Genomic DNA, 144,179 nt, shown 5'->3' with positions numbered 1-144,179 from the left:
TAATTAATCTTCTTGTCAACAAAGTTGTTCTTTGCCGGTGCCAGCCCTGACATCACCCCCTAAACTTGCCACGCTGGTTCAGACCCAACTACAAAGATCGTCTGTGACCCAGCCCTGAGCTCACCCCCCTCCAAAGCCCGCCAGGGCCGCTGGACCTGAAACCGCAGAGCACAGAGGGGCCCCACCCTCACCCCGTTAGCTGAGTGGGGACCCTAGGGACGGCAGTTTGAATGCAAGGTGGGTAGAGACCTGGGAGGTTCAGGCCTCTCCAAGTGTGCAGGGGCCTGACTCCCAGGCAGCACTCAGAGAGACTGAGCTTTATTTTTTTGAGGGGTTCAGTTCCACAATACAGATTCCTGTTATTTGGTTGAATAAACTCAAGAACAGCCCAGGAAAGTTCAGACAGCAAAGGTGCAAAAGCAAGTGCCTTCAGGCCCAGGTGGGGAGGTAAACATACCTCATTGTTGGGGCTCCAGGAAGGGGGGGTGGGGCGCTGTGGTCAAAGGTGGGTGCAGCCAGGCCAGTGAGAACCGATTTGCAGGCCCATCACAAACTGCAGAATGGTCTTCTAGACCATTCTGTCTAACATAGGCCCTCCCTTCCCGTTTTATTCCCAGCACCCCACCTTGGGGTCCTTCAGAGCCTCCAGCCCGTGTGCACTGCCTGTTTCTCCTTCCATGTCTGCTCACGCACCCCACACCCCCGGGCTGCATAAGCAAAAGGCCTGTGCACAAAATCCCGGGCCCCGACGGCAGCGAGGCAACGGCATCGTCAATTTCTCAAACCCTTGACCTGAAATTTGAACTTTTCCTCGAATGTGAGTCTAGGCACGTGTCACAGCCCCTCGGCAGTGACGAAGCCTTGGTCAACCTCAGTGGTCCGTTGTGTTGCTATTTTGGGGGCGCTAGAGTGGTCACCCTGGAATGAGGCCCCCCCCCCGCACTACTGGAGAGGGGGATCCGCTGGTCTGGGGGCCACAGCGTCCCAAGTTCACACATCAACAGAGCAACCCCCCATCCCACAACTCCAACGGTATTCTGGCGCCTGCATTTCAGCGAACCCCGCTGCCTTTGCAGGTCTCGTGTCTCATCTCAAGGCGTCAAACCGGGAGGGGCTGCTGCGCCGTCGCGCCCACCTCGGGCTGCGCTCAGGCCTCCGTGGTGGTCACCGAATGGACGACGCGGGAAACGGATGAGATGAAACGACAGGCCCGCCCGGGCTCCCAGGGGACCCCCAGGAGCAAACGCCGCGGGCCCCGGGGCCACCTGCGCCTTCTCTGAGTCAAGCACCCCCCCGAGCGGGGGGCCGGGGCCTCGCTCCTCCCGCCCCCCCCCCCCCCCCAGCTCAGGGCTCGCAGTCGCACGGGCCGCACCCCGGAGCCGGAGCTGGAGCCCGGCCGAGCCCGCCCCGGGCCCCCCCAGGACTCATCTGTCCGGGCGCCGCGCTGCCCGCCACGGGCCCCCCCAGGACTCACCTGTCCGGGCGCCGCGCTGCCCGCCCCGGGCCCCCCCAGGACTCACCTGTCCGGGCGCCGCGCTGCCCGCCCCGGGCCCCCCAGGACTCACCTGTCCAGGCGCCGCGCTGCCCGCTCCGGCCACGCGGTGGCGCTGTCGGCGGCCTCCCCGGCCGCGCCTCCAAGCTCGGAATTCCGGGTTCGGCTTCGGGCTCCGAGGGGCCGCGGGGCTCCGGGCCTGGGGGCCGCGCCAGCGCCTCGCCGCAGCCCGCGGAGGCTCCCGAGCGGCCGGCCGGTCCTCCGCGCGCTCCCCCGGTGCCGCCAGGTCCGCGGCTGCCCATCGGCCCCAGGCGGCCGGCGCGGGCCGTGGGGCGCCGGGGCCTGCACCCCTCGGGGTGGCGAGAGGAGCTGGGGCTCGCCGCCTTCTGGGTGGACCCCGGGAGCCCGGCGTCGAGACCCTGCCCCGGCTCGCCGTGGCCTCGCGTCCTCAGGGGGAGCCACGGTCCTCGAGGCCACGCGCCTGCCCGGGAGCCGGGATGCGCCTCCGGGGTCCCTGCGCGGGCCCAGGTCTCCCCCGCGGAGCAGGGAAGGAAACGGCCTGGCGGGGCAGGGCTGACCGAGGTGGTGCTGCAAAGGGGTTCCTCAGCGCTCGGGGCGGCCGGGCTGCTGTGGCTCTGGGGACTCCCCTCTGCAGGGCCAGGCACCTGCTCGGCGCCCCCCCAAAAGGCACAGTCAGGCGCAGAAGCGCGCACGGAGCTCGGCGTGGCGAGGGCCAGGTGCTGGTGGTTGCCCCGGCCGTGCTCGTGGGCGCTCAGGGCGCAGGTGCGCAGCCCGCGTGCTTCCCTCCGCCCTGCACTGACCTGGCCCAGGTGCGCGGGTCTCCCGAGTGGCTGCAGCGCGGCCTGCCTTCTGCAGAGAGCTTGGGGCTGGGGATGGCTCCTCTCGGAAGGACCCCAGAAGGTGGTTGGTCTTCACCCCAAGCCGTTTGTAGGGTAAAGAAAATGTCAGGCTTTTCTGCCCTCCCGCCAACAGGATAGATGATGGATCCTTGTCCTGAATGCATGCCTGATGGCGGCACCTGGAGCAGGGTGTGGGCATAGGTAGATGGGATTCAGCTGAGCTAAGACTGTGCTTTTAAGGGCGGCGTCACGGGGACGCCAGTAGCAGCAGAAGCCGAAAGAGAAGCCGAGAAGCCGCAGAACGAATGCCAGAGAGCCCAGATAGAGTGAAGACTTGCTGGGGGCTGGGGGGCCTACCAGCCTCCCAGCCCCCCAGCCAGCACCCCTGCCTGCCATATGCCTGGTGAACCCCAATAAAAGACCTGCAAAAAACCACTGAGGACTCTGACTCCTCCTTTACCCGGTCTGCATGGGATCAGAAAACCTGCACAGTGTCCTTTCCTGCCCTTACACCGTTTATCAACTGGGGGCTTCACTCTTGGAAAGCTGGTTTCAGGGCAGAGAGCCCAGAGGCCCGGTGGGCGCCCGCCCAGGTGTCTCCAGCCCTGCGCATGGGCAGCCCCAGGGCTGACTCCAGAGCCCCTCCGGCCCGGCCCTGTGTGTTTGGCCATCCGGGCGCGTGGGCCTCGCTGGCCCCTTCAGCGGCGCCCAAGGCCCAGGGTGTCCATAATTAAGAGACACATGTCAAGAATGTAAACTCCTGCGGTTCCCAGGCTAGGCAGGGTTCACTTGCTGCCTGGGGACACTTCCAGGCCGAGTCTGAAAGAGCCAGCCTTGCTGTTTAAAGTGCTATCAGTTTAATGAACTGCTTATGAAGTGTTAAATGCACGCCAGTGTAAACACGGCATCTGGGCCGGTGTTTTATTTGTAGACATCAAACTGAGCACCGGGCATTTTGAATGCTCCAATTAATGGTGTCAGAGCAGAATTTCTAATAGGAAGGAAGGAGATTCTTCTGTGAGATCTCCATAAACAAACTCGAAACATATCTGAAACACACACACATCCACACACAAACAAGGCAACCACAAAGACTTAGAAGATTATTTCTAATTAAAGAAGCTGGAATTTGCTACTCTGGTCTGCGTTGTTGCGCAATTTGGTGTCTCTGCTGGAGGAAAGAATGAAGAGTTGAAAGTCAGAGCTCCCAGCCTCACGAACTTCCCAGAAGTTGTTCTAGGAAATGTGTCATTTCTACCCATTTCTTCCAGGCTGGAAAATAGACAGCCTACAGGAATATTTACTGCACTTGCACGAGAAAAATTTCCAAGCTACCCCTTGAAGCAACCAAGTTGGATTTGGAGCCTATGGAAACATTGTGAAATTGCTTATTTTCTTCCAAAATTTGTATTTTTCTTCCTCATTTCCTGTTAAATCAGTGCCACTCATTAGCCGCCATGTTTTTGCATTGTGTAGTCAGCAGAATTTTTGCTCTGTGACTATATTCCAAATTAAACTTTGAAGTTTCCAGGAAAAGTGTAACAAATGCTTAAATCAGTCAGAAGTTAAATTAATGAGGAAGGAAAAATCACACGCAGCTTCATCTTCTCTTGTGCGGTGACGGCTTCTATCTGCTCACTTCGGCGACGGCTTTTCTTCTTGGAATCTTGAAAGGATGCTTTCAAGGGAGAGGCCAGGAAGATGTGGGGATGCCTGCGTCTGGAGCCCTGGCGTAGAGCTGGCCTGTGTCAGGTGCAGGGGAACAAAGGCGGCTTGAGGATTTCACTGCAAGACGTGCGTGGGGCTGCCTCCCAGCATGACACCGTCTCACCCTCGATGTACAAATGGGGTGGCGGCTTCCAGAATGGGACTGCAGTGCTTGAAAGATCATTTCCTGATGAAGAGCCATGGCCCCTGGATTGAATGTTCTTTAGATGAGTAACTACTCATCTCATGTGTGGGTGTCCCTCGGCCAGGGTGCAGTGACGACACAGCTCAGAGCAAGTTGTGACTACTTAGCCAATAACCAGTGATGCCCTTAACAAGAAGAGGGTAACCTCGCCTCCTGGTGGCCTGGGGGTTAAGTCTCAGTGCCATCACCTCCACAGCCTGAGTTCAATCCCCAAGACCAGGGGGCTGACCCACATATGGCACAGCAGACCTCTCCCGTCTTGCCTACTGCTCCCCCCAGCAATGTATTTCAGTAGATCTGCCTGTTCTGCTCCCCACTCTGTCTCTGATGAATCCTCTCACCGTCTGCACCCCAGTTCTTCTACAAAAAAAGAGGCTAACCACACCAATTAATTTCCTATCCAGGTAGCCCAGCAAAGCCCAAGCTCTGTCTTTATTCTGCCCTTGTTTGGGTCTCCATTCCAAAGCAACAAGGTGCTAGGAGCAGCGAAGAACAGAACGAGCAGTTTCCAGGGAAAGTTGTAAAGTTGCCTATTAATCATGAGAAGACAAAGCGGCTGCTTAGGTCAACAAGCCTTACAGACTCGAGGTGGGCGTAGGCGCCATGCTCCTTCTAGGGAAGCTTGATCCAGCCTGGAATATCTTGAGAAGGGTGTATATTGAAAGTATTCTATTAAGGGGAAAAAAGGAGGTATTATAAAATATCAGTGGACAAACCAAACCATCCACAGATAGCTGGGTATAACAGAAGTTCTCAAACACAGGCCCTAGTGGAGATAATATAGATAAAAAATTAGTCTGTGGTGAAGATTGGCGAGGAAAGGAAGATTAGTCAATAAGTGATGTTAGGACTAACCATATGGAAAAAATTAAAGCTAATCCCCTGCTCTCTCCCTATACGAAAATAAATTCCACATGCATTTAGCAGTGACATGCAAAAATAGCATTAAAATAGAAGACAGGTAAATTTCAGATGGTGAGAGCAGGACTTTGTAGGTAGAAAAGCTTACAAGTAGATTAAAAAAATTACAGTTTAGTGGGTTTAATTACTTAAAATTTAAAATTCTAGATATTAGAAACACTGGAAGGATGTGTGTGATGCATATCACAAACACCTAATCTTATTTTTATGTGAAGGTAACAGAGCAATATTAAAGTGGACAAACACAAATAGCAAAGATACAAATGTTCTATAAATACACCCAGATACTAAAATTGGTCCATCAAAAATGTAAATGCAACCCATACCGAAGATGTCCTTTGCCAGTCAAGTTGCTGTGAGACATGCCTGTTGGACATTGCCAGGGCAGTGTGCACTGACAGGCTTTCTGTAAAGCTAAAATGTTCATCTTGAGCCTTAAACATGGCCACATCATTTCATTATGTTTTCATTTTTCTCCAAGTCCTCTGCTCTGAGATAAGAGCACAAAGACTCACACCAGTTTCCATTTTGGGAGTTACAATTTTTGCAAGATAGCCTGTATCTCCAATAATTGGAGTGCTATCCAGATGATGGCATATTATGCACTTATGATTATTGTTATTGTTATTGTTAGGATTTAAGGACATACACAAATGGCCATGATGTCATGCTAAGTGAAAGACTTTGGATATAAAACCTGTACATATTGTATAGATTTAAAAGATGGTTTCAGAGATTGGGGGAAATACTGAGTTTTCACAGGGGAGTGTTTGAATTGGGTGTAATTTATTTACATTTCTTTCCTTTTATGTGTCTTTCCCCCAACAATAAAATATATTACTTTATGATGGACATTATTTTCAACAAGTGTGATGATAGAACATGCCCACCCTCCCTACCCCCCTACCACCTGGGAACATTCTGTCCCCCCTACTCAGTGAAGTCTGCATGAGGGGGTCCGACAGAGAGCCATACTGATTTTGGAAAATAGAAACTACCAGAGCATTTAAAAATAGACTTTGGGATATCAAGCAGCTATAGTATATTATTCTAGATATTTGGTAGGCAAGGCTACTTTTCCTTTGTTGAGCACATAGTTGATTTCTGAGAATACACAGAAGGTATTAAAAACCAACTCTGGTAAACCAGGCAGATCACCGCTAATGGAGGACAGCAGACTCAGAAAAGGGCAGGTTACAGTGGTAATAGACGCACCTTCCAATGGGACCTTACATGGGCCTGAAGACACTTCCCAAACCTGCTGCACTACCTTGTAACATGCTGCATTTATCTTCTGCCAACATCAAGGTGATTTTAGTATTTTAACAGGCACAGGAGAGGGACAAAGAACACACAATCAATGAAGAATTCACTGGGACCAAACTTACTTTCACACCCCCAGGCCAGAAGTTGGCAAGCTTTTCCTTAAAGGGCCAGAGAAAAAATATTTTCAGCTTGGTCAAAATTTCGTTGTCCTTAGCAGCTCCTGGGCTGGGTGGTAGGTATGGGTGCAGCTGTAGGTGATGGGTGATGAGTGGGCGGGGCTATGCGCCAAGAAAATTATTCCTGAACACTGAAATTGAACTTTCTGTAACCTGCATATGTCACAAAAACATTTTTTTTTGTCTGCAAATATCCTTCTCCTTCCACGTAAATGTTTTTGTAAATCAGATGACTTCTTTGTTGCCTGCTTTTAGTTTGGGAAATGAGATTATCCACACTCCATCACCATTTTCCCAGTGTTATCAATGGCCTTCAAATCAAGTGGGTGGTGAAAGATCAAGGGTGTCATCTGGAATTTCTCTGCCATGAGGGAGCACAGAGGCTGTGTGCTGGTGCCTCCCAAGGAACCAGCCAAAGGCAGGGCAGGGAAAGAAACTGGCTAAAAAAAGAGGAAACAGAGAAATTGTGCATGGGACTTGTGTGAGAACTGCTTACTGTTCCCCCACTCATTCAGCACACAGAGTTTACTGAGTGCTGACTCTGCACCATGGACATTCGGTGTTAAAAGGTTAAAGGCTTGAACCATATTTTCCATAGAGATTTTCTGAAACGCATTTTGGAAATGATGATCATGAATACATAGGCCCAGGCTCCACAGGCAGGCTTCTAGAGTCTGGAGACACAGACATCTAAGACAGGCAACGATTCTCATTCATGGTGCATGCTATGTTCTAGAAAGTCCCCCTGGACAGAGTTAGCAGATTCTGAACCCCTGTTCCTAGAGGGAAATATCGGACTAGGCTCCTGCCACCCACCAGTCACAATATTTTTGCCAGCTGATCAAGACATAATCTTCCTCTCGCATACTTCCGTTTAAGGACACCTCGCCAGCAGAGTTGGTTCATTAGCATGGAACGCAAGGCTACGAGCACTATCTCTTTTGCCTGAAGCAAACTTATCTAACACATGTCCTTTCTGCTTAAGGCACATGACAACTTCCTGCACTTAAGAAAATGGATCGCTCTTCCCACTACACTGGAGGCCATTTCAAATAGCAAGTTCTCCAACAAAATGCAGAAAAATGGAGGAGAGGCAACGACGAAGCATTAAAGGGACACACTTGTTCACAGTGTGAGAGCTGAAACCACCAGGCCCAGTGTCACCTGACGCCTTGTCCTACCCCAGCTAGACCATGTAAAGCCAAATTTTGAGATGACTTAAATTTTTTGCTGCTGCATACATGTTCATGAAAGGCCATCAAAGAGTTCAATTTTTAATGAGAATTCTAGGAAGCGATTGTGGGGGATTTAGCTCCCTGGCTTCATTTTGCGGGGTTGGAAAGCTCCCTTGGGGTGGGATGGGGGGTGTGGCGTGGGAGGGAGCACACCTCACTGCTGCTCCAGAAAACAGAGTCTTGGGGGGGAGACTCTGGTCCAAGTTTCCCCTGCTCAGAAAAGGCTGAGACCTGAGTCTCCCCAGCCAGGGTGGAATTCCTGGGGTTTGGCCCCCCGGGGACAGGGCAGACAGCTTCAGCTTCAGGCAGGAATTTTGTGTGTCTCCTTTGTTTTTAAAAGAAATAGCCGTTGGGTTGAGCCCAGTATTAGCTGGTTTTCCTCAAAGTCTGAGCAGAGACGAGTGGTGTGATTTAGTTCTGCAGGACAGTCTGGGGAACGGGTTTCTGGGAGACAGTGCAACCCCCTGTGGGAGCAGCGGGGCCCAGCACCACTCAGGGCTGAGCCCAACAGATGTAAGCTCAGCAACCTGGCAGGTGCTGCTTGTAATTTATCCTCGGGAGCACCGCTCTCTCCCCTGCCCATATTTTCCTAACAGTCAACAAATCACCAAACAGCCAGAAGTGGTCTTGGAAAGGTGCTCAGGCCCCGGCCCTGCTGCTGGTGACTCCAGCAGTGGCCTCTGCAGCACGAGGCCTGGCCCGTCCTGGCAGATCCTGGCTGCCCACTTCGCTTTTCACCCCACGCCAGCAGCATCGCCTGATGTGAGGCCAGAGAACTTGGGTGCGGGTCCCGCACTATCTCATCCCGCCCGTGTGACCGTGAATGCCGGACTCACTACCCCTCCCGGGTCCTCAGTTTACCCATCTGAAAAATTAGGTCTAAACATTACATTATGTTTTGATGTGTTGACTGCTCTAAAAAAATGCAGGTTGGGGACAGAAGCCCTTAGGTCCCGACCTCCTAGCAATCAAGTCCGACCCCTGCCCCGGATTGGTAGCCTGTGAGGCAAACATGATGCTGGGACTTTCGCAACAACAAGCCCTACCCAGTGTCAGCACCAGTGAGGCTAGTTGGGGTATTTCTGTGGGCAGGAAGCAGGGGGTTTCCAAAATCACACCACTCAGGAGCCCAGTGACCTACACAAAACAAGTCAGCCTGCCTAGGGGGAGCCACTGGCGCGGTTCGGATCCGGTGGCAGAAGTGGCCATGGTTTGTTTACCGGCTTTTCAGGGATCAGGGGCCTCCCAGACCCGTGTAAATGTCAGTTTCACGCAACTCCATTCTAAAAGGCCCACCAGCTTCTCAATCATTGCCCCCCTTCTCCCCAGCTCTCCCACAGAGCCCCAGGCACTTCTGAGATCAGAGAGCATAATTACAAATGAACTGGAGCTCTGGGGAAGACTTATAGCTTAATTAGCTCCTATCCTGCGCTGTCTCCCTTTCTCCGCCTCACGCTCCCTTGCTCAGGAGCCCTGACTGCCCAGGAATTCCGAACAGGACCTCCTAGCTTGTTAGCAAGCTCTCCGTGGTCCCTCCTGACACTCCTCTCCAGGCTGCAATTAGACCAGCAGGGAGAGGCCCCGGCTGTGCTCCCGGCCTGTGTGTGCATCAAGAGCTGGGGGTGAGGGCGGTGGGGGGAGCTGCTTGTCTGGGCCAGCCCAGAGGTGAGGTGCACCTTGGAATGTGGAGTGGGGATGTGCACCTGCCTGGCCCAGCCCAGGTCAGAAGGCTGCGGGCTGCAGGTGTGTTTCCGGGGGCGTCTGACAAGGAGGGGCGTGGAAGGCACTAGGGGTACCAGCCAGGCAAGGGGAGGTCAGGGCTGAGGTGGCCCCTGGGCAGCAAGCACTTCCCTCTCAGTACAAGCCAGGCCCAAGAAAGGGCTGCAAAATCAGGGAGACGCAGCTGTACAAGCTTGGCTGAAGGGCTCCTCTCAAAAGTGCAAACCCCAAAGTTGATTTCTGGGTCTTCAAGAATCCCTGAAGCTTAAGGGTTGGGCTGTCATTGAGTTCTGGGGTGGAAGTAATTACCCTAAAGAGATCTCAGTCCTCTTTCTCCTGAGAGGAGGGAACTTGCAGGAAGGAAGACTCCAAGGCAGAAGAGAGCAGCTCTTCCTCCTCCTGATACCCCCCAACACCCCCTCCACCACACGTACCCCCACTTCCCAGCCAGGCGGGGACCTAGACGCTCTGGAGATCTAAGCTACACTTGTCCCTCAAAGAGAGGGCAGGAAAAGAGTCAAAATGAATTTAATGTCTACAATACACGATGTTTCATCCAAAAGTTAGCCAGCACTCTGCTTTGGGGGATGCATTTTAATCTGTTCAATGTACTTACCACACAAAGAAACCACGAGGAACAGGCATCTCTCCCATCAGGCAGGTGCTGGGCCTCACTCAGCCTGGGGGGTTGCCCTGGGCTGGGTATGCGCCCCGACATCTGGGGACAGACTTCCTTCTCCACGTGCACACACTGGGGGTTCCATGCATGGGGGTCTGTCCTGCACACACGGGATTTTTTTCTCTAGGGAAGGAGGTTGAAGGGAGCGTGTGAGTGAGCGAGGAGAACGTGCTCTCCCTCCCTTCTTATCTGAGAGCAGTCATTCTCTGCCCTGCTGGCTCCCCTCGACTGCGAGTTGCCCTCGCCTCCCGCCTCTGCAGCCCGCTGCACTCGGGCCTCCTTGTGAGGGAAGATGGGCTCCGTGCAGGGAGTGGGGAGCGGCGAGGAGCATTTATCTTGTAAGGAGCCTTGACTGCCTGCCGGCCACGTGCCCAGCAGGTGCTTATTTTTGCTGCGCTCAGAGGCTGGCAGGGGAGACAATTATAGCACAAGACACACCGCGGAGCAGGGGAACTACAAAGGCTGGAGAGGCCGGCGACTTGAGGATCGATCGTTCTAGCTGAAGATGGGAAGACCGCACAGAGGAGGCCACCGCCACGCCACGCGGGGTGTCTCTGAGCCGGGGTGTCTCTGAGCCGGGGCCTGAGTTAGGTGGGGGGCAGGAAGAGACCCTGGGCCTAGGCTCAAGCTGAGTGCTGGGCTGTGAGGGGATTGAGGGAGGACCCTGCCTGGCTCGCATGCAGCAGTGGGCACAACTCCTCATCCAACAAGGGAGCAGTGGTTTTGCTTCCCTGCGCGCGCGGAGGCTGCAGGGAGGGAGGAGAGAAGGAGATTCTCCCACTGGGCACATGTAAGCAACATCATTGCCACTTGTCAGCCTCCACTGTGTGTTTCCGCAGGGCAGAACTGTTCCCTCCACCCCCACCTGTGACTTCTGCCTGGAAACCAGGGGTGTCTCCGTTAAAACCCCAGCTGGGCTGGGACCTAGATCCCAACCTGTCAGAAACCTTGGGGTCTTGATACTCAAAGTGTGGTCCAGGGACTGGCAGCAATGGCGTCCCCAGGCATCTGTGGGAAATGCAGACCTCAGGCCCCAGCTCCTCGCAGATCTGGCTTCTCTAGCTTATCAGAGCAAGGTTCCAGCGGGTTCCTGGGCAGGTAGGGGGCTGCTGGGGGCCACGTGACTGCGGGGTGACCCTCGGGCTCCCAGGCTCAGCCATGGAGGCCAGGGCCCAAGCAGGACCAGGAATTCTCTCCAGGTGCCGTGCAAACCTCCAGCAGAGGCTTTTCAGTGCTGCAGGTGGGAGGCCAGGCGACGGGGCGCAGGCCCTCTGGCCGCCGGCACCGGGCTCACAGTCAGGAAACAAAACAACCCAGGAATGCAGGTGAGCTCATGCCTCCGCCAGCGTGGAGCAGCCGTGGTTCTTGCCGCAACAAGTCACAAGTGTCTCATTGAGGAGGCAGCCTGTGCAGGTGGGGTCACGCGCCCGTGCCTGTCAGCGCCCACATTATCCACGATTAGTGGGATTTTCTTTCCATTTGGCCCCAGCGCAGGAGCTGCCACACAGAGTTTAGCAGAACAAAGTCACTGGCCTTGCACTTGGATAGAACAGTATCCACAGAGGCGAAGAGCCAGTTTTCTGCGTGTGTGTGTGTGTGTGTGCACGTGCACGCGTGCAGTGGGTGGGGCAGGTAAAACTCCATGTACCTCTTGAAAGGGAGCATGCTGAGAAACTCAGAGCGGCAGGTCACAGCGTGAGAAAAGCTGTTCATCACGTTTAGGGCCTTGAGCCCTTGAAAATAATAAAAAGGAAAAGTTTTGAATTAAAATTTATGGTCGAGCCTGCCTGTCTGGGAGGAGCTGGCTTAGTGGGCAAAGCTGACGCCAGCCAGGCTGCAGGGGCTGGGAGAAATTGGACACCAGCGACCCTGAAGCCAGGGGGCGACTCTCCCCCAGGCCGGCCCAGGCTGCACAGGGATGGCTCCCGGGAGTGGCTAAAATGCAGATGCCCAGGCCACACCATGAACCTCAGAAGGCAGGACCCATTCCTGAAAGGTTTTTCAAGTGCTCAGGTGATTTTAATATAACATCAGGGTTGAGAACTGCAGCCCAAGGCCAAAGACTCCGGCAGGGGAGCGAGGGGGACAGACTCCTGGCCTCCCCTGTGCTGGCAGGGAACAGGGGTACAGGCCTCAGGATGCAGTAGGGGGGTCTTCAGCATCTAACTCTTTGGAGTTCTACTGACCTGAGGAGGGTCCAGCATGGGAGGGAGGGTGCATCCACCAAATTCTTGCAGGGGTGGGGTAGGGAATGTGGTTTCAATCCGGCACCCGCCCCCCCCACTTGTCTCCAAGTGACCCAAGGCTTCATTTCCATCCAGAAAACACTTTCCACGTCACAAAGACCATGCACGCTGGGATCTCATATCTGTGCACTGTTTTCTAGTGACAGTGCCCCAAATCACCATAAATGCTGTGGCAGAAGAAATGCAAACTTCTGAATCGACATCCTGAGGTTGGAAGTCCAGCATGGGGTCCCTGGGCTGAAGTCAGGGCTGGGCTCCTCTGGGGGCCACAGGGCCACTCTGCTTCTTGGGCTTATTCAGCTTGGAGACAGGCCCCTCCCTCAAATCACCGGAGCTTTCTCATCTCAGGTGATTTCCTATAACATCAGGCTCGCACACTGCTGCCCAAAGCCAAAGACTCTGGAATGGGAAGGAAGGGGGCAGACTCCTGGCCTCCCCTCTGCCAGGAGGGAACAGGGTACAGGCCTCACGGTGCAGTAGGGGATCTTCAGCATCTAACTCTTTGGAGTTTTACTGACCTGAGGAGGGTCAGCCTTGCCTCTTGCTCTAAGGCCCCTGTGTTGGCACTGGGTGCTCCAGATGATCCCCCCATCGAAAGAGTCTTAACTTAGCCATGTCTGCAAAGACCCTTTGCCGTGACAGGTCATGGTGACAGGTTCTGGGGGGCGGGGTGTGCACAGCTTCGGGAGACGGCGTGTTCCATCGCCCACGTGACACCACGTGACGCCACGTGAAGGGGACGCGCCTCCTCTCATCCGCCCCCAGAAGGCAACCTCTCCATGCTCGCCGGCTTGGGTCCCCTAAAACCCTCGTCTCTCGTGACCATGCCATATGCCCAAACAAGGCGACCCCATTCTCATTGTTTCCCTCGAAGGCAACGGTTGAGATTTTTCAAAGATCACGTGTTAACAACATGGACGGGATGGGATGGGACTGAACGTGTAGATGCCCCAAATATGAAGGAATCAAAGACACACGTGATCTCAGATTCCCTCCCCTCAAGTGGCCACAGCACAGGGCAACCCCCTGTGGGCCCCACCCTCAGCCCCAGCCCCGCCTAGCCCTTGGGGAGCTCTGGACAAGTTCCTCCCTCCTTCCTGCCCTTTCATGTGGGGCGTGAGGCCTGCAGGCCCTGGGCTGGGGTCATGGGCAGTGTCAGTGGTGTGGAGCGACCTTCTTCCCCTCCCAGGGAGCGGGCATCAGCGGGTGGGCAGGAGAGAGCCGGCACAGAGACTTGGGCTCTTCCTTCTCCTGCCTCCGTCTCCCTCCCTCACCCAAGGAGGAGAGGGCTATTTCCTCACAGGCCCCACAAATACTTGTCCATGGCCCTGTCCCCTAGGGCTCTCCAAATAATAGCTCCCGTTGCTTGCCGGGGTGTGTAGGGACCTCACCCCGTCCTGCACCCACCTTCCAGCCACAGGTCCAAAGACACCAATTCAGGTGGTGAAGCATCCTGAGAAAAAGGGAGAGAAAGGAGTGATTACCTCGCTCTGCTTTTGCGTGTTTTTTAGACTTTCAAGACTGAACGGCAGCGTGTCACGTCAGATCTCTGGTGCACAGGGAAGCCTCCGAGCCCTGCCGGCCACGTCCCCCAGTCAGCTTGAGCCGCTCGGCCGGGAGAAGCGCCCTTGGAGAACAGAGGGGCCTCCAGGGCCGGGAGTGCCTTCCCTCTCAAGGCCTGCTTGCTTCTGGGGGGGCTGGCGCTATCTACAGAGAGTCTGAAATATGGGAACATGATTCAGCTCTTTCCTCAGAGCTTTGAAAGCTTATTTACGAAGCCCTCCAGTCTGGGCTGGAAGAGCTTCACCAAAAGCTAAGAGCCCCTCAAAAGGATGCCGGCCCCAGTCAATATTTAGAACCCAGGCTTTGGCCCAGGTGGCTTCAGGAGACTGTTTGAGCTCGACTTCACCCCCGTCCCAGCCAGGACCATCTGGGGCACCCTGTGCCCTCTGGCCCTTTTTTCTTTACCACATTGCACTATTGGGAATACACTTGACTTTCAAAGGCCCCGCTTGTGCCATTCAAAGGAAAAATGTCCACCTCCTTTCTCAGCCCTCTCTTGGCCCCCTCGGTCAGAGCAAATATTACTCAATAGCTGAAGTTCCTTAAGCATCCATCATTTCCCTTCAAGGAGAAAGTAAAGAGAAAAAAGATGTAAAGGCGCAAAAAAGATTAAAATGTAACCTCCACTGCTGGGTGCTTTCCAGGCTTCTTCAGATTAGTTCTTCCAAAAGGAGCCCTGGAGAACTGGTGTGCCCTGCAGGTCACCGAAAATCTCTTTCTCTCAAGGATTGCACTTGAGCTCGAAGCCCGTCATCCCGGAAGCCCCTGGCCGGCGGGCAGCCTGGCTGCTGCGTGAGTCCTTACCCTGCTCTCCTCCTTGGCAAACGTTCACATTCCTCGCCTCCTGCAGCCCCCTGGGCCTCTGACCCAGCCCTCCCCGGTATTTCCCTCCAATTTATTTCCCAGTTCATGATTTCCCACATCTCTGTATTTTTCCTTCCTTCTTTTCCCTTCCACTAGGGTGGGGGGCGGCGGGGATCCCACTCTAGAGGACAACTGGCTCTGCAATGTCCACTTCCTCTCATCTCCTCGACTCCCCAGAGGCCCTCTCTTGCTCGGAGATGGCCTGCGAGGGGTGATCAGGGGACAGGGTTTTTCCAGGGAACATCGGCTCTCATTAAGCACGAAGAGTTCTGGAACTCACTCATGTCTACCAAACTGGACTCTGGAAAGTGGGTTGGGGAGTCCTCATGTCTCGCAAACTGTCCAGGTGATCCCCCAGTGAAGTTGGGGTCCACCACTGAGGAGCGGGAAGCATGCCAGGAGGTCAGGAAGACGCTGGCTGGCGTCTGCGCGTTGTCCATGACTAGCAGGCAGCATGGTTTTCCAAACAGTCTCATTGCGATACGTTCTGTGCATTGCGCCGCCGGCTCATCCACTCGGTACATGTAGCTCAGGGCCTTCCAGTAACTTCATAGATAGAGCTGTGTGAGCATCACGGTGATCTATTTTCTAACATGGCTGGTACTGCCAAAAGAAACTTGCCTCCATTACAGACACTCCCCACCACCCGTCATCCCCCAGCCCTAAACAACCCCCCGTCTGCTCTCTGTCTCTCTGGATCTGCCTAGTCTAGGTATTTCACGCCAGTGGAATCACACAGCCAGTGGCCGCTGGGTCTGGTTCTTTCACTTACATGTTCCCGAGGTTCATCCATGTGGCAGGAGGTGCCAGCACATTATTCTTTCTTACGACTGAGCGCTATTCTAGCACGTGGGGAGGTCGCCTTTTCTTTACCCATTCATTTGTTGTGGGCATTTGGGTCAGTTCCAAGTTTTGGCTATTTTGTAAAGAAGTCTGCTGTGAACATTCATGTGCATGTTTTTGCACAGACACGTCTGCAGTTCCCTGGGCGTATACAGTGGGAGGGGGTTGCCTGGGAAGGGTCACACAGAAACAGAACATTTTGAGCCCCGCCTGACTGGCCTCACCAGGTTCCATTCCCAACAGCCGTGCACAAAGGCAGCGATTTCTCCACCTCTTGCCAACACTTGAGTTGTTCACTTTTTTGTGTTTCTGTTTCTGTCATTTCTGTGGAAGCAACATTACATTATAACATTATGTCTGTCTCTTGCATTATGATGGCACTAGGGGGTGTGCAGGGGTGTCTCCGTGGGTTTGATTTGCATTTCCCTAGTGGGTAATGATGGCCAGCCTCTTCCTGTGCATTTCTTGGCCACTTGTGCATATTCTTTGGAGTGGCTGCATGACTTGATTTGAGAAGGCATTTAATCCTGAGTTTTAGTGTCTGCACTGGCAAGTGGAGGTAATCAGAAGGTGATTAAACGAGGTAATGAAGCTGGCGTCTCTGGTATGCATTAAGCCCCTAACAAAGGCTAATCCTCCCACAGCATTGATTTGAAACGGATCAACCTAGGTAGGCTTCATGAGTCCCCAAATACTCTTGCCTGTATGGATCTTGGTTGAGAGTAGCCACAAGAGGCATCTATGGGAGATCTGATGGCACATATGGGTCAGGGCCAATTTCTGCTCTGAGAGTCCTTGCAGGGTTGGGGGTGGCAGGGTGGGCACTGCAGCAGCTCACAGGTTGCTGTGTTGCAGCCTCACGTTGCTGGTGAGGGCAGCTCATGCATCTGCAGCTTTATCACCTGCTACTGGGCTCCTCCTCCTCCAAGTCCTGGATCAGGTGCCATTGACTTCTGTGGCACAATGCTCAGTGTTCCCAGCAGGTCACCTACATGGTTGAAGTTGCATGGGAGACAGACTTGGGTTCCTGTTGATCTTGGTCCCCTCTGCATCACACTGTAGGGTAAGGTAAAAAGTATCAGGCTTTACTGCCCTCCCACCATCATGATAGATGACAGAACCCTGCGGTCCTGAATGCATGCCTGATGGCGGGCACCTGGAATAGGGTGTGGGCCTAGGTAGATGGGATTCACCTGGGCTGAGACTGGGCTTTTTAAGGGTGGCGTCACAGAGACGCCAGCAAAAGCCGAGAGAGAAGCAGAGAAGCAGGAGAGCAGAGAAGCAGAGAGAACCCAAGAGAAGGCCAGAGAGAGCCCAGATAGAGTAAAGACTTGCTGGGGGCTAGGAGGCCTGCCAGCCTCCCGGCCCCCCAGCACCCCTGCCTGCCATGTGCCTGGTAAATCTAAATAAAAGAACTGCAAAAGCCACTGAGGACTCTGACTCCTCCTTTACCCTGTCTGCTGGGTCAGAAAACCTGCTCTGTGGTCTTCCTGGCCCGACACACACCCAGTGTTCTTTGTTCACTGTGGGGCTGGGTGACCTACATCGGCTTCAGACTCAACATCAGGGTCAACAGGCTTGCATAGAATCTTCCACCAGTTTCATTATTGGGCAAGGCCCAGTTCCCATAATAAATCTCTGGTTCTTTCTCAGGGCGATTCTGCTGCGAGTGAATCCTAATGGATAGACTCACCAAGGACATGTCTGCACGGAGGGGAAGGTGAAGATAAATTAAGGAAGAGGCTCAGGCTGCACTGAGACAGGAATGGGCCCCTTATGGTAGACGGGGCAGTTCTGTGACTGTGGCCCTGTACTAAAGCCCATCTGCTCCAGCACTAGTCCTGGAAACAGTCAAGGAGAAATTGCATCTTTCTCTGTGTCCCCCAGACCTCAGCCTGCACCTAGTAGGTCCTAGTCAGCTCCTGGTCTGGCCAAGAGTCCGTGCCTCGAAGGCATAAGCAGCCTCTGCTGTATCCACGGTGAGACTGCGTATAGCCCTAGCAACCAGAGTCCCATCTCTCCCTCGCACACACTCGGGGAGGGGAGCGGGCTGCTGCCCTCTGCCAGCCTTTCCCATCCATCCTTCTCTGCTCCCCAACCTGCTGGCCAACCCACCCCTCCTAGCCCAGTTCTGTTTGAACTGGCTGTCAGCCCAGCCCACACCCCCTTCCCTCTCTCCCCAGCCCTGGCCCTTGGGCCTCTCACCTTGACTTTGCTCCGGAGAAAGTTGAAAAGGCGAGTTTCCTGCATCTCTAATCATATTCCATGATCTTGATCAGCATTTTTATTTCTCATTGTTAAGTCATTCGGCCTCAAATGTTGCCCGCGGGGGGAGGGGAGAGAGTGGGAAGCAGGACTGTTGATCATGGCTCTATTTTATTAGGTGTGATGGTCATGGGTTAGACATGTACTTTGTCAAGCAAGGGGCTGGGGGTGGGGTGCAGGAGAGGGACACGAAATACCATAAAGTGCAGCGCAGAATATTTTTCAAGGAGACATCAAAGTCTCTTTCCATGGTGTCTTGCCTTGACCCCATTTTGCACTGGCAAAACACAAACTCAAATTAAAATAAAAATACCAGGCCGGCTCCATTTAGCCAGTTGGGTTGCTAGGCTAAATGACCGATTTTATTAAAGTCACCAAATGCAAACATTCCAAGATTTATTTTCTTTGCTTATAATTTTTCTGCCTTTCCACTGGTGGGCTGTTTATTTCTAATAATTTGGTAGGAAAAAACATTCGCTCATACCAGTGGAGGTCTTACATGCCAAGCTGCAAACCAGACCGCATTTTATTGTGGAATAAAAGTCCTGGAAAACAGGCTCTGGGGGGGCCCCGCTGAAGGCAAATTTACAAGCACAGGACAATTGACGCCACTATAATTAGATCCCCCCGCCCCAGCCTTATTTTCCAGGGCATAGATCCGAATCTTTCTCTTTGCACATGAATATCTCTGGACTAGAGCAAAAACATTATGGAGGGTGAGTCATAGACGGGCTTTGGGCTTTAAAGACGAATGCAGATCGTATAAATCTAACCCACATTCTTTTACTGGGAATGACTGACTTTTATGAAAACCGAGGATTGTAAATCAGAAACCTAAATAGCTTACTTTGCAGCAGATAAACACAGATTTATGTAGTGGCTGGGCCCTAACTTAACCCTTTCATGGCGCCACAAAGGACTTGGGGGCACGCGTGTCGTGGGGGTTGTTTACACACCGCCTGTGTTTCTTCCTTAAACGCGGTGCTGCGTGGCCAGGAGACGAGCCTCTTGTCCAGCTCCAGCCGACGTCGGGCAGCACCGGAGCTGCCGCTCTGAGTCTTCCCGTGGCTGAGTGTGCGCGATACTAAGCCATCCAGCTGGGTCTCTCCACGCCAGCAGGCATGACCGTCCTCAACTCATGTGCCACACACGTAGCTAACCTAGAAGGGGTTTCTGCGGGGAACCCTGTGCATGACCCCATCCCAGCCTGCGCTTCTCATCCCTCCCCGTCAGGCCCTGGCAAGGAACCAAATCTCCCTGGAACTCTACCTTCTTGTCCAAAGTTGTCAGCTGGCATGTTGCAAACAGGACAATTTCGTAAGGTGCTCAGCAACTTCTGTGCTCGTGGTAAGGGCTGTGGGACTGTGGGACTGTGGCCCGGTACTCTGAACACTGTTTCCCAAACCACTGGGTGCACAGGCCAGCGCAAACTGTGATGTGCAGGAGTCACCAGGAATCTACTTACAGTGCGGGTTCTGGTCCAGTGAGCCTGAGAGTCCATATTTCTAGCAAATTCCCAGGTGCTTCCAGGGTCACTGGACCCTGGACCACTTGGGCAGTGTGGGTGCAGAATTTGGAATTTACCAGTCCCACTCACAGCCCTTCTTCGATTTTCAGTGCAATGCTTTGCCACGTGGAGGACTGGGTGTTATGATCACCACCAACGTGATCCTTGGCAGACAGGTGCAGAGCCTACGGGGTCTCCAAATCCTATCCTGCCATCCCTGGAGGGCACATCCCGGCTGTCCAGATGCCTACCCACCCGCAGGGCTGCCAGTGTCCTGCTGGGTCTAGGCCCCAGAATAATTGTTCCCACCCCACACGCGGGCACCTACACCTGGCACCCACAATCCTGCAGCACCAGGCTTCTGTGCTGGGGTGTGCATGCCCTGAGTTGCTGATTCACACGTTAAAGAGAAACAGGACTCCCTGATCCCTGGAGGGAGGAAAAGGGCATCTATCATTTTTATGTGGCATTTCAAAGGAGGAGGCTCCTAGGCAGCCCAGAGACAAAGACCGGCCACAGGTTTAATGGAGAACCCGGATTTAATCATTAACGCCTAATACTAAAGCTGCCCCAGGAGGCAGGGCACTTGGGGGAGCGGGACACCTGGGAAGCTCTGGCTCAGCTCTCGGGGATGGGCTCACCTGGGTCCCAGGGGTGGCTGTGGTGTCGGGGTCCTGGGTCCATCCTCGATGAAGAAACTTCCTCCAGAAGCTGACAGTGGGCAGATGTGCCCTCGCAGCTCCGGAAGCCTGAGACTCTCCAGAGATGGGGATGACTTCTGACACCAGACCTGGGAAGTGCGTCTTTGCCATCCACGTACCTTGACCTGGGGAGGTGGACACATCGGCTCAGTCCAGACCTGAGATCCGCCTAAAGCCACACACAGCTGACCTCAGGGACCCCGGCTGTCCGGTGCACCTGGTGGAGGTCCCCAAACCAGCAACTCGAGGGTGTTTTCTCCCCCTTCGTCCATCTCCTCCCAGCCCCCACTCCCCTCCTCCCCAGCACTGGGGAGTTCACTGAGGAGTTCACCTCTGGCATCTGCTGCTCCCCCAGCCCCCACCTTCCCACCCACCCACCTGTTAACCTGCCGGCCCTCACCCCCTTAAGTGTCCCCCAGCTCTCCATCCTTATCTCATTGTAATCATTGACCTGGCCCTGGGAATAAGTCAGCTCCTTCAGTGTTTTCCCAAGTGCTTGAGCAAAGCCTTGAAGTCACACGGTGAGAAAGCCATTTCCTCTGTCTTCTCCTCCAGGCCTCCTGATGTGGGGGAGCAGGCTGTTCACCCCTTTCGGCCACTTGGAATACCCTCTTCTGACCAGTGAGAATGCTTAGCAGGCCACGGTCTCTCCTTGCAGTTTAATAAGCATCACGTGTATTTGCTGAGTTTCTAGTTACTTTACTTCTATTTTGTGTGGAGGGTTGGCCCCCTGACTGGCCTTAGGCTGGGCGGCAGGCTGGGTGAATACTCACAGACTGAACAACTGTAAAGCCAATATATCAAGAGACAGAACTTTCTGGGCCTCTGGAAGCCCCTGACTTTGTTCTGTTGTGATCCTCTCAGTCCAAAGGGTGGGTCCTCTGCTGACTGCCAACAAGGTGGTGCCAGTGGAACCACAGCCCCTGGCAGGGCCCCATGGAGGCGGGGGTGGGGCTCACCCAGGTGGCAGAACCATCTCCCCTGAACTTCAGTATTAGACTTCGAGGGGATGCGACTCACCCCATCATGCGGAGGTGCATTCACCTGAGCCTACGCACACAAGAGGGGATGCAGGTGGCCATTAGTTGGGGCAGGTAGAGGAAAATTCCCGAAGTCCCCAAGACTCGGGGTGGGCTTTGTCACTGGGGACAAGATGTCGGATGTGTCCTCGGGTCGGAGCGCAGCCTGTGGCATCAGGCCCAGCTCTCGCCCCGCTGCTGTTTTTGGGAGTGGGTCCCTCTTGTCTAAGCCCCAATTTCATCATCCGGGACAGAAGCGAGGACAACCGTCACCCTGCTTGGAGGCGAGGGCCTGAGAGGCCCATCCCCGGCGGCCGTTCCCAGCGGACACGAGTGAGCGCGACAACTTCCTTTATTCCCTCTCCCCGTTCATGTTTCTTCTCCTTAGCTGAGCTTCAGGGAAATGCTGACATTTCCCTCCCCTCTGGGGTGCGTGTCAAGGTCCACATGCCGAGTGTCAGCAGCTGGATTTAAAGTTCTTGGTGAAACTGGCTGCTGACCGCTGTGGCGCGCTGCGGGCTTGGCGGGCCCGGGGCACCGCCAAGGATGGCAAAGGCAGGCGCCGGGGTTATTGGCCCACAGGTGCCCTCCCTGCCTGCTGCATGGGTTGGCCAAGCTCGCGGGAAGCAGGTATCTGGTCAGGAAAGACGGGGGGGGGGGGAGGGGGGGCACCCCCAGGGAACCAAGAAGGGCAGTCAGCAGAAGGGCTCCTTGTCAGTCTCCTGACTCCCTTTGCAACAGGGCGCTGAAGCCGGAGAGGGGTGGTGGTGCCCCGGAGGGGTGCTGGTGAGCATGGAGAGCCGCAGGAGGAATACAAAGTGTGGTGGTGGGACACTCTGAGAAGCAACGCAAGGGCCTGCAGAAGCAGCCCCGGGAGTCGGTGTTCAGGATTCACTTTCAGGGTGTCAGTGTTTTCGGGTCTCAGCCTTTCTGGAGTCCGTGATTTCTGCCCCCACCACGCCGATCTTCCAGAAGGCTGTGGCGGGCCTCTGAAGGATATGGAGAGGCTTCCAGAAGCCAACCCCGGAGGAGAAAAGTTAGGAGGCTTTGCAGGGATCCGATCGACCAACACGGTGCCCAGCTTTGCTGCTGTTCCCGCCTGGCAGGGACGGCGAGGACCCGGGGCCGGGCGCCTCGCTGAGCCGCTGAGTGGGGGCCTTTGTGGGGTCATTTGGCTGCGGCAGCTGCTGTTTTGAGAGTCACTTGTCTGGAGCTGAGCTGGGGCATCTGGGGAGCTCTGGGGAGCCTCCCCTGCTGTGTGTCCAGCTGTCTTCGCGAGCTGGACCCCGGCCTGCAGCCCGGCTGCCGCGTGCTTCATCCAGCAGGGGCCGGGAGACGCCACCTCGGGAGCGTTTGTGTCTAGGACTTCAGAACACCGGGCACGGCTTCAGGGGAGGCCAATGGCCTTTCGTGGCCTCAGTCACTCTTAGTTTTCCCTGGTTTGTTAACTAAACCCCATCATCGCTGTTCTCTGAACCTGAGTCGTCTCAGAGTTGTGTGTGTGGCCGGGAAACTACCGGGGCAGTGTCCGTGGCCGGTGTTAGTGCCCCTTGTTGCCCCGCCTCACCTTTGCTGTTGTTACAAATTGCCACAAAGGCTGCACACGGTTGCTCCTGGCCTGTGAGTGGAAGTCCCCACGGTCTGCCGGGGCTGCTGACGGCAGGGGCCGCAGGCTGGTGGGGAAGGAGCCGTTTCCTTGCTTTCCTCTGGCTTCTAGATCCCCCACGTGCCAGGGCCGGCGGCCCCTTCAGAGTCAGCATCTCTCTGGCCCTGTGGACTCACATATCTCTCTGGCCACGGCCAGGGAAGGGGCTCTGGCTGTAAGGACTGGATTCCACCCGTCTGGTCGACCCAGGCCAACCGCCGCATGGCCCCGTCTGAGGTAAATCTCTCTGCCAAGTCCATTTTGCCGTGGGAGGTGCCACGTTCCAGCTCTGGGGATCAGGATGTGAATGTCTTTTGGGGGCAGTTATTCTGCCTGCTCCCGTCACACAGCTGCCCCCTCAGAGTGCAGGCAGAACCTCCTCTACCATGGGGCTGAGGCCTCCATGCTGGGCCCTGGTCCTCCCCATGCTTTCAACTCCGGGTTTTCTGGCTGGTTCAGGATGTTGCTCTGAACCCATCTCTCCGCCTCCCCACCCGCTCCCCCTCCTCCGTGGCTTGCTGCCCCTCAGCCCCTCCTCCTGGGCTCCTGCTCTCCCCACTTGCTCTGTCTTTGCCCAGTGGGGGCTGTGTAGTGGCACACCCACAGGCTGACAAGGCGGGCGAGCCAGGAGGTTTAGGAGGCAACTGAGCTTCCCAGCACCCCTGCAAATCTCTATGCCCCTGTTCTCTTCAGCGTCCTCTCGTGGTCTCGCCGCTTGGGCAGCCACAGTGCCTGTCCCCTTGTAGCCAGCCCCCCGTAGCTGTCCCGCATATCCCTGAACACTAGGCCCAGCTGTGCACACATAAGCATGCACGCACACCCGTGCTCCAGGGGTCCACAGTCAGGCTCGTGTGCCCCGCGTCCACGCTCCCAAGCGCCTTCTGCGCCAACACGACCAAGGCCACAGGGGATGGCCACAGAAGCCAACGGCGTGAAAAGCCTGATCAACTTCATTTACCCGACAGGGGGCCTGAGTGCTGGGCGCGGGCAGGGGAGATGTCACGCGGCATGATAACATGGCACGGGTGTCAGGGGCACCTATGAGACTCAGCACATCGCGCCGGTTCTGGCCTTCACCATGCAATGACTTGTCCCCTTTGCGCCACTTACCCACCTCCTGCCCCTTCCCTCCTGCAACCACTGATTGATCTCAGAGTCCACAAGCTTACTCTGATGGTGTTTAGTCCATCTGCTTGTTGGTTTCCTCTCTACCACATGTGAGTGAAACCCTGCGCTGTTTGTCTTTTCTGTCTGGCTTATTTCACTGAGTGTAATCCCCGCTGGGTCCACCCCTGTTGTTGCCAATGGCAGGATTTCATCATTTTTATTGCTGCTAGTATTTCATGGTGTGTATACGGCACATCTCCTTCATCCGCCGCCAGGCCACGGCCCTGCTCGGCTCACGCGGGGGCTGCTGTGAGTGGGGCTGCGGTCAACCTGGGTCAGCCGCAGACGCTCGGGGTCTGTGGTCAACCTGGGTCAGTGGCAGCCGCTCAGGGTCTGCAGTGCCCTCTTGTGTCCATCAGGGGCCACGTGGGAGAGCAGGTGCTCGCGGCCCTGCCTTCATGGAGCTTCCGCGAGAGCCAGCGGCCGGGCCTGGGGAGAGACGCGCTCCTACTGGCGCAACTGGGCAGCTAGGCAGGCTGGCGGGAGAAGGAGGCATCGTGGCAGGACCCCAGCCCACACCCCTCGCCCTCCACATGCCCCACGTCCACGTCATCTCTCTCGGCCTCCTCTGTGGTCAGAACACTTTATGGTGGAAGTATGTCGGCCAGCCCCGGGGCTGGGAGCGCCCTGAAGCCTCAGGCAGCTGACACTGCCCCATTATGGGTCTGGGGGTGGGTGTCTGCCCACGTTCCCTGTGCCCCAGGCTGGCAGCTGACTCCAGCCTCCCACTCTCTCTTAGTGACCAGCCCGCACTCCCCACTGGCTCCCTGGGCCAGCGAGGCTGGCCTGTGGACACCAAGCAGTTTCTTCCCTGGCCAGGTGCCTCCTGCTGTCCCCACACACCCACCTTCAGCCGACAGCGGGTGGCAGCAGGATTTACATGCTGTGCTTCTCACCTGGCCCTCTCCCCTGGCAGGTGGGCATGAGCCCCGCCTGGCTGCTGCCCAGCCTGCTCCTGGGCAGTTCTCGGCAACCTCCCACCTTGCTGCTGCCCAGCTTCCTAAAACCTGTTCAGCTTATGGGTTCTCCAGGAGAGGCTGAGCAGGTGGTAGCCAGGGAGGCCGGGTGGCCGGGGGTTTGCAAGATCTCCTGGGTCCACACTCAGCACGGCCCTTCCAGGTGTGTCCCCCAACCTCCCAGAGCCTGTGTCTCCCATGGGGAAAATAATGCAAAATAACAGGGTGGTGACGGTGAGAATTGACGGGTGGCTGCTCTCAGCCCAGAGTCTGGTCCATGTCAGGTAGCATTTTAATTTCCTTACAAAGGCCCAGGTGGCTGGAGCATCCACAGGACTGGTCAGGACCACTTACCCGGGGGAGCAGCCTCTGTGCTGGGTCCCGGCTTTGGGGCTGTTCTTTTCCTCTTCCCTGTGGCTTCTGAGCGTGGGGTCCTGGCCAGCGGCCTTCACCCTGGAGCTAAGGAAGAGCCAGGGTAGCTTCAGCACGAGGGAGACAAAAAGAAACCCCCTTTCACAGACCTTAGGGCTCAGTCCCTGGCAGACAGAGAATTGTGCCAAGGGAATTGTGGCCCTCAGAACACCTGAGCACCCCCACCTCAGACTGCAGCTTTGCAATTGCTTGGGAGGGGCGGGCTGCAGCCTGGTCCCTGTTCTGGAAAAGGGGTGGGAACGAGAATATGACCACCGACTCTGAGACTGTCTTCAGGCCAGGCCTTCCCTGCTGTCCATCTCACCGTCTCTGCACCACAATCCTGCGCCACCATGACCCCCTCTTTACAGATGAGCAAACAGGGGCTCAGAGAAGTCACGAGACCTTCCCTACTCCCCCTGCCTACCAGGGCTGGAGCCAGGACTTGAAGGTCAGTCTGACCCCAGAACCTCTCTGCTCTTCAAGTGTTGGGGGGGCTGCCCGGCAGGAAACCTCCCATCAGGGCGGCTATTCATGTCATGGACACATCATCTTACAAGGGGATGAAGCCTTTGAAACCGGGATTGACCTGGAGAATGTCATTGTCAGGACAATCCTGCTGGGCTTATTGAAGTTCCCGACCGTCTGTGTAACTCCCAGTGGGGTGGGTCCCCAGACCCTGCTTTCACCTCGGGGCTGGGGGAGAGGGGCAGATGTATATTTTTAGGCTGGAGGGTGGGCGCTTGCTTCTGCCCAGCTGGGACACTGCTTCCTGGCATCAACTTCCTCCCTGTCTCACCCCCTCTCACCCCCTCATGCCAACATCATTTCACATCCCTGCTCCCTCCCTCCCTTCTAAGTCCACAGAAGTTTCTGGACTCTCCATTCTGGTTTCTCTGCAAGCTGAGTCTAGATTTTTGGCACCGATCGCTGCTGCCCAGGGGCTTCCCAGAGACTGGTGGGGTCTTGTGCTGGTGTTCTCACCCGAGAAATGTGTTTTCAATGCCATCTGCGGAGCCCCTGGGCTTCTGGCTCATAAACTAATCAGAGCCCAGAAATCTGCAATCTTCACAGGCTCCCCAGGGGACTGGTGCTGGGCACTGCACTCTGAGAAGCTTTAAATGACATCAATGCAAGCTTTCTAAATGGTTCGCACTGGAGAGGAGAGAATACTTTGGAAAAGAAGGTAGAAAAACGAGTTAGGTGCTCTGAGTTCACACCTGGAAGCTTCAGCTAGGAGCTGATGTTGGCATGAGGGGGTGAGAGGGGGTGAGACAGAGAGGCCAGGGTCAAGGGACTGATCAGGACAGATGCGCAAAGGAGAGCCATGTCCTCCGGATGGAGAGATACGGGGGTGATGGCGGGTCCTGAAGAAGATGTGACTGATCACGAGGGTGCTCGGTCTTGAGGAGAGATCAGCTCGCCCACTGAGGGGCGGCAGGGCCACGCACGCACTGTATTCCATCCGCTGGGCTCTTGGAACCTGGCTCCAAGGTCTGTGGTTTCTTTCCTGTGGCGCAGTGGAGAAAAGTCTGCCTGTCTCGATGAATTTAAGCTTTCCACGGTGGCGCAGGATCCAAATCAGAGCAGGAGGCTCTCATCTGTGAATACCGACACCCTCAAAACTGCCTCTCCCGCACTCGCCCTGGGCACATGGGAAGGTAGCGCCCGGGACTTTGCCTCAGGACTCGAAGCACAGCACCTCAGAGTCGGGGCTCCTCAGAACATGAGGGGTATCCATTTCCAGCATGCAAGGGGCCGTGAGCCGCCCGAATTCCTCCCTGATATTGAATTCTTTGATGTTTGCAAAGTTTCTCCTACCCTTAAAAAAGCTAAGATTGGAGAAAAATAAACACTCAAGTCTGTGCACACAGACCATCCTTTCCAGCCACAGCCAGGTAGTCTCCACAAGATAGCCCAGCAGGAGCTGAGGTCATACAAAGTACTACTTATTGAAAAAATTGCCCCCTACCTTTTTACACACCGGATTGTTTTCTTTGTAATATCAGATTACCTTTTATTTCACTGCGCTTTTCAAAAACAAGATTAGAATCAATGCCGTGAAATAGACCACATGTAGCAATGTTTGACGACCTTCAGAGCCCTGGGTGTGGGCTCTGGGGTGGCCACCAGCTGCTGTGTGACCTTGAGCGAAGGTCTTGACATCACCGAGCCTTTATTTCTCTCTCTGGATACTGATGACAGTGGCCTCTCAGGTCCTTCTTGTCCCAACAGCCTGTGGCCACATCCATCTCGCACCCACTTGCACTAGCATGGTGACATATCACAGGTGCTTCATATATATCTTTTTAAAATCTTTTTTTTTTTTGCGCAGAAGAACTGGGGTGCAGGCCAGAGGTGTAGGGGGTGAGAGGATTCACCAGAGACAGAGTGGGGAGCAGAACAGGTGGATCCACTGAAATACACTGTTGAGGGGAGCAGTGGCGAGACAGGAGAGGTCTGCTGCGCCATGTGGGTAGCTCCCTGGCTGGGTATTGAGCTCAGGCTGTAGCGGTGATAATGCTGACTTGCCCCCTAGGCTGCCAGGGAGACCCCATAAATATCTCGAGTGATGCGACTGGAGGGTTTCTCCTCCGTGTCCCAAGATAATGCAGTTTGCAGTGCTTTGCTCCCACTGACGTCGGTGCCTGGTAGTTTGGGTAAACACACTCTCGGTCAAAGGGCCCATCACTACCCTGCAGGCACCTGGCTGGACGGGACGTGGCTGTGTTTGCTTAAAAGATATTAAAATGCATGTTCACAAAATGACGGGTAAGAGTGTTCACAGCAGTTTTATTGATAAGGATACACACGGAGCATTACTCGCTGATAACAAGCAACAGCCTGTGCTAGACATGCAACCTCGACATCGATGAGCTGAATAAAAACAGCTTTACCTGAAAGAGTAGCCACTGTTGGCTTCCACGTCTACGAAGTCCTAAAATCTCCAAGGAACAAAGTCTCAGCAGCAGGAAGACCGAGGGCAGAAGAGGAAGGAGCATCTGTCCTGGCTCAGTGGTTCCAACTTGTGGGCTCTTCACTCTGGCTTTTGAGGAGTGGCTTTGGCCTTGAGATTTTGATCATTTTAAGAAAACATTGATGGTGCTTTGACATGGACCAGACTTTGGGCTGAGAGCAGACACCAGCTAATTCTCACCATCACCGCCCGGGCCTTGGGTGGGGGCGAGGTGCGGGTGGGAGTAGCAGGCAAGCACTGTTATTTCGGATTACTTTCCCCATGGGAGGCACAGGCTCAGGGAGGCTGGGGGACACACCTGGAAGGGCCGTGCTGGGTGTGGACCCAGGAGCTCCTGCTAACCCCCAGCTTCCCTGGCTACCACCTGCTCAGCCTCTCCTGGAGAACCCACAGGTTGAGCAGGATTTACAAAGTTGGGCAGCAGCAAGGCAGGAAGTAGCCTAGAACTGCCTCAGGAGCAGGCTGGGCAGCAGCCAGGCGGGGCTCATGCCTACCTGCCAGGGGAGAGGGCCAGGTGAGAAACACAGCATGCAAATCCTGCTGCCACCAGCTGTTGGCTGGAGGTGGGCATGTGGGGGCGGCAGGAGGCACCTGGCCAGGGAGGAACCTGCTTGGGGCCCACAGGCCAGCCTCACTTGCCCAAGGACCTGATGGGGGAGAGGTCTAAGAGCCCGCTGTTTGACCTTGTGGGTGTATGTATTGAGAAAATAAAATCTCTTCGTAATGATTTTTCGAGGGACTTGGAATGGAGAATTCAAGAATGCTAGTGTGGGATCCACCATATTTATTGAGATGTCGTTTTTCGGGTAAAGCAGCAGGTGTAGAGGTGGTGGAGTCTGTTTGGGTGGTAATGGGTTCATTGCGGTGTTGCTCATATTTGGGGTGCAGGAGCCACTTGGAGGTCAGTAGCTACTTGGGGGTCAGTCACTGCTTGGACACCACCCTCCCCTCTGTGCACTCACTGCTTTGTCTGGACGTCAGCACTTGGAAGCAGGCCCTCAATCGCCATATAGCCGCAGGGTCCAGCCTCCTCTCCGTCCTCAGTATCCCTCTGGACTCCCAGGATTCAAACTCCTTTCTTCCATACAGCGTCTCCTGAAAAAGTGTGAAGCCTGGATTTCCAGCAGTTTTCTTTTCTTTTTTCGTTTCTTTTCCATATGTTGATTTGATCCATTTGCCTTTTTAAAGGAATTTTTCAATGTGTTTTGTGTCCCAAGGGCACTTTTTCTTATTATTCAAACCAATTATGGTTTTATTATTATTTTAAAGTGTATGTTTTTTCTACATTTCATGACATTTTAGATGGAACTGGGAGTACGTACAAGTGTTCAGTTAGCCATCTTACCCGGTCCTGAAGTTTCAAATATTCATTTCCTCCTTTTTCCCCCTTTTTGGTGGTTAGAAGGTGAGCTGGAGGTGCTGTCAAACACAGCCTGGTCTGCTGAACCAAGATTATTCACCCGTAGTTTTCTTCTAGTACTTTTGTGTTAAATTTTCATATTAAAATCTTTGAGTTATTTGAAATGTTAGTTGGTGTTAGACACAGAAAGGGCTCTAGATTTTTTTCATGTTTAACCATTTGTTCAAACATTAGTTATTGACTATTTTTCGGATTTGAATTATATACTCTGTTAATTTGTGAAACTTCATAATATGTTTTATTATCCCATGGATTGTTTTCTTTGATAATTCTTTTTAGCTCATTCTTGGCAGCCTGTATAAGTTTGTTCTATTAAATACCTTTTTGAATAATTTGAACACGTTAAAAAATCCCATTAAAATTTGGGAGCGCTTGAATTATTTTTATAGATTCATTTTGGGAGCACTGGCATTTTAATAATTATAAATCATATTTCAGCCTCTGGATTAATCTGTGTTATCCAGCCAGCTGAAGTAATTGTTTACTTTGAGATGTAATAAAATTGTCTCAGCTTCCCATCTCACACCTGATAGAAGCCCCGGCATGCCTCTCAGTCTCTCTGGGGTTTCATGGCCATGACTGGTCTGGTGCTTATTTTTCCCAGAGTCAGTTCCATTTTCCTGCTTCGATGGAATTCTTGATCTGCTTTGGCTCTGACCCCTGCACATCTGTCCCTTCTGCAGTCCACAGCACCTCACTGGAGACCGTCTGATCTGTTCACTGGCACCAACTCAAGGCCATAAGCACACAAGACAGGCAACTCCAGCGAGTGCTATAAGCCCTGGAGGCTGAACATCTGGGTCAACAGCTATACTCCACGTGCCAGCTGAGCACTTGGTGAAGTGACTTAACTTCTCTCTGCCTGAATTCCTCATCTTTAATGGGAAAATAGGATTTTGGTGATAATTAAATGCTATAAACAGTTAAAGTGCTTAGTGCATTGCCTGGAAGGTTGGTATTTTATAAACAGAAGTTACCACCACCTACCAGCAGCACCACCACCACCAGCCACAACCTCATCTTAGATTTGGAAGCAAATCTTCTTATGCAAATGTTACATTATAATGTGATACAACCAATGACTTTCAACTGAATAGTAATTAGATGCATTTTTTTCTTAAAAGTCCCTCAACTTTTCCTCTGCTAGGGAAATGGCTCCCTGTTTCCTGTTAAGCTCCAACTGGGTCCCTTAGTTTGATTTCTTCCCTTATCTTTACAGGTTGACTCACCTCCAGTTCAGTCTATCTTAATTCTAGTCCGTGACAGCAAGACCGAGGACTTAATTTCCCAAAATGAATCAGCTCATCAATGTGTTTGGCTACTCAAGGAATTTTCTCTCCAAGAGGAATCCTGTAGTCAAGTCTCACAGCTCAAATGCTAACAATCTTTTTCCAACTTTGCAAAGTTAAGATAGTGTGTCTTAAAATTTCATCTTTCCATTTTATCGAATCCCCTTTATGGTTCATCAGTGACATTTGACTGTTTTCTCCATAAGATCATTATTATATATTAGTCATTATATATAAATTACTGGTATGGATGGAATGTTTTCTTCATTATACTTTCTAACTGGTTATTGTTTATAGGAAAGCTACCAACTCTTTGTATATTTTTTAGAACTGGAATCATCGTACCGTTGTTGCTAGTAGTTTTCTGAGCTTATTCTCTTGAGTTTTCTCAGGTATATTATCATTTTATCTTCAAATAATGACAATTTTGTTTGTTTGCTTCCATCTGTACACCTCTCATTTTGGTTATTGTGTTGGCTGGGACAGATGTTAAGGAGCAATGATGATAACAACCCACTAATAATGATGGATTCTACTTGCTAATGTTTTATTTAGGATTTATAAGTGGAATGAGGGTTTTAGCTTTCTTTCTGATATATCTTCAATAGGTTTTGTTACAGCGTTTTGCTGGATTTATAAAAGCAATGAAAGCATTGAGAAGTACTCCTTTCTATGACTTCTGGAACAATTTAAATAATTTCTGTGTAATGTGTTCTTTGATGGTTTGAGCTGGGTAGGCTGTTTGGAATGAGCCCCTTTCAGAAGCTCTGTCACTATCATCTCATAGCTATTTTCTGTTTCCTATCTCCTCTTGATAACATAAATTTGTTATTTCTACAGTAATGGTCTATATCATCCAAGTTTTAAATTTTATTTCCACACATTTATGAAATATTCTCTAATACTTTAGAAACTTTCCCCCACATTTGGGCTATCTGCCCTTTCTTTGGTTAAATTTTGGATATCTGTATTTTCCCCCATTGGCTAAGATAGATTATGACTTGTTTTTCATAGCTCTTAAATTAATAAATCAATTCTATTGCTTTTAGGTTTTCTAGTTTAAATGTAGCTTCATGCTGTTTATATTTATTTCCTTCTGCTTTAGGCTTGCTATTCGTCTCCTACATTTTTTATTTTTGTGATTATTTTATTTCACTTGTTTTAGTGAGTAATGAAAAAATTTATGACCCTAAAATTTCCCCCAAGAAAACCTAAAGATTCAACACATACATTTTGGCATGCAGTTATCTCAATATTGTAGTTTTAGCAAATAGATAGCTAGAGAGAGAGGCCTATTTCCCAAGCTGTTGGAAGTAACATTTTGTTTCTGCTTATGTATTTATGTCTAGCTTATTGTATCTGGGTCAAAAAATGCGGCCCATCCTCCTCTTACTCCTTAAACTACATGGAGGTTGCCTCTGTTGGCATCACCTGGACGGTGTGCCTAGTATGCACTAAGGCCTGTAATATTTCACAAGAACTTTAAAAGAATGTAATTTTCTAATATAATAATGGAACAGATATGATATGCTTCTCTCACACAAGATACCTAGTGATATTTTATATATATATATATATATACACTACCTATGCATAGATTATTCATTATGCTATCAAGATGACCTATATTTGCATTGCATTCCTGATCTTTCAAGGACCGAGAGCTATAGAATTTGATTGTTCACTGACCCTCTGCTTCTCAAAGTCTGTGGCCCCTGAACCAGCCACATCAGCATAGCCTGTGATCTTGGTTTAAATGCAAAATCTCAAGCCCTCTCTTGGACTTACTGAATCAGAAACTGGGACTGACACTAGCAATCTGTATTTTAAGAAGCTCTGCAGGGGATTTGGGGGCACACTCATGCTGAGGGCCACTGTTAGAAGGTATGAAGTGTGAATCTCACTTTGTCCAGAGGAATCATTCCTTTAATCCCACTGGCTTGTGATGCCACCTTTTTCAATAATGCTAGTTTTGGCTCTGAAGTATTTATCCTCTACCATTAACTGGTATCACACTATTTCAATTTTTATGGGAATCATCAAATATTGCACATTAGAATTAGGCATTATGTTTTCCTATTAAATTTACAAAGATTTAAAAATTCACTGACTTTTAGCATTGATGAGACTCTAATGAACTAGATACCTGCATAGACTGGTACTGAGTGTGTAGAATGGTCCATTTTTTTTTGTTTCCTGAAAAGCAACTATGGTCATATGTCTGAAATAACCTGTTTTAGTCATTTTTCTCTCTAGGAATTCATTCTAAGCAAATAATCAGAACTGGTGAAAAATTTATTTCAATGTTGCTTTTGCCTGCTTGTTCATCTCTACTATTAATGAATTATGTTTTTGTTTTTAGTGAATAGATTTCTTTTTGGAGAAATTTTAGGTTTATGGAAAAATTGAACAGAAGACAGTGCTCCCATTTGTCCCCTGCCCCCCAAATTCCCCCCTTATTAAAATTTTTGGTTGGTATGGCATATTTGTTACAATCGTTGGCCTACTATTAAGACAGCATTTCTAACTAAAGCCCACAGCTACATCCGAGTTCACTCTTCTTGTGGTCCTAATGGTTTTGGCAGACACATGACATATGTCTCCATTACAGCATCACACAGACTAGATTCACTGTCCCCAACAGCACCTTATCCCACCTATTTGCTTTCCTGAAAAGAATATAGACCACCTTGAGTTCCAACAATATGAGAATAATTTAAATAAATTATCATGTATTTAAGTAAAAATATGCAGTCATTAAAAATAGGTTCCTCTAAGATATTTAATGACTTGGAGAAATGTCCATGATACTAAGTAAAAAAAAAGTAAACAAACTGTATTTGTAATATCATCTCCCCTCTGCAGAAGGATAATTGCATATGCTTTTGAGAAAATAACACTCCAAGTGGCGAAAGCCTGCAGGCTTTGCACCAAAGTGCCTCTATCTGTCAGAGACTAAGAGCAGATTGCAGGGCTGGGAACAGGCCTCTGGCATTATTGGCCTGTCTGGGGCAGACTCTTGGCTCGGCCAACCGCATACTGTGTGGTCTTGGGAAAGTTGCTTTGTTTTCTTTTTTCTGTTTATGAAATTTCCTAAAGTAAGTACGTATTGCTTTCCAGAGGAGAGAAAAAGTGGAAAAGAGGACGGGATGGAGAAGCAAGAGCAGAGATATTGGAGCAGTGAGTATGGACATGGCAAAGTCCCCTACCCTAAGCTGCGCCTCTCTGCCCTATGTGCCTGCTCCCCCTGGGCTCAGACTTCCTCCTGTGTACCCCAGACCTCGTGCATGCAGCTCTTACACCCCTCTCACCTGGCAGCCAGCGAGAGCATCCTGGAATTCCCAGGGCAAATCTCATCTCCTCTCATTGGCTCTGTTTGCATCACATGCTCGTCTGTTACCCACTCAGAGCAGCCAGGGAAAATACAATGTGCTGATTGGCATCATCCTGGATCACCCAATCTCCTGAATAGGGATAGAGCCCGTCTCCCCAGAATCGCATGGGCAAGTAAGGTGGCGATTCTCTGTTGGGAAATAGTGGGCAGCAATAAACAAAAGATGCTCTCTGTTTCATAAAGGAGGTGGCTGTACGACTCTGCCAGCTGCTTCAGGTGCTTCCCTGTAACATATCTGTCCCTCTTGGACTATAGATTTTGCCTGTAGAGATGGCTGTATTGCTTTGTCCTGATCAATATTGAGACCAGCAGTGAGGGAGTGATTCAAAGGCTGCTTTGAATCACAGATTTATTGTTAATACCTTTCAGTTTGTGCTTTCAGCATTTCACCTAAAAAGGGTATTTATTTGAATGCCCTTTCAAAGTTGCTCAAGGCTAGTGATTGCCTGAGTGTCCTTAGAGAAGGCACCATCAGGCAGGGATCAGGAATGGGGGAATCTTCATTTCTTTGCAAGTCGAACACAACCTCTTGGATGTCTTTTACAACCTCTTCAAGAAGACAAAAGACTGGTATAACAATACTCTTGCCAATTTGTTGAAAAGTTTATCGCTCTTAGTTTCACAGCTGGAGCTCTTCACCTCCATTCAATATCCTTGAGCTAAACAGAGTTCTCATTTTATGGCTGTTATGAAACTCTATTCTTGGAAGAATGACAAACTGACTCCTTTAAAATCATGGCCAGTTGAACCCACGTGTGTCACTGGGATTGGCAATAAAAGCAGGTTGGATATTAAGCAGATACACCTGCTCCTCAGGCATCTCTCAGGTGCCAAAAGATAGACTGATTGTGCAGCTCATGCGCTGGTAGGAAAGGCCCAGAATGGAACTCCCTCGGGAAGCTGGGGCCTCAGGGAGTATGGATCTAATCAGCCTCGTCCTGAGCAGGCTGCTCTTCCATCTGACACTGAAATGTTCCAGTTTTCTTGGACAATGAATATGGGGAGACCTTTGGACCTGCCTTAGTCAACACATGAAAAAGTATACGGTCCTGGCACGAGCCCATAATGAAGAAGGTACTGGAACAGGCCATATGCACCTTGTTGTTTCCTTAATAAAACGAATTTCATTACCTTGGTCCTGTCATCATTTTTATCTTGCCTGCTCCTTTTTTATTTCCTGAACTTGTAGTGAGTTGCCCAGTTATTTGAAGAGAGAGAGTTTTTCCAGAAATCTGGTAAGGCTGCCGGGCAGTGGGGGGATGTGAGGGGGGCGGGTGGGGGCAGGAAGAGAAGGGTTGAGGGGGACGGGACCATGGTGGAGAATTATGGGTGCTTTGGTGGTGGGAGTGGTGTGCTGACCTCCATCTGAGGAGGTGTTATCACGTGCCCCTAGATCTTACATAGCGTTGTAATCCAACATTACCTCAGTGACAAATAATGTAATTTTTAAACCGTGGTAAAGATAATTATATTTCAATCTCTCAGATAAAACAAATGTGTCCTTACCAAAACGTTGTGAGGATGCCACATGACTAGCATCATAATTTCTTTTCATCATTAATCTTCTGTATTAAACAAATAACATTTGTTAAGCCAAGACACACTAATATGGTGGCTCATTAGCTCCCACGAAGAATAAAATTGTCCCAAGAATCTTACCCTTTCTAACACCGGTTAAAATTTCACTGTGCTTTTCTGACTAATAAATATGGCTATTTCACACACAAGTGTGCTTGCACACACGAGCATGTGCACACACACACATACACACCAGATTTCCCAGGCAAAATACTGTGTTAAAGTTGCTAGTGCCACTGTTTCTCCAGTCTCTCTGCTGGGCCAGCCACTGGGCCTTATCTCCAGTCCTCAGAGACCCTGAGGCAGGTAGGTGCATAATTACCACCTAAAACAGTAAGAAGTCAAGACTTTGTGTTGCTCGGTAACTTACCCAAAGTCCCATTGATGAAACTGGAATTTTGAAAATAAACCTGCTGATGCTAAATGCTTTATTTCTTCCTACCATTAACCACAGTGGACAAAAAAGGCATTTTCTTCGCCTTGATCCTGGCAAAGTTTAGCCTGATTCTATTTTTATCTCTGCTTTCTAAGTCAAGTGGTCTCAGTGGTGTGACCAGCTTAATCCTTGAGGTGATGGGTCCTCTGAGGGAACCCAGCCTTCTCAATGCATAACCATCCCACTGCAGCCTTCCAGAACCTTCATGGGTCCTCACCCAGGGTTCTTGGCAAAACCACCTAACAATAAAATCTCTCTCTCCCTCCCTCGGAGCATCTGGGCCCCACTTCTGCGTGGCCCTTTTCTTGACTGAAAGGCTCTGGGGAGCAGAACAAGATGGGCCCTGTAGCCTCAAACCATCGTTTGTACTTTGTCAATGTGTGAGATGCAAAAAACCCTTTGTATTTCACATTTTAATGCAAGTTTGGAACCAGCTTAATAAAAACAAATAATTTTAAAGCCCATTGTTAAGTGATGACCTCATGCAGACAACTGGTTGGGTCCCTGCCCTTGGAAGGGGCAGGGCCGGGTGGCTCCCCTTGGACAAGCTCCTCCCTGTGAGCCAGGCAGAGGCTGGATCTGGACCAGAGCTTTGCATGTGCCGCGAAAGCCACATCTGTTTGTAAATCTTCGAGAGAAATGGATTGTGTTTTCCATCCCTCAACTATGGGGGAAGAAGAAGAAAAGAAGCCTCTTCCTGTCTGTGAAGTCCTGTGTCTCTGTGTAAACTTCTCTCCTGCTTAAACAAATGCTTTTCTAGAACCATTCCAAAGAGGCTGTATCAGAATTTGGAGCTGGCCTTTGCAAATGTGGCCTCCAGGGAAAATCTCATTAAGTCACAGATTACTCTGCAGACTCTGCTACATCCTGTCCCTGCTTTATACTTACTCGGGCACATTCGCACACCCCCGCATGCTCAGCAACCTGGGAGGCCCCCTCTGCTCCCTCATTTACTCTGCAAGAGGTGAAGGGTGACTCTGGACTATCACCTCAAAGGAACACTTTCAACTCCTTGAAAAAGAACTGATTAGAAATGACAGTGTTCCCACAGTGGCTGAGTTTTCTAATTCATCCAGTGTCTAGTTCATTCATTCAACCAGTAATTTTTTGGAGTCCCTACTATGTGTCAGTTCCCACAGGCCCTGGGAACTTGACGACACAAGACTCGTGAGCTGTGGCCAAGCGCACAGTGCAGGCAACAAGGCAGAGGCAGGACGAGGAAAGTGAATGTGATGAGGATTCTCGTGCTCAGGATGCGGGGGGCCAGCCTGGGACAGGGAGTTGGGGGGCGGGGGAATGATGTCCAGAGATGGCTTTCTGGAAGAGGGGACCCCAATCTGAACTTCGAAGAACCCAAAGGAGTGAGCAGAGTGTTTCAGGCAGAAGGAACACCCGGTAGAAAGGTACAGGATGAGATGAGGTGCATTGTGGGGGCTGCTGACTCACACAAGGGGGGCAGAGGGAAGAGAGATCAGGCCAGGGCATGAGGCTGTCATCATTGCCCTGTGAAAAGTCCCTCATCTGTGGCCACGGGAGGAGCGTGTCAGCAGCCAGAGGCATCTGCCCCTGAGCCTCCTGGCACCCGCCTAGCCAGGGAGCCAGAGCTCCCTGCATGGGCACAGACTCTTCCCCTCCATGTTGGCTGTCACTCCCTCACTGCCTAGTTCACCTTCCTGAAGCTCATGACGCACACACCCAGACATTTCAAGCGCGTCATCACTCAGCGTCCACAGGAACCCCCCAAAACTGCCCTCGGATCTGGGTGGAGCTTCAGGAGAAATCAGACATTGTGCCTCCACTCACAACATAGGGAAGGACTCGCCGGCCGTGCTCTGGGATGTCCACTTGTGGGCCTTGCCGGGGCTGAGGTGGGAACCCCTGTGCCTCCTCCTGCTCTCCCTCCAGACAGCTGCCTTTTAATTCTTCTCCAACACGTCCCACCTCCCTTCCTATTTGGGCGGTTCTCCAGCCCCTTTTCTCCATGAGACCAGCAAGCAGCTTGATCCGCGGGAGCTCACAGCCTCCCAGGCCCAAGGCCAGGCAAAGGGGGACAGAGCAGCGAGCCTGAAAGCTGGGGCACTGGGACTGGACTGGACTGAAAGCTGGGGACTGGGGGCTGCAGCAAATGGTCCTCCAGACCTGCTTCCACTTTCCTTGATGTTTCCTCTGGTGAGTCCCACTGCCCTTAACAAGTCATTCACACATCTCACCCCAGGAACAGAAGATCCCCCCCACAAAGGCCCTGTGGCATCTGCTACCCAAAGACAGAACCCTCTGAGGAACTCTGAACTCAGTGATCGGAAATGCGGTTCTCTTTCTCACCTTCATTTTCTTTGCCAAGCCTCCTTCCATTCATTTCACAGGAGTGACGGGTCCAATAAGTCTATCCCAATTCCTCCTGACTGGAGGTAGAAGGGCTAACCTGCTACCAGACAGAATACATCATCCCCAGGGGTTCCATGCATCAATACTTATTGGGTTTGGCCTCTGGGCCTAAGTGTGTACATACCCCCCACTGTACCAGGTACCCACTAATTGCTCCCTGTTTTTCTGGTGCATGAACAATGCATCAGTGATCCCTAACTTTCACAACAAGCGTGTCGGTGAGGTGTGCGTGCTGATTTCCAGTGGACCAATGAGGAGGCTGAAGTGTAGACAGGTTGAGTGACCCAGGGTCATTTGGTTGATAAATAGAGGATTTGGGATTTTAACACAGGTCTTTCTGGCCCCTCAGTTCATGCTCTTTCTAGAGAACCATGAAGTCATCCACTGGCCGACTCATTAAATATAGTTCATGTTCCTAGAGAGTAACTTTGCATAGACACCGTCTGCGATAGGCTTGCGGCCCGGTAATGAGGCTGTGGATTTAGGTGGTTCTTCATGACCCAATTTATTGCTCTTCAGTTGCTTCCCTCCCAAGAGTTGTCTCCATTTTCCACACCCTGTGTGGCACTTACTCAGTCATTCACTCATTCACTCACTCACTCACTCATTCCACAGGCATCCTGGTTATGTCTACTGTGGGCTAAATGCTGGAGATACAGGATGACTGACAGCGCAAGGGCCCTAGAATTCATCACAGCATATTCGTTGTCCATGTGACCACCTTAAGAATAAAGTCAGTCTTACAAATTTTTTGGATCCAGCTCCTGACAGAAGACCCACCTGATGAGAGCTCCTCAGTAAACGCTGGCTGAAAGGGACAGATCTGGGGTTGGTGTAACACTGGGTACTGTGTATAAAGCTGTGACCCATGGATGATAGTCTTGCTCTGGGGGAGAGGACTGGATATTAATTATTTCTTTTAGATCACTGAGTAGATATAATTTAATAAATGGCACAATGGCTTTCATATAGAGGATTGCTAGTAGAGTCAGATTCATTTTCTTTCCTCATGTTAAGAAGTAACTGCTAATTTCTCAGGTAAACAGACTATAAGGACCCACTTCCCCCTTTCCTGATTATTTTTTTTTTAATTGCTTTTTGGAGAGGTATTTTATTTTATTTATTTATTTTTTTAAAGATTTATTTATACAAGCACTGGGTACAGTCAGAAGCGCAGGAGGGTGAGAGAATTCACCAGAGCCAGAGCGGGGAGCAGAGCAGGCAGAAGGACCGAGGTACACTGCTGAGGGGAGCAGCGGGCGGCAGGAGAGGTCTGTGCGCCATCTGGGACCCTCACCCAAACCGGCGCTGCAGAGGCTGCGGGCAGCCTCGCAGCCCAGCGCTCAACCGCTTCGCCACCAGGGGAGGCCCCTCCTGATTATTTTTTTACTAGATTGCCTACAGATACAATAGAAAGTTGTAAAATATCACAAGAGGGCATAAAATTAATAACAAATCTCCACTCCTGGCCCCTGCCACCGGGTCTCCTCCCTGCAAAAAGCAGCTGGTTGCACCAGCTTTTATCATTAGGACCTTATTGATCAGTGCGCATTCCATTATCATGTCAAGGTGAGATGAAAGAAGGAGGAAGTTAGTATAACAAAATGCAAACCTTCAGGTACAAAGATTTCCTAAGTTTGGTTCATCATTTTGACCCTGAACATCCTGGAGGTCAAGATAAAAAAGAAAATATAATCAGTTAACAAATACATATTGTTTATAAGGAAAATAATAATTAAGATGATAAAAGTTGTTGGCTTTTATTTTTTTTTTTTTTTAAGGATTTATTTATTTATTTATACAAGCACTGGGTACAGTCAGAAGCACCGGAGGGTGAGAGAATTCACCAGAGCCAGAGCGGGGAGCAGAGCAGGCAGAAGGACCGAAGTACACTGCTGAGGGGAGCAGCGGGCGGCAGGAGAGGTCTGCGCGCCATGTGGGACCCTCCTCCGGTGGCCGGCGAGCGGCCGGGGATCGAACTGGCTCTGCAGAGGCTGCGGGCAGCTTCGCAACCCAGCGCTCAACCGCTGCGCCACTGGGGAGGCCCTGTTGGCTTTTAAATCTAAAAGAAAATTTATATGATTTATCACAAAGGGACTCCATGAAGTGCGACAGATCCTTTGAGGACAGGAAACAAAAGAACAGGAAAAAGGTTGGGACTACAGGCTGCAGCATTGTTGGCTGTCCCGGGCCCTTGGCCTGGTAGAGCGCCCCGTTTCCTGTAGAGCTCCCCTGCTCTCCCTGGGCCTGGTGGGCAGCAGCAGCATGCCGCCTCCCTTCCCACCAAATACTGGGGGCAACAAGCCCCAGGGGCATTGCAGAGCCTGAGGGCATTGCTTTAGCTCTTGGGTCTTCAGGTTGACTATTTGCTCTGGATCCCTGCGCCATCTTGGCTGGGTTCTCTCACAAGTGTGGGGATCATCTGGCCATGGCAGGGGCCACCGGGGCATCCAGGCTGCCCCACAGGTCTCTCGGCCTTCAGCAAGCTAGTGCTGCATGTTCTCAGAGCCCCTGAACCCCAGGACTGAAAGCAGAAGTACACAGTGCTTGTTGAAACCCCAGCGTCCCAACATTGACTGTCCCAGGGCCAGACCCCAGCATTGCAACGTTGACGGTCCCGTGACCAGACCCCAGCATTGCAACTTTGACTGTTCCACGGCCAGACCCCAGCATTGCAACGTTGACCATCCCGTGGCCAGACCCCAGCATTGCAACGTTGACCGTCCCACGGCCAGTCCCCACCCGCGGGCTGGGAAGAAGAGTCTTCATGGAAAGGCTGCACAGTCTTGCGGAGACCACAGGGACGGGTGGGAAGGAGGGCCGCTCGCACCACGCCCTCCACAGGCCGTTGGGTGACCCAGGCTGGGCCCGACAATGGGGGAACCTAAGCATTCCTCAGACAGCCCGCAGGGCACCCCAAAGGCCTTTCCTGTATTTGTACATAAATCCCGGGAGGCAGCAACTCCCCTGATGGCTCAGCGGGGGCTGTAAGCAGCTGTTTCATGCAGCTCTGGACCTGCTCACTGCAGAGGGCGGAGGCCAGCCACGGAAAGGACGCGGAGGAGAGTGGAAGAGACAAAAAGAAAGTGGGGAAGGAAAGAGTCCGCTGGGGTGAAGTCCCCAATCTCCTCCTTTGTGGCTGCGGGTCACCCCCACATCCAAACTTGCCCCCCACCCTTCAGCCAGTCCCCTGCCTGGCTGCTGTGTCAGACAGTGCTGGGCAGCTCGGGTGCTTGTGCCAGAGGGGTTGGTGCAGATGCCAGCTCTGCCGCTGCGGAACTGTGCAGCTTGGACCCAAGTGGACTCACTTCTTTGTGCCTCAGTTTCTTCCCCTCTAAAGCTGGGGTGGTGACAGCTTTTCTTCCAGAAAGGGGGGTTGGGTGTGCTGGCCACGGCAGGACGAGGACAGTGTCCGGCACACAAACGTGTGACAGTTATTTTTTGTTGAGGTCGGTTTGCTTGCAAGGCAGAGAGTTCTGGCCACAGAGTGGCATCAGGGGTGGTGTTTCCGTGGGGTCTGTGGAAACACAACGTTACCTTGCACCATGGCAGAGCCTCTACCTCCACCCCAAGCCTGGCGCGGGCTCCTGCTGGCCGGCTCTGCCAACCAAGAGAAAAACGAATGGAATTGGAGCAGCTTGAAGGAGCCTGACCTGTGAGTGCCTCATCCACAGAATCGTCACAGAACTTGGAACACAGAGGCTCCTGGGCCTCTGTCTCCATCCTCGGCCAGCGCCCACCCCAGGTGCGGATGAGATAGACCTGGGCCTCGACCAGGTCAGGTGGGCAGGGCTACCTGGCCATGTAAGCTACAGGCCAGAGTATGGAGAATCGGCTTCTAGAGTCTTTCTTCTACGTGGCAGCAGCCCCCACGCTGCTTCCAGCCAACACTGGGCCCCACGAGGAAACACAGGGCTGCGGTGGCCAGATCCGTGCCCCCCTTCGGGCCTCCTCGAAGCCGGGCTAGAGCCCCCAGCCCCTCAGTCTGCCCTGGGCTGGGTCGGCCTGGAGAACAGCACCTCACGGGGTGCGGGGATAAAGCCAAGCATTGTGCAGCCTCCCCCCTCCCCGCGCCCTGATGCGCGGGTGACCGCCATCGGGCTGAATGTTGCCTTTGTCGGGGACCTTCGCGTGCTGAGGTGGGCTTGCCTTCTCGGTGGAGTCCTGGGTTACATAAATACATTAAGGCAACACACGCTGCTTGACACTGGAGCCAGCCTTAATAACTCAAATAGCTCATGTGGCCGAAGACGGAGCCGCTGCTGCGGTTTGAGTGGGTCTAAAGACGGATTTCTTTGTTCAGTGCCGGCTGCTGGGGGAGCGCAGCGGCCTGGGAGGGGCAGCCCTGCTCGCTGCAGCCGCCCCCTTTCCTCCAGCAATGCTGTTGAGGGCTTCTAATCCTCTGCAGATGAACACAGAACAGAACCTTCAGCCAGTGGCAGGATCCTGGGCTGACGTCACCCCATAAATATACACCCCAAAGACAGCCGTGATGAAGCTCATGCTGATTTTTATCACTTCTCCAGCCGACCAGCAGTTGCTTGTTCGTCATGCACCTTACAAAACCTGTAATATTTAGAAATGTGCTGCGTTAGCCCCAGAGGCTTAAATAAACTAAAGCCTGTGAATGTTTGAATGTAACGAATTACCTTCCCGTGTGAAATTAGACTGTCTGAGATACTGAGGCTGCCGACGACGTTGTCTGCGCGCTGCTCTTTCGGGACCATATGTACGTTCTTGCTTCTGAAATATCTGTTGCAGAGTCTTTAAAAAGTAGAAAAGATTTCAGTTTCCATACCCTGTCTATGGTCAAGACACCGAAGAATAGGTGAAGTGGTACGTTAAAAAAAAAACAAAAAAAAACTAACTCTCTGCTCAAGGAGTTAGTGCTTTGAGGCCTATGGAAGGATTCGGGGTGAGGTGCTGTCCCTGCACTCTACCGCATCGGCACGTTTCATTTTCTTTAAAAAGCTTTGTTTTCTAAGTATGGAGGCAATTCTCGACAGGGGCAGTGTGGCAGTGTGGCAGCGTCTGCAGGTATTTTTGGTTGTCAGGACTGGTGGGGGCTGGGAGGCTCTCAGTGTCCAGTGGTAGGAAATCTTTAACAGCTTGCCACGCACACGTCAGCCTCTGCAGCACAGGCGTGTCCACTGCCAAACGTCAGTAGTGCCATGGTGAGGAGGCCGGAGAGCAGAGCACATGGGAGCCGGGCTCCCTTGCTCCTGCGGCAGCATTGTCGTAAACGTCAGATGCCTCCGTGAGCTCTGGTCTTACCTTCCAGCACAGTGACCAGCTGCTCAGTGATGCCCCACTCCACACTCATCCTAAGCGCCTTGCCATAGGGCGCTCATTGGGGAGGTTTGCCTCCCTCAAGACTCAAGGAACAAAGACAGCGGCTTCAGGTCGTTTAAAACAGTTTATTTTGAAATAATTCAAAGCTAGAAGTTCTAAAATAGTACAGGACTACTTTGCCCTGCTTCTCCCAATAGCATCTCATCTGGTCACACAACATAAAATCCAGAAAACTGATGGCGCAATGTCACTATTAAACGGAGTCCTATGTATTTGTACCCGTTTGCTCAAGTTTTGAGTAATAAAGCATTTTACAATGTACCCACCCCCCATCCCATAGTCAATCCCATTGCTCTAGAAATGCTTTCTATGGAAAGCAAAACAGTAATGATCTCTCTCTTTCTGAATGAGCCTACTCACCAAGTTGCTTTGTGATGCCAGGAAAGGTAATTTCAGGTAGAAATAGTTGGCTTCTAGTTGTATTAACCAACCTCCAGGCTCTTCAAAACGAAAACTCAAATGACATGTTTTTGCTTCCAGTTCCTTGTCATTGTTTTTCAATTTGTTGGTTTATAAATTGAAGGTTCAGGTTTTAAACCTCATGACAAAATACAACTACTTTCTCAACCTTCATGCCCCTGGCACAGCAGGAATGCTGCAGCCACCTGGAAGTACTTTCTAGACATTCCTGCCAAGACACACACACACACGCATGCAAAACACATAGATGCACTCATACACATGCACACACAGATACACACACACTTGCACACTCAGATACATACACACTCGCACACTCAGATACATAAGCAGTGTGTACACGTGTGTGCACACGCGCACACACACACTCTGTGAGAGTGAGTGAACTACCGCCACACTCTTCAACATGGGTGAATCCCACACATATAATATTGAGTGAAACCAGACCTCCCTGGTGGGCTAGGTGTTAAGTTTCAGTGCTGTCACCATTATGGCCAGAGTTCAATCCCTGGCCAGGGAGTTAACCCACAGGGCGTAGCAGGCCTCTCTTGTCTTTCCCGCTGCTCCCCTTAACAGTGTATTTCAGTGGATCTTCCAGTTTTGCTCCCCACTCTGTCTCTGGTGGGTCCCCTCAACCCCTGCACCTCTGGCCTACACCTTAGTTCTTCCATGCACAAAAAGAAATAAAAATTAAAAATAGGGCCTCCCCGGTGGCGCAGCAGTTGAGCGCTGGGTTGTGAAGCTGCCCACAGCCTCTGCAGCGCCGGTTCGATCCCTGGCTGCTCCCCGGCCACCGGAGGAGGGTCCCACATGGCGCGCAGACCTCTCCTGCCGCCCGCTGCTCCCCTCAGCAGTGTCCTTCGGTCCTTCTGCCTGCTCTGCTCCCCGCTCTGGCTCTGGTGAATTCTCTCACCCTCCCATGCTTCTGACTGTACCCAGGGCTTGTATAAACAAAACAAACAAACAAATAAATAAATAAAACATGCCTCTATAAAAAAAATCTTTCTCTTTAAAAAAAAAAATATATATATATACTGAGTGAAATCTTGTGTCATATCACATGCATGATGTACTTACTCATGCAAACAGGCAAAAGCACACTGTCCACACAGCTCAAGGTCCTCGCTGGTGTACTGAAAGTATCAGGCAGACGCGTGGGAATGAGACGTCCAGGTTAGGTTCAAGGCTACCCCAGCAGTGGGCCTGCTGTGCAGGCAGTATTTATTTCGGAAGCTCGGAGGAAATCTGCTCAAGCACACCTTCCATTATTCTTGCCACATTTCTGTCTTTCATGGCTCAAAATGCTCAAGATTTTTAAAAAGTGTTCTAGCACTGTCAAAAGAGACAGGCGGTGAGGGGCCCCCCGGGGCGGGTCTGAGTGGGAAGCACTGACTCTGTGACCTTGGGCAATGTGATTAACTGCTCTGTGCTTTGGGCCCCTCATCTGTCAAGAGAACCTCCTTCCTAACACCTGGGAGCCTTAAACAAGATAATGTCTGAAGTCCTCTTACCGCCCTGCTTGACACATAACGGCCTCTCCACAAATGTTAGACTTTAGCTACTGTGTAAAGCGCACGGGGCTGCTCGTGAACCCCCACGGCTGCTTCACTGACGGGGAAGCGGTAACGTGTGTGAACGACACGGATTCTCCCGTCTTCTGCCCGGGGTCATGTAACATTTAGAACACAGAGCAATGTTCTTATTCCAACCCCAGATTTATGAGCCTGAACCTCACTTGGAAAACTTGGGTCCCTCCACTGAACTATCTTGAGCAGAGATAGTTGAATCTGTGTTTGGATTCTTGCCAGCAGACATAAAAATTCTTTACCACTCAGTAAGGGGATGCATTATAGCCGTGGAGGCGTTCTGGCTATCAGAACTTTCACTTTTTGGGCTGTGCCAGATAAACTTGAACATAGACACCTTCAGCAGTTTCAAGATTTATGGCAACACATTCCAGGCTCCTGGCCCCAGGCCCATGCAAGTCACGTTACCTACCACCTTATAGCTTTCCCCTCTGCAGCCAGCTTGAAGAAGGTGCCCTAGGACAATGTTAGGGTTCTCTGCCAACATACCAATGAGCTGGAGTAGACTTTAATCACCGTGAGCCACATTTATGTCTCTATGTTCTCCAGCATTTGAGTCAACGTGGAGAATTTTTTCTTTGCATGTTGCCCTCAAGTGATTCTGTTATAATTTAAGAGAGGCTTGCTATCTTAACACAGTCCAGTCCTCTGTGGTTGGCAAGCCAATGGCTGTGATTTCTGCTTTACAAAGAGCACAGAGGGGAGTGGATTACAACCTGAAGCCACAAGTGGCCTAATCATCAAGGTAAAAGTCACCTAGACCCGCCATCTGCAAGGCTCCATGTTCTGTGTTTAATCTAAGCACGAAAGTGTCTCTCTACCCTGCTACGTCACAGTCCTGCCAGCCTTCGCTTGGGCTTATAAATTTACTTTCTACATGTAGGTCTATGAAGTGCAGCCTTGTTGATTCGACATCTGGAACTACTCAGGTGGTTTGTCTCTGCCGACTTTATGAACAATAAAAGCAAACCACTGGATGATTCTTGGATGTTTAAACTGGGGGCATAGCACCCCGGCCTCACTGCTGACAAACACAAGATTTTAATTTTCCTTGCTGGATCCAAATGCAACAAATGTGGTTGGGAATAGAAAGCTAAGTGTTCTCCTCAAAAATGGGCTACTTGTCTAAGATATAATTTTATAACTGTGGGGCACATACCTCAGAATTTCCAAAGTCCTTGCAAATCTCAGATCTAGCCCCAAACCTAAGCACAGTCTTTCTTTAAAAAAAATAGACTGAAGCTGGTGACTTCCTAACTGTAGTTTCAGCTTAAACTGGGAAGAAACCTACCAAACTACTGTGCAGATGCCAGAATGAACCCCACTCCTGGACCCAGTTAAGCAGCACCCCTTTTTTAAATGAAGTGATCCTTGAACTGTTTGCAGCCAACATGCAAATCCACCAACAGTCTCAGAAATGTCGTCAGAACCATTGAGAGGGAGGCCTGGAGTCCAAGCGTGAGGAAGGAAAAACCAACAGAATAGATAAAATGGGGGGAAATTATGTGACTTTCCTGCGCGAACATTGCTGGTGGTCCCCGCAGATGATAAGTCCATGTAAACGTGCAAGGTGATGATGTCATCAAGCGTTAGACCATGTGATTGGCTCAGAGTCTCCCATTGATGGCTTCAGGTGATGCTGGCCTAGGCCACCCCATCCCTGAGGACTCCGCCTTGTTAAGCTCCGTGTCCTCAATGCCTGGCCCCTGGCAGGGCCTGGTGCTTCTTCCTTGTGGAGTGCAAGTGTTAGTGTCGCTGCGGCTTCACGAAGTCACTCCGACTGCATGGAGATTCTGAAGCAGTATCTTGGCACCTGCCCACCCCACGGACACTTCTAAACCCAGACCCAAAGGAAGATACGATGTATGGAGGCGCAATGACCCCAACTCTAAACACAGGTCACTCGGAGAGGTGGCCTTGGCGGCTGGAGCTGGAGGCCCCACTCTGGTCCACTCTGCTCAGCACAGGAGGATCTTTCCAAAATGTAGGTCATGACTTCTGACTGCTCCACTTCAACACTTTCAGAGGCCTCTTTGCAAGCTACCCCAGGATCTGCCTAATCTGAAGGGCCCCCATCTTTACCAAGCCCCCAGCACACAGGTCTCCCTCCTTCCTTCCCATAAGCCCCTATCAAAGGTCAAGTCTCTCTTCACACCTGACCTTCGGTTGTGGCCTTCTCTGCGTTTATGTCCTCTCCCGCTTCCCCATAGGGTCAGGTCCAAAATGTCACCTCCTTGAAAATGTCCCTTTCTCTGGCCACCCCACCCCACCCCACCATCCTTGCTATGTCATCGCCCTGTTTTTCACCTTGGGAGAGCAGCGGGGGGTGGCGTCAGGAGCGAGGGGAGATGGCAGGATACATGGCTGATGGAGTATTTGGTTTGGGCCAAGTCTGGCAAGATCTTCCACATTGGCAATGGAGTTTGGATGGTGTCTGGGGAGCAACCTGACATCAGATGGGGGAGTTCCAGGACTGGAACAGAAGGTGCTGCTGGGAAGCCTGGAGGCAGGGAGCTCTTCCAGGAGCCACTGAGACAGTCCAGGAAGAGGCAGTGGTGCTCCATAAGGCAGTTGAGACAAGATGAAGAACGGGAGTTAAACTATTCCCCATCTCAAGGAACATGTCCAGCAAGGGGGAGAGGGTGCCCCTTATATACTAATCGAACTGTAAAGCCCTGCTGTTAAGTTCTATAGGCGACACCTCCAGGGAGGGTGGTTCCCCCAAATGGTCCTCCTTCACGTGCGTCATTTCCTCCCTCCTGTTATTAAAGCCACGGTCTCATTCATTTCTTCCTCCAGCCTCACAACTTGTCTATTGAATTGCTGTAAAGTTGAACTTGATTTTTTCCCTGTTTTCCTTTCAAAATATGATCAACCTTCCAGATTGTTCCAACAAGATTTCAAAGTGGGGCTAATGGAGGGCTGAGCTTCAAGTCTCTTACAGATCTAGCACAAACTCAGAGTCTAAATAATTTTTTCTTAAAATGCTATATGTCAGCTGCTGGATCTGATACAAAAATTGAGAATGAAAACAAATAGTTATCATCAGCGCACTTTCCTTTACAAGATAAATACATGAACATAACTTGTTCTATAGATAAAGTCAATGCACACACAGATGGCACAGGGGAAACTGAAAAGGCAGCAGAACAAATATCGTTGTAGATAATGATTATAAATGCACAAGGGGCAAACAGCCAATTGGTGCTGCTACAGCATATGGTTGAACATTTGCCAACAACACTTATTTTTGGATCCAGCACTTAACTCTTATTATCCGTGATATAGCTTGAGAACTCTTAAGTAACTAATCACCGGAGAATTTTATTAATTGAAGCTCTATTAGATGCAACTGCTAATTGCTTCCCATTCAATGACAATTATCGTGCTAACAGCACAATTAAATTGAGGCCATTGTGAATAAATTCGGCTACAGAGGAGGTGATAAGACACAAGGTGATAAGACACGCTGAGGCAGAGCCAGGCTGGTCTGAGTTCTGCTCTCTGATCAACTCTGGGCAAGTTATTTACCCGCTGGAGTCTCCGTTTTCTTATCTGTATGCCAAGCTCCTCAGCAAGTGAGTTTCTTTTCCCTTGGGGGCCAGAACGAGATGGTGATGCATGGTGCCTCAGTTACCCCCTGGGCAAGCTGACTGCATGCCTCGATTTACTGATATGGGGGAAATGAGGTGGAATTGATGAATGGCAACAAGGTTATAGTTTCTTTCCTACCCCTCTATTAGTGGATATTGTCATTGCCAACATTTGTGCCGCTGTTATTCTGGAGACCATGTTATTTCTATCTTTTCCCAAAATGAAGGGTAAGACCAATAAGTTGATGAGGCTATAAACACACTGCTTATTCCTTTTGCAGAGAATGGGGAAGCAAAAGATATAATGTCACAATTAATTCAAAATTTTGGTTTGGTTAAGATCACCTGGTATGTGCAGAGACAGTTGTAGGGTGGAGACATTTTTCCTGTGCCTTATAAACTAAAGAGATCTTCTGGTTACACAAGCCACTGACACTTCACACCAGTTAATAGGTTGTCAGTGGCCTTTCCATAGCATGAAGTATGGAATGTAATGGGAGAGTTTATTAAAATGTGTGAGTTCATATCCGTAAGAAGGGATACCCCATTTTAAATAAAGTCTTAGTAGGTTCTAAAGCACTTGCATGATCCCATCAAATCCCCATGATGCCCCTTGAAGCCCATTTAGCTTATGGGAAAACTGAGACCCAAAAGGTTAAATCACTTGCTGAGCTGCTAAGTAGCTGAAACTTGAGCCCCAACCAGGTCTTCCAAAGCCAAGTCCAATAATCTGTCATGAACAGCTGCTACTCGATGATATGCAAGACCAAAGACAGGAAAAAAGAAAGCAAAATAGCAAAGAATTATGTCCCCTCCCAAATACACAAGCTGAAGCCCAAGCCCCAGCATTCAGAGTTTGACTCTTTGGAGACAGGTCCCTTGGTGAGGGGGTCAAGCAAATATGAGGCTGTAGTTCAACCTGAGTGATGTTCTTAGAAGGAGAAGGAATTTGGGCCCAGGATGAGACAGCAGGGCTGCCTTCACGGGAAAGGCCTATGAGGATGCAGTGGGAATATAGCCATCGACAAGCCAAGATAACTCAGACACAGTCCCTTTTTCAAGAAGAAGTCAGCCTGATCTTGGACTGCCAGACTCCCAACCCGTGAGAAAGAAGTTTCTGTCATTTAAGCCACACCCTCCGTGTCATTACAGCAGCCCTAGCAAACTAATACACAGTAATGCCAGATGAAAAAGAGCTTATCCCCAAACTAGCCACCCAACATTAGTTGAGATGCTACTGACCTTAACCATATTACAAAATCATTCAGGGGATACTGGCAGAAGCTACTGGTTACTCGCTGGTGCTGACCAGGTGCACTGTAGGGACAAGTTGCTGGGGAAGCCACAGGTACCATGGAAACCTGGGACTGGAGAAGACAGTGAGGAACAGGAACCAGAACCAAATGGAAAACAAACACTGTCCTGCGACATCTCTCCAGCACCCTCCGTGGACAAAGCCCGACAGTATGCTAGCTGCAGAAGGAACCATTTTTAAAAGGCTCTTTCTACTTTCACAGAACAGCAATGAAGGGTGAATTTGGAGCTGAGAAGCAATAACTTGATGATAGGCAAGGATAACTTTCAGTTGCCCCGGATCTGAGATTGATGTCATACGCAGATGCAGGCCCTTTATCAAGGCTGTAGATGCAGCTGAACACAGAGCAAAGAATGTGTTGGTGTTGGGGGTAGCCTTTTCAAAGAGAAACAGAATTTTAAAAACACAAAGGAAGGGGGAAAATGATGGAGGATGCTCTGAAGAAGCAGCTGGCACAACTCAAAGCCGTGTGTCCTTAACTGGAGTCTTTTGCCCCAAACAATGACTCTGTACTGGTGAGGTTGCACAATCTATAACGTGACCCATTACAGCCTGGGGTTCCTGGATTTTAATCTCCTGAACTTCCTTGTTCATAAGTCGTGTTTGTCTGGATCACAATATTTACAAGTTAAATATTTAAAGCCTCAGCCTTCTTGGAATTAGCAAGTACTTAGTGCCAACATGTTTCTTTCTTAATTAACGCTAAACTAGTTCAATAATTAACTTTAAGTGATAATTTTTCTCTAAAGATTTTAAATTATCGACAGGAAGAAATATACCAAAAACTGCTCCAAACTTGTAGCTTTAGGTAATTTGAAGTCAGTATCCTTTTTTTTTTTTTTTTTTAATTTTTTAAACCTTTCCAGAAAGTTCTGGTGTTGCAATAAATAGGATACATCTTTGGGAAATTTGCCAAACATTTACAGATAAGGAGTTAGAACTCTGGGGTGTGGGAGCTGGATGAGACCTTGGACACCACTCAGGTGGCTCCACCTTTCCTTTCATAAATGTGGAAAATGAGTCCCAGGGATCTTTGCACAAAGTCACGCGATACGTAATGGCTTCACTGGAACTGCATGTAAGGTCTTGCAATGCTTTCTAAATTTTCTGCATGGCCTCCTCAAAAAGAAATTGTGCTGCAGCTACAGTTTTTGGAGTAAAGCAGAGGATGTAGGGGAGAAGGGAATAAAGGAGGAGGAAGCAAGGAATGCCTGTTTCTTCCTAAAACGCTACCACATGCCCCAGGGGAATCCTGTCTGGAAGAGCTAAGTGGGAGACCATTTTTCCATCCTGCTTCTTCCGCAGAGGCCAGGGTCTGAAGTGACCACGTGCAGGACACCTGATTTCTAGAAGGAAACATCTGGAAGCACAATCTTTTCCTAGTGTGCATTCTATTTTCCCTGTTTCACTCTCCCATGGTTTTTTTTTTTTTTTTTTTTTTTGGACATTAAGATAGTTGGATTATTTGGGCAAGATAGTCGCTCACCTCTAAGGAAAGACCATAAGACAGGTGAAAATTACAGACCAGCAGCAGGAATATAATTTTCTCATGTCCCAAACTTACACAATTGCTGGTGGGAATTTTATGGGGACTACACCTGAGAGGAGAAAGCACACATTTCACAAAAATGAAGAATGATGTAAAATAGGGCCTCCCTGGTGGCGCAAGGGGTTAAGCACCGCACTATGCAGCTATTCGCAGCCTCTGCAGAACGAGTTCAATCCCCGGCCAGGGAGATACCCACATGGCGCAGCAGACCTCTCCTGCCATGCCTGCTGCTCCCCTCAGCAGTGTATTTCAGTCAGTCTGCCTGTTCTGTTCCCCACTCTGTCTCTGGTGAATCCTCTCACCGCCCATACCTCTGGCCTGTACCCCAGCTCTTGTATGCATGAATAAATCTTTAAAAAAAAAATGATGTAAAATATACATAAATAAAAAAAGAATTTGGGTGCTCATTGGCTGCTCATGTCCTTAGAGCATCGTACATTTACCCCCCAGAATCATGAGCTTTGACTTGGCCTTCCAAAGAGCAATCAAAGTGTACCAAAGTCTTAACCGTTGAAGAAAAAAAGAATTTTCATCACCTCCAAGGCCAGTGGACTTGGGAGGAAGGAAAGGTGAGATTTCTGAGTCTTTGTCCCAGCTTATCCCCTGTGGTTGAGGGAATGAAGACCTGGTCCACGCCCTCTGGTTTTCACGAGGTCACTGTGCCGTTCAGAGGCTGGACAGTCGTCCAGCTGAGATGTGTGTGTTGATGGTGTTGATGTTGCCTCCACCCTGATCATGGACTTGCGACATGAATCTGGGAGCCTTCAGGGAGGAGCAGAGCAGGTCCCTGCCAGAGTGTGATGGCTCCATAGTCCCCAGAGTCTGTCTGCCTTGGGATTTTTTTTTTTTTAAGAGAAATAAACCAAGCACAGTAGTTTTACTTAAGGAGAGAAGTTATTTGGGTCATAAATGCCCTGTGAGTCAACGAGACCCCCCTGTTCCACACTCAGTGTAACGATTCTTAAGTAGTGGTGCTCAAGAGCATCGTGGAGGGAGGAGAGTTGCTAGAGGAATTCCCTTCCTGCTCCAGTTCCTACCACCTTAAAGACACCTCTCACTGGAGGGGATCTTGCTAGAAGTAACTAGAAGTGCTTGATAGCTTTATGAAAGTTTTAAGCCTTAAAATGGCATGGAAGAGGGAAATCAGTGAGTTCCCCACTGTCCCTCTGCCTCACATACTTGAATATTTTAGCTATTTCCCGCCCTCCACCCATTCTCTAAAACTAGAGACTATGATTTCAGAGGGGGGAGTTTTATTCCTCCCGTCCCCCTTCTGATCTGCTGTCGCAGCTGGGCGCTGAAGGCGCCCCAACAGCACCTGTGTGCTTGGTAGCCTTGATGCCTCACTTCCCGGTGCAGCTCAAATCAACGTGTCTCACGGCCTCAGGCTGTCAGGACAGGCCAGGTGCTGCCAGACTGAAGGGCTCCTCCCTCTCGTTCTGGAAAACTGGGCAGGGGACCCAGCAGGAAAATGGACCCAAGAACCTCGTCTGCCCAGCAGCCCTGCCAGAAGCACCAGCTAAATCTCGAAACCACAGATTCAATGGACTAATCCTCTCTCAGAAGCGCCAAGGAGATACAATCTTGTCAAGACCCCCGCCCTTGCCACAAGCCCTGATCCAAAATTGGCTCAATGTGCTTTTGATTTTTCTAGAGTGAACCAAAAAAAAAAAAAAAGAAGAAGAAGATGAAGAAAGAAAGAAAGAAATGTTATTTCAAGGCCTCTCCCTGTTTTCTACATTCTTGACAGAGGCATGTTTCTCCCACTCTCCGCAAGGCCGTGCTGATGGGACAGTATTTGTTTTTCATCTCTGTACGGGGTTTTAGTTGGGCTCATCTATGTTTTCACAATTAATTGGACAGAGCCAGAGTCCTCATAGAGGGTATCACGGGCAGTGATGTCCCGAGGTTTTCTGCTCTTTATTTTTTCCTGCTGAAAATACGTAAGATTCATCTTCTCGTTCTTCTCTGGCCGCTGGAGAGTCTCAGCAGCACAGACATTAAATTCCATCCCGGGAACTCACACCCACACTCTTTAGCCACGTTCCCGTCGGAACGAGGTGAAAGGCGTTTTGTTGCAAACACTATTCCCCGATCTAAGCAAGGATCCCAGCCCGAAGACACGTCCTCAGGCGCAGGAGCGCCACCACGGTTGTCCTCTGTATCATTCTCACGTCTCTCGCTTTTCTTTTCACTTTCCTGTCACCTACAAATTGAATCTCAGGCCGGATTCTCGCGGGGGCAGCAGGTGTAATGTATAAGGTGGTTTCGTGTGACTTTTCTCGACAGCAGCCAAGGACAGAAGAACGTTTCTCATCATGAAATTACCTTGAGAGTGGTGAGGAGTTTGACTGATTAGAAAGAACCCTAAGTGGGAAAGTGGCCCCGTGGTGTTCCTGCACACACATTCTCTCAAGTCATCTCACGTGTTAAATGGATAGGGCGCCTGCAAAGTCCACCTGAAGCCCACGGGGGCACCATTTCCTCTGAGCCAAAGCCACTCACCTGGAGCCTCTCACCTGCAGCCTCTCACCTGCAGCCACTCACCCGGAGCATGGTTCGGACTGACTTTGAGGTCTGATGGGGGACATCGGGCACCGAAGGTCGTCAGCCTGTGAAACACAGTTCCCGTTAAGAGTTGCCCCACTGGCTTAATGACCCTTGACCTCTGGACCTCAACTTCCAGAATGTTCCCCAGCCTGGGAGTCATGGTGGCAGTGTTTGTTTACCTTCAAGGAGGATGTTTGGAAGCCCTGTTGAGAAATAATGCTGATTTGTGTGGAGAACTTTTAAGTGGAGATTGTGGGTTTTGTACTGCTTACAGAAATCTGAGCTGAAAGCAAGACCTATGCTCCCTGCGCTTGGATTTAATGACAAAAAAACAAAGCCACGATATAAACAGACCCTTTTTTATTGACTATCCGGCCCAACTTCTTGCTTCTTGAAACTTGAGTCACTGGGGCCTAGGACACAGACCCTGAGTAGAAACCAGATACCCTAAGCATCAGAAGTATCTCCAACGCTAATTGGATTAAGAATCACGAAGCATGCTTCCAGCCTGCAGCATTCAGATCAAATTAGCCACCATCCTATTTCTAACAAATAAAGAGGCAGTGCCCTGTGTGTACACTATCATCACTAGCTAATGAGGGAGGGGGCAGGCTGGGGTTTCTCCCTTACCGGAACTCAGATACCACAGAGAGCCACCCTCTTCCTTTTGTTCAGGCCAAAGCTGAGCAAGAATCTTAAACTACAACTGATTCATTCTGCACCAAAGTTGAGCCGCTGAAACGCCTCCTTTTGCAGAGGCATCTAGAGGTGACATGCAGGTGTCTCCACGTCCCCTCTTATTGTCTGTGCTCCCAGTGTCTCCCCTGAGATGAGAGAGGGACGGTGACAGTCCTGAGTAGGAGCAGCACCTTGGACAGCCTGGGCTGTGATCACTCACCCCAGCCCCTCATGGAGCACCTCCCTCCTCCGCTACACCCACAGCCCACTGACCAAGGAGAAATGAGAAGGGAGCAAGCAAACCAGGGAGCTTCTGCTTCCAGAGAGGTTGTAGGCAGATGGGAAAGACCTTTGTTCTTGGGGTGACAACAACACAAACCTGGGCAACATAAAATTGCACTTTTCTATCAGGTCTTACAAGCCGTGGGATGCATGGATCCCTGCGGGAACTGCAGTCTAAGGGGAAGCCAGCTCTTCCTGGGGGAGCAGCTCCCTGATATGAAGGCGTCCTGCTCTGAGAAGATGAGGGAGGGCTGCCAGATTGGGGGGACTTTGCAGGGACTAGGAGAACTCAGCTGAGCCTGAGACGGCCGTGCGAGCTGGTCGGATGGAAGGAATATGGATGCACCTCAAACCAGTCCCTTAGCAATAATTCTCCCACCTCTACTGCATCTGGCCCCAAATTTTGTTGAACAGGTGCAATGGACGGGAAGCTGGAAAGCAGAGTTTAAGCCTCTGGAATGGCAGCTTAGCCCCTTCTTAGCTCAAATACTGACCAAATCAGAAAAGCAGGTCTGACAAGAAATGAACATCACCGGGAAGTGTAGATAAGTCAGTCACACGGAGGCTACTTGGGCCAGTATCTCATTTATTCCAAAGGTGATTCGTGAATTAAAAGAGAGGATGACTGCAGTGTGCGAGAGGGTCTAGAGCGCACAGCAGTGAAACACACGTATTTTGTCACAGCACAAAAGATGGGGCACAGGCAAGTACAATGCTAAAGCCTTAAAAGACTAACTCTGTGTATGTTATGTTAAAGATGCAAAATGCAATCTCTGCAGCAATCTTTAAAAAGTTGACAGAAGCCGTTCTCTCCCTATGCCTCCCCCCTTGGAGGAAAAGTAAGGATTATGGTTATCAGAGTGACGAAGGCCAAGTAGAAGTGTCCAAAATCTCCTTTCCCTCCCCTGGCCATTGATGAGTCAGTAAACCCAAGTCAACGCTCATCTCAGGGGGTGCTGTAGGGACCAGAAGACCCTACAGAACGCAGTGATGCTGGACCCACCCTATTCTCATGCCATTCACCAACTATGGTTTGGTGCCTATAAACCCGACAGATCCTGAAGGATTAAGGCCAATCAGCAGAGTCCTCACCCTGATGGCAGCTGGGGCCGCAGACGTGGCATCTCCACTAGCCATGAAGCCATGGATCTGGAGAATGTGTTCTTTCCCATCCCTGTCAAAAAGAAGCAGAAAAGCTATTTGTATTCACATGAGATACACAGTCATTCACATTGCTGGCTGGCCCAGGGTTATCCCAGCCCACGCTCCCCCACTTAGAAGGTAGAAGGTATTCTGCCGGGACCTGAGCTCTCCAGCTACTGCACAGAACATCACATCTGTCCATTATGTCAGTGACATCCCCTTGGGAAACCAGATGAGCTTGAAGTGGAGGCTTTGGGAGACACGCACTCTTCAGAGTGGGTGATAAATCCAGTGAAGGTACAGGGACTGCCTCCCCACACACACACACCACACTTGATTATATGGTGGCATAAGAAATGCCCGTGGAATGGGGTGGTTTGATTGAAAATGGATCCAAAAGAACTTTCTGGGGTGATGGAGATACTCTCTAATTTGACTGGGCTATGTGATACATTGTTTATACATTTGTCAATACTCATCAACTGTACACTAAAGATCTGGAATTTTGCTGGATGTAAATACTCCCATTAAAAAAAGGAAGGAAGAAAGCAAGCCAAAAAATTTAGTGCAGGGTCTCCATGTTTGGGAAAATTTAAGACATCGATATCTACTACATCGAGTTCAGCACTAAGGTCCACTTCTCTCTTCTCTACACAATTGACCTCTTTCACTAGATTTCTCCATCTCCCTTCCCCCGTGGGAAGCTTTGACTCCCTTTGGAAACTGTTCATTGGTCTTATAGTCTAAGTATTTGTTTTTGTTTTATTTAGTTCCTTTGGTTTCTCACATATGTGTGAAATCATAGAGTGTTTGTCTTTCTCCATCTGCCTTTCTCCACTTATTTCACTAGACCTAACACCTTCTAGATCCATCTGTGTTGCTGTAACTGGCAGTACTTCTCTTTTTATCGCTGAGTAATATTCCATCGTGCATATGCAAGTCCATGTGTGGACATAGATTTTCAGTTCCTTGTATATGTACTAAGGTGTAGAATTGCAGGGTCATATGATACTTTATGTTTAACTTGAGGAACTGCTAAGCTGTTTTCCAAAGTCACTGAACCATTTCACCATCCCACCAGCAGTGTATGACTGTTCTGACTCTTCCACATCTTTTCCATACTGGCATTTGTCTGTCTCTGACTGGAGGCAGACAGTGTGGAAGTGGCCCAAGTGTGGAAGTGGCCTCTCACTGGTTTTCACTTGCACTTCCCCAATGTCCCCAAGTGGCACCTCAAGGGGTTGCCTTTTCAGCTGGCTTCTGGGGCATGTCAACCTCCTGCCCATGGCCTTTGTGTCCAGAGTGTAGCTGCCTCTCCAGGGCCAATGACAGGGGCTCTCTTCACTCCTCAGCCCACCCAGACAGCAGGCCAAAAACAGAATAAGCAATTTCCTGGGTTCTTGTGTCCTAGTTCTCTCTCTGGATGACTAATCACCTTCAGAAGCCTGAACAAGTCAGTCATCTCAACCCCCAGGCTGGGATTTGGGCAGGAGGCAACCAGCTTCTCCTCAGAAGGTTCTGGGAACCCCTAACTGAAGTAGGTGCGGCGCTCCTAAGTCACCTTCCCAGAACTCTTGGGCACAATAGGCTCCCTGGGGTTGAGTGAAGAGTCTTCTCAACTTAATCTCTTTATTGTAGACTTTTGCTCCTGAACAGGCTCCTGCATGCAGGACAAAGTTCTCATTATGTTTGGTCTCCATGGAGGCCTGGATCTATTATAGAGTTTTTGGGTGCCAATGCAGCCCTCTTCCTGTAATAGAACCTTACATTCTCCTTTGAATGACAACTTCCCCCCTTCTTGCTGAGCTTGTGACTCAGTCTGGCAAATGAACATCATTTCAATCTTTGGTGACAGTGATTGCTTCAGGAATTGGCTCGTCATCCCAGTCTGTCTTATGTGAGTAAATCCTTCCTCTTCAGAAGCTGAGAGGATGAGCTGTGTTCTCTCCTTTCACAGCCTACGACTTGAAAGACTTTGTACCCTGGAGCTTCTGGCCACAGTCTTGCTCTATCATGTATAGTTCAAGAATAAAGTCACCGTGAAGAAGACCGGAATGAAGAGATTGAAGAGATTGTTTGACATTGTATGAGCTCCTGGATCAAGCCAATCACAAACTCAGTTTATTAAACTCAAAGTTCAGGATCCCCTAAACTTTTTAGAAATTACATGAATGGACAAATTCTCTGTTTGTCTATTTGTCTAACCCTATTATTTCCATCCAAAATGTTTCTAAAGGACACAATCACCGTGCCTATAGACAGATAGAAGGCTCAGCTTCTCCTCCCTCCCTTTCCCCCCTGCCAGGAAAGTCTTTCTCCAGGACCTCACCCTTCCCCATCCTTTGGAGTATAGCTCAGATGTTACCTGGAACTTCCCATGCCTTCCCTGCCCTAGCTACTTGCTTCCTCTTGTGACATCGTAGGAAATATGTTTGATCTCTGCTCCCAGTTCCTGACACAGAGTTCCTAAAACCCTTGTTATTTCCTAAATAATAGGAGTAATAGGAACATTTTTTGTTCTAATAAGGCTGCTTTTGGTAGGCTCCTAGGTAACTTCAGGTTGGGAGCTGATCAGCAAAATGACCAAACCGTGTTGAGATGTTTGTGACTTTCGGGCCCTTCCTCCCTTCAGCATGAGGAGAGGAGCTTAATGAATGAATGAACGAACGAATGAATAAATACATAGAGTTAATAAATACTCATGTCCATGCAATGAGGCTTGCATAAAAAAACTTAAACTCTGAGGTTTGGAGAGCTTCGGGGCTGGTGATCACTTCTAAGTGTGGGGAGGGTGGCACACCCCAGCTCCATGGGCACAGAGCTCCTGTTCTTGGAAGCTTCTGAATCTTGTGCCATGTCTATCTTCTTTTGGCTACTCATCTGTATCCTTAGTTGTGTCCTTTCTAATAATGTGTTTCCCTGAGTTCTGTGAGTTGTTATAGCAAATTACCGAACCTGAGGAGGGGGTGATAGGAACCCCATTTAGGTGACAACCTGGGATGCTTAACTGACATCAAAAGTGGGGGCAGTCTTGTGGGTCAGGGCCCCTCACCTGTGAGATCTGTGCTGACTCAGGTCCCTGGTGCCAGAATTGAGCTTTGTGATGCTAAGGGGAGGGGGCGTCCACAGGGTCAGAGACCCTGTGGTCTGGGGAGAAGTCCCACGTATTTGGTATCAAAGTGTTGTAAGTTGAGAAAGCAAACGTTGCCTCTTTGCTTACATCTATGTAGTTAAATATGATTCTGACCTATAATTTGAAATCCTTTAGAGCTCTCCTTAGAGACCCCTTACAGGCCGTCCTGACCCCAACTTCATAAGCTTCTTGAGGACCAGAAGCAGGGCTTCTCTGTGCTATAACCGTGCACCTTACTCTGTAGGCCTGTTAGGCTTACTCTGGAGGAACTGTGGGCTCTGAGGCAGGGCCCTGCCACATTGAGTGGGGTAGATACACCGGGAAGGGGCTGCGGATGAGCAGACTCTGGTAATACTATTTGAATCTCTTATAACTACTTATTTTAAAGCACTTATTTTGCAAAGACAACAGTGAATCATTTTGGCCCACTGAACATTGTCAAACTCCCACAGGAACCCCACACTTGCTGCACCAATCCAGGACCTTGACCTTGGGTGGGAAGAGCCTAGTACCAAGATGCAATGCCCCCCAAACCGTTCCCTAGAGCATCTGACCACCCCGCCCCCCCCAGCAGCTTCCCAGCTTCCCAGCGTCCTAGATACTGCCCAGACTCTTCAAATACATGAGCAAATAAAATAAATAGAGTAAATATTATACTCCCAAGCAGGGGGCTGCCTAGCAACCAGGGAGAAAGGAGGGCTCCAGCGAGGGGCCTGACTTTTCAGATCCCTGTGTGTGGACTGCAGTAAAAATTCTCTCTGTGTGAATAATACATTTTTGAGTGTTAGATTCCACAGGTGTTTGGGACGCTCAGGCCGAGGATCTCCAGAGAGTTGATCCCCTGGCGCCTCCCTGGGGGGGAGGTCGGGGGCACCTGGGCTCTTGTCCCCCTGGGTGGTATTGAGGGAGGGAGAGGCCTCTCCTGAGACTTTGGAACCAGGACTCCATGCAGCTCTTTAGGCCCTGAGCCCCGGAACAGTGGAGATGCGACTCCACAGGTAATTCCCAAGAAAAGGTTAAGTCACAGAATGAATGTAAAGATGCTGATGTTTTCCTGTCGTGACCATGTCAACGCTCTGTTGGAAATAATCAGAGCAGCACATCACACTGTTCTACTAAAATTTTTGATAGGAAAATTTTTAAATATACTCCAACTACAGGGAATAATACAATTTTTGAACTTACGATTGAAGCTCGGGGTTAATAAAATTTGGCCCTATTGTGACATGGACCTTGTCTATCTTCTCTTTCTTTGCTAAACTGAAAATAATCCAAGATGGGTGATTCTATCTGCAGCACTGCAGTGTGCAGCTCTGAACATTATGGCCAAGCTTCTCTGTAACCACAGGACATTATTCTAACAGAATAGTGTGTGTGCATGTGTGTGCATGCGTACGCGTGTGTGCGTGTGTGCGTGCATGTGGGTATGTGTGTTTATCCTCTGATACTTAGGCCAAAATCCCACTTCCTTGGTTGTCCTAGAAGAGTCTTTTTTATCTGGTTGCTGTTCTTTAAAAGCCTCTCTTTGTCAGCTCCCTGGGCACACATTTAGATTGATTTTTGGAAATCTTGGATTACTTAGGATATATTGAAAGCAGGGGAGAAGCCACAAAAAAATAAAAAGAAGAAAGAGAGAAGAAGGCAATAAAAAAGAGGAAGAGAGCTGTGGTGTTTTTATGAGCTCCATGCGCACCCTTGCTGGCCGTCCCTTTGCCCATGTGGGACCCTCAGTTGGGCGGAATTGGATCAGATCGACCCAGTCCATAAAGCAGCCTTTCCCTCCTGTCTTCTGAATCCTGAGAGCTTCTGAGGATTTGGGGTAGAAGGTGGATCAGGGGTTGTCGCTGTCTGTCGCCATGGCAACGCTAGCCTGGACTTGGCATGGCTACGATTTTTCCAGCAGATTTTGCTAACCCCAGGTCAGAGCGAGTGGGAATGTGGGTTTACAGATCGGGCTGATCCCTGCCATGGCTTCCCCAAAGAAGAGAAGGGCATCTTCAGGATTTAGGCCAGTAGCAAAGGAGAAGGGCAGCAGGGAGGCCTGTGAAAGCTCAGGGACTCAGTGGGACCCCCTGGCATGGAGGCGGGCAATGCCGCCAGTTCCCAGAACTGATAACTCCAAGAGCGAGAAACCTTCCTACTTTATGACTCACAGCCCCACCTCCAGGAATTTATTCTAAGAAAAAGCCAAGTTTGTACAAAGATTTATTTTGTTTGAGGACATCCCTTAGAGCAATATTTATAGCAATACAAAGGGTGGGGGGGATTACCTTAAGACTCGACCATACAGGACTGGCTTAATAAATTATAGCTTCGTCCCTGTGAGGGACACTGAACAGTCATCAAAACATGCTGTGGAAAAGCACTCAGGGACATAGGAAACGTTCTACAATCTATTAACTGGGAAAAAGGAGGCTAGAAAATTGGTCTCATGTCAATCTCATTTTTCAAAAACTAAAAGTCAAGAAAGGGAGGGAGGGATTGAAAAGTGGACACATGAAACTATTTCTCAAAATAGCCATTTCTTCACCAAGTGGGTGAGTTGTTGCCATCTCTTTCAAATTCCTTATCTCACAACAAACTTCTATCAATGTGTAATTAAAATTATTTTACAGAATGGTAGTAGACTCGGAGAGGTGAAAGCAGAGCATGGAGGGAGGAGAGAAGACAGTAGGGGAAGGGACAGTAGAGGACAGTCACTAATCTGAGCTAATGGTACTTGAGAGCACTTTTGCACATTTCTCTTAGGACTGAGAGCAAGTCTATTCCAAGAGAAGAAAATAAAACAAGGATTTCGAAAGTCTAAGCAATTTTCAATTAAGTGGTTGGCATATCCACATTGACTGGACAACCTCAGGTCAAAACTTTCTTTGGAGGGGCCTCCCTGGTGGCCCAAGGGGTTAAGCACAGCACTGTGAAGCTGTCTGCAGCCTCTGCAGCACGAGTTCGATCCCTGGCCAGGATGCTGACCCACATGGCACAGCAGACCTCTCCTGTCTCGCCTGTTGCTCCCCTGGTAGTGTATTTCAGTCAGTCTGCCTGTTCTGCTCCCCACTCTGTCTCTGGTGAATCCTCTCACCCCTGCACCTCTGGTGGGTACCCCAGTTCTTGTATGCATAAATAAATAAATCTTTAAAAAAATTTTTCTTCGGAAAGACTGGTCCCCTTTCTTTATAAGATTAAGTGATAAACCTTGACTTTTTAGGTTGTGGAGGACTATAAATAACAATGTCCAAATAAATGTGTATAATTTCCCTGAATGATCGTCAGATGAATGTTCATTCAGCTGAGAACCGGTGACGAGTTTCACATGAGCTTATTAGCTAAGAAGGGGACTCTTGCTCATTAAAAAGTGATGACAAAGCTGGGGGATGTCCCTCCTGGGAAGTTCCCTGCACACAAATCCTCCCTGTGCTGGACTGGAAGAGGAAAAGGAGCTTTGAGATGACAGGTGGTGCCGGCTGGTGAGTGGGTGAGGCTTCAAGGAATGTGTTTCCTGGGGGGAACTGGCCAGTGCGGCCTGTCAGCAGGACAGTGGCATCGTCCCAACGCTTGTCCCTGTCCCCAGCTCTCCTACTTTTGTTGGGGTTGAGCACAGGACCAGGGCTCGGAGCCGCTTCAGCACACCTTCCCTGGCCGGCTCTGAGGTCCGTTCCAGGCAAAGCCCTGCAGGGTCCTGAGTGCTCCACGCAGCCCACACAGCAGCGCCCCTTCAGTCCAGGGGGCACACCCCGTTAATTCTCAGTGGTCCAGGGCTGCGGGTTGGCTTGTGTTTTCAGGGTCTCAGATTCCCTTCCTCTTTCTGACCCTGGGTCACCAGAGCTTCCTCCTGGCATTTCCACAGATTCCAATGGGGAAAAAAATGAAACCACTGGCCAGTGGAGAACAGACCTTTCTAGTCCCCGGAGCACGAAGCCCTAAGCTTCCTCTTCAACACTCATCTGACAAGATTTCTACAGCACTTCCTCTGCACCCGCACTTATCCTGGTCCCTAAAAACATAGCAGAGAACAAAAGAAATCTTGTCTTCCAGGAAATAAGCAAGACGGTAAAAAAAAGTGAATCGGGACAGGGAGGATGACAGGTTGCTGGTTAGGTCTGGTGGCTGGGGAAGCCCCGCGGAGACAGCATCTGGGCACAGAAGTCGAGGAGGTGAGGGAGGGAGCCAGGTAAGCACCTGGGGGGAGCAGCTTCCAAGCACGGAAACAGCAAGTGCAAAGGGCCTGGGGCAGTTTGTTTCCAGCATGATTTAGGCAAAGTCTCCACCTTGTCAAAAAATTATCATCACCCTCCTAAGGAGTATTTTTGGGTATATTATTTTCCTAATAACTGCTTCATATAATTCTAAAACCATAGCTATGCTGCACATGCTTATGTACTGTGCATGTGTGTGCATTTTATAGATAGAAAGAGGGAGAGCCGTTGTCCTCAAGAACAGCTCCCGTGTGGTCTAGTCCGCCTCACTTTCCATCTTGATCCCAGGCAATGAGGCGGAGTTAGAAACCAACCCAGTTTCAAAGAAAAGTCCAAATCTGTTCAAATATGATGAGAGATGATCACCTTAGACCATCACGGTCTGCTGCTCCTCTCCCTTCCACTACAGACCCATTTCCAGAATTCTCCTGCCTGTGGGATGAGGGATGATCAGGATGGTAGGAGGGAGCTCACAGGCGGCTGTCCAGGGGCCGGGCAGGGAGACCCAGTCCCATTTTCCCAGGGGATCCCTGGTGAAGTCCTCTCCCCTGCCACGCTGCCAGCTGTCCCTCTCAGCACGGAACTTTCCAGGTAGCACCACTGCCTCCAGGAGCAGCACGAGCACTTCCCTGTCTGCTGCTGCTCGCTGTCAGCACCTCAGTCCTCTGGCCCCTGCTCCTGCTCTGCTTTTCCATCAACTTAAACTGCACTCAGGCAGATCAGCGAGGATAAATTAAGAACAGGAGAGATGAGGGACCTGCCCCCACAGCAAAGACTGACACTCCTTCTGGGGCTGGAGCCCACGAGGAAAATTGCTTCTGCTCACCATGTTTCATTTCCTAAGAGCTCTGTCTTCTTTGCTTCTCAACCCCAGGGAGAAGCCAGTAGCAAAAATGTGCCATGGTCCAAGACTCAAGGCGGGAGGGAAGCAAAACCTGGCGGCGGACCCTAACCCCTAGGCCCCCACCGCACACCCACCGCCCACTACGGTGGTTAAGGGTGAGGCAGCAGATGGTTGACCTTCTCTCTGCGAGAATGGAATCTGAGCTACCGGAGACCTGGATGCTGCTTTCAGCCACGTTGAGCGCAGGTGAGGAAGAGCGTTGCAAAGCTGGCCTGCTGGGGGCGCCGCTGAACACTGGGAATGTGAGTGCTGTACTCACTGCGCGGTACTGCCTTATACCACCTACCAGGGCATACTACGCTGTTCTGCACCATACTGCAGCACACTGCACTGCACTGCACTACGTTATGCCACCCATTATGCTATGCCATACTACATTATGCCCCACTACAGCATACTGCACGATGCTACACATAGTATGCCGCCCGTCACCCTACTATACTACATCACACCACCTCCTATGTTATACTATGCCACACTGTACTTCACAGCAGCACACTGCACTGCACTACATTATGCCACCCACTGCGCTATGCTATACTACAGCATATTGCACTGTGCAATATGTAATAGGCCACTATGATACTATACATTATACCACCTGCTATACTATACTACATTATTTTTTATTACATATACCACCTGCTAGACCATGCTATGCTATGGCATACTGTACTATATTATAGTACACTGCATTATGCCATCTGTCATATTATACTATGCTGTATTATACTATGCAGCATTACACTTTACTGAGGCAAGCTGTCCTATACTACTCTTATTATACCATACTGCACTACACTGTACTCTAGCACTCTACTACACTGCACTGTGTACCATGGTATATGCTATTATACTCGAAGACACTTGCTATAAAACACTCTACTACGCTACACCATCACACTGTGCTGTAACGTGCTCTACAGTACACTGTACTGTGTACGGTACTATACAGTAATCTATATTATACCCTATCATACTGTATAATAACGCGCGCTACACGACACTGTATTGCACTAGACTACACTATGCTACACTATACTACACGACGCTGTATAGTACCGCATTATACTATCTTTACTGGACTACACTGTGCTGTCCTGGACTACACTGTACACTAAGCGCACTACACAACTACACTGCTGTTACATTATACTATTATAATGCCAACATGGTGCCTGGCCCATCATGAGTGAAAAATACATGGCGGTCATGCTATCATGTAACAAGCCACCTCATTTGTCCATCTGGCAAAGCACCCATGACTCTCCCTCTCTCTGATCTCTGGAGCCACTGAGACCCTCCCCCTCTGTCTGCCCACTGTGTCCTATGCGATGCCCCTGTGACAGTGGTGGTGATGTGCTGGACTGTCCGCTGACTCCTTGAGCGAAGGGGCAGCATCCTTCCACCCTGCTGGCCCTACGCTATCACGGCACCAGGCTAAAATTGCTGCAGGAAGGAAGGATGTCACTGTGGGCCTGTTTGCTTGCACAGGACATTCCTCGCCATGCCTCCTGTCATGGGCCAGGTCCCCCCAGCAGCGAGGACTTCATCGTTTCTTTGGGGCATGTCCGAGCCCCCACACACGCTCGGCACAGAGGCAGCTGTGTGAATGCACAGCCCAGCCCCGCAGCACACCTCTCTCCAGGTTCAGGGGCTGCTCCTTCCTGTAGAGATTTCCAGCCCTTGCGCACAGTATACGGCCCCTTCATACATTCATGGGCTTAAATCCACATTCCCTGAGTCTCCATCATTTCATGGGCAAAGGCCTAATCCGTCTTGCCTGCTAATCCTCACCCTATACCTCAACCGGCCCATCATTTTTATTCCCCCTGTGGCTCTGCTCCAGCCCGCTCAAGTCTTCCTGGCTGGACAGTCCGCGGATTTGCCCCTTGGGCTAGTTGTGGGCCTTGTGTCTTTGCAGGTTCGGCCACCAGGCTGTCTCTTCCTCCTGCTCCTCCTCCTCCTTGATCTCTTTATCCTCTTCCTCGCTGACCTCCTGGCCCAGCATGCACAGAAGCTCAGAGGCAGCCATGACAAGTGGTTCCCAGGAACCGTCATTGGAGAAAGCCTCGCAGCCCGCACGCGGCGCGGCCCTTGCATGAGCTAGCACAAACCCGGAATTAGTGTAAGCAAAGGGCGCTAATCTCAGCATCGTCAGCAAACCTGGGCCCACAACAGGGGTGGGGGTGGAGTTTCTGGAACGCATGAGAGAGGCTGCAGCGACCAGGTTGCTGCAAGCCCCGGCGCACTAGGGATAATCAGTGCAGTCGCAGCCCAGGGGATGTTTTATCCCGTGCCTGTGTGCTGGATGGGGTCCAGAAGGGACCCCAGCATGGCGGCCCAGCACCCCTCGGGGTGAACCACAAGCTCTGGAGGAGGAGAAAAACTGCTCCCACCCAAAATAAAACCCAGCCCACCCAGCGCCCAGTCTGGGCCCCTCTTCCTACCTGACAGTGTTCTCTCTCTCCTTTCTCGTCTTTCTGCCTTTCTCCTCAACGGCGGGGCTGCAAGGTGGAAAACCTCTCTGCAAAGAGAAAGGAAAACAACTTTCCTGGGATTTGTAGCCTTTTAAAAACTGGGATTGTTGGTACGGGCCCAAGTCTTTGAAACCAGTTTCCAGGAGGTCTTCCAGGTACTGCTGAAGGATTTGGACACGAGAAAGCAGCTTCCTTTAGCCCAGTGAGAACACGCAAGCAGTCCCTGTGTGACGCTGTCACATTGTGCTCTCGGGCCTGCTGTGGGCTCAGAAGCCAGCTCCATCTGTGTACAGTGCTGTCAAGGCAGGGCCGCTTGCCCCGCTCGGGATCTGGGGGCGGCCAACACATGGCCCACAAGCAATCTGTTAAGCACTACCCAAGGGGGCTTGCAGCTTAAAGCTGAGAGCTGTCAGGTCGGGGTGCTCAGGGAGGCCTTTCCTGCAGAAAGCAACAATGGCAATGACCAGGAACAAGGTGGTGAGCGTGAGCTCACGCATTAGACTTTCCACTGTCTTTCCTGACGCCCCATCTCACTGCACTAGCGCAGCGCTGTTGGTAAAACTGGGGTCCCGGAAGAGAAGGGCCTCTGTGATTCGTGAAGTCTGGGTGTCAGCACTGACAGTGGCTGAGGAAGGCGAGGACAAGCATGCTTTGCTCTCTGGCTGGGGCTGGGCCCCTGCGCGCTGGCGAGGGAACAGATCGCAGCCAAGTCTGGTTTGCAGCTTGAGAGATAATGAAGCAATAAGGCAGCCAGAGAGATTCTGTCCCATGGGGCTGTCTGTGCCCCCAGCGCCTGCTCAGGCTGCAGCCAGGGCTGCAGCCTCTCACAGACCAGCAACTCAGGGACCAGACTCCCTCCTTCGGGGGCACCGGAACCTGGGCTCCCGGGGCTGTCCCTGAGCCTGGCTATGCCAGGGCGGCCCATATGGTCTAGTGGTTGTCGCCAGAGACACGGAGCGTAAATAAACCCGGGGTGTGCAGATGGGAGGCCGGCCAGACTGGCTCCACTTCCTGATCCCATCATGGGGGAGTCGTAGGGGGGCCCGGGGAGGCACCTTAGCCATTTTCCAGGCCAACGGCTTCATTTGTCAGACCAGAAAAGGCCCTTCCCTTCCAGAGGTTAAGGGACTTGCCAAAGCCTAGGCGAGTCAACTGCAAAGCGGTAGGAGGCAGCGGCTGTGAACACAGCGTCCCGTGGCCCGCGGTGGGGACACACCAGGTTGCTCTCCGTTCCTCGTGGCCCCCCGGGCTCAGGCCAGAGCCTCCCACAGTAGCTTCTTGGGGCGATCCAAGGCAAATGCACAAAAAGTCCACCGCCTGGTGCATAATCACTGCTTAGTGGACGCTGCTGGTTGTGTTAGGGGGAAAAGGCTGTCCTACAGCTAATCCCATACAGGCTTTGTGGACTCCACCCCCACCCCAGGCAAAGCCAAAGACACTGGGAGAGACAAATCCCATCACCACCAAAGGGAAGGGGGCTGAGACCTGAGGGTGGGGTGAAGCAGCCAGGTGGATATAAAAGGCAGACACGTGGGCTTAGGGGGATCCCCCATTTTGGCTCTCGGCCAGCTCGCAGCGTCCGGCCAGCTCTGAGAGTGCCTTTGGGTTTCCAGGTCGGCGGATCGGGTAGGACGCATGAAAGACTTTATTTCCCTATTTTCTCCCTGAGTTGTACATTTCTTCATTTCCCTTTCCCTTGTAAATAAACCTTTTATGAACCTTTTGTGTGTGCCTGCAGTGGAGTATTCATAAGTCCCTTCTAAGCGCACGGGTGAGGACCCACAGCCAGGCAACCCGTTCAATATCGGGGCTGCCCTATAACAGTTGTAGTTACCAGCATGGCAGCTGGTAGCTGGGAAGAGATCTGGGGTCTCCTGCTCCACTCAGGAGTGCAGTGTGCTGGCTAATAGTACGTGAGTGAACCTGAGTTCAGATTTTGGCTTCCCTTCTGGGAGTGCGACTTTGGACACAAAGTCTGGGCTGTCACTGTTCTCATCTGTGGGTGGGAGCTGTGCCCTTCACAGGCCTGCTGGGAGCTCACACAGGAGGCCCAAGGAGCCCTCGGGGTCATCAGCATCCACTGCAGCATCCCCTCCCCTCCCCCACCCCTTCTCCCCCTTCCCCACCCTTCCCCACCCCACCCTTGGCAGCAGACAACTGCTTCTAGTTTGAAGAATGGTAAGTTGATGCAGCAGCAAAGGTGCTAAGTGTGCGGCTGCGGTAAAGCTGGCAGGGACGGGGAGCCGGCTGGTGGGTGACAGATTTGAAATAGACCATATGTTTAGAACGACGAGCCCAGATGTTAGCCCGGGCATCCAGGGCTCACAGTTAGACTCGATCCTTTAGGTGCCTCCACTGGTCTTCCAGGATCCAGGAAACTTGCCTTAAAATGCAAATCCCTCTCCTGGAAGGGAAACATCTTTATCCTCCTAGCAAAGCACTGAGCTGGCTTTGTTTGGGGGAGGTTATGGCGAGGAAGAGAAGGGAGAATTAGTGAGGACAGAGGCAAGAAGAGGTATTGTTCTGCTGGCTCTGGAGACAGAGCAGGGGCTGTGCGTAGCAGGCAGAGCGAGCTCACAGGGTGTGAGGGGGTGGGGGGCCTGGTGGAGAGAGGCCAGGCCAGGACACTGGAGATTTCACAGCCCGAGGATACTGATTCAGTCCCAAGCACAGAGGTGTAAATTCCCTGTGGTGTGACGCTAGAGGATGGAGGATCAGGGCTCCGTGCTGACCACATTGCCCAGGGGCACGCGAGGCCAGAAACTCCCCCTCAGTGAGGAGGTCTGTTCCAGGTGTGCTGCACCCCTTCATCAGAACGCCCTGCTGAGCCACTCTGGGGTCACTAGTGTTTGCACAGTGGACAATAACAGCTACCAAGATAAAAAATGGTTCAAGATGTGAAAGGTTTGTTTTGGACGCAGGAAGGAGCAGGACTCAGCCCTAGCAGTGACAGCATCCCGGCTCGGAGCCCAGCCCAGCTTCTCCTGCTGCCTCGGGTGAGAAGCGAATGCTCTTTTCCCTTTGAGGAGCCTGAGGTTGATTTTCCCCCTACTTTTATTCCCTCATTAAAATCTAGAGGGCTGTGCCTTCAACACGGACTAGGAATTTCTGCCTACAGGATCCTCCCGGAGTGGAGGGGCATCGGTCAGAACTACTTCAAAGACTTGAACGTTGTAAAGAACATAGGATCAGGAGACGCTGGTGATACAACCCTCTCCCTCCCAGGAAAGACTCCTCTGAGCGCCTCGCTTAGGCACAGGGATTTCTGGTTCCTGATTTCTCCTGCAGCCCCTCTACCTCCAAGTCAATCATGATCATATTATCAGCAGCCCCTTTTGAGTCCTTATTTGTTTGACGGCAGGCTCAACACTTTTCATGTTAAATTCTTAATGTTTTTCACAATAACTCAGACTTGCTAGCACCCCTAACTGCACAGACTTGACCCTGGGCTTGGAATGGTTAACGATGTGCTCCAGGTTCTACTGGCAAGAAATTGGAGGGGGTAGGGTTGGAACCCAAGGCAGCTGGCTCCGAGGCCGCAGGTGGGTGACGTGCTGCTAACCTCTCTGCCTGTCTAGGAGAGCAAAGCCTCGGCGTCCCTGTCTCCAAAATGTTTTGTTTCTCAATTATTTTCAAAGCAAGGAGGAAAATCACTTTAGAGGAAGACCCTTCTGAACAGCCAGACCCACCGAAACAGAGACAAAGACTCTCTCCTTGAAAGAACCTGAGCTTCGGGATGCCAGAGAGAGCCTTGTTCTGCATGGTGACTTCTGAGGTGCTGGCTGCACTGCCCACAAGCTGTGAGCTCCTCCCCCTCACCTGTAAGATGGGGGGCACGTACAGTGGCCAGGTGCACTAAGGAGCAAGATGCGTGACCCACCATCCCTGGTAAATAGCTTCCGATTAGGTGGTTTCTTAAACAATTTCCTATATGGGGAACACGGCCACCCTTGACAAGAGAGAAGATCCAGTCCCTCCCACAACAGTGACAGGCCTTGCGGCCTTGGGAACACACACCTCCCAGGAGGTGAGCCAGGTCACAGGAAAGGCGGCAGGGGCCAGGCTTCATCCTGACTCCGGTGGGACAAGCTCCAGTTAAACTCTGGAGTCGGGGGTTGGTGGGGAGCTCCCATTTGTGACTTTTTAAATCCTGGCCACTCCCAGGGCTCTATCTGAAGATGATTCACATTCCTGCTGAAGCACAGCTGGGGGAGTCAAGCCAAGCCATGGAACCCTTACCCCGGACTGAGTGGCTTTTTATAGACAGTCATTTTCAAGATGGGCTTTTGTTCTTTTGGAAGAAGAAAACTCTCTCTTGCTTTTTGCATGTGCCTACAGCAAGCTGTAATTCACAAGGCTGCCAATTTCAACACATGTGCACGGGCACACACACACACGCACACACACACGCACACACAGGCACACGCGTGCGGGTTGATCCTTGTCCTGGCTCCCTCTGAAACTATCCATCTTCAGCTTCCAGTGTTAATCATGACTCTGTGCACTGATAACCAAATGACACCGAGCCAGCAGTGGCTGTCCCTGTCTCTCTGCATCACACTTACGCAGGTTGATGAAATCATTCTGGGCAAGGTTATGGCAAGTCTCCACAGGGCAAAGGTTCTGCTTAAAACAAACACTGCTTGCTTTCGGGGCCTGGCAGGGGAGTTAAAAAGAAACCCAAGATGCTCTAGGCTTCTGTCCTGGTTTCCAGGCAACCAGATGCTGGGTGCAGGAAGGGAGAGGGGCTTTCTTCTGGTGCCAGACAGTATTGATAGACAGTGGGCTAACTTTCCAAGCCAGGGAGACGGGGAGGGACAGAGGAAGCCTGCATAAGCCTCATTACCCTAATCAAGCATAGAGTCGCCGTTGGCAGGGAGAGCTGGAAAATGAGTCCATCTGCAGGGGCTGAGCTGGGGAGAGATGCTTTTCTACACTTTGCAAAGACTGGGCTGTTACACGAGGATTCCTGGGGAACTGTCATGTTGGCAGCTGTAGGCGGGTGTGTCATTCAGGTGGGCACGAGAAATCTGACAGCTGCCCCCTTGGGGAGACCCAGAGGCCACGCCAGTGGGCGTGGGCAAGAGATGCACGGAAACAATGCTGGGGGTTTTCTTTCTTTCTCCTCTTGCAGGAGGAGGCATCTGCAGCACAATCTAGCTAGCTCCTCTGAGATGCTTCTTGTGCCCGGCATAGCTCTAAGCTGGAGCGCAAGGGTCAGGAGGAGGGAGGTGCACCAAATCCCCTTTGTTAATTCTTTTGTCAATGTCCAGGGCCCCACAGGGATTACATGGTATCGTGGAAACCTCAGGGGCTTCTCAGAGAGACCAGGGTTAAAACAAATATCCTCACTCACAAGGGGCGCGGTGGCCCTGCACACCGCACCTGTGGCCTTGGAGATGCCCTGCCTCTTCTGTCCAAAGGGTGGGGTGACTCACCATCCAGTACAATCAGATTACTTGGGCTCAACAAAGACGCTTTCCTCTCTTCTCAAGAGCTTCTATGGGGCACTGAAAAAGTCTTTCCAACCAAAATTGTAAGAATTTTCAAGTTTGATCAGTGAGGTTATTGGGGGTTCTTATTTGTGCTTGTGGCTCTCACCATCTTGTAAAGTCTACAGAACATTGACTACATGGGCACTGCAAGGACATATGGCAAAGCTCCAGTATTTTATAAAGAAAACTGTGTGGTGTAATACTCCATGCTGGGAATGAGAGTATTAAGAGAGATGAAGGGGTCCTGCGCTGGGTTACAATAAACAGGGTCTCCATCCCAGATCTGGGAGTTCACTAGAATTATGAACAAGTGGTCAGGCCTCTCCTTCTTCCCCATGAGGCCCCCAGCAGGGTGTCCTCAGGCTGCTCTGTCCCCACCCCCCTTGTATGCCAGCCTGAGCTGCCACATTGCCCCACACTGAGCTTTCACTTACCATTCAACAGCAGCCACTGTTCTGACTGGAGCTGGTGTTCCCTGAATATACAAAATGGAAAAGAAACAAAACATCAAAAAAAAAAACCCTAAAAAAACAAGAGGAGCAACCCCCCCAATTTTAATCCTGCCTCCCCCGCCCCCCAGCTATGTGACTTTGGACAAGCTCCTTGAAATTCCCCAGCCTTGTATCTGAAATGTATCTTCAAACATCCCTGCTTGAGACCAGGGTGAGAGTCAAATGACAAATGGCACTTGCACTTGCTTGTGAATTTTCTAGAAATTCTACCTGAAGTTCAGAAGATAGTACCCAAGTGTAGTTAAATGCTGATGCCCCTTGGCCAGCTTTGAGGGGAGCTGGGGGGGAGGGTCACCAGGTCTGAGATAGCAGCAACAACAAGAGCGAGCATTTCCTGGGCTCTGTAAAGATGACCCTTCTAGGACGGGCCTCGTGTGTCCCTCCCATGGGTGCTGCGGGGTGTTCCCTGCTGCTGTCAACCTCACTAAGAAAAGGAAGGCCCGGAGAGGTTAAGCACCTCCCCTGGGGTGCACAGCTAGTTCACTCCTCTGTCCCTCCCCACCCAGGCCTCTTCCCCACTCACCTTTCTTGCAGTGACCCTTGGGACCCAGCCCTTCCAAGTGGCTTTTTGGCTCAGATGAAGCCCAGCGCATCCCTAACTCAGTGACCAGGAACCCTTTTGGGGGTGGGGCCGAGGCTGTGGGGAGGTCAACAGCAGACCCCCCGTCCTTGCCTCATGTGGGCCAGATGGAACTTGCCAGTTCAGTAAAGTACCAAAGCCCACGACAGGCATTAGAGCACCTGGGGATAAACGTGCCATAGGGTGTCATTTCCATCCCTCTCCTGGGATTTCTAGGCTCTCGGGGTGCACAGGGAGCTCCTCGGGGATGCAGATGACCCACTCCCCAGCTCTGCCGGGACCCCCTTATGGGTTCCCCTATCTACTAAGTGGTTTTTGGCTTTTTGCTTTGACCTAATTAATCCACTATTTTCTACAGTCTTGGTGCTCACACAGGGCCAGCAGGAGGCTGTTTGAGGAGATGGGGATTTTCCAAACCGGGCTTCTGGGAAGTGTTCCGGGCGTGTGATGCGAGGAGGGGTACCCCAGGGGGCTTCGGGCTCTCTGACCCAATTGTACATGTTTCACATTTCAGGACTCTGTGCGGAATTTTGTTCCAACAAAGGGTACGGTGGCCAAAAATCCATGAAATACTTAAATAACGAATGCATAAATCAATGAAACAGAAATGCTGAGTCACGCGGTCTCTCAGGTCCTGTCTTGAGGGAAGCCCTCCCTGCAGCACCAGCAGGGGACGCGGGGACAGGCCAGGCAGAGGGAAGTGGCAGCCGCGTGGCCAATGTCTGCTCTGGTATTTGCGGGGACCACGGAAACAGCAGGAGTCCAGACAGCACCACAGGCGGCGCAAGAGGGGACCGAGATCGGCAGGTAACTGAGACTTCTCCGCTTCTTCGTAACAACAGGCAAAAGGCCTGGCGGCCCCCGGGGATGTATTAAGGGGGTGCGTCTGCCTCGGCAGCTGGGGCCAGAGTCCAACTGGGTGCCCCCACACTGACATGGGCCGGCCCCTGGGGGCTGGGGGCTGTGGCTGTCCCCGCAGTGAAGCCAACAGCCTTTTGGTCAGGGCACATGGTGGCTGCGGAGGGCTCCCCCAAGCCTCCCCTCCACTCTGAGCTGCCCCAAAAGGACAACTGGGCCCTCTGGGCAAGAGCAGGCCCCCGTCGACGGAGATACTGATTTCTCCTGCCAGAGACGACGACAGGGTGGAGGTTTCTGGGCTGTGCCGAGCAGGGGTTTGACCTGGTGATGGAGAACAGCTGTGTCCCGCGGGAGGCCCCGTGTCTCCCCAGTGACTTGCACAGCCCTCACCCCAGTGTTTGGATAAGCCTGGTCTAGGGGAGTGTGGAAGGAGGTGAGGAGTCGGGTTTCTCCCCAACAGTTTGGCACACTGAGCCTTGCGACTCTTCTGGGAGGTCACCACGTCCAGACAAGGCCTTCCTTCTCTGCCTGCTACCTGTGGAATTTTCTGTTACCATGGAGACTGGTAGAGGCTGTAAAGGTCAAAGGGCAAGGCCCAGAGCTGAGGAGGCAGAGCAGTGGAGGCTGCTGGGAAGCGCAGGCATCCCAGTGACCTGGGCCAGAGGGATAGGGCCCAGCTGCGGAGGTGCGGGTCTCAGTTTCCATGGCTGTACCTGGAGGCCGGTAGGTATGAAAGACGTGGGTGCAAAGGGCCCTGGGGCAGTTCAGGAACTGAGGTGGAAGAAAGAGTGAGCGCTGGGTCTGGAGAAGGGGCAGAACTGCATGTCAGGTCAGAGGCATGCTCACACGCTCCTTCCTCACTCCTGCCCCCTCTGGTGTTTGCTGCATCTGGGTTTTGCAGCCTTCTCATCCTGCCTGCTGACGTTACTGAGCATTTGGCCTGCTCTGCCAGCTGTTTTCCTCAACAGTGTAGCTGGGTTCATTTGGGGGCCTGCCCCTCACCCACACATACCACAAGCACCTGCTATGTAAGGTAAGAAAAGGAGGAAGAAGGCAGGAAATTCCCAGCCCACGCCAAACAGACACAGTCCAAATGGCCTAGGAACCTGCATTCCTAGGGGATTCGCATTATTAAGCATATTGGGAAAATATACCTCAGGGTTTTATTTGGCTGAGACCATAATAAGAAATGCCTTAGTAAGTGCACTTGCCATTGAAAGTGCACACACGCAGAAATGACCCCCTCAAAGAGTTTCGCCAAATGCCACTCACCCTGGCTGTCTATGCCCCATTGTTTCCTTGCTCATTTTACTGCCTCCCACTTTGTTCTGCCCTCCATGTGATGGTATCACTGATGCCAACCTTCCAACTCATCTTCCAGATTAAGAATCATCAGGGACAACATCAGTTGTCCTGAGAAAACGACACGTCTCCCGGTCCCAGGGAGCCCCTGAATGACCGGCTGGCAGAGCCCGATGGGCAGTCCCACCAGCACTGCATCCTCTGGCATGGGCAGCTCCCCACAGGACCTACAGATCTCCCTTCACTCCCCAAGGGGCCACATCCTGATAAACCCATCGTCGGTTGAAAACGCATTTGCTCCACCTAACTATGGAACGTCACAGCTTGCCCAGCTGATCTGAAGGGCACAGAGAACACTTCTGTTAGCCTGCAGTTGAGTAAAATCATTGGCCACAAACTCTATTTATCACACAGTGTGCAATGTCTCGCATAATTTCTTGAATTCTGTCCTGGAAAGTGAAAAGCAGGGTGGCAGCAAGGTCTCATCGCAGCCGAAAGCACGCGGAACCTGAACAAGGCTTGAAGCATTGAACTAAAAGTAATTGCTGGGTGATGGGAGGCTACGGTGACAGGGTCATCAATTTCTCCTTCTCTTATGATGAGGCTCGAGAATAGGTGATAGGAGTTTGCTGCCCTCGTGACCACGGGCTGCCTGGCAGCTGAGGCTCGCTGCCGCTGCCCGGCGTGGCGGGAAGGTAGCATTCCGCATAGCACTAGCCCCAGAAAAGATCAACATTCAAAGCACGGTTTCTCCTGAATGCACATTTCACACCACTGCAGAGTCAAAAAATTGTGAGTCAAACCATCAGAAGTAGGGGCACTAGGGAGAAGAAAGGGTAGCGGTGCCATTATGGACTGTTTGTGTCCCAGCAAAATGCAGGTTAAGATTCCAACCCGCAAAGGGATGGCATTTGGAGGTGGGGCCTTTGGGAGGTGACTAGGTGCTGAGGGTGGGGCCTCCATGAATGGGGTGAGTGCCCTTCAAGGAGAGCCCAGAGGGCGCTCTTGGCTCCCCCACAGGAGGATGCCGGAGGCTGCCATCCAGATTCAGGAGGTGACGCTCCCCAGACATTGGGTCTCCAGGTGCCTGGATCTTCACTTTCGCAGCCTCCAGTGCTGTGAGGCGTAGACGTCCGCCTGCTGTGCACTAGCCTCCAGGCTAGGGCCTCTGCGTTAGCCACTCCAGTGGGCAAAGACGCCAGACAAGCAATCTCCATGCCCATGCAGTGATGGCCCTAGAATGCCTGGGTAAGGGCTTGCTAAGCTCCCCTCCCTGCTCTCAGAGCCGCCAACCCCTGCACCCCTGCCTGTGCTCACTGGGTGCCTAGTAGGATGCACAGAGCAGGCACCCAATGGGTCTCTGGAAACCAGGGCACTGGTGCTTCTTGACTTATGGTCTCAGTCACAGAAGACCAGGCTTTTGACTCTGGAGGCAAACTCCCTGGGGTCTGGTATCTACATTACAACAGAGTTTAAAAGATTAGTTTTATTTGTAAACAAGGTTTACAAACCTTGCCATGTGTCAGCCCAGTGGGCTGAGGGCTTTATAAATATCAATGTATTAAATCCACATAAAGATGCGGTAAGAGAATCACAGACACAACCAGGCACGTTTGAGGGGTGACGCTCAGGTTGTCTTAGTCTTTTCGCATCTAGCTGTTCTCCATGGATGAGGCTGAGGCTCAGAGAGATTCTAGAACTTTCCATGGCACCACAGAAAGTGAACCCTAGTCAGGAAGAATGAGTCATACTAGGAGAATCTTTGGCATAGTAGGAGATTAAATGGCATTTAATCCTAGAGTTATCAGTCAGCATTTGCTTGCTAAGAAGAGCCACAGGCTGAAGTGGGCCAAGACCTGTGGGTAAAGAAGGTCCCTTCTTAGAAACAGACACAGACTAAAGTAACTCACCTACATCCCGGCCGTGGGCAGGATGCCAGAAAACAAGAAACCCCCAGTGGCTCCCTGAAGACCCCTACAGTTTGAATGTGCTCTCATTCTGTTAAAATGTAGTGACAAGGAAATTCATCACTGCTTAGGTAGATTTTTTTTTTTTTTCCAGAGGAAGAAAGCTCTATTCACTCCTGGAGACTTTTGTTCAATTGTCAAGCTCTATTTTAATTTTCTAGTAGCAAGTATTGCAGTGAGCCATGCTTTACAACAACGACCTCAAATTCCTCACTGCCTTCTTCATTGCCATGACCACATCATCCAAGCCAATGAATATTCCTTCTCAGTGTGCATGGCTAACTTGCATTTTCTGAATTAAATATCTATCTCAAGGTTGCCCAGGTAGGTTCTGGGATGGAAACTCTTACTCCTAATTTGGAGTAATTTTTTATGAATAAATAGATAAGCATATGTTTATTAGCAACAATAAGCAAGGGGCATGATTTGTGGGTTTTGAACTTTTATGTGTAACTATTGGACCCAAACACATTCTGTCCCGATCTTGGGTTACATTCAATTTGGTATTTTTGCCCATGAATATGTTCTATTTTAACAGAAGAGGTTATACTGGAATTTTTTGGCCACAATTACTCTTCTGTACATGGCCAGTTTACACCTGCCACTCTTCCTGAATTTCCTTCAGGTAAATGTGAATAAAAGAATATTAATAATGGGACCTCCCTAGTGGTGCAAGGGGTTAAACACAGCACTGTGAAGCTAGCCACAGCCTCTGCAGCACAAGTTCAATCCTCAGTCAGCCAGGGAGCTACCCACATGGCGCAGCAGACCTCTCCTGTCTCGCCCGCTGCTCCCCTCAGCAGTGTATTTCAGTAGATCTGCCTGTTCTGTTCCCCGCTCCGTCTCTGGTGAATCCTCTCACACACCTCCTTACCTCTGGCCTGCACCCCAGTTTTTTATGCATAAATAAATTTTAAAAATATATTAATAATTAGTTAGAAAGTCTGTTAGTTCATCATTTCTCTGTAACTAGCGCCAAATATAGTTGCTTTGAACCACAGTGGGTTGCTTCTCACAGCTCTGTCAGTGAGTGTTTTTAATCAGTGCGATGTTTTCCTGGTCTCACTTGGGCTCACTCATGTGGCTCTGGCAACTGTCTGAAGGTCAAAGCCCCAGATCTAACCCACGTGTTGGGGCCTTGGCTGTGTACGGGGCCTGTCATTCATGTGATCTCTCATCATTCAGGATCGTGGGGCAATGATATGCCAGGAGGTCAGACATGGATGCTACAAGGTTCTTGAAATCCAAGCTCTGGAACCCTCCCTGCCCCATCAACACGTGCTCTCAGGCAAAGTCAGTCACACAGCCAGTCTAGGTAGAAGGGGTGACAAAATAGACACCACCTTCTAGTTGGAAAGGCAGAAAAACTATTTTTACTGGTCTCACAGAAAAAATACATTCACCCCTTGTGCTTCGTTCTTATTCCATTACAGGTTTCTCCAACTATCTAAAAGTAGAATGTTTCTATTTGGTAGGATTTGATAGATTATTTTTGGGTCTGGGAAGACTATTGCCATTACTTTATATGGAAAATCTTTTGAACCACTCCAGACCCAAAAAACAACCTACCAAATCCTACCAAATAACTCATAAAATGAGGTTTCTGAAGTTAAAAGGGAAGGGAAAGGAAGAAATGGTCAAAGGCATATTAGGAATGGTGGTGGAGGGGAGAGAGAAATGGCAAACGTTTGCAATTGGGGAGTTAATTTTCCTTCCCATTTGCTTCCTATAGAAAGTCGGAGGTCAGAGTCTCTTCTCATCATCAGCTGTCTCTACCTCTTTAAGTTCAAGTTGGGCGTCTTGTCACCAATACAATGTCTTTAAAACTTTGTGAGATTCCCTTGATTCTGATTAGGGTTGAGTCTACGCCCTGAAATCACATTTTTGGGGACAGACCTGTCTTTACTTTGTGTGGAGTGTGAACTTGCTTTGGGATATACCCTGAAGGTTCTTAGGTGTTCTTTGTCCAGCTGAGAGGGTCTATGAGGCATTGGCTCAAAGTTGTCTGAGATTTTAATAAAGGGGCTTACCCTTGATGGATTTTTGACCCCATGCCTTACTTCGCTTGTAGAAATTTTGTGGGAGTGTAGGGGAAAATAGCTAGAAATGAGAGACAGTCTTTTAAGCAAACCATGTCCTGAATTTTCTATATTTCCTCTCCATTGTGCTTGTAAAGTAAGCAGTTCTTCCTTACCTCATATTTCTCTTCATGTGCATTATCACAAGCAGCCAGAAGTCAATTGGCACTATCAGTGTTCCATCTGGAGGGGTCTTCAGCCAGATCTGTGAATCCAGTGAGCAGATCTCTTTCTTCCAAGCTCCCTTGGGTGACAGTTCAAACTACTTTGGACTGTTACTCCACCACTACATAACCTGGTGGCCTGGTTACTCCACCACTACATAACCTGGTGGCCTGGTTATTCCACCACTACATAACCTGGTGGCCTTGTTACTCCACCACTACATAATCTAGTGGTCTGGTTACTCCTACCTGAATGCAGTTTCCTCACCTTCTTTCCAGCTCTCATTAATGTCACCTTCCCACCTCTGCCCACCTTCCTGTCCACAACCAATGTCACTGTTTTAAGCTTTAGTTTCTCCAACACCTCATTTTAAGATACCAACTGTGATGGTGAATTTCATGTGTCAATTTGACCCGAGCCTCAGGGCGCCCAGATATCTGGACAAACTTTATTCTGGTTTTGTCTATGAGGGAGTCTCTGGACAAGATCAACACTTAAATGGGGAGACAGAGTAAAGCTGACTGCATATCCTAACATCATCCAATCAGTTGAAGACCCAAATAGAACAAAATGGCCGAGTCTCTAGAGAGTAAGAGGGAATTTCTCCCACCCAAATGTTGAGGTGGATCCTTCATCTTTTCTAACCTTCAGACTTGAGCTAAAACATAGGCCCTCCTTGGGTTTCAAGAATGCTGAATTCTAGATTGGAACTTAACCCAACACCTCGACGAGGTCTCGCTCCAGTTGACTGACTGCAGGTCTTGGGGCTGCTCAGCCTCTATAACCACATGTGCCAATTCCTATTGGTGCCATTTATTGCTGCATGTCAAAACATCCCCTAAACTTAGGGATTTAAAACATGAGAAGACAAATTTTCTTAAAGAGCAAGACAGTAAAGAAATAATTTAGACTTTGGGGGCCATATGTTTTCTGTCACAACTACTCAACTTTGCTGTTGTAGCAAAGAGCAGCCACAGAAAATATGTCACAAACAGTGTGGGGATGTTCCAGTAAGACTTTATTTCCCAAACATGTGGCTGGTCAGCCTTGGCCCACAGATCCTGACTTCAAACCACCATTTATTGCTTCTTCTGACTCTGCTCAGTGCTACCTATCAACCTGAAATTTCTCTCCACCTGGTGTCTCAACTCTCAACATCTAGCTGGGTTTCCTCCTGCAGTGGCTAGAACTTTCCAAGAACACAGGCAGAAGCTGCCAGGCCTGTTGAGGCCCAGGCTCCAGACAGACACCACGTCTGCCATGGCTGGGCAGGGTATACCAGGTGCAAGGGATGGGGATAGACTGCCGCTCTGGAGTCTGGAGAGAGCCACCCAATGTCCTTGTCAATGTTTCAATCTGCCTCAGGAGTGAACAGGCTAATTGCCTTCACATCTCTACCCAATAGACCAAAATCCACTGGGATGCTGAGCAGTTTAGGTCCTGGCGACTGGGAGGAGAGTTTGAAGCCAGTTCACCAGCCATGAAACCAAACTTCCTCCCCAGCCTGGCCCGGGCCTTTTGATGGCTCTTCCTAGAATCTTAGTCTCATTACAAAAGTAGCCTGAAGTCAGAAGACATATTCATTGAACCCTAGAAAGTGAAAATTAAAAAGCTGTGAAAGATACCCATGTCTGTCCAGAGGGAGAAAGGAGTCCCCTTAATTTGTGTCCTTCTGCTTATAATAAAGGCTGTAGGCAAAAGACGACGCAGACCCTTTTACTTTTCTCCCCATTCCTGTCACCCCCATTGATGCACCACACAGGGACTGACAGCGTGATCCGAAACATGGTGGAGGTTTTAAACGTTTGACTAGATTACCGGCAATCCCGCCAGTGCTTCAGATTCTCAATCTTCTTTTGAAAACATTTCTGAACATCTTCATGTCTCCATTTCTTTCCAAAGCTGACATTTTAAACAAAAATTAAAATTCCTTGTCGATCCTGGTCAGCTACTACTTCCCGTGAAATATCGATCTTGCTGTATTTAAATAAAATGCTTTCAGATCAGTTTCTAACAGATGCACATTTAGCTGCCGTGTGGGCCTTGGATGCATAAAGCCAAAGACAAAACACTTATGGATATTGTACGTAATGTATTTTATCTTTAAAAGAAAGCTCCATATAAAATATAGATGAATTAAATGCATGTCTCTAGAGGCTAAGAAAGTGGCTTCTAAAAATGTCTTTCTTCTGCTTAAACTGTTCTTCCCTGAAGTAGCCATTGCAGAAAGTCATCATTAAAATGCAAGAAAATGGAACCCACCCAGAGCAGTGATCCATCTTCCACAGAGAATGCAAACATGGCTGATTATTTGTTGTTGAAAAGTGTTGATTTTTTTTCTTTTATGACTCTTTGTTTAGGTGATTTGTCATTAGAAAGACAAAGCCAGATACAGAATTCATCTTCAAGGGTAACTTTCACCAAAGAGCCTGTAGCGGCAGTCGGGGCCATGTGGACTTAAGAACTCTTGTTCTCTGAGAAGGCTTTAAATCAAAAGTATTAAGTAGAGTTTAAGCCCCATGTCATTTTAAATTCCAAGCTTTAGCTCCATGAAGCATGGATTTTATGATGGAAATGACAACTGACCCTCATCTGTAACAGATGCAGGGAACTAACTTTGGGGTCTCCCCAGCCAGTCATGTGGACAGACAAGGTCTGGATGACGAGGAAGGCAAGCGTAAAATCGACAGGCTGCGGGTGGCTCCTGAGGGTTTCCCAGCTGCCCCTCAGTGCCCAGCTTGCATCGCTGTCTGTTTCTGTCCCAGGAAGGACTTCCTGTCACCCTGCCTTTCAGTGAATACCACTCATCTTTTACAACACACTTTCCAGAATATTAAAATAACTAGAGTTGGCATTTATAGAGGACTTGCTGCATGCCACGGCATCCGTACTTGATGGTATTTGATCCTACAACAAACCTGAGAAGCAGGAGATGCTTCTCCTAATATAAGAGACAAAGAACTGAAGCTCGTGTGGTTAAACAATCTTCCTGAAGATGCAGAGAATGTAAGGGCAAAGCTGATATTGAAACCTAGTCTGTCTGACCCAGATGCCAAGCTCTAGTCTATTGTGATAACCTAATGATTAATCACCCTTGGTGTTATCCTCCTAATGACATAAGTTTCTCAAGGGGAGAGACATATCACGTATATGTTGTACACGTATGTATGTATGGAAATTTCCATACATACATACATACTGGTGTATGTATGTACTAGTTACAGGAATTATGTATGTACTAGTTACAGGAATTTCTCTACTAATTAAAAAAAAGGAAGAGCATATTCATAATGTACCAGTTTACTGCATCCTTCTGAAACCCCAAGCTTTCTGGGACTCTTTCACTGCCAAGATGCAAAATATTTTTCTCTGTCATCCCATTTCTATTTAATCAACTCAAACCTTTCAAAGGAGCAAGCCACGTAAGGAACAGAACTCCATTACGACTGAAACTAAACAGGGGGCGAGGGCCTGGTCGCCACGAGAAAGCAAAGGAATGCAGCAAGACGCATCCATCTTACAACAGTTGGCACCGGCTGTGTCTCCCTCCCGTGCTGTGAAGCCCTGGATCGAGAGGAGTAATAGCGTTCAAGTTGATAAAGTCATGTTCACTAACAAATCCCACTGTCACCTCATTAGATGTGAAAAATAGAACGCTTTGAGACACTTGGAGATATTTTCAGTAAAAATAACATTTTTTTCTTTTTTAGGGAACTGAAAAATGTCGCCTAATTGCCAGGCCGGCCGTCCTGATAGGCCTCACAGCCAGTGGGGTCAGGACCAGCACTCCGGTAGTGTAAACTGTCCTCCATCCTGGGCGTCTGTCCTCCCCCAAGAGAAACTGTTGTTAAAACCTTAATTGAGAGGTCAGTGGTCTTAGGACGGACAGGAGATAAGCCGCTCGCTATGTGAAGTCACATCGACTTTGATCTGCCAGGCCTGCTGGCCCAGAAAGTGAGCCAGCGATGAGCCACAGGGCCTCTAATCTTGCAGATAAGCCGAAACCGTTTGGCTGGAGTAGGAGGATCCAGACCAGGACCAGGGCTTCTCTCCTGCGCTGTGGCCAGACTTATGAATGAATCAGTTGCAGCCTGACCTCCCTGCCAAAGCTCTGCAGCCACACTCCCGGGTGGGGAGGCGGCCTGCCCTGGGCCCACTCGTTCCAGTTAGAGTCTGGGGGTTCCCACCACCACCATCTCAGGGGCTCCTTTGGAAGCCGTCCAGCATCTGCTTTCCCAAAGAAGCCAGATCAGCAGGTCGAAAGGCTACAGGACAGGGAGGGAGGGTGGGAGAATGGAGAAAAGACAGGAAGAAAGAACTGAAGAATTGAGTTACTCTGAATTTCTGGCGATGCCAAGTATGTGAAAATAGAAACAATGTCTCTCATAAGAGAAAGAGACATGTGGAAAATTAAGAGGCCATTTTTGGGGATTTTTTGGCCTCAAGACACCCAACCCTTTTGATGGAATTAAACCATGAGTCGAAGCTCAGGATCCACTCCACAGCAGAGGACTGAGTGACAACATACCCAAGAAAGCTATCTGGTAGCAAAGACAGATATTTGGAAACTGATTAATGCTGCTTTGCCTACCATTGATGAGGAAATGACCAAAATGATTTCCATCCTGGGACTGGATCCTCCCAGACAGCAATCACGGGAACGATGGCCTGAGGGGGCCGTGAACATTCACAGCTGGAAAAGGACAGGGTCCCATCAGGACTTTTGCAGTCACGTCATAAAGCATGAACAAAATGAGGTCAATATGTTGGGTGTTTTGCAAATAGATGAGCTGAGATGCGCACCTTGCGCTAGGAAGCGAGCTGACTGCAGGCAGCACTATTCAGAGCGGACACGGGGGGGGGGGGAATGCCAGAGCCCCTGACCCAGCCCGAAAGCAGGCCCCTCTACACCAGCCCTGGGACCACCCATCCCATGAGCCAGGAGCACATCCTTGCAATGAGGAAGATGACACAGAGGTGACACCATTCTGACCTTTAGAAGGCCCGCGGCACATGCATGGGTGCCATTTGACTTTGCCTTGAAGCCTTCTTAACAGTGTGGTGAAACTGGCAAAGCTGGTTAGCACCCCTACTTTTAAATTTGTGGAACTGGGGTTCAGGAAGATGAAATGGCTGGGCTAAGTCAACCTTGGCTTAAAGGTTGCAGAGACGTAAGAGGCAGAGACAAATAGGCACTTGGATCTTCAAGTAGAAGTCAGACAACATACTAGAAGGTACCAGGTGACCAGACACCAAAGTTAACTTTCAGCTGAAAACTTCATAGAAACTGAGCGTTTTTCTTTATTTTACTTTTACCTTATTTTGTGGCAGTGCCAGAGCAACGTACCACGCCTGCTCCACGGCTCCTCTTGCCCAGGGAGTGGGGGTGGGGTTCCCCAGGGAAGCATTAGACATAGAACCTGACCCTATCCTGTTCTTTCAGCTTCAGCTCCCCAAGTCCTGCTAAAAGACTCCACTTCCCTTCAACTGGCCAGCTTTTCCTCTGAACATCCTGTGCACGTCCCAGCCTCTCCAGCTCTGATCTATTGCTTTTCCAAAGTTTTGGGAATATTCTTTTTCAGGGCTACAATCTAGTGTTATCTTCTCTGTGAAATTTTCTCTAATCACCCCATTGGCTTCTGGGAGCATTGTAACATCACAGGTTGTACTGGAATTTACAATAGAAAGGAACCTCAGAAGGCAACTCTTATCCCATCAAGGAATTCCCCACAGATGGACATCTGGGCCCAGCATCCCACATAGAGCCATGACTCCCCCATGGGATGGGCCACCACACACCTGCAGGCTTCCCCACCTGATGAAGTCTCCACCTAAAACACTGCTCGTTGCCAGGGCGGAGGGAGCTCTGCCACTCACTTTTGGCTAAATCAAGTCACATGGTCATGCTTAACTTCACAGAAGGTGGGAAAGTGAAATTCTAGCATGTTCCAGTAGAGAGCAGTGGGTGCCTGGATGGCCTATTCCGTGCCCTTATCTGATACCAGGGTGATGAAACTGAGAGAGAGCATGCCCCCGCCAAGGCTGCAGGTCATAGATCTGAATAGGTTGGTGTTTTTCTTGAAGCCCTTAAGTGAAAATGTTGTCTGGTGTTTAACTTTGTAAATTTCCAAGGTGCATGGCAGCCTCCGGCAGGCCTCCAACAGGAACATTTCTCCCTCAGGAAGAACTGGAGTCCTAACCATGCATCCCTGTTTCCCTACCCAGAGCTGGCCACCCTCCTCACCTACCTTTCTTGCTGCAAGAGGGGTCAGGGGAGAAAGAAATAGGAAGCAGAAATGTCAAGGAAGAATCTAGAAACAGGGCCTCCCCTGGTGGTGCAGGCGGTTGAGCGCCGCGCTGTAAAGCTGTCCACAGCCTCTGCAGTGCGGGTTCGATCCCGGCCAGTTGGCTAGAATCCCACATGGCACGACAGACCTCTCCTGGCTCGCCCGCCATTCCCCTCAGCAGTGTATTTCGTTAGTCTGCCTGTTCTGCTCCCTGTTCTGTCTCTGGTGAATCCTCTCACCCTCCCGCACACCTGGCCTGTACTCCAGTTCTTGTATAAATAAGTAAATAAATCTTTAAAAAAAAAAAAGAAGAATCTGGAAATAGCTATTAAAGTGTTCTTAGAAGCACAGTGCTGCCCTTTCGAAAAAAATGAAGATGTTCCATTGGATAAAAACCCAGGAGTGGAATTGCTGGGTAAAGGGTTGACCGATTTGTAATATTTTGAGAAACCTCCACACTGTTTTCCAGTCTGCATTCCCACCAACAGTGTGTGACGGTTCCTTTTCCTCCGCACCCTCGCCACACTGGGTAGGAGTGTTGGGGTGCATGGTGGAGGGCAGGGCATGAAAGTAACATTTGCAGAGATTTGAACCTACAACCCCCAGAGCAGGTACAAACGTAAATCCACTTTGCCTCAAGGAGCACAATTTGGAAAAGGACAATAACAACAACAAAAAATAAACAAAGATGCTCCCCAAACAGCCTTCAATTCCTCGGCGGACACAGAATTTCCAAATAAACCAAAACCTCGTGACTGGCTCTCCCTCTTCCATCTTGAATTCCTGAGTACCCTCCTCAGAGCATCTTAAAAATGGACTCTAAATACACAGACTCTTTTTTTTTTTCTTTTTTTGTGGGACCCTCGGCGGCGGCCGGGGAACGAACCGGCACTGCAGAGGCTGCGGGCAGCCTCGCAGCCCAGTGCTCAACCGCTGAGCCACCAGGGGAGGCCCTAAATACACAGACTCTTAATGACAATTTCTAAGTACCCCAAATTCCTCAGAGACCAAAGCTGCCCGTTTTAATACCACTTATCTCCAAACTATGCATTGCCTCATTATTATCATCAATCGGTTATTTTCCCAAAGGAAAAAAATTAATTGCCCACCAGAGATGTTTTGCAATGTTTACATGTGTTTCCTTGTATAAGCACGCAAGTGAGTGTGTGGGAGCCTGTTTATAAGTTAGCAAAGTGTTAGTAAACTCTGGTTTGACACTGATAAGGTTCATATGAAAGTCATTACTGAAACTGTTGTCTAAATAATAAATGGAATCTCTGAGCCTCGCCTCTTTCAAGCATGGCTTAAAAAACATATTGTAACTGGAAGATGCAAAATACATGAAACAAGGACTGCATTGCTGCTTCAGGGCCACGGTTAGGGAGAAACAGCCTGGGCTGGATCTGGGTCTCCCAGGCCAGACCTCGGTTGGACCAACAAGCACGGACAAGCTACCGAGCGCTGGGTAATAACAGTGCTTCTCCTGCAGGATTTCTGCCAGGAGTAGATGAAAGGAGCCTTGAAAGGCGCCCTCGAACAGTCCTGGCAGCAAATAAGCGCTCAGCAGATTGGGGCGTGATTACAGTTATCAAAGAAAGCTTCAGTTTTCTCATGAGACAGATCAATTACTACAACTGACTTTCTTCAAGCCAGTCTTACCAAGACGAGGTTCTGCAAATCCGTGCTCAGAAATGAAGGGTGGAACGGGGTGATGCTAGGCTTTCCCCGGGATGTGGGGGGCACGCTGGAGAGGCCACTGATGCGGCATGTTGCATGAGCATGAGATGGCCATGGCGAACCTCTGGGTCTCCCCCTCCATGTGGTATCCCATGCCGTGAATCTGCTCCTCAAATGACAGCTGACAAGTGCCGAAACTGCTTTGGCTTCTGTGGAGAGGGAAGACAGGGACACAGGTGAGGAGCACCTTCTCCCCGCCACTCCGTACACCTCCAGCGTCAACGATGCCCCGACTGTGTGCTGTGCAGTGGCCCTGCCTGTCCCGCAAGCTGGCTCCCAACAGGGCACCCCTCAAGCAGCAGAAAACCTATGAACTGAATGTCCGTGGCCGCTTGACCACTGGGCCCCAGCACCTGCGCAGCAGGGCCGCCGCTTGGTCTGTTCTCTGTTCGTGTGAACTCGCGCCTGCAAACGCAGCTTTTTCTTTTTTTATCATCAACAAATATTTAAGGAGAACTGGTGCTGGAAGGACAGAAGAAACTACAATAAAAAATGGCAAGCCTGATTTCTGACCTCTCAGGATCATTCTAGAAGGGGGCATATGGAAGTGGGTTTAGCATGGGAAATTGGGGTTTGAACCCTGTTTTAATGGACTTGTGAACACCCCTGCTCCAGGCGGCACACTGATCCCCTGGGTGGCAGGAATGACTGCCACTGTCTACGTTCTTACCAGCCTGGATCAGGCGCCTCATTGAGCATGTCTGGCACGTAGCTGGCAATCTGTGGGCACCCAACCCTGAGCGCCCCTTCCTTGGTGGGTGAGTGAGGAGAGTGGGGCTATTGAAACATCCGAGCTTTTGCTCATCCCCATATTTTAACTATGCCTTTCTACACCCAGGACTGCTTGCCCTGACCCTGTTTCAGGAGCCAGGCTGTCCAGTTGTGTTCCTGTCGGCACATTCATCACGCAGCTCCGAGGAAGGGCTCACCAGTCATTACCTCTGGACCAGCTGCTGACAACCGCCCCCGCATGGCGCCCCCAGCCTTCCCCACTGCACAGGGCACGGACGGAGCCAGGTCCTCCCCAGCCTCCACGGCGGCACCAAGCGACTTCAAGAAAGACAAAGGGCTGGAACTCTTGAAAGCAGCCTCACATCAAGCAGCCACTCAACAAGCCGGAGCCCCGGGCCAGCTCTTGGGCTCCCAGGTCACAGGCTAGGCCCAGCCAGATAATAGAGGAGAAACAGCACCACCGGCCAGGGCATGGGCAGCACGGGGAAAACTTCATTATTCACTTCATTGCTGTCGTCATGAGGAAGGCAGGCAAGGAGGCCTTTTCTTTCAAGGAAGAATTCTCCAAGGAAGAAAGAAGCCAGGCCTCCTGCTGTCCGTCCGCGGCGGCCCCTCTCCAGTTCGGCTGCTGGGTAGTGTTTGTTTGTGCAATAAAAGCTGAAATGGATTATACCTCGCTGGGAACATGTGCATTTGATAGAGACTCATGTCGCGACGTCTTTTTAATCACAGCAGTTCACACCCTTGTAATTTTCTCCCTGCTCCCTGGGAAGGCACCAAGAAATGACTTGGTGTTCCCTTCAGCCAAACCTGATTTTTTTTTAAAGGATCCTTTCTGCACAGTGCGAAACATGTTAAGGTAGACTAGCAGGTTGGGTTTTGTTGTTTTTTTTTTTTTTGGCTGGGGGGCGGGGATGTGATGCTAACCATCTTGAGTCTATCTTCGCTCCATGCAGACGCTGCCCACCTTCCCCTGCCAATCCCGCTCCCATGGGACTTTGCCCTTCCATGGAGGTTTCACATGCACTTTGCCATCCTGGGACTCCTTAGGCTCCAGTAGAGCATGGGCCATATTTCTCCCAACACCCTAGCAGGGTGCACAGCAAAAGCTTGGTGCGTAGTGCTGCTTTCTGGGTGCGACCCAGAGACCACTCCACACTGACAGCTTATAAAGCAAGATTTGCTTCACTCATGGAGCACCTGCAGCTAGAGGTTTCCACACATTGCCTTTAGGCCTAACACCTCTGCCTGTTTCTCAGATGAGGAAATGGAGGGTGGTTCTGCGAGTCCAGGGACACCTTTGATGTTGAGAGGCTCAGGATTCCGGTGCTGTTAGCAGTAGAAGACCAGCCTCCCCGGCAGAGGCCGCGCTGCCCACCCACCACCATCCAGCTGAGTTCCCAGCCCCTGACCTCATGGAGGGATTCATTTGTGAGTTGCCATTGTTTTTGGTAAGAGTTTAAACAGCTGTTGTTAAAAAAAAATGACAGCTGATTTCAGGTTTGCGTCTAATGACCGGTTTTCACCCATTTGCATTCTCACCTGGTTTATGAGGGAGAAAGGGCTGGGGGTGTGGACTGAGTTTTTTATGGGGGCGGGGAGATTCCATCACTTTCTCCACCTTCTCCTGCCCCAACCACATCCCGGGCATAGGGACCACTGCTGCTGACATCCTGTTCCTAGTCGCGGGAGCTCACTCTGGACAGCTTCATCCCAGGAGATTTGGAGTGTGGAGTTGTTGGGAATCTGGACTTCTCATGGGCTCTGCTTGTCATCTCTGCTGTCAGGGGAAGGATCGAGGACTTCTGTCCCCAGGAGACTTCAGAAAACCAACTTCTAGAATAGTTTTAGTTTAAAAAACTATTCACCCCCCTACTCCTTGGAACCTCCCAATCCCATCGTACAAAGGAAAACGTAGAATCATGATCCTTGGGAGTCTTTAAATGCACTTTCTCATCTCATACTTCAGTCTATTAAAAATTGCTCTAAGCAGTAAATGGAGACTATGTCACCCGCTGCAGTTCATGTAGGAGAGAAGCTGAGCTACAGGTTTGTTCAAGCATCTTCACAGACTCGCGAGCCCAGGTGGCGCTGTCACCTCTTTGTGCCCTCTGTCCACCACATGCACACACAGCTGAAGTGTTGCAGAGGTTTAAATGAGCAAGGAATCACGAAGTCTTGGCTTTTATAGCACAAAGAGAGGCCTTTGACCGAGACAAAGTGTATTATTCTAATGCAAGAGGAGCTTCTGCATGAATTACCTGGGGGAGTCCTTTGAGTTTTAACAATAAGGGTTTCTGAATGAATCAGGAATGAGCACTCATGGATACATCTAAAAGGAGAACAAGGTACTTTGGGAAGTCATTAGACCCCATGCTTTTTTAATCCCATTTCTGTATAGAAGAGGGTACCTGTGCAAGGGATTGTGGGTGGATTCATGGGCATGAGAACAGGCTAAAAGAGGACCTTGGAAATAAGGAGGAATTCAAGACCTAATCTTTCCCATTGAAAATGTCTTCCAAAATCTCAGCAGATAAATCTGTTTAACCTTTCAAGAACATGGGTGAGACCAAAGGGCTATTTTGCTTTCCTAGTACTTTTACTTGAAATTTTGAAAAATCAAAATAAAGCAAATAAAAAACCCCCTGGCCATTGTAGGAATTTAAAATGACTGAAAGATGGCAAATATACTGAAAGCATCTCAGCTTTGCTACACGTCTCAGTTGCGTGACAACATGCTGGCCTGAAGACCTCTGCTGTCCCACCTCACCGGCCCAGGAATACACACCTGCAGAACAGCAGTGACACCTCTGCTTGTGTTTTCAATGCATCCTACTACAGAGGGCATTTGCTAGACTCTCCCACGATCACGGACTTTATCAGGACTATGTGAAGTCTTAAGACACTGGATGGCAAGGGCTTATATTAGTAAGAGCTCCTCTCCTTCAAAAAGTGAGGCAGGAGGGGCCCCCCTGGTGGCACAAGAAGTTAAAATCTCAGCGCTGTTGGGCCAAAAGCCACTGCAGCCTGAGTTCCATCTCTGGCCAGGGAGCTACCCACACGGCACAGCAGACCTCTCCTGTCTCCCCGCTGCTCCCCTCAGCAGTGTATTTCAGTAGATCCGCCTGCTCTGCTCCCCACTCTATCTGGTGAATCCTCTCACCCCCTGTACCTCTGGCCTACACCCCAGTTCTTATATGCATAAATAAATAAAAATAAAATCTTATTTATAAAAAAGGAGTCAGGAGCTGGGTACTTAATGGGTCACATGACCAAAAAGACCTAAGGGAGAAAATGAGGCCAGATCTACAGCCTGTCTTGGGCACCCGTGATTGTGTCACAGTCTCACCACATACTCAGCTCTGCTCTCTGGTGTTGTTATGGTGACTTGTATGTGTCAGTTCAACTGGGCATAGGGTATCCAGACATTTGGTCAAATTATTATGATTGTCTGTGTGAGGCTGTTTCTGGGGGAGATTAACAAGTGACCCAGTAGTCTAGCCAAAGCAGATCTCCCTCCCTAACAAGCTGGGCAGGGGCCTTCCCAGCATTCACACTCAAATTGAAATGCTGGCACATCTGGGTCGCCAGCACGTTGGCCTTCAAGCTGGCACTTCAGCATCAGCTCGCTCGTTCTCATGCCTCCAGACATGGACTGGAACTACTACTCATAGGTCCCCTGGGTCCCTGGATTGCTGCCTGCAGGCCCTGGGACTTCTGAACCTCTGCAATTCACAAGCCAATTCCTTGTAATGCACATAAGGTGCCCTCGCCCGTTCCTGGACCCTTTTGGTGGTTTCAGGGTCGTAGAATGTGCCAACGGATGGGCAGTTCCTGTGCCTCGAGCCAGCAACAGGAAAGACCCCACTGGAGGCCAGTGAACTGACAGCGAGAGAGCTGTGCTCCTGGAGGAGAGTCAGGGTGCAGCTCCCCTAAAACAGAGGTGGAGGGAGACAAAACATGTCCCTTATGGGCCATGCCCTGGGAGCCCTGGAGCCAGAAAAGCTGGGATGCAAATAACTGCAAGGCCACTTAGCAGGTAGCCTTGGGCTAGGCACCCTTTGCTGAGCCGGATGTGCTCATCTACGCAATGAGAATGACATTTAGACAGGACACTTCCTACACAGACACGTGTGAAGTAACACGAAGGAACAAATACTCTGTAACTGGAGCAGGCTCACTCAACAACGCGAGACCGCTAACTAACAGTGGCCTGGTTCTTTGAGTTGAAAAATTCATTCAGGGGCCTTCCTAGTGGAGCAAGGGGTTAAGCATCAGCACTGTGAAGCTCTCCGCAGTCACTGCAGCACGAGTTCGATCCTTGGCCAGGGAGCTATACACATGGTGCAGCAGACCTCTCCTGTCTCGCCCGCTGCTCCCCTCAGCAGTGTATTTCATTCAATCTGCCTGTTCTGCTCCCCACTCTGTCTCTGGTGAATCCTCTCATCCCCCCACACCTCTGGTCTGCACCCCATTTCTGGTATGCATAAATAAATCTTTAAAAAAATTGATTCAAACAGGAGTTCTCAAGCCTGTGTATCCCCAAGATGGTTAAAGAATGTCTTGTAGGGCCTCCCCGGTGGCGCAGCAGTTGAGCGCTGGGTTGCGAAGCTGCCCGTGGCCTCTGTGGCGCCAGTTCGATCTCCGGCTGCTCCCCGGCCACCGGAGGAGGGTCCCGCATGGCGCGCAGACCTCTCCTGCCGCCCGCTGCTCCCCTCAGCAGTGTACTTCGGTCCTTCTGCCTGCTCTGCTCCCTGCTCTGGCTCTGGTGAATTCTCTCACCCTCCCATGCTTCTGACTGTACCCAGTGCTTGCATAAATAAATAAGTAAATAAGTAAATAAATAAGTAAATAAATAAATAAATAAATAAATAAATCTTTAAAAAAAAAAAAAAGAATGTCTTGTAACCCATCATAGAAGTTGTTCATGCTGGCAAGGAGTGGGGGGTTGATCCCCCTTAAGCTGTTACATCAGGATCTCCAGGGGAATTGACGTGGGAGAAGTTTCCCTGTTTGTTCCAAAAGTAGCTCATCCTTCCCGCCCACCCCGGGAGTCCCAGCTAAGCCATTTACACTGGCTTATTCAAGCCACAGCAAAATTATCTTTAAATTGTGTCTCCAGCCAAAAATAATTTTTAAAAGGAAAAATATCATTCAGAATCAAGTGGGTACTTCTCCCCTTGCACCCTCTTCCTACTACCCCTGCACACACGCAGCAGTCGGAAGATAATTCACAGTCAGCCTTCAGGTTCTAATCAGAACCCATCTTTGTTGTAACCATGGTGGTTAAGAATGTGCCTGCTATTTTAAGTCCATAATTATTTTTTAATAGTACTATCATTTCTTTCCATTAAGTCTGTGTCAGTGAACTACAGCTTGGCCAAAAAGAGCGAAAATACGTGTAGTCAAAAGTGGACTGATAACAGAAGTATGCCTTTTTCCTTAATCTTGGAGACGAAAATGAAAGGGATAAGAGAAACCAGGAAACACAACAAATGACAACTATTAATTTAGTGGCAGTACGATTTGCATAGTAATGCAGGAAACGTGCTGCTGATTACTGCATTCGCTCTATCATTAGGATCCCGAGAAACCGTCCCAACTTGACTGCATTCTCTATCGGTTAACGCTGTTTTGATAACTAAGCTATCTTCGGGATGGGAATTATTTCATCGGCCTAATTTGGCAACTCTCATGCAGGATATTTGCCTTCAGAAATTATTTTCCCTGTAAATGCACATTTGAAAATACACAGAGAGAAATCATATTAAATCATACTAATTTTCATTTTGCCCCATATATTTTAAAGCATTTTTTTTTACCCATTTGTGCCACATTTCATGGAGATAGTGGGCTCATTGTGGCTCATTCACCAAGAGCCCCAATTTTATTTTTAAACATTTATTTATTTATTTAAATATTTATTTATACAAGAGGTGGGGTATAGGTCAGAGGTGTGGGAGGGTGAGAGAATTCACCAGAGACAGAGCGGGGAACAGAACAGGCAGATGGACCGAAGGCACTGCTGAGGGGAGCAGCGGGGAGTCAGGAGAGGTCTGCTGCACCATGTGGGTCACCTCCCTGGCCGGGGATGGAACTCATGCAGCAGTGGCTGGCACTGAGACTTGATAGCACTGAGACTTTAACCCCTGTGCCATTAGGGAGGCCCCATGAGCCCTAATTTTATATCACCCTAATCCTTATCTCTATAGTGTGAACAATATTTAGACTGAACACTGTGTATATGAGCACCTAGCAAAGGACCTAGCAGATGGTGAATGTTCAATAATCAGCAGCTTGTCTCATTCAATGAGAACTGAAAGGATAAGTAACTGTGGCTTTGCATTTTTAGCTAAAAAAAAATGCAAGAATTGTATCACCCTAGTCCTTCCTTAGGTCCTAAGCAGGAACCATGGGAAATTCCAGAAAATCAAGAAGTCAAGAGGGTAAGTGGGAAAGAAAAGCAGAATATCAAGAAAGAAACCACAAATTTTGGAAATATAAGTTTAAACTTACATCCAACTTTTAGATTAATTATGTGCTTTATCTACTTTGTCTTACTAGGTTTAGTTAACTGGTCTTCCCAGAATATAGGGTCACATCTATTTATTTTCTGCCTCTACTTATTCATTCTTTGAATCTTTCAGGCTCTAGCATTCTATGTATGGCATTCAGGTTCTCCTTTTGGAGAGGCTGGGTCAGAGCCCCATCCTCCAGGTAGCTGTCCTTGGTCAAATTCAACTGATGGGCCCTGTCCCTAGCGCCTCAGCTGAGTTTATCCACTTATTACCTCTCAGAATGCCTACAATTCTTTTCTTTTCTTTTCTCTTGTCATCTCTTCTTAAATATTTCATTTCATTTATCAGATGTTTACAGCAAACAGCACACACTTTAGACACTGGCAACAGAAGAATAATGGAAGCAGACAAGCTCCCTGCATCTCCAAGTCTTCCGGTTGACTTGTAATGAAGTAAAATCAGACCCTCACTTGATTACTGGCAAAATGGAGGGGGTGAGAGTGAAGCCTATTGAATTGGGGAGGAAAAGGAAGGCAATTCTCCCGCAATAAACAAGTGCCTGAGTAAATGAACAGGGAGATAATCACCTCTGGTCTTCTCCCTATCTCCTTATTGTGGTCTCACAGGGCACGCATCTCTTACATTTTGTATGTGTTTTTCTAACATGGTCCCTAGATGCAAGTCAACTGCTTCACTCAGTGCTGAGAGAAGAAGTGATGATGCGAACTAAGGGGAAAGTGAAGTGCTTGACATATTGAATGATGAATGTCAATGACCATCCATCTCCCTTAGAAACATTCATGGGTAATTTTGAACACAGGAGACTTATGTCTTGGGGGGGGGGGGTCTGTTCCTGAGCCTATAGTCTAAATGAGACACTTCTCTCTGGGGGTGCTCCCCAAAGGCATGGGTCTTGATCAGCCCCTCCCTCAAGGCCTGAGAGCCCCAAGCAGTCAGTACTGCCTAATAATTTCCAAGGTTCACAACAGCTTAAAGACTAGAAGGGTCAGGTTCAAAGTGAAGATGAACATAGACCTGGCTGAGAATCTACAGGGAGAAGATTCTGGATCACAGTGGTCTCTGGAATGGGAGCCTGGGTAGATTATTTAGTCAAGGAAGGGCAGGGGAGTTGTTGGGCATTCAGCTATGGGCAGAGTTCCAAGTCTCCCCTGCTTTCCCCTCACCCACCTCCTTTTCACAATGAGCTTCTTTCAATAAGAGGAATTCTCACAATCTAACTTTGCTGGAATATTTCCTTCACTTGATGCAAGTCCAGGGAATATTCCCCAAAGAGCCCTGATCATGTCAGAGGTGGCTCAGAGTTGGTGAAAAGAGAGCTGGGTTTGGTGGTAAGATAGTCACTTTATTACATGTTTTCCATTCAACTGGCCAGAGCCTTATCTTCTTTAAATTGCTTTTTGCTCCAGCATTGGCAAAGAAAGAGCAGCAAGTGTGAGTTGCATGCAAATTTCACACACGCCTAGGATTCTGCAGCCAGACTAAGATCCTGCAAGTTTTATTTTTATGTTTGGGATAAGTAGCACGTCATATGGCCATTACCATATCAAAGAGCTTGAGATTCCGACTCAGGTGGCAGTGCTCTGCGATGGCGTCTCAGAAAACCTTCAATCCTTCAGAGATGGCGTCTCAGAAAACCTTTAATCAGTACTATCTAATTTAGCATTTTACTCATAAAAAGGACATTCCAGGAGCTGTTCTACTATTTACAGAAACAAAAGTCAAGATGGATCTATTCTTATACTATAAAAAAGAATCTTTCAAATAAGATTCCAAAGACAAAACTCAGCCTTGAAGAGAAATCAAGACTTCAGCATGAGCTCAGCAAAACAGCATGGAAATAAATCAATCATCTGTGTTACATGTTTCACTAAATATGCCAACAATAATAAAATTTTAGGTGTGGTCTTCAAAAGTCAATGTTTCTTATGTTAAATTCCCTAGAGCATTTTTGAATTGAGTTGAACAACAAAATAAAGCAGTTTGTATATTTATGGGATTCTGTTCTTCAGAAACGCTGAGACTGGAGGGAAATGCATCCCATATGTGTGATAACCAAACTGCATTTCCAAGAGGCATATATTTGCCTTTAACACCATTTTTCAGTTAATGCATGTTTCAAGCGACGGTTTTCCAAGTTCTCTTCCCACTTCCCCCAGACAAGATGTTCTAAGGAAAAGAACTAGGAGGAAATACTTCATCACTATTTATAAACAAGTTTGGTTCAGATCATGAAGGAAGTGGCAAGTCCATTCACTTGCTTCCACCACTTCATTCCGAGCAAACCATTCCCAGGATATTTTTGTTATCTGGTGTTCGGTCGTGATTGTCATAGGTCAGAGAGACCCTGCGTAAAATGGCAGATACTGAAGGGTGTTTTTAAAAAGAACAAACAGAAATCCCCCCAAATGCCACTTTAAAAGGAAACAAAACAAACAGCTCTCATTTTTTTTCTGTTCTTTAGACCCACCTGGAAAAAGACTACAAACTACACTTAAATTCTTTCAACAAATGAATTCAACATGGCTGGCTGCAAGGAAGCTGCCATGCTGAAGATGTTTCCACAAGAAGAGGGAGCAGGTCGAGTGCTCTGGCCTAGGTTAGGGGTGGAGGGAGTTAGAGAGATCGCTGGGAGGAGCTAATATTTGAGCTTAAGGATGAGTGGGAGAGGATACAAAAGGGGAGCAGGGAGCAAAGGTGCCAGGTGAGAGGGTCAGCAGAGTGAAAGGGAGAGAGCAAAGTACTCTCTTGGTTTGCAGTCCCAAGGGGAGGGGGGCGCTTAGCAGGGGCAGACCACCAGGGCCTTGCCAGGCACACACGGAACTTGGACTGCATCCTGAAGCGGGTGGTGGTGGGGCACCAATGAAGGGTTGTCAGTGACAAGGTGACACGGTACAGTCTGGGTTTTCATTGACGCAGTAACGGGGTCAAGGTTGTGCTTTTTCATCATCAGGTGAGCTGTGGTTCAGAGACTAGATCAGAGACTAGAACAGGTCCTGAGGCTGAAATGGCCCCAGGCAGAGCATCCTAGCCCAGCATGAAGCTTTCCCCTCAGCCTGTAATACCTGCTTCCTCATCACATTGGTACCAGCACCTCTGCCCCCCTGGCCTCTCCTCAGACAGAAACCAGAAGGAGCCCATCAGACAGCTTCAAACACCAAGGCCGGCCAGACAGCCCAACCAAGGGCGTGTGAGTCATGTGATATTGTTTAGCCTACAACAGATCATTTTAAAATGTTTAGTTTCCAATTTCCTTCTCTCTTAAAAATTTATTTGTATTTGCCTTTTAAATAAAACTAAGTACAAATAATATCTGGCAAACTGAAAATTTCACAGTATATAGTGAAACACCCAGATCGGCACCTTCCCTAATTCTGAGGAACCCCCAAAACTGAGCCTCTTTGCTGCAAAAGCCAATAAAAATAATAATATTGTTGGTTTTCTTCTTGGCCTCTGGGACAGAGGGTAGTGTGCCAGTTAGGGAAATGAAGAAAATATCTCAGCAACACGGGTTACACACTTAAGAAGAAGAAGGAAAAAAATCTCTGAGGTTGTCAAACCTGTTCTTAATCCTAAAAGCATCCAATCAGACACTGACCTCCATCCATCAAATCGGGATAAGGATCTTCAGATGTGGAATTTTCTTTTCTTTTTAACTTCCAAAGGTTAGATGTGAGAATAACATGATGATAACCTCCTTATCTCCCAGGACAGCAGAATCCAGGCCAAGGATGCAACGATGTTAACACTGATTAAGAGAAACTAACCAGTCGGCACGCTTGCCTTAAAAGTTCCCAGATCACTTAGGAAGTGACAAGAAGCAGGCACTATAAATAAAGTGCCCCAAAGACAGAATCCACCCTGAGTGGCTTTGCTGTCCTACAGAATAATTCTTTTTCATGCTATGTAGCAGAGGAGCTCAATCATCCTTCCTAGTTCTGTATGGTTTACTAAAAATGAATTCCAGATAAGGCTCTCAGAGCCTGTTCTCCTGCATATTTCCTGAAAGATTGAAAGCTTTGCAAAAACAGACTGCACCAGCCTCATTTCCTTTCTTTTGTTTTTTTCCTTAAAAAAAAAAAAATACAGCACGCTTTTTTCGATCATCTTGTTGTGGCTTCTCTTTTTATATTATATTGATCGAGGTAATATGGATTTACAACATTGTACATGTATTAGGTGTACGGTCTCACACCTCTGCGATTGAATGTAGAATCTCATTTCTTTTAAAAAAAACCAGGACTAAATAAGAGGGAATGATCTCAACCAACCAGAGGCCTCCTTCAGCAGCCTGGCACTGTACCTTTTGCTTAGAATTATTAAGTGTTTTGAAATGGGTGTTTAATCTTAATACCCAGAGAAAATATCTCTATCTGTAATGCTCCTTTAAAAATAAAACTTTTAAAGTCTTTGAAAGGTAACAACCCTCTTTAATTTTATAAAATTCAAACATGTATTTTGCCTCAAAATTGGGATGATTCATTTTTGCAGGAAATAAATGGGAGGTGGACCCCAACAGACCCCATCTTTGTGAGCATCTCAGATGACCTGCTTGGGGGGCTGACGTGGATTCTCCCCAGGGGGTTCCTATTAAGACCTACCCTGAAGGTCAACTGAGAAGCAGACTCTTTCACGGCCTTTAGGATCTCGCAATCTTTAAATGAATCCTAGAACCAAGCAACCAACACACTACTCTGGTTGGTCATAGGGATGATCTGTTATTCTATGACCTTCCAGAGTCTGATGAGTTTTCTTCTGTTGACTATCAGAGTTATTTTTGGAAAACTATATTTGGCCCTTGAGCCACATGGGTTTGAACAACATGGTCCACTTATACTGGATTTTTTCAGTCCTTGGGTTTTGCTTTCATGAAATCAACCTATGTTGAAAACCAACTATAAAGTCACGCATGCGTTTTTGACTACGGGGAAAAGGAGATCTGTTTCCCCAGGCCCTGTATTGTTCAAGGGTCAGCTGTATTCCTTCCTGCAACATAAACCCTTGCACTTAAATGGAGCTGATGCTAGCCCTGCATCTGGAGGCTGCACTGACTCAGGACTGCGCAACACAGACCCACACTCTCCTGCGACGGTGAATAGGCAGGGGTGAGTGACAGGGCAGTCAGAGCCAGCGAGATTCAATGGCTCTTGCCGAGAGATATCCGATTACTCATGCTCCTTGTGGACTCAAATCCAGACCAAAGTGAGGTTTGGGTGGCTGCCTTTCTACCATGAGGTGAGAAGCTGCTGCGTATGGAGCTCAGGTTCTGTGAAGGATATAGGTGAGAGATGGAGAGAGGGAAACTGGATCCTGTGCACAATGCTTGAGCTCCCAGATCAAGCAACATGTGAAATGGCAAATCCTTGGACTTTTCAACTATACACATCAGTAAATTTCCTTTTCATACTTAAACCAATCTGAGACATAGTTTGGGACTTTTGCAACAAAATGGAGTTCTAAATGATGCAATTGTATATAGAAGGAGAAAATGATGGTAACACAACTTTGGCTGTGGGATATTGGAAATGCCGGAAATGACTCAAGTATGTTGCTGGGCAGAGCTTATTTCCTGTTCATAACATCCTAATGTGGTAGACCCCCTAAAAGTATCTGTAACGCTCCTTTAAAAATGAAACTTTTAAAGTTTTTGAAAAGCAACAACCCTAAGACGTTAATAAAACCCACAAAGTGAGATAAAGTGGAGACTCAGGCCTAAGGAAACAAAATGAGCATAGTAATAATTCATTATGGAACAAATGGTTCAAAATAGATGTTTAAAATCAAATTATCATTGGGTTTCAAATGTGGAACAGTTTTGTTCCTCTTTGGACTAAATATTAGAAAGACAACTATTTAAAGATGCTAGAGGGAACCAAAATCAGGCAGAACTGGAAGACATTCAACCCTTGAAAGATGGGGGATGCACTGAAGATCTGTCCTTTTATGATTTTTTTTTCCCCTGATGATAACCCTCAGTTTACAGAGTGTTGGGTGGCCAGAACTCAAGCAGAAAACCACAAACTTACTGGCTTGAAGGATTAAATGATAGAATTTCAGGCTTGTAGGGCATCTGAAAATTGAGGGAGAACATCACAGAAAGTCTGGAGAACCCTCAAATATGCATATATATATCCCCAAAATCTTGACTCACTCATGAGCTGCACATGGATAAGCAAAGCCTAGGACTGGCAGAAAGAAGTAGCTAGAAGTTTGCAAAAACTAAACAGAGATTTCAACTGCTTACAATGCAGGGGAAACACTGTTGAATTTGAATTCTGCCAAATTAAAATGTCTTGACAACTATCTTAGGTTTTTACTGAAATTTCAGAAGGGCCATCCTTGGGGATAAGGACTATCTGACAGAATTAAGGATTCTTTGTTAGAGAAAGGACAGAATCTAAAAATGCATAGAACATGCCTCCAAAAATTCAAGATGATCAACAAATAATTTAACTGCTTACTAGAATAATATTCCACATACTTCAAAAGATGATAACAGAATCCAGACTCTACACTCTGTCACCCACAAGGGTCACACCACATAAGAACAAAACAGGAAAATGTTGACCCAAACTCAGGAGTCAAAGTAGTCACTGAAACTGTTCCAAAGATGACACAAATGGTGGAACTGGGAGACAAAGACTTTAAGCAGCCAGTAAAAATATTTTTTAAGAAATTAAAAAAAATACAGTCATTGTGAAAATATGGGGAATCTCAGCAAAGAAATCAAACCAAATGAACATCCTTACGTTAAAAATACAAAATATTAAATGCAAAGTTTATTGAATGTGCTTCCAAAGGAAGCATCAGTAAATTGAAGATAGAAAAGTAGAAATGTCTAATCTGAAGAACAGAGAAAAGTTGGAAAAACGAATCAGTACTGAGTGATCTATGAGAAATATCAAGTAATTTAATGTACATTTGTAGTCTTGAAAGGAAAGGAGGGGAAAAGAGCAGAAAAAGTATCTGAGGAAGTAAGGGCCAAAATTACCCCCAAACTCACTGAAAAATATTAACTTACAGATTTCAGAAACTCAGTAAATCTGGAGGAGGATAAATGTAAAGACAAAAATCAAATCTAGGTTTATCATAGGAAACTGCTAAAACCAAAAATAAAGAGAAAATATTGAAAGTATGGGGGGTGCATTACATTATGTTCAAAGGAGTGATTCAGAATCTTGATCTTGATCAAAAATAAAGAAGGCCAGATAATAGTGACATATCATCTGTAGGTTGCTGAAAGGGGGGAAACTCTTTCAATCCAGAATTTTATATCCAGTTGAACTTCCTTCAAAAGTTAAGGCAAAATAAAGACATTTCCATATAAATAAGAACTGAAAACATTTGTTTCAGAAGCCATGCTCTATAGGGAATGCTTAAGAAAATTTTTTAAAGATAATGAGAAACAGGCCTCCCTGGTGGTGCAAGGGGTTAAGACACAACACTATGAAGCTATCAGCAGACACCGCAGCACAAGTTCAAACCCCAGCCAGGGAGCAAACCCACATGGCACAGCAGACCTCTTCTGTCTCGCCTGCTGCTCCCCTCAGCAGTGTATTTCAGTAGATCTGCCTGTTCTGCTCCCCACTCTGTCTCTGGTGAATCCTCTCACCCCCTGCACCTCTGATCTACACCCCAATTCTTATATACATAACTAAAAAAATCTTTAAAAAAATAAAGATAATGAGAAATGATAGTAGAAGGAAACTTGGAACTAGAAAATGAAATAAAAAGCACTAGAAATAGCAAATGTGAAGTAAAATCAAATTCATATTACTGGTGTAGAGTCAAAATAATGTAAACACAGTTTTCCCAAAACTCACAGATTTTAAAATAGTGAAAAACACTAACATGTATAGGTGTTTGAAAAAGCAATCCAATGTAAAAATAATTGGTAGCCCATAATAGAGAATACAACTGAAAATCAAGATGCTTTTATATGTATATTACATGGTGATGTACCCAATGATGAGTGAGCCAATCCACTGGTTGAAGGAGGCTACATCCAGTGTGCCAGGAAAACTAAAAAAAAATGATTAAGTCATATCCTTTATGAATTGTTAACCTTAAAGGATAAAGAAATAATTCTTTAAGCAAAAAGGCAGGCTAAAAAAGGTACCTATAAGTGTGTGTGTGGGGGGGAGGGGTAATAATCAACTTAGCCTCGTAATTCTCAGCAAAATTCAAACCAAAAGACACTGGCACAGTGACAAATACCTGAAGGGAAAAAAAGCGTCCCAAGAAAATGTTACCATTCAAATACAAAGGCACTGTGGAGACATGGAAAACCACTGGTGGACAGTAATAATAAACAATTTTCTAAAAACTCCTTGACCACAAAATCCAACTGATTAGTGGTAAATCAAAATGGAGATCAGAAATGGAGAGCCATATTTAAATGACGGTGGTGAGTACTGAGTTCATTTTTCTGTTGAACCAACACTAAGCAACTATGAGGATTATGACAATGAACGTGAAAGTTACAAACTTGGATGATGTAAACATGGTAATGATCAAAATTTGGCATGTATTAGGAAGGGGTAAGATAAGAAATCAGGGAATGCTCAAGTTCCTGTTTTTTAGGGAGGATTTAGTGTCTAATGTCAGAAGTTAAAACAAGTAGTTAAACAAAGAAGATGCAAAGACTCCAACCTTTGACAATCCCAACCTGCCTGTTTTGGTGTAAATGTGCAACTGCCCACAGCAATGTTTTCCACCCCATGGGAAAGGCTGATCTGAGCATCAACCAAACTAGGAGAAAGCGGATCATGAGAAAACAGAGCCGAAAGGAGAGACATAGGGACCTGATGATAATCTCATTGTCATCCTTGGGTCCAGCAACATCTAGAACACAGTGTCCTTGGACTTTCTAGTCACATGAGCCAATACATTCCTTCTGCTCCCCATAAATGAAAAGAGTTAATTTCTTCAACTTAGAGAATTTAGAAAGTAATCTTTCATAAGGAATACAAATATTTGTGGTTCCAACAAAATCTTGTTTCCTTTCAGGTTTTCTTTGGTTAAATTCAAAGTTAAACTGAACTACTTGCCATTAAAAGAATATGTACAGGTCAATCCACCTTTACAAACAATCTCCACCCATCTATCATTACTTTTATGTGTCTATGGAAGAAATGATCACTTTGTGTGAAGAATACTTGCTTCTACGGGTCAGATTGCATGTGTATTTTTAAACTTCCCTCTCTGGGTTATTCTGCATTGAGTACATGAGTTTTTAGTTCACATGTGTGTGTATCACAGTTACTGTATCAACAGCATGATTTTAAAAGGAGAACAAGATGGATTCTGGATGCACAGTGTCCACCTATTAATTTGAGGCTTTCTTCTTTTATTTTCTTTTACGAAAGTCAAAAAGTAATGGAAAGCAACAAAGAAAATAAAAGGAATAAACAAAGAAAATATAAGGAATAAACAAAGCGCAGCATGAAGTTGGAATTTAGATATATCACAGGTGGGGGGCTCCAGCCAGGCCTGGATCATCCATTACAAGGTCCTGTGACACAGAGAGTAAACAGGACCCCAGGGGTGACAACCCCTGTTGTGAAAGAGGGCCTCTGGACCCCCATCTATTAGTTACCAGCCTCATATCCTGAACATAAACCAAGAGTTGATTGATTTTCCTTTAAATTTCCTATGGATGGAGCTGATCATGAAATGCCCACGTTGTGCTTGGGGTGTGTGCTTGTGCCCACGTGTGTGCATGTTTGTGTGTGCATGTGTACCCTTGAGTGTGTTGTTTGTTTTTTTTTTTTTTTTCAGTGTGCTTGAAATATGGTTGCAAGCCTTCCGAAAGAGGCCTGATTGTTTTGGGGGAGGCAGCAGTAGCAAAATCAGAAGAATGTGTAACATAAAAATGAGGTGAAAAGGGAGCTATTGTTCCTATAACTAATCTTTACATTGAATCTGTCCTAGCAAAGGAGCGGATGTGGCATCAATTTCAACTCTATCAAAAAGACCAGACATTTTTGTGAGGAGGCCAAAACATACACAGGGTATAGAAATCCTAATCTGCAACCTGGTCACAGAGTAAGTCCCCCATGGACCCCTGACCCCAGCAGATCTCCTGGAAACCATTTCTCCTACCAGGACAAAGAGAGTAGCTAATAAGGAGAGAGAATCTCAGTCTCTCTCTCTCTCTCACACACACACACACACACACTCTCACACTCACACACCCAAAGCCAAGAACCACAACCAACCACCAGCTTCTGAAACTCAGGAGTTGGACCACCAGCTGGAAAGAAGCTGAAGGACATACATAAATTTAAAATATTGGAAAGAATCACTTCTACCATGTAGAAAAGGTGTTTTTACCTCAGCCCTCCATCTCCAGGCGGCCATTTGGTCTCACCCCATGTGCTTTATCCCCCAGGGGCCTCCCTTCCGAAATGAAACATTTGTGCAGAAAGTCAGCCAGGTTCAGAACAACGCTGTGCTGTCCAGGGACGCAAAGGCTGGTTTGGTCCCTCAGAAGTCAGATAAAGCCTGAGGACCTCTCTCCGAGGCCTCCGGATCAACCGAGTCTGTAAATACCACACAGGGTAGACCCAGCACATGTGGGACAGGCTGTGCCAGGTGGGGAGGCTCCTGCTGACTTCCTGTGAGTGTGGCTTTTTTCTTACAAGAGGGAATCGCTTTTCCAATAATGTTCCTGCCTTAGAGGGGGATACTGTCATTGTCCCCATTTTACAGATGAGCAAACTGAGGCCTGGACAAATTCGGTTGCTTGCCCAAAGGGGAGGACTAGAGCAGACTCTGGTCTGTCTGGCTCTGGCTCCTGCTGAGGGAGAGTTACAGGCTGAATATGTGTGTCCCCCCAAGTCCACAGCTGAAATCTAATCCCCAAAGTGATGGTGTTCAGAGGTGGGGGTCTTTGGGGGGTGATTAGGTCCAGAGGGTGGAGACTTCATGAATGGGATTTGTGGCCTCTTTGAAGAGGGTCCTGAGGCGTCACCCCTTCCACCAGGCGAGGACACAGCAAGAAGTGGTGGGTTCGTACCTTATGAACCAGGAGGAGGTTCTGCTCTCGCCAGACACAGCATCCGTCAGCACCTGGATCTTGGACTTCTCAGCCTCGAGAGCTGTGAGAAAGAAATGTCTTGTTTAAAAGCCATCCGCTCTGTGGCATGTTTGTTATTGCAGTCTGATGGGACCAACACAGGCTTCACTTCCACCCTCTCCCTCTCCCCCATCCTCTTTGGAAGAACCTGCTGTGGATCCCTCATATCTTACATCCTGGTCCCTACATGGGGACAACCCCTCTCCCAAGAGAGACACCTTGAGAAATCCTCTCAGACAGTTAAAAAGGAAAAAGGGAGACTTATGCTTCTCCACTAGGGGAAATCCAAGCACCCAGACACCGAGGTGGCGTGAAGGCAAACTCCACCGACATATGATCTGTGTTTCCGAGATGGGTGGGTGGTGGTGGGACTATCATCCATCAACCTTAGCTTCTTGGGACGTCAAGTAATTGGTCCAGGGTCGCTGCCATGAACAGAGGCTCCACAGTAATGAACTCTTCTGTGGGCTCTGCATGGAGTGGGGGTGGGTGGGGGGGGCTGAAAGGGAATTGGCTGACATGATCACTAAAGGGTATTTAAATTCCATGATGCTATAGTGTCTATGGGAGAGAAAGATTTTTTAAAAAACCTTAACATTTACTGTGGCATTTTTCATTAATCAGATTGACAAAGACTGAAGTCTGAAATACATGGGGCTGATAAAGGGGTAACAAAACAGGTTCTTGGCTAAATGGTGGGTGAGTGAGCTGGCTCACCTCTTTGGATATTTATAAAAATATAACAACAGGGCCTCCCTGGGGGCGCAGCGGTTGAGCGCTGGGTTGCGAAGCTGCCCGCAGCCTCGGCAGCACCGGTTCGATCCCCGGCTGCTCCCCGGCCACCAGAGGAGGGTCCCACATGGCGCACAGACCCCTCCTGCCACCCGCTGCTCCCCTCAGCAGTGTACTTCGGTCCTTCTGCCTGCTCTGCTCCCCACTCTGGCTCTGGTGAATTCTCTCACCCTCCCGCACTTCTGACTGTACCCAGTGCTTGTATAAATAAATAAACAAACAAACAAAAAAAAAGAGTTCTCCTTTAAAAAAAAATATAACAACAATAACAAATTGCAAAGCATATACCTAATGACACTGATTATTCACCTCTAGAATATTCTCCTGGATATATATTTGCACTTTCATAAATAACAGTGCTATTTGTTGTACCAGAAAACTGAAGGCTGGGATGTTCAATTGGGTTGTATCCAATTTGGAATACTACATGGTCGTTAAAAAGGAAAAGGTTGATGAGCAGGTGCTGTGAAAGAAGGGTCTCCAAAACAAATTATTCCGACAAAAATTGGGGAACAATATTGGTGGCTCCATTTGGTTTGGCTGAGTTGGCTGAAGGTGTGTTCATGTGTGTGTATGCAAGAGTAACTGAGAGAGAGAGAGAGAGAGTGTGTGTGTGTGTGTGTATACCTACTCTTGAAAAAGTCAGAGGGAGTTTAGGGAGCCAGGAAGAAAGGGAGTTATTTTCTATGGCAGAGTTTTTTGTACTCTTCAAATTTTTTGCTTTGTGCATGTAATTGCTTTTCATTAAAATCCTAGTTCACAAAATGATTCTCAATCAGAGGCCATGACAAAAACATAAAAATATAGCAGAGAAATGATGTTAACCATGTTATATAAGTAATATATACTCACATATATAGCATTATATATATAGCACATGTTACATTTATGTCAACCACATGACACATCCCCACACATACACGGGTATATACACACATATTTATATATGTGCATGTGTGTGTTTGTGCACACATGTGTATGCATGTAGATGATATGGAGATAGACATATCGCACTGATATACAGAAGCAAACACGTAACATTTGGAGAATTTGGTTAGCTCAGTTGTCAGAAGCTGCCAGCTGGTGACACTCCAATTCCTCGCCTCTCCCAACCTGGAGACACAGCTTCTCTCTTTCCACAACCCCAGACTATGCTTGAAACCTCAGCCAGTTGTCCAGCAGCTGGATGAACCCCAGAATGAGAGCCCTTGCTCCCTCTCCCTCCCATCCAATGCCTGAGCTCTTCCCACACCCCGGAGAAGTGAAGTGAGTGTATCCTGCAGCCACCCCGGCCTGTGGCCAGAGGACAGGGCCACGCTGCAGGCAAATGGGCCAACCCTGGTGGACCACTGCCCGGGTCCAGCGTCCGCACCAAGCAGTAAAACATCTCGATTCACATTTGCTGAGTGTTCTCAAGCCTTGAGAGAAAAAGAGTCAAAAATAGCATGGAGGTTTGAAACCCTTTAGGAAAAGGCGCTCTTTGGCATACTTGTTTTTTCAGTCTTCAATGAACAAAAAGGCTCAGTGTTTCGACCACCGAGAGAAGAGCCAAGTTCTTAGCGGCGCAGTCACACTTTTGGCTGACACACGGAGATTTTCCAACCCGGCTTTCAGGGCGGACGCACGGGTGGTCTCCCCTACCTACCACAGGCTTCCCGGTGCCAGTGATTTTGTTTGTAAATCTAAGTGTAATAACAAAGCTTGTAACTCATTGAAAGCTGGATGTTCAGAACTTCTGGTGAAAAGGGGAACACGAAGGTACCCCAGCTAAGAAACCCTTGATTCTTTCCAAGAAGTGGAAGTTGCTTGAAACAGATCCCTCTGTCTTTCTGTGAAGCTGACTTGTGATTCTGCTGCAGAAACTCGAGATTGATTTATTTCCACTGGGCAGATTTAAACACACACTGTTTTCATGGGGGTGACGGAACTTCATAAATTTGTCACTGCCTGGCTGTGTGCAGTCTTTGATCCCCTCAGCTGGGCCACGTTTGGAGCCGGGAGCGTTTCGCGGCCTGGGTGTGACACGTGTGACTGTGTGTCCTGCGTGTTGAGTTTGGCTGTTCTCATCAGAAAGAAAGAGATGGGGCCAGTTCTTGAAAAAGAGCTGTGCTCAGAGCGAGTGTTTCCATTTTAAAGTGAAGTTGCTCAGAAGCTTCTGGACCAAAAGAGCTGGTATAAATGGTGGAGGCAACCTGGCCACCGCATCTGTCTCCCTCTTAGTCACTTGGGCAGATTCTTCTGGGTGGCCTGGCCAGGTCCTTCTTCCCTTTTCCCACCCCAGTCCTTTAAAACCCCCACTCAAAGAGGATCCCCCGAGAGAGGAGGACCCTTCAATACAACCCATGAGTTCACTGATGTGCCGCAAACAGCCCCTAAGCTTGCTGAGGGCCAGGCACAGGGCTGGTGCCTGGAATAGCAGGGAATAAGCTATGTCCTCCCTTCCCCCAGATGCTCCTTCACTGGTGGGGAAGACAGACAACCTAAATGCCTATGGACCAGGAGCAATTATCCACCCAGTGCCTGTGACAGCCTTAGGGGGTTGTGGGTACTGGACTGAGGAAGAACAATTATGTGGAGCTTCCTAAGGAGCAGCTCCTGACCCGGCTCTTCCAGGATGGGTAAAATTTTGAAGAAAAATGTAGCAGGATAAAAGATTAAACATAATGGAACGAGACTGGGAGGCTCTTTTTAAGTAGATAAGTCTAGGGAAAAATCTTTGAAGAAGTGACATTGAGCAAAGGCCTGAATAAAATAAAATAGGAGAGCTATAAAAGATCAAATATCAAGTGCAAGGGCCCTGTGGTTGAGTTGGATGAGTTTGGTCCATTCCAGGAACAGCACAAAACAAAACAAAACAAACAAGATGTGTGTCCCACTGGATGGAGTGGAGCAAGGAAATAAGTCAGAGAATTAGAGTCCTAGAGGCCATGATAAAAAATTTAGGCATTTAATGCCTAGGAAGAGATTTGAATTTAAAAATAGTCTTTGACCACTGAGATAAAAAAGCAAAGAACAGTGGCTACACACACACAGAAAACAAGCTTTCAACCTGCTGATGAACATAGCTGAGAAATAGATCTAAATAAAACATCAGCAAAGACAGCTAAATGAATAATCCACCATTATTATGTTAATTTTATGCCAGAATTGTAATGATGGCATAAATGATGGCTAGGTACTAGCTTATTTATTAAAGTAATTGGCCATATTAATAGATCTAGTCAATTGAACCATGTGATCATCTGTAAAAGATGCTGAGTAGTCAATAAAATATTCTTGATTTAGGAGGGAAGGACTTTAAAATAGTGTAAAAGGGTAGTTTTAAAATAAAGTGTAGCTATCTTAAACCAACAGCAACTACTCTTTTATTGGTTAAATAAATGGAAACATTTTTATGAAAATAAAGAAAAAGATAAAGTTGCCTGCTAGATCTTCTATGTAATCAACATAGTTATGAAAGGTGTGGCCAATACAATAATGCAAATAATCAGTCAACTATTAAAAAGCAGGCAATAAAAGCATTCTTTCCATAGACAATGTAATCATATCTAGAAAAGAATCAAGAGAATCAATTCATAATGGACGTTAGTGTTTATTACAGAGGTTCAATCTAAAATAAATACACAAAAATGACAGCTTCACTATAATATGAGAATTAGTTACTTCAAAATGTAATAGAAGAACCAGTTAATGGTAATAATATTTAGGAATCATGCTAATATGAAAATTATGCAAAAGTGATAAAACTTGTGAGAGATAAACAAGAAAATAAATAAATGAAGGTATGTTCAAGACAGAAAACTCAAGCTGGGACCTCCCTGGTGGCATAGGAGTTCAATTCTCAGTGCTATTAGGCTATCGTCAGTCACTGTGGTATGAGTTTGATTCCCAGCCAGGGAGCTGACCCACATGGTGCAGCAGACCTTTCCTGTCTCGCCTGCTGTTCCCCTCAGCAGTGTATTTCAGTGGATCTGCCTGTTCTGCTCCCCACTCTGTCTCTGGTGAATCCTCTCACCACCTGTACCTTTGGCCTACACCCCAGTTCTTGTATGCATAAGTAAATAAAATAAATCTTAAAAAAAAACTAAAATACTATAAAAATACCAGTTTTTTCCTAGTAACTGATGTGCTGGACTTAATTTTAAAGCTTTTCTGTAAGAATAAACAAGAAGAGCTAAGAATAGTTTAGAATTTAAAAGATGATGCCTAGCTTGTCCTATCAAAATTTAAAACAGTATTTTATGAACAAGGACAAAAAAGCAAATCAAATAGAGTAGACAGTTCTAAAATGGGCCCTACTCTGTGTGTATGTGTGTGTGTGTGTGTTTGTGTGTGTCCTGGTATAATAAAATATATAAAAGTAGCATAACTTAGTAAGGAATTATTTAAGAAATATTTATTTAATATTTCTATTACATTAGAAATAATTAATTTAATTTCTATTAAATAATAGGAAAAAAATTCCTATTACTTAAGAAATAATTCTGGAAAGATTGATTGTCAACCTAAATTGTCATCAAACCCAAAATGATCGTAGAGTTACTTGTGTTGACTGTGGAAGGAAGGGAAGAAGAAAACAAGGGAGGGAGAAGAGAATAAAGAAAGAAGGAGCAAAGAAAACCCAAAATGCAGCTGAATAAGCAGCTTGGGAAGTATTTTCCAACCTAGAAATGGTTCATGACTCACAAAATAAAAACTGAACAGCTTTGACTATATAGAAATTTCATCATTTCCAGAATTGCATTAAAGAAAACAAAGGCCCATAACAACTCAGAAAGTATTTGCAGCCAATATTATAGTTACTGTTAATGAACAACAACAACAACAAAATTTAATACCAAGGGAAACACTAGGCCCTAATGTAAAAATTGGCATGTGATGTGAAAAGATCATAAAAGGGATCGTCATTTTCACTTCAGCTGGCCGTGGGCAGGCGCTGGACTGGGCTGTGGGCAGAGGTTTAATAAGTGGACTCTGGTGCACAGCGGCCTGGGGGTGAGGCTTCTTACAGACAACCAGGCAGGTGGCCGATTTAGACTGAGGTTGGAAGTCGCCTGGCATCAGTTTCCCGGCATTGTGGTGATTACATGTGTGTCTACCAAGACCCACTAGACTCCTGGGGAGCAATAGAGATCCCTTCTCCAAGGAAAGAGTGTTAGAAAATGCATGAATGTGCTGTAAGACCACCACAGCATGAGAGATTTTTGTTAACTGTCACAGAAACAATTTTTAACAATATTCAGTGTTGTTCTAAATGTAAAGGGGGCATTTTTTCCCTAAAGAAACAATTGGGTAATGGCTTCTAGAACTTTGAAAATGCTCATGTGCTGTGACTCAGTAATTACCCTTTTAGTAATTGAGCTAAAGATTTAATGCAATTGGCAGTCAAACACTTATCTCTTCGCCATGGCCTCATGCACATGTTTTCCAAAAGGGGCAATAATCTCAACGTTAAGCAGAAGGATGATGGTTCAAAGAATTGTATTAAATCTGTATCCGAGACTATGCTGTGGTATCTACAAATCCTGTTGCTGATGAATACACAATGTACTAGGAACATGCTCACAATACAATATTGTGGGGAAATTAAATGCAATGTATATGCATAAAGTTTGTTTTCAAATGTATATAAGTGGAGGATAAACACCACAGTCTTCACAGTGATTATTGTCCCAGTGGAGGAAATAAGGACAATTTTTATTTCCATATGTGTACTTCTTTATATTTTCCAAATGTTCTATAACATATGTTGTTTTGCTTTTACATTTAGAAAAACAAATAAGGAACGTTACCTTTTTTTAATAAAAAGATTTATTATTTATTTATACAAGAGCTGGGGTACAGTCAGAGATTGCGAGAGCTGAGAGGATTCACCAGAGATAAGAGTGGGGAGCAGAACAGGTAGATGGACCTAAGACACTGCTGAGGGGAGCTGAGGTGAGGCAGGAGAGGTCTGCCGCGCCATGTGGGTTCTCCCTGGCCGGCCGGGAATCGAACCCACGCTGCAGAGGCTGCGGACAGCTTCACAGCGCGGCGCTCAACCCGCTGTGCCACTGGGGAGTCTCAGGAACGTTACTTTTTAAAGTAAGGGGATAATATATGATCTATAATCACTCAGAGTGGTAAGTGATTAAACTAGGTTTAGCTAGTTACATAGAAACATCGGATAAATCCATTTTAAAATCATCCTCAAGGTAAGATTTCTCTAACCATATTTCTGAAACCCTTGAGGCTGTTATTTCAGATCCTCCAGAAATGTCCAGTAAGATAATGCTCGCCACAATTCAACATTTTAAAAAACTGACTCAGTAAGGCAAGAGAAAGAAAAACAACACACTCTAAACCAGGGTCTGCGGTGGGGGCTCTTCTGAGAGTTCATGGCGTCTAACTCTGCAAAATTCACAAACAGCTCCACTTCCCACTGTGGTGAAGAGAGATGGTGGCAGCAAGCAGGGCCGGCCCTGCGCTCAGTGGAGACGAGTTCTGTGTCTGAGGGGGCAGCTGCAGCCCTGTCTCCTAGTAAGGTCTTCTGTCCTGTGAGCAACATCACTGCCTGGACAGGGGTAGGCTGGGGATGCACCAGGACCATTTTGACAGAGATGGCAGGGCCCCAAAACTCCCGGGTCAGGCAGAGGAACAGCCTTGCAAACACAGGGCCTACTTGAAGGGGCAGGGAGAGCCACTCTGTGCCACACCTGGCCTCATTCTGCTCCCCTGGGACCTTGGCGGGCAGCCGTAACCCCATGACAGGTGCAGAGTCATCCTTAGTGCCCTTCCTTCTGTGGCACCTCAGTGGCCTGACATTGGCCTCGGTAGAAAGCAATCTGACAGTTGTCCCAGAGACAGGGCAGACAGGCTCCACAAAAAAAAAAAAAATTCTTCCAGTGGATTCTTTACAGGGATTGCTGATTCCATATGCATTTTCCACTGAATCACAGTTTGTTGAGGATACAAGAAAATTAGCACAGCACCCGACTCTTCCCAGCACCCCACCTCCCTGCTCTCCTTCCAGCCCACCCCACACCCTTCATTCACATAAGGGGAGGGCATCTGTGTGTGCCGCACACTCGCCCAGGCTCCTGGAGGGGCTGTGTGTGTCTCTTTGTCCTCTGTCCCTTTCCCGGCCACCCCGCTGAGGATCATGGAGGACACTTAGAGGTCACAGCAAGTAATTCAATGACATTCCATGCATCTCAGCAATCAGACTGGAGAACCATGACATTACTCCCACAGAGCCCTAGGCTTTATCCAAATATGGGGTGTCATGGGGTCTCTGCCTGGCATGGGGCACACTGCACAAGCTTAGGAACCCTGCTTCCCAGGGAGCATGTGACCTGCATTCAGGGTACTGGCGTTCACTGCATTCTGTCTGGACAATCCCCATTGCAAAGGCCCCGCAGCCAGAGACAGAAATGGGGGTTTATGGGGGAGCCTCACAAGCAGGACAAACAGTAGCTGGAGCATGGCGCATCCTGATGAGAAGCCTGCACAGCTTCCAAGGCCCTGGAAGGCACGGCCACTTCAAAAGGGGGTCACTGACAGAACGCTGCCCAAGCAGCAAAGGCCTGCAGGCCCACTAGAAGCCCTGGGCCCAGCAGCCCTGGGGCAGATGCGTCCCCTCAAGGGAAAGGCCTGCCCGTGTCCAGGGCCGGTGAGTGACCCTCTCCAGGGGCCACGACTGGATCTCCAGACCAATTAGTAGTATCCCTGCCTCCTGGCAGGAGAGCATCCTGTTTATGTTAAATCTGCCGGCTTGTTGCTTGTGGGGCGGGGAGGCCTATTTATAATTGCCAGACTCTTCTCCACACCCGCCCCCTCAGAACTGTCCCGCTTGGCGTTCCCAGGCTCTCTTGGAGAGCAGACCAGGACGGTGTCAGTCACCTGTGAGCTTCAGCTGCTCCATGAACTTCATCCACTTGGCCTCGGGCGTCACTGCTTCACAGCTGGGTCTCGCAGGCACCTCCCTCTGCAATAAAAGAGAAAGCTGTACTGGGGGGTGACTTGACCAGTAAGTCTGATGCTGATCTAGGGAAAGCTGCAGCGTTTCCCCACTCCATCACCTCCTGAGCTACTTGATAAGCCCTCAGCTCCCTTCACACCTCACCCATCTTTCTTGCTTTTCCCTATACCCCCCCCCCTTAATTTTCATTCTCTAAGAACAGGGTTTCTCAGCTCTTAGCATTTGGGGCTAGATGACCTTCAGCTAAGGTGCTCAGCGCCACCCCGGCCCCGTTGCACTAGATGCCAGTCGCGCCCCACTCCATTGTGGTCTGACCGCAATGTCTCCTGACATTACCACATGCCTCCTGGGGAGCAACATCACGCCCCGATGGCAAAGTACCATTTCCTGAGACCTCAAAAGGCCACATAGGTCATCGTTGAAGCTTTTTGTGGAGTCAAGAGATACTAGAAATTGAGTAAGAAAGTTCCCCTCGTACGATTATTTCCTGGATTAAACAAATCAAGGCATTTAAATAGTTGGGAGGAAGCCCAGGAGTTCATGTGAACAAGAAGTGCTGTTTAGGGGAGCCAGCAAGTCCGTCCTTGAGGGTGAGGGGAATTCACAGGCGGTGCAGGGGGGCCGTGACCCTCTCCTCCACATCTTCCTGTCTCATGGAGGCGGCCTTGGGGATGGGGTGAGCTGGCATAAAACTCCCCCGCCTCCCCACACTGTCCTGCCTCCTTAACCCTTAGTAGCCCCACCCCTGCCAGCCTCCTCCATGCTGTCAGAAGGAGGATGGAAAAGGGGAGTTTTTCCACCCATCTAAACATTTTTTATGAGAAGGAAGAAGGACAGGTCAGCCCCTGGGGGGAGGGGAGGGCACACTGCCATGTGTCTCCTCCCCTGCACTCCCCAGCCCCCACAGCTCACTCTAGGCCACTTAGCACCCTGCACTGCACCCGCAGGCCTGCTGTCCCTTCTTCCCTAGATGGTGACCGTCCTGAGGGCAGGGCTGTGCCTCTGTTGCTACACAAGCTTAGCAGGAAGCAGGGTTCACAACTTTAAGTAAAGCTGACATATTGTGGCTGCTTACCTGGGCCAGGTACTAAACGCATCCTATACATCATTTCATTCAAGTCTCCCTGAGCCCTAAGAGGAAGGCGCCGGGTTCTCCCCATTCCCAGAAGTGGTGAAGGAAGCCTAAGGGGTTAAAGGACTTGTTCAAAGTCTCCTGGCCCTTGACGGAGGGAGATGGAGCCCAGTCTGGGGCCCGGGCTGTCCAGACAAAGCCTCTTAATCCCTGAACACCAGCAGGCACTTGATAGTCGATGAGGCGGAGGATGAAAGCACAAGTTAATGAGCACCACGTGAGTGTGCTGATAGGAGACCGCTGGGTGACCCTGTTTTCTCATCCGAGGGAAATCTGGGGACAAGAGGTGCTCGCTCCCCTCCCCTCACTACGCTGCACGTGTCCTGAGGAAGCAGGAAAGTTCCCTGGGGTTTGGTGCCTTCCCTGCCCTTGCTGGGCTCCCCCCGCCCGCAGCTGCCTGGGGAGGGATGCGCTCGGCTGTCACTTGGGGGTCGCTGAAGCAGCCACTGGAGAGGGACCTGGTGGGGCCAGTGCCGGGCCAGTTCATCAGTGACCAGTTTCTGATGGGAGCCCCAGTGAGTGTCTGGCTGGACACTGTCCCATCATGGTCCTCGCCCTCCAGGCTCCCAGGGCAGCGGAGGAGGGACACAAACCCCAGTGGCTGAGAACGCGTGTCAGTCTTGGGAAATGTCGGAGTCAAGGTCCAACCATAGAGCAAGTGGTTCATTCTGCCGGGACTGAACGGCTCGGAGAGGCGGCAGCACGTGGGTCTGGCCTGCTGAGGTGATGGAGGCCGGGGAGGCACTCGACATTGGGAGATGAAATGGGGAGCAAAACCCTGGTGCCGGTAGGTGCAGAGGAAATCCCAGGAGAGTGTCGGGCCCTGGGGCTGAAAGTGGGGCTGAAAGACAGGCGGAGGACCAGGCTCCAAGGACACACATCCCTCCACTGCGGGGAGAATGCTGCCGCCTTGTTCACAGAACAGTCAGTGATAAGCGAGTCTAGGTCTACTTTGGATTCCACCAGAAGCCGTGGGTGCAAGTTGTTTATTTTGGAGAGAATCCAATGAAGCACTGGGAAGGCTGTGGGGATGAGACAGGGCAGGGACGGATGCCAGTTCAGGGTGTGTTAACGAGCAGGTTACAGCTGGGGGCGGCTGGGCAGTGGTCCTGCTGGCAGGGACATGCTGGAGCTGATCGAACGGCCTCCCAAGAGCCAGCTGTGTGCATCTCTCCAGCTGAGTTCAGTGACCTCTGTGGGCAGCCTGAATTCCACCACAGTGGGACTATTTACACCACAGAAATTGGCCATATGTGGGTCAGCTCCCTGGCCAGGGCTTGAACTCATGGCACAGTGGCTGCTGATAGCTTGATAGCACTGAGACTTCAACCCCTGTGCCACCAGGGAGGCCCCTATGTATTTTTGTTAAGGCTTTACTTGCTCCTTTTCCTCCTCTCTGCCTGCGGGGACCTCTGAGAGATGATGGTATCCTCCAAGGTTAGAGGGCACTGGGGGATTTATCTACCAACAACATCAGCCATCAACTGGGTGCTGCTACTGGAGGCTCCCCAGGGGGCCCCCCAGCTTAAGAATAACCCCCAGTGGTGCCTCCATCCGTGGGTGCTGCTATAACAAAAATACTTAGGGGCCTCCCTGGTGGCACAGGAGTTAAAGTCTCAGCGCTATCAAGCTATCAGCAGCCACTGTGCCATGAGTTCAAGCCCCGGCCAGGGAGCTAACCCACATAGATAGACCTACTTTTCACAGTTCTAGAGGCTCGGAAGCCCAAGATCAAGGCGCCTGCAGATTTTGGCCAGTTTCCCCAGTTCATAAATGGCCATTTCTCTTGTCCTCACATAGCAGAAGGGATATGAAAGCTCCGCGGGGCCTCTTTCACAAAGACACTAATCCCACTCGTGGGGGCTCTACCCTCATGACCCAATCACCTCCCAAAGGCCCCACCTCCCAATACCATCACTTAAGGGGATTAGGATTCCAACATATGAATCTGGGGGGACACATAAACTCAGACTATAACAGGTGGGAAACCCCAGTTGCTTCTGGTAGGAAATCAGTAGCATGTCAGAGAAGGCTCAGTGGCTTTTGCCTGACACAGCTGCTCTGGCCTGAACCCCCCCGGGGTCACATCCCCTGCCCTGGAAAAATTGCTAAGTCAGTGGAACCACACACCCCTCCATCGATTCCTTCCCTTGCCTACCCCTGCCCCCTCCCCAGTCCCCACACACATCTGCCTTCCTCTTCCCAGTAGTAGGCAACCAGTTCTCATGGATTTAGCAGATTAGCAAAGTATTCTTCACTTGGGATCACCCTCCCTAGGCATAGTCTCACCATGCCAGAGCTCCAGGAAGACAGAAACACTTTCACTGATCTCATCAGGTGTTAAAATGGCATTTCTTTTTAAAGATTTATTTATTTATGCATACAAAAATGGGATGTGGGCCAGAGGTGCAGGGAGAGGATTCACCAGAGACAGAGTGGGGAGCAGAACAGGCAGACTGACTGAAATACACTGCTGAGGGGAGAAGCAGGAGAGGCAGGAGAGGTCTGCTGTGCCATGTGGGTAGCTCCCTGACTGGGGATCGAATTCGAGCTGCAGTGGCTGTGGATAGCTTCACGGTGCTGAGACTTAACTCCTTGCACCAGCAGAGAGGCCCTAAAATGGCATTTGTGGAGCACATATTTTAGGCTAACAAGCCCCATCCCTCCCACCCACCCCCACATGCCCAATAATTAGTTACTTTTGCTCCCAGCAAAGTGAAATTCAAACGGCTGAGAGCTTATGGGCCTGGAAGATGACAAATCCCTTAAATAAGCGAAACCTTGTCTTCCGAGTGGCAGATTCTCCATCCCAGGCTCCTCCAAGAACAGGTCTGGTTAATAGGATCCCCTCCCTATGCCCCAGTTTTGCCAACTGGGAGAGCTCATGAGACGTGACTGTGACAGAGGAAAGGCTTTGGATTCAGCTCAGATTTTCATCTCGTGAACTCTGACACGCTCCGTCCCCCGCGGCTTGGGGACTGTGCGCCAGAGAAGGAGACAGTCTGACTCCAACGCGCTGAGTGCTCCTTGGAAGCAAGGCCTGGTCAGAGATAAGGAAGGTCACACAGCAACTCTCCAATGTCGGGGCCTGTGAGGGGGTCAGGGGCTTGAGGTGGGGGCAGCTGCTGATATCTGGCCCCTTGTAGGGGCCGGGGTAGGAAAGAGGTGATCACAGTGTTTGCCAGCTTCCCCGGCCCAAAGAAATGGACCCTTTCACTCAATGACCCCCCCAGTCCTGTAAAGTCGCCCCTTTCCAGCTTGTGTCCCGAATAACTAATATAATAAACAATGTCTCCTTCACTCAGTCCTCCAAAAACAAGCCTTTTGTTTAACCACAATTCGCAATAACAATTTCTTCATTGTAAATAAATCCCTGGACTCTCCATTCTGCCCTGATCCAGGAAAACACAGGAACATAGTTTATAAGCTCCGTGTATTTCCAAACAAGGGACATTGTTTCACCATAGAAACGCTATTTTTAAGAATCCTCCTGACAGTAAACCCTAGACAGGACTCTTCTGGTGTGAAAATTAAGGCTGCGGGAGAGGGAGCTGCACGGTGGAAGGTAAAGCTGGGGAGGGAATTCTGGGTTGTTTGTTCCATCTATTCAGCTATCGCCCAAGGGTGTTAGCGCGTGACTTGAAGTTTGGAAGCCAAACTGGAAAGGCCAGGGGAGGTGGGAGGCCACGCTCCTGCAGGGCAGCTGCCAGGGGCTTCCTGAGTCAGGATGGGAAGGGCTCGGGACTGGTGCGCCAGCAACCTCAAGCCCGCACGGCGGGGAAGGTCAAGCTCTCCGGATCAACAGAGGACACGCTCAAAGCAACCTCCCAGCTGCCTGTGGGGCTTGGTTCATTGGGGTGACTTCTCTGTTCCTTCTCCCCGATCAGAGTCTGTTACCAGCACATCCCTGCAGACTGGGGACCTCTGAGAGGTGATGCTTTCTTGAAAACAGAGAGCCCCAGGGGAGCGCCGCTGGGCTGAGAGCTACTCAGAGGGGTCTCCGGCCCTGCTTTCCAACCCAGCCCAGAGCAGGGAAGCACAGGATGCCCGCAGGCTGGGAGCCTCCCCAGTGACTTATAGTAGCAAACTAGGAGCTTGTAAAGGAATGGGGAGCACTGAAGGGCTGGATCTGGGACCCCAGCATCTGCTTTGGGTCTGAACTCCCCATGGCTGATCCTGATAAAATGACCGTGCCAGCCTCCAGGGTTTTAATTTTTTGCTGTTGTTAGAACCTTTTTGGAGACGTCTCCCACTTCCCTATCATATCGGGAACCTTCCGGACAAAACCGATGCTTTCTCAGTGGCTCAGTTAACTGAGGCCACCAAGGGCAGCGGGAGCAAGGGCTGGCTCCCTCACAGCCCCCCAATGTCCACTCAAACCACACAAGCCCTCCGAGGCTGCCCACGGTGCCACCACCCTCCCAAGCAGGGGATGGAAACTGTCTGCCATGCACACTCCAGGGACAAGGTGGGGGCGGCGGGGGGAGCAGACAGACCTCGACTGTCGGGACAGTGCTCTCCAGTAGCAAGTCACGGGCCACAGCGAGCCCAGCACTGGGGATGGCCAGCCTAGCCGCCCCGCTCCTGCCCGCTGCCCAGTGCTCAGCGCCTGCAGACCAGTGTATTTGTCCAGAGCCCGTGAGCATTCAGTCTCCTCCCTCGCCATTTGCACCCGTCTCATTGACTCAATGGTGAGTGGAAAGAGAAGCCCAGGAGAGAGAAGTCCCTGAGGGCATGATGCGCGGTGCTTCACCTGAGGTCCTTAGTCAAGAAGCTGTATTTGGGGGCCTCACACACTCTGGCTCTGAGTCAGTAAGGCAGACAGGGGTGGGACACTTGGCTGGGGGCAGGGCAGCTGCGTTGTGTCTTTCTGCCCTGTTTCCAGGAGCACCTCTGACTTCTGTCTGAGTCTATGCTCCTCCCTTATCTCAGCACCAAAAACAGGTCACCAGTTCCCTCCGCCCCATCCAGAGCTTCCTTAGTGGGGCTGGGGGTGGAGGGGTGGGGTGGGCATTGTCTGGACTGCTCCCACCAGAAATGAAGGGAGTGTCCTCAAGGAACCCCATTCTGCAGACCATAGGCCCCTCGCGTGTGCTTTCCTCAGAATGCTCTTCAACCTATTCTTCACCCGCCCAACCCCTCTAGGCCAAATGTTATATCCTCAGAGAGATCACCCTAAAAAGCCACCTTGAAATTACTCTCCTGGTTACTCTGCTGTGGCCTCTGCTTCTTTCTCTCATCAGTCTGTAATTAGATAATGTTGTCTAACTACTAGTAACTGCTTCCATTAGTCTGCAACCTCCACAAAGAACAGGAACTATACTGATTCTGCTCTGTTTTGGCATCAGTCACATGGCAGACAAGCTACAAATGTTTGATGAATGAATGAATGAAATTGGCTCTGAACTTTCAGCTCAGCCCTGGCTCCCTCTTCAGGACTAGTCCTGGCCTGAGGTGGGTAGATTTAGGAAGCTGAATCTGGGATGCTGGACTCCATCCCTGCCTTGTCCAGCTGTGACCTCGGGTGCCCACCATGATTGGCTCTGTGTCCAAGTCCTCCCTGAATCGCTGCCCATCTGGTCTTGTCCACTTGGCTCCCAGGTTAGGGTTTGCCCTTGAGGCCTGTGTGGGGAAGGTCCATTTCCTTCCTGGGACATCTCCGTCCCTCTCAGTATTTCCAGGAGGGCAGCTTTTGCATCTCTGGTTCCTACAGGACCCCACTGAGTGCCTGGCGGTCCCAGACAGTCAGTGCCTGCTGGTGATGGACAGAGGCCCAGACACTTCTGTCTTTTCCTGCTCTCCCGGGACCAGCGTCCTCCACGTGGAGCTCCTGGTGCTGGCTGCTCTGCTGCCTGAACCCAGGGCCTCCGTGTCCCGCCTTACCATTTTCAGGCCAGCCCCCTCGCCTCCATTCCATGCTGCAGGGATTTTCCTTCATGCCAATTCTGGGATCAATTCCAATCTCAGAAATAGACACAAGTCCAGAGAGAATATAGGACTTTTTCAAACAATAGTTACCGGGCAACTAATGGCTGCCAAGTGTTCTATTGAGAGGTGCTTACAACTGAGCCCCCAGAGAGCTACCAAGAAACAAAGAGACAAATAACTACCTGCGAGTGAGAAATGCCCCATTTCTGTGGCTACAGCTTTGGGGGTGGGTGCAGTGGAAAGAACAGACAGGTGCCCCCGCTGTCTCCGCACCAGATCATGCCATGAAGGGGAAGCACAGGGACAAGGATGAGCTGCCCCCGGCTTAGGGGCGGGTGGGCAGTGAGCCCCAGGGGGAAGGTCTGGATGAAGCAGGAGGTGTGAGGAAGAGTTTACTTATTTAAATGTGCTGAGTGTTCAGTCCTGGCTAGGGAGAGGCTCACCCCTGGGTACTAGGAAGACTTTAGAAATTGTAAACTCTGTTCACCAAACAGGTGAGGATCTGCCTGGTGGAATTCACTAAAGGAGGAATGAAGGCAGCAAAAGGAGGTTGTCTGGCGCAGGGGCGGGCTGTCCAGCTAGGAGGGAGGAAGTGGTCCCCTGGGGCCCTCCTCGGAGACTCTGATGCCAAAGTGCTGGGTTGGGAAAATTGCAAAACGGTAGTGAAAAGATTTTCAAGTGGGAAAGTGCAGCCCTAAAGCTCATTGAAAGGCATCAGTGGGGTCCAGAGCACCATCACGTGCCAGCTGAGGTGCCCAGGGCAGCGCACGGCTGTGGGCAGTGGCACCCTCCTCCTGGCCACCCCATGGTCTGGCCGGCCCATGGAGTCCCATGGGCTGATGGAAGGACACGGAGGGCTTGTTGGACATTTGTCCAATGTGCAAACTGACGTTAGTCCTTCACTCTGGGCCTTGGCTGATCCACAGTTTTGCTAATGCAGTGTGATCTGCCAAACCATTTTGGCCGAGTTCTGCTCGAAGGCCAGAGAGAGGACAGAGAAGGCTGTAAAACATAACAAGCTCTGCAGAATGCCCTGCCTGTCACCCTGAGGGGATACCGGCTCTTTTCCCATGAAAATGAAGAGAGCAAGGAAGATGCAAAGAGCAGAGAGGGTAGGGCAGAGCCAGGGAACCCTGTCCGGACTAACAGGAGGGTTTGCCCTGACCTTTCAGGAGCCAAAGAACAATTCCAGGATTATTCTGAGGTGATTCAACATTCTTGAATACCAAGAGAACAATGCAAACGAATAAACGCTGATGTTGCTTTTAGAAAGCAGCGCTGCTGTAAGATGCTATGTGTCCCCCAAAGGGAAGCTGTAAGAGCAGCCGCTGCTCAGGGCTCGGGTGTGAGGGGGCCCGTGGGGCTCCCACGGTCCTGCGGGTACGTGCAGAGCGGATTAGGGCAGTCATTTTCAGTAGCTAAAATAGAACTACAAAGACACAAGTGCTACCAATTATATCTCAACACAAACCAGCGCCTCCCCGAGCCTGGACGCAGCGAAGGCAAACAATTTCATTGTCAACCAGGGTGTTCTCTGCAAAGCCCGGAACATGCTGGGCGCATTAGAGGGGAGCTATCTCGCATGTGCAATTACTCAACACATCTTTAAAACTGTAAACACTTGTTCACATGTGGAGAAGTTTAGGGCTGCACGGCTTGGAAAACCCACCTGGCAGGCGGGCTCCCTCGCCTCTCCCAGGAGGAAGGGCTCTCCGCGCTGCTCCTCCCCCAGAGCCGAATGCAAGGCAGCGAGGGCTCGCGGAGAGTGGGGTGGGGGGCAGGGGTTCACGCGTGTGGTATTTTTATCCAGCGCACTCCTGTCCCCCCTCTGCATGCATCGGCCCCCATAAACCTTGCCTCCCACTCCCCCCGCCCCAGCTCCTGCACCTGAGCTCGCGAACAGCAGTGATGCTGGCTGGCTGGCTGCGAGTGCTGCCTCCTCCTTGGTCCGTGAGAGGCGCTGAGGATGCCACTCGTAGACCCCACAGAGGGAGGCTGCCCAGCAGCGGTCCATGTGGCCTCAAGAGGATGCCAGGCAAGGAAAATAGACATCTCTCCCTCCCAGTGTGCGCAGCAAACGAAGTATAAGCCCGAGGACCCCAGCTATAATGGGGGAATGAAGTAGAAATAGGCCAGGCTTGTGCGCTCCTCAGCCCCTGGCCTGGCTCCCTCAGAAGCTCAAGGGCCATTGATGTGTGGGAGTCACACAGCAAAGGCGCGACAGCCCCCTTCACCCCGGCTCAGCCGCCCTACCAGGAGCAGGCACAGGCCCCACTCCCCAGAGATGATGGCTTTGCTTTTCTGACCTGATTTGCCACTGTGAGCCACCGGGGAGGCAGCAAGGCTGATTCCCGGATCCACATCACCGTCTAGGTGCTGGAGAGACGATGAGGAGGATCAAGTGCCCAAGGTGGGAGGGAAGACCCCCACCGCCCGCCGTGGAGACATGCCAGTACCTCCCAGAGAAATTCAAAATTCACTTGAAGTGGAAATTTTACCATCACCAAAATCTGCCTGATTTGGGACCCGGGGACTGGTAGAGCGGCCTCTGAAAGTGAGAGGTCTGCATGTTGTTTGTTTGGAAGGACACCAGACAGGGAGAGATGGAAATACCAGCCCACCTGATGGGAGAGAGTTGTCTCCCAGCAGCAACTTTCCAACTTCCCTCATCTCGCTGCTGGTGGGCAGAGGGAAAGCGCGGGCTAAGTCGTGCACCCCAGCACCCACGTCATTTAATTAGCACCATAAGGACGGTGCCCAGGTGCTGGCAGTTGCATCTCCCACAGCCACTGTGACTGGAGACATACGTCCACCCGCCCAGAGGGCAACAGGCTCGCAAGGCCAGCTGAGTGCCCCGTGGCATCACAGCGGGAGGGGAAGCAAAGAAACCAGCTCTAGAATCACCTGCTCACGTGGCAGAGGTACAGCCTCCCGGGTTAGAGCAGACGTGCTCTGGGCCCTGAAGCCACGATACCATCTAGTCTTGGATGGTCACTATGCTCCAGCCGTTCCTGAGAGCTTTTGCCTCAGTTTTCTCATCTGTAAGATGAGGGTAATAATAAAATCTACCTGAGGCAGGTAGATTTATAAATTTATAAATTTATAAATTAGCATAAAATATAAGCAAAGGGAAAAGTGTAAGCATAAAAATAAGGAGGGCTTCCTTATTTTTATGCTTACACTTTTCCCTTTGCTTCTACTTTTATTTTATACTAATTTATTATCCTTTTATTGTTCTTATTTTTATAGATTTTTTTCTCCTATCCCTTTATAACACCAATTCATCATGGCTGCCCATGATCATCTAATCAGAATGGTGGAATAAGCACAATAGCAAGAGGAGTAATTTTAGCAGCTGCTGTAGTTGTACGGTAGGAGCAATTGCAGTGGTAAGTATAGTAGGAGTGAGCACGTAGAATAACTGTAGTAGTGGTAACAGCAATCACAGCAATGGTAATGGTAGCAGTAGAGTAATTGTAATAGTGACTATAGTCGTAGTAGTGATTATCGTAGTAAGTATAGTAGCAGTAATTGTAGCAGTGGTCATATTAATTGCAGTAGGAAACATAGCAGGAATTGCAGTGGTGGCATAACAACTGCAGTAGTGGTAATGACAGTAGCAGCAATTGAAGCAATCTTACAGCAGTAATGGTGGTAGCAATAGTTGTAACGTCTACTAACCTCACACACCCACCATGGGCTCCATTTGGCCTCAAGTTTCTACAGCAGAGCACGGCCTATGGGTCCAGTCCAGCCTGTCCGTCTGTAAATAAGGCTTTGTTGGACTCCAGCCATGCTCGTTTTTTTCCACACTGTCTGTGGCTGCTGTGGGAGGCATGGAGATGGCGGAAGCGTGTGCCCTGGGAGGCACGACCTCGGGACAGTGGCGGGGTGTGCACCAGGCCTCCAGACTGGCTGTTGTGCTGCTTTACTGAGTCGTGCGGTAATGACCCAGGGAACTGTGGGGTGGGGGTGGAGGTTTGCATGTTTTTGATTTTCCTCCTCTTTCTTCTCTGACTTCATTTCTGCCCCCACCCCCGTCCCAGCCCAGAGACCTGCCACTGGACTTCTGGCCAGTCCCGGTTGGAAGAGCAGATTCGAAGCACAGAGTAGAGAACACCAGGTCTGATCCAAGTGTGCCCCTCTTGCTGCCTGGAGCAACGAGCCCACTATTCCTTCAACAGAGGCTGGCTGAGCCCCACTCTGGTCCGTGGCCCTCGAATGAAAGCACAGGGTTTATTCAGAAACTAAACAGCAGAAGAGAGGGCGGTTGGAGCACGTGTTCACACTGGCCCCCCCCCGCACGTCCTGAATCCACATCTGACAACTCACCTCCGGAGGGCCTGGCTCCACTCCACAGGGAAGGGGATAGTGAGAGATGCAGGGCGCGGTGGGCCTGTGGTTCGCTGAGTCCCACATGAGTGGACACTCTTTTCAAGCTTCCTGACCTCACTTAAAAAGCCCCCTGAAGATCAATGCTTCTGGTGAGTTCCATGCTCTGTGCTAGAGACACAGACGCTTCCTTCCCTGGCGCTCACACTACTGGGGAGGCAAACAGGATACATGCTAGAAACAACTTAACTCAACGAGATGCCACTCACCGCTGAGAACACAGCCTATATCGCACGGCCCACATGGAGATGAGACATGTGGGTGAGCACGTAGGGTAAAGGGACTGTCACCCACTGTTGCAGGGAGTGTAATTTGGTGCAGGCCTCAACGAAAAGTGATATGGAAATTCCTTCAAAAAATAAAACTGGGACTGCCATAGGAGCCAGCAACAGCAGCCCCAGGTATTTCCCCAAAGAATTTGAAAACTCTAATAAGAAAAGATTCGTGCCCTGCTGTGTTCACAGCAGCACCGCTCGCCAGGCCAGCATCCTTCTAAATGCCCAACGACAGACGGCTGGATAAAGAGATTGTAAAACACATAGTCCATGGAATGCTACTCAGCTATTTAAAAAGAAGAAATGGCGCCCTTGGGGCAAAATGGATGGATCTTAAGGGGATGAAGCTCAGGGAAATAAGTCAGGAAGGGAAAGACAATTACTGGATGGTTTCACTCATTTGGGGAATAGAAATAACCAAAGGAAACAAACTGGCAAAGCCCAGCGAAAGTAATCCGAAGGCTCTGGAAAATAGACTGGTGACTGCCGGGTTCAGGGGGAGGGAGGGAAGGAGACAGAAGGGGAGAGGACGGCGGTGCTGGAGCCTCGGGAAAGTTGCACACTTGCAGGGGTGAAGTCATACACCCCAATTACAGGCCCCTCAGTTTGAGAAAGACGGTGGCCGCTAACAAAACACATTTTGCACGTTCCATAAAGCCCATTGTTTTCACTAATAAAAGTGTTTAGCAGGAGGGGTAACACTTCTCTCTGTAAGGTGGCCACTGAACTGCCCAGATTTCTCTGGGTTAGCATCCTGGAAAATCCCTCTGTTCTGGGCAAACCCAGTTGCTTGGTCACCCCCAGAACTGAACCTCAGTGGGTCATGCATTTTTGCAAAAAGCTGGCTCACAGTCCTGGTGAGCAGGGCGCCGCCCTGATACAGATTAGAGGATCAAAAATCATAACTCGGCCAGGTCACCCCTCCAGGGCGCATGTGATAGCCATCTCCCATGGCTGCGCCAGCACCCAGAGTAAGTAAAAAGTCTGTTCCACTATCCTTCTATCTCCTTAAGAGATTAATTCACTCTTCATTCACCCAGGCAAGCTCCAGGCTATTTCCAGGAGCTGATGGAGCGTGGCAGAGGGTGAGAACTGCACAATGAGGCGATAAGAGGGATCCTGTGTGATCTGCACCCCGTGGCTTTTTGGGCAACAGGGAAACCACACATGGGTGGGAGGAGCTAGATCAGGGAAAATGTGTGACATAAACTAATTATATTTCAGAATAACTTTTGCTGCTTGCTAAATTCCACATGGAGAACCCTATGCAAGCAGGGGAATCAATGACAGTTCTTTTTATTTTTGTAAGTAGGGATCAATGAATCCCAGTCCTGTGCAGGCTCGCGGCATATCTGCTTATCAAGTTACCTTTAACTCGGCTATTAAGATGCAGGCCGGGGAGCCTGGATGCAGCCACATGAAAAGCACCTCAGAGGCTCTCACAGTTGGCCGCACCTTGAAAAACAAGAGGGGCCTTTCATGCGGGGAACTGGGTGCCCAGGGAACCAGTGAGGGTTGAGCCACCTCGGTGCTGCAAAGTGGGGCTTCATAGCACAACCACTCAGGGGGAAGGGGCCGGGCCTGGTTCTCCTCTGCTCCCGCCTGGGGTCACAGATGAACAAGGCCCAATTGAGGAGTGGGGACGGGTCACGGCTGCCAGGCGATGTGCAGGGGACAGGATCTTGTTTGAAGATAAGGCTGGAGGCAGGGAGGCTGTGGGGTTCCTGGGCCATCAGCTGATAGCACAGGAGACAACAAGGTATTGTTAAAAAAGGTCAGCTCCCTCCTGGGCAAGATGGGGCCGGGAGGACCACCTGGTTCACGTGGGTGCTGATGGGAATGATGCCTCACACTCCATGTAGGAGCTTAGCTTCCAGGAAAGAAAGTCATCTTTATGCTCATATACTTCACTTGTCCCAGCTGATCAGTTTCCATTCTACCCAATCCCCAAGACACAAGCCATTGTTGGCTGGGGACATGTGCCAGATGGGGGCCAAGGCAGGGAGCAATGGTTAAGAGTGCAGGCTCTAGAAGCAGACTCTAGCCACTGCACATAGTAGCTGCTCAATTAACTTTATTATTGTGGACACCTGGGATGTAACCAGTACCAGTAGCAAATGCACATCTGAAAGGAGCCAGTATGTCAGCACAACCCTGCAGCGGAGCTAAGCCAATTGAAAGTGGCCACAAGGGCAACTCTAACATCTTTGCCCACAAGGCTGCACACCCTGGAGGAGGATGTCTATGCAGCCAAACCTAGGCTTTGCTGCAAAATGAACCCGATTTCAGGATTTCAGGCAACTGCCTAACTTCCCCAGGCAGACTCCCATTTTTTAAAATTCATTATGTTACTGAGATAATTTTGGTTCACAATACTCTATGTTTTAGGGAAACAGGCTCATACCTCTACAATTGTATGCTATTACACCACACCTACCACCAAAATTCCAATTACCATGTTGTGGCATCTCCTCTGTTAGAATGTAAATATCAGGAGGCCAGGATGCATCTGTGTTACTGACTGTCTTATATCTCTGGGTCCCAGAAACTTTGCTGACACTAGTAGAGACCCAACAGCTATTTGTTGATGAACTGACTACATCAATGGAAGGAAGAATCTTCACAGTTCCTTAGGGCACACTTCATCCCACATGGAAAAGAAATGAGCCTTGGCAGTTGGGTACCTGAGTCAGGAGCTGGTGCAGAGACTCAAGCATACCCTCCAGTACTTGGGCCTCTTGAGTTGGTCAAGACAGATATCCTGAGCTTCTTTACTCACTGTCTACATGCACATTCATTGGCTGGTCTAGAAATTTTGCCTTGCTAAAAAAAAAAAATAAAGGAGGCGGAGGCTAATATTCATTTACTGAAAGAGAAATTTCTTGTCCCCTAAAATGTAAAATTATTGGATATTTGTGTGTCTTTGGCTCAGATTTTCAAGAACCTGAGTACCCAGTACCCACGTGTCTTCTTGTGCTGATGGAATGACTTCTCAGCAGCCACGGGGTTGACTTCGGGTGACTGAGACAATGGAATTCCTGCCTCTGACCTTGAGTTTCAAATCTCAGTCTTCATTGACAGAGGTAACCTCTTGGTTTTTACAACTGTGAGAAATAAAGTCTCCAGTGTTTTGCCTTCAAGCCAGGCCTGAATGTCTTCCTGGTTGGAAACAATGCCTGGCTTTCGGTTTGTTAGCTGCAAATGGAATCGTGGGGCTGAATCAGCAAACTCCGTCCCTTGTGTATGTACACACTGACACTGCAGGGATGACAAACAGATCCGGGAACAATAGCTCTAGGCACGTGACTCTGGAAGTGTGTGAATGTTTAATTCTGACTTACACTCTTGGTAATGAGAGTGAGGCAGAGAAATGCCAAGAACACACAAAGCATTTACTGTCAGTGCATTTTCATTGTGATTGTTTTGGTATTCTTTAAATCAAGTCATAATTGCTGTTGGGAAATTAACTCATGGGCACCTCTCTCAAATCTTACAAGCTCTAATTATACTCACAAGCTCAAAAGGGCACCACATGGTACTGAAACAAAACTTCAAAATGAAAATTCACCCCCCCCCATGAGGTTTTGCTGCTGCTGCATTACTATGATTTCATTAAGAAAGTCCTATTGAAATACAAATGCCCCAGAATCTGAGATCAGCCTTCCTGCGAATTGTTTGAATCCCTGTCTTCACAGGCTTGTATGCCTCTGGAGATGCTTACTGGACTTACTGCTTACTAAGGAAGTCCCACACTAAACTGAACCCTGATGCCTGATACATTCCATCTCAGAGCTATGATCTATCTGTTTGTGCTACACTTTCTAACTTTTCTCCCACTTAACAGGCTTTCTGACGCTTGGAATAAGATGTCCTAGAAAGGGACTTCAGGCAGAGATACCACAATCAAAATGGGATGTCTTGGCGCAGGAGGTTGTGCACAGCGCTGTGAAGCTGTCCGCAGCCTCTGAGGCGCAGTTTGATTCCCGGATGGCCACGGAGATTCCCACATGGCATGTCAGACATCTCCTGTCTCTCCCACTGCTCCCCTCAGCAGTGTTTTTGGTTGCCTGTTCTGCTCCCTGCTCTGTCTCCGGTGAATTCTCTCACCCTCCCGTGCCTCTGGCCTATACCTCAGTTCTTGTATAAATAAAATAAATCTTTTTTAAAAAATGGGATGTCTTAGCTCAGGTTCCTGGAAAAGTCCTTGAGATGAAAGTAAGTGAGATATTAAAATTTTAGGAATGGCAAAGAAGGAAGTGTAGGACAAGGAAGGAGGGAAGAAATCAAACAAGCGGGATGTTTTAGGCAAAGCTCCACAAATCTTAAAGCTAAATGGCATTTTGGAGGTGCCCCATCTGAGCCAAGTTGCTGGGCTTTCATACTCACACCTGAAAGTCATCGATCAAGGGTTGCCCTGCACCAGGGGAGGACAGACGTAAACTCCCAGTCACCCCACTCTGCACACATCAGCTTTGGGGAAGCACTCCAAAGAGAAGCTGCAGGTGCATACTATCTGAGGCAAAGCTACCTGGACAGGGACACACATGTGGGGAAGGAGGCCTGAGGAGACCTTTGTGGAACAGGAACATTATTGACAAAAAGTAATTGTTGGAAGTCACGTAGTGAACCCAGAGACATTCAGCTGCTTTCCATCTCTCGGCAGTGAGAAGGCCTGATAGCGGAGCCCATATCCCCTAGGTAGAAGACAGAAGGCACGTCTCTGGGAAATTGATTAGCCCTAAAGAAAAAAACCAGAAATGCTAAAGGTTTAGGGTTCCCAAATGAAGAGACTGGATGAACCAAGAGTGTACCCCCCCTGTACCCCCCCCCACAACACTCTCTTAAGTACAAACAAGCAAGGAGCACCATAAATTTAAAGAAAGCCTGTAAGTCAGAGATCAAAGCAAACAAAATTAAAAAATAAATGTGTGGGAAAATCAAAGCTATGTTAAAAAAAGAGAACGTTATAATTGCTATGCTCAGAATGTCAAGAGACATTATTCTACCCATGAAATAAAAATCAGAGGTTACTTTAAAATGGGTAGTCATAAAAGAGGAACAATAAAAACTTTCAAAGTTAAAAAGCAGAGATCAGAAATGAGAGATTCAATAACAATTGTGGGAGAGAACATTGAGAAGGAAGAAAAGATCAGGGAGGTAGGAAAAAGAGAAAAGAAAAGTAGGACACAATTCTAATAGGGCCAACATTCCGGGAAGCAGGTACGCCAGAAAAGGCAGCAGAAGGAGAACGTCACTTTTGAAAACCCAAGCTTACGACTCCTCAGATTGTTGGACAGCACAGTAAAGCTTTCAAAATTCTGAGGAAAGGTGGTTTCCAAACTAGAATTCCATTTCCAAACAGACTATCTGTTATGCTAAAGGGTAAAGATATTTTTAGATGCATAACTTCCCCAAAATGTACTTCTCATGCAACTTTTTCTCCAGAAAATTAGAACATTCACTCCACTAAAAATAGGAATGTAACAAAGTAGGCAGAAGAAATGGGATCCAAGAATAAGGGCCCCCAACATGGGAGAAAGGAAATCCCCAGGATGGTGATTAAGGAGTTAATGACTTTAAAAACCAGCCCTGGAGGGCAGACCCTGGCTAGAGTAAGAAAACGGAGAGCAACTCAGGGAGGAAGGATGCCACCCTAGAAAAAGGATGAAAAAGAAAGATGACCTGATGAGTTTGAATGTATTGAGAGAAGATTTACACTTCTGGTTAAAAGTGGGGCTGCGTTAATGATAAGCACTCAAAAACGAAATGAATAAATATTCCCCTGGAAATGCAATATTCTGACAATGTTAATATTTCATACTGAATATCCCAACTGAAAGTTATGCTGTAACTCTCAGGGAGAATGTGAGAGGTGGGGGCACTGTGTGAGGAGGGCATGAACACAAAGGTTTAGGTCTTCATCTTCAGCAATAGTAAGTCAATGGATGATGTCTAGAACGTATACAAAAATTAAGAAATGGAAGAATGTATTTGTTTTCTAGCCCTGTTGTAACAAATTTCCTAAAACTTAGTAGCTTGAAACAACATAAATTTGCTATCTTATAGTTCTCTGGGTTGGAAGTCTAATACCAGTATCACTGGACTAAAATCAAGGTGTCCACAAGGCTGTGTATCTTTCTGGAGGCTCTAGAAAGATTCCTTCCCTCGCTTTTGCAAGTCCTGGGGAAGTCCACATTCTTGGCCTATGGTGGTCTTCCACCATTTTTAAAGTCAGCAATAAAAGGCGAAGTCTTACTCCTGACCCCAGCCTCCTTGCTCCACTTCTAAGACCCCTTGTAATAACACTTAGCCCATTCAAATCATCCTGGATAATCTCCCCTTTTTAAGATCAGCTGAGTAGCAACCTTAATTCTACTGGCAAACTTAATTTTCCTTTGCCACATAACATAATGACATATTCCAGGAATTCAGACATGGACTTCTTTGGAAGCCATTATTCTACCAACCACAGAGTGTAAGTGTGTGATTGAGAACTGTGATTAAAAAAAAAACAAACTATCAAAGAATGGAAAATCTCTCTCTCTCTTTTTTTTTTTTTTGTTTGGTGAGACCCTCGCCAGTGGCCGGGGAACGAACAAGTACCCCAGAGCTGCAGGCAGCTTCGCAGCCCAGCGCTCAACCGCTGTGCCACCCGGGGAGGCCCTGGAAAATCCCTCTTTAAAAGAGAATGGGTTAGAAAGGGGTGAGGTGGAGGCAGCTGTTTTCCCTCATAAAATAGTACTACTATTTGTCTTCTTAACAAAAACCAATGTTAATATATAACTTTAATTAAAATAGCAATTAAGCTGTGAAACAAACCTGGCATAGCCAGGGAGGAATTTTATGTAGGGCCAAGACATGAGCAGATTTACCTTTTGGCCAGTCCCCTCTTGAGGCAGAGTGGAAGATGATCCCAGGGTGACGGGGTGATGTGCCTGGGGAATGTGGTCCGCCTCCTCCACCAGTGATAGGCCTGAGGAGGCATCTCAGCAAGGTAAAAAGAACTGCCTTTACTGGTAACTGGATGGTGCCATCAAAACCACCCCATGGAGGAAATCTGAAAAGAAAAAAAACAGAGAGGCCTCAATGATGACACATTTCAAACCAACATTCAGAAACCTGTACTTCAGAAGTCAAACATGCACTTAGCTCTGCAGCCACATGGGCTGACTTCCTACTGGCTCACCAGAAGCCCTGGGGGAGGGGCCAGGCCTTCGTAATAGCCAGGTATCCACAGGCATCTGGTAGACCCTGGTCTAGACAGACCCCCATAGCTTGTAACTTCAAGGTCACATCTTCAGGTCTCCCTGAAATTCTGCATCTGCCATGGTACTAACAGAGCATCTTTTGTTCTCTTGGCTATTATCTACAAAACATTTCCTTAACCTAGAATTAATGCAAACTTCAGTAGTAAGACAAGGAAAATCATACCTAAAGAATTAATGGCCCATTGAAATAAATACTGACTACCGACACTGGCATTTTACATTATTGTATCATAAAGGTAATGGGCAGCGACTCATTCAACCAAGAAGGAAGGAGTTCAAAGTTAAAATTCTTTCTGTTCATTTCCCAGCATTAACAGTGTGTGTGTGTGTGTGTGTGTGTGCGCGCGCGCACACGCACACATGTGAGCATGTGCACACATGTTAAAACAATCCACAGAAATAGGAGATGCATTTATATTGGATGCTACAATAACAAGTAACATAGGCCAGTGCTTGAGAATCTGTGAGGCTGACAGGACAATCTTGAAGTAAGTAGTTTATCACATTTGTTTTATAGATGGAGAAAATGAGGCTCAGAAAAATGACAGCCATTGCAAAGGACAACTAGCTAGTAAGTGAGCGAACTGGGGCTTTGAACTAATGTCTCTCTGACCCTCAGGGGCTATGGCGCTCCACCCTTCCAAGTAGCAGGGTTTCAAAACACCAAGCATAGCAGAGGCCAGCTTGCAAGTTGAGGGCAAAATTACTAGCAGAAGTCTGGTGCCATTGTGTGGATGTCACAAAAACCACTGGCAGGAGCAGCACAGCCACAAAAGACCCAGGCAACATAGAGTGATGGGCCACGCCCCAGACCCCGCCTTCCCTTTGCTGCTACCAATTCCTCCCAGTGTCCCTGGCAAAGAACAGATGTCGTGTGTCAGGGGCTTCAGTGAAATTTGGGGGAAACAGACCTATAATTTAATCCAGTGCAGTGTATGAGAAGGGTGGCCATTTGCACATCTTACTGACCAAACACTTTGGTCTAGTCCAAGGCTCATCTTTGTTCCTGAAGCTCAAGGTCCCAGATGATGACTTAACCCGGAGGGTACAGAGAATTCTCTGGCAGTGCTTATTGACATTACTGGTGTTTGCTGATACAACCCTCATTCTCTTCAAAATTTTAATAATGCATCTGGGGCATGTCAGTGATGTTGTTTAGTCAAATTCCTGCACAGGGGTGTTCCAAGAGCAGACGTTGGTCAATATTTCCTGGAAAGGTCCAGATAATAAATATTTTAGGCTTTAGGTGCCATAGTGTCTCTGTCATTGTCACATAGAGCAAGCACAGACAAAACATGTATGAATGAACACAGCTGTTTTTCCATAGAACTATGTATGGGCCCCTGAAATTCAACTTTCATAGGGTTTTCACATGTCACAGAATATCATTCCTGGTGATTTTCCCCCAATCATCTAAAAATGTAAACACCATTCTTCACTCTTGAGTCATATAGAAAGAGGCGGCAGGCTGGATCTGGCCCTCAAGCCACGGTTTGCCGGCCCCTGTCCTGGATGACTCCAGATTTATGACAGGCATAGCCCTCTCCTTCTCACATGGTGACATGGTCTTGCAAAACTTCAAACCACCCTTACGCTTTTATCCTTTTAAGAAACAGTGTGCTGGGCCTCCCAGGTGGCGCAGCGGTTGAGCGCCAGGTTGCAAAGCTGCCAGCAGCCTCTGAGCGCTGGTTCGATCCCCGGCTGCTCCCCGGCCACCAGAGGAGGGCCCCACATGGTGCGCAGACCTCTCCTGCCGCCCACTGCTCCCTTCAGCAGTGTGCTTCGGTCCCTCTGCCTGCTCTGCTCCCCGCTCTGGCTCTGGTGAATTCTCTCACCCTTCCGCGCTTCTGACTGTACCCAGTGCTTATATAAATAAATAAATAAATCTTTTTTTTTTTTAAAAAAAAAAAAGAAACTGTGCTTTGTGCCTCCCACGTCTTTGATCAAGTCATAAGGGCAAGAGCAGCTCCACTGCTGCCAAGGACCAGAGCACTGGTCCACCTGGGAGAAACAAGTGGTGGGAGAACAGGACAAATCACTTCTCTAGCCTCTGAGAAAGGGGAGGGGGGAGTAGGTGAAACACCAGTGAAGTGATATGCAAGTGAATAGTCCACGGCAGGGTAGACTTTCTGTCTCATTGTTCCAGAGGGAATAGACTTTCGCGTATCTTTGTCCTCCCCTCAAATTTCTGGTGTGCCCTCTTCCTGGTGCCCAGACATTTTATTTCTCTCAGTAAAGACCTCTGTTCTGTGTACATTCATGTGGTGAATCTGTAAAAGTGACCCCAGACAACTCTGCTGCTTCCTGTGTGCACACGCTGCTCTTCACATCGCAGGGTGGAACTTGATTCCCTCCCATTGGCCAGGCTGAATATGTGACTGCTTTGGCCTGGAGAATGCAGAAGTGACAGTGTTTGAACTTGCTTGCCTAGGCATTAAAAAGCTGATTCTCCATAGAACCCAACCTCCATGACAGGAGGAAGTCCAAGCAGCCTTGTGGAGAGGATCACTTTATGAATCAAGGTTCCCGCCCAACCACCTGAGCTGAGTCCCCAGCTCAGCTGGGTAAGACATCTTGGAAAACCATTCACCCATTCAAACCCTGCAATGGGTCCCCATTTCAACCAGAGTGAAAACTAAAATACTCAAAGTCCTATAAGGTCTTTTTCCTTTCATCAACTCTGTCTCCATCTTCTGACTCTTTCTCACACTACTCCAATTACACTGACCTATTTGTCTTTCCTCAAATTTGTCAGGCATATGCCCTTATTATGGCCTTTTCTCTCATTTTCATGATCTCCTCCAAGAGAGCTACCTGGAAGGCTCCTCTCATCTCCTTCAAATGTTCGTTCTAATATTGCCTTCTCAAGGAGGACTAGCTGACCCTCCTATATAAAATTACATCTCCTAAACATTCCCCAACTCCCTGCCACCACCAGAATGGGAGCACCACAGGAGGGTTCTTGGTGTTACTTACTGATGTTTTTCAAGTCTGTATCTTCCACTTTATAGGTTCTGCATAAATATTTTTTGAATGAATTAATGAAAGACAGAAAGATTGAAGAAGACTCCCAAAGTCAAAGTCACACAGATGCTAAGTTGTAGGGTCTTCTGTAAGTCACTTCTCCTTTTGGAGGCAAGTCTCCACATGGGAAATTGAAGGCACTGGAGTAGATCTCTTCCCACCCCCAAATACTCTAACTCAGATTTAATGGATCTGTCCTCTCTGACAGTTAGTTCTCCCTCTTGGTTGGGTAGGACCAAGCCTGTCAGTAGGCTGCATTTCCCCAGCCAACATGATTAGTTCAGGAGCAGTCATGAGACCAACCAGTGGGATCCAATATCTAATGAAAATGCAGGGGCAGCAGCAGAAGCCCCATCTCAACCCCATGTGCATGTTACATCTAGAGGTATGACCTTCAGGGGAAAACCTGGAGTTACTGAGGACAACCGGATGGAAGGAAGTCAACACCAGGCAGGGTAGGCAGAACTAAGAAATGGCGGGGCGGGGTGGGGTGGGGGACTGAGACCTCATAGTATCCTCTGCACCTTGAATATAGTTGGTGCCCTGAACTTTTCTGCAATATAAATTTGAAAACTCTTTATATGACTTCAGTCAGTTTGAGTTAGGTTTTCTGTCAGGTTCAGCCAAAAGAATCCTGACCCTCAAGTGTGACTATGTTTGAGGGACTGTCTTCACGGTTAGGTTAGACAAGCTAAGATTTGAGATGGCTCCTCCCCACAGGTAGCCAATGTAAATGACAGTGTTACCCCTACTCTACCTCCACCTTAGGAAAAAGTCTGGTCTGTTACACTGTGGGAGCTTCTACCCATCCTCACTCTTTCTTCCATCTCTGTGTGGATGAAAAAAATAACAGTTGTAAATAAAGAATTCTTGAAGACTTTTCTGTTTACCCAACACACGCAGCTCATTACACATATAGCAGGCACTCAATAAATAGTTGCTGTGTGATTGAAGGAAGAGTAGGCATTGCTTGTGAAAACCAATGAGTAGTTTCTTTTCTTTAATGTTTCAATTAGTAGACAAAAGTATAAGAAAGGAGGTGATTGATGTTATTGAGTTATACTTGGTAAAAGTCAGTTCTGGCCTTCCAGGTATAAGAGGGACACAGGGTACTTGGAAAGGGCACAGAAATTAAACTTATGATGGATTAGAAATCATAACACATTTAGCCAGAATAAGAGGACTGACAGCAGCACAGAACAACTAAAGAGACAGTAACAAATGTACCAAATCCAAGAGTTTGGAGATCATCTCATCTGATAACCTTCTCATTTTACAAAAGGAGAAACTGAGGCTTTTAGGCCTGAGGTGAATGGGAGAAATTTCAAGCATTCTGAGATACTACTTATCAAACTGTGGGTTTGATAATTATTTAGTGGGCTTTGTTCAATTTTTTAATGAATAAATGAGGATAAAACAGAATAGAAAAAAAAAATCCAAGTGTCTAAGTATAAAATTAAGTGATATCAGCAGATGACACCATTGATGGCTGATTGTATTCAAAGCCCAGCAGAGAAGGCCTGGCCAGGGCTCAGCATCATGTGGGGTGGTTGTTTTTTAAATACAGATTCCTGAGCCCCATTCACAGAGATTCTGAAGGCCCAGAATGATTTCTGTTTTTAAAAAAAGGTTTTTAGGATCATTTTATGCACAGATTAGCTTGGGGCCAGCTATCTCTTTGAAGGAGAAAATCAGCACCGACCCATGCTCCACTGGGACCAATCTACAAAATGCTGAAGGGGTAACAGGAGAGGGCAACCCTAATTTGTCTTAAGAGGTCCTGACCCATGGGGCTCCTGTTGAGTGCAATGTTTGCAACAAGCACCACCCACAGATGTTTCAAGCAAGGATTTAAGGTTTCCTGGAGACCTAGAGAAGCCAGTTGGTGGAGAAGTGGAAGGGAAAGCCAAGAACCCTCCAGAGAGGCTAGTATTATCCTGATACCAAAACCAGACAGAGATATCACAATAAAAACAAAATCCAAAACTACAGACCAATATATCTGATGAATATGGATGTAAAAACCCTCAATAAAATGCTAGTAAACTCAATCCAGCAACATATAAAAAGAATTATATACCATGACCGAGCAGGCTTTATCCCAGGAATGAAAAGTTGGTTTAATACAAAAATCAAATAATATAATGTACCATATCAACAGAATAAAAACAAAACCACAAGATCAGCTGAACATATACAGAAAAAGCATTCACCAAAATCTAAAAGACTTTCATAATGAAAACACTCAGCAAGTTGAGAATAGGAGGGCCCGTCTTTTGTTGGAGAAGAGCTTCTGTGGAAAACCCACAGTTAACATCATGCTTAATAGTTAAAATCTTGCCTTCCCTTAAAGTCAGGGACAAGACAAGGGTGTTTCTTCTTACCACTTGTATTCAATATTGTATTGGAGAGTGTAACCAGAGATACTAGGTAGGAAAAAAAAATAAAAGACTTCCAGATTGAAAAGAAGAGAACTAACTTTATGCACAGATGACATGATATGGTATATTGAAAATTAAATCCAACAAAAAACTATTAGAGCTAATAGATCAGTTCAGCAAAGTTACAGGATGTAAGACTGATACACAAAATTACAAGTATTTCTTTTTTTTTTTAAGATTTATTTATTTTTATACAAGAGCTGGGATATAGGCCAGAGGCACGGGAGGGTGAGATGATTCACCAGAGACAGAGCAGGAAGCAGAACAGGCAGATGACAGAAATACACTGCTGAGGGGAGCAGCGGGCATGACAGGAGAGGTCTGCTGCGCCATGTGGGAATCTCCTTGGCCTGCAGGGATCAAACCTGCACTGCAGAGGCTGTGGACAGCGTCACAGCGTAGTGCTCAACCCTCAGCACCACCAGGGAGGTCCCCAAATTACAAGTATTTCTATATGCTGGTAATGAACAATCTGAAAATAAAATTAAGAAAACAGTTCCATTTATAATAGCATTTAGTAGAATAAAATAGTTGGGGATATATTTATCCCCAAAATTGTAAAGCTTACTCTCCAAATATTGCAACACATTGTTGAAAGATATTTAGAAACAGAAAAAAATATCTCATGTTCATGGATTAGAAGACTTAATGTTGTTAAGATGGCAATACTCCCCAAAGTGATGGACAGATACAATGAAATCTCTATTGGAATTCCAGCTGATTTCTTGCAAAAATTGACAAATTCATCCTAAAATCCACATGGAATTGCAAAGGACCAAGAATAGTCAAAAAACAATCTTGATAGGGCCTCCCTGGTGGCGCAGGGGTTAAAGACACTGCGCTATCAAGCTATAGACAGCCACTTTAGCATGAGTTCAATCTCTGGCCAGGGAGCTGACCTGCATGGCACAGCAGACCTCTCCTATCTCACCCGCTGCTCCCCTCAGCAGTGTATTTCAGCAGGTTTTCCTGTTCTGCTCCCAATTCTGTCAGGTGAATCCTCTCACCCCCTGCACCTCCGGCCTACACTCCAGTTCTTGCATGCATAAATAAATAAATCTTTAAAAAAAAATCTTGATAAAGAAAAACAAAATTGGAGGACTCACAGGACTACCAGATTTTAAAACTTATTACAAAGTAACAGTAATCAAGATAATTCGGTACTAGCATAATGATAGAGACAAAGAATAAAAGTGAGAGTCCATAGCTAAACTTATGTGTCTATGGTTAACTGATTTTAACCAGGATGCCACGGGGAAAGAATAATCTTCAGAAAATGGTGCTGAGACAATTGAATAACTGTATAAAAAGAATGAAATGTGCCTCTTGCATCTCACATCACATGCAAAAATTAATTCTTAGTAACTGTAAGACCTGAATGTAATAGTTAAAACTATTTGCAAATCATATTTTATAAGGAACTTGTAGCTACAACATATGAAAAACTCTTACAACTCAATAATAAAAAAAGTTCAATTAAAAAAATGGACCAGAGGACACACCCAAATGACCAATAAACACATAAAAACATGTTCCATACCATTGGTTGTCAGAGAAACACAATCAAAACCACCACGTGATAGCTCTTTCCAACCACTAGGATGGCTATGCTCTAAGACAGATGGTAACAAGTACTGATGACAATGGGGGAAGATCATAATCCTCACGCGCTGCTGTTAAGAATGAAAAATGAGGACCTTCTCTGGTGGTGCAGTGGTTGAGCACTGGGCTGCAAGGCTGCCTGTGGCCTCTGCAGCGCCAGTTCGAGCCCCGGCCTGGCCGCTGGTGAGGGTCCCACATGGCGCGCAGACCTCTCCTGCCGCCCGCTGCTGCCCTCAGCAGTGTACTTCGGTCCTTCTGCCTGCTCTGCTCCCCGCTCTGGCTCTGGTGAATTCTCTCACCCTCCCGCGCTTCTGACTGTACCCAGTGCTTGTATAAATAAATCTTTAAAAAAAAAATCTTTAAGAATGAAAAATGATGCCACCACCTTAGGAAAACAGTTCCTCAAGTGGTTAAACAAAAAATTATTATATGACTCAGCAAGTGCACTTTCAGCTATATACCCAAATGAAATGAAAACATATGTTCAGAGAAAAACTTATAAATGAATGCTTACAGCAGCATGACTTGTAATAGTGAAAAAGTGGAAACAGCTCAAATGCCCACCAGCTAATGAATGGATAAACAGAAGGTGGTATATCCAGGCAATGGAACATTATTCAGCCATAAAAAAGGAATGAAGTGGGCCTCCCCGGTTGCGCAGCGGTTGAGCGCTGGGTTGCGAAGCTGCCCACGGCCTCTGCCGCGCCGGTTCGATCCCCGGCTGCTCCCCGGCCACCAGAGGAGGGTCCCACATGGCGCGCAGACCTCTCCTGCCGCCCGCTGCTCCCCTCAGCAGTGTACTTTGGTCCTTCTGCCTGCTCTGCTCCCCGCTCTGGCTCTGGTGAATTCTCTCACCCTCCTGCGCTTCTGACTGTACCCAGTGCATGTATAAACAAAAAACAAAAAACAAAAAAAAAAAAGGAATGAAGTACTGACATATGCTATGAAAAGATGAACCTTGAAAACAGTACGCTAAGTGAAAGAAACACCTGCAAAAAACCACATATTCTTTGATTTCATTTACATGAAATGTCTTACATAAGCAAATCTACAGAAACAGAAAGTAGAGTTGTCACTTCCAGGGGCTAGTGGCATTGAGGGAAATGAAGAATGAACATTAATGGGTCCAGGATTTCTTTTGTGAACTGATAAATTTGCTTTAAAATTAATTCTAAAGATAGTTCCACCTATCTGTGAACATATTAAAAACCATTTATGTGTACACTTAAAATGCATGTGTGGATTGTATCTCAAGAAAGCTATCAAAGCAAAAACAAAAAAGAACTCTCTAAAACAAGAGAGAAGACTTTTCCAAGGGAACCTGCATCTTACAAGACAAGGCAGGTCTGTCCAGATACAACTCTAGAAACTCAAGAAAACTGGACAGGTCAACAGGCAGAGGCAACAGGGAGGGACCCCATCATGATACAACCTTGTATCTGAGCTACTCACATGGAGCCAGATGCTGTTTGCAGGGTGACTAGGTTTTAACCTATTTAATACTAGAATTACTTACATCTCTTTCATATTCCCTTAAAAGGAAAATCCTCAAGTCATAGACCTTGATGTCTCCCAGCAGTCCCCATGTCCCCAGTGGCACATATTAGGTGCCCAATAAAGATTTGTGGAATGACAGAATTTCCTTGAAAGTGACATCTATATCTGAATCCACCATAGGACAGAGATTAGGGTAACGCCATCAGGATGACATGAAATAAATACATATCAGATATTTAGCAATTTCCCTGAATATTGCCAGTATGGAAGATTAGTATACTATCTATAGTGATGACTGGTATTGCTATTATCTTTGTAGTTACATATAGTAAATGCTCAGTAAATATTGATTGGTTCAATTAACAAGCTTAGGTGAAGTACAAATAAGAAACCATTGTTAGTGAAGATTGCTAAAGCCACAGAGCAAGAAACCTT

This window comes from Talpa europaea (genome assembly GCF_964194135.1).
Source record: "Talpa europaea genome assembly, chromosome: 10".
NCBI lineage: Eukaryota > Metazoa > Chordata > Mammalia > Eulipotyphla > Talpidae > Talpa > Talpa europaea.
Note: the sequence above shows the minus strand (reverse complement) of the source record.